This window comes from Lampetra planeri, chromosome 45, assembly GCF_965212315.1.
Source record: "Lampetra planeri chromosome 45, kcLamPlan1.2.h2, whole genome shotgun sequence".
Lineage (NCBI taxonomy): Eukaryota > Metazoa > Chordata > Hyperoartia > Petromyzontiformes > Petromyzontidae > Lampetra > Lampetra planeri.
Genome location: NC_136151.1, coordinates 3,933,462 through 4,058,965, shown reverse-complemented (window position 1 = coordinate 4,058,965; position 125,504 = coordinate 3,933,462). Strand labels below are relative to the sequence as shown.

At 46.7% G+C, this 125,504-nt stretch overlaps 3 protein-coding genes and 1 long non-coding RNA gene across 8 annotated transcripts; 3 read left to right on the top strand and 1 right to left on the bottom strand.

The window, feature by feature from the left end:
- The first annotated feature begins 17,961 nt into the window (after positions 1-17,961).
- LOC144733022 (uncharacterized) lies at positions 17,962-61,265 on the top strand. 4 transcript variants are annotated; one of them, XM_078614741.1, is made up of 13 exons: positions 17,963-18,232; positions 19,124-19,207; positions 33,507-33,603; positions 33,924-34,052; positions 36,734-36,847; positions 37,590-37,712; positions 38,450-38,538; positions 38,677-38,965; positions 39,916-40,191; positions 41,536-41,711; positions 51,023-53,184; positions 57,901-59,500; positions 59,604-61,265. In XM_078614741.1, the coding sequence occupies exons 2-11, from the start codon at positions 19,166-19,168 to the stop codon at positions 51,185-51,187; spliced, it is 1,500 nt and encodes a 499-aa protein (XP_078470867.1). In that variant the 5' UTR covers positions 17,963-18,232; positions 19,124-19,165; the 3' UTR covers positions 51,188-53,184; positions 57,901-59,500; positions 59,604-61,265. The 4 variants fall into 4 exon arrangements, with proteins under 4 accessions (XP_078470869.1, XP_078470867.1, XP_078470866.1 ...); XM_078614740.1 differs by having other exon boundaries at positions 57,901-61,265; XM_078614743.1 differs by lacking the exon at positions 19,124-19,207 and having other exon boundaries at positions 17,962-18,232; positions 57,901-61,265.
- Positions 61,266-65,623: 4,358 nt separating this feature from the next.
- LOC144733027 (uncharacterized) lies at positions 65,624-69,043 on the top strand. The gene is made up of 2 exons (XR_013588303.1): positions 65,624-67,018; positions 67,279-69,043. It is a non-coding gene; the product is annotated as an uncharacterized LOC144733027 (long non-coding RNA).
- LOC144733023 (uncharacterized) lies at positions 68,065-90,067 on the bottom strand. 2 transcript variants are annotated; one of them, XM_078614744.1, is made up of 10 exons: positions 89,142-90,067; positions 86,906-87,026; positions 84,450-84,578; positions 82,240-82,359; positions 80,298-80,399; positions 76,952-77,004; positions 75,980-76,271; positions 74,183-74,458; positions 71,831-72,009; positions 68,065-70,395 (listed from the first exon to the last, which is right to left on the bottom strand). In XM_078614744.1, exons 1-10 carry the CDS (start codon positions 89,187-89,189, stop codon positions 70,231-70,233), a joined length of 1,485 nt encoding a protein of 494 aa, XP_078470870.1. In that variant the 5' UTR covers positions 89,190-90,067; the 3' UTR covers positions 68,065-70,230. The 2 variants fall into 2 exon arrangements, with proteins under 2 accessions (XP_078470870.1, XP_078470871.1); XM_078614745.1 differs by having other exon boundaries at positions 75,980-76,268.
- Positions 89,063-125,131, top strand: LOC144733025 (uncharacterized). The gene is made up of 10 exons (XM_078614746.1): positions 89,063-89,145; positions 93,278-93,493; positions 101,275-101,353; positions 103,032-103,160; positions 106,813-106,926; positions 113,442-113,576; positions 121,539-121,591; positions 121,713-121,998; positions 123,363-123,638; positions 124,623-125,131. Exons 2-10 carry the CDS (start codon positions 93,353-93,355, stop codon positions 124,631-124,633), a joined length of 1,224 nt encoding a protein of 407 aa, XP_078470872.1. The 5' UTR covers positions 89,063-89,145; positions 93,278-93,352; the 3' UTR covers positions 124,634-125,131.
- The last annotated feature ends 373 nt before the right edge of the window (positions 125,132-125,504 follow it).

Here is a 125,504-nt window from a genome sequence, read left to right as displayed (position 1 = left end):
ACTGCAACCTCAGCAGCAGCAGCAGCCAGCACTGCACGAGTGCCAGCTGTTGCAGCAGCAGGACGCTGACTCGGCGGCCGGTCGCGCAAAGCCGCCCACCGACGACGAGGATGGCGAGGGCTTCACCCTCGTCACCTCCCGCAAGCGTAAGGGTAAGGCCCGGCCACGGCGGAGGAGGCCACGCGACCCCTAACCCGACGCGCAACGGCCACCGCCGATCACGAGCCCGATCCAAAAGTCGCAGAGCAGGACGCCCCGCGAGCGCCATCCCAGACGGCATTGCGGGGGGTCAATATGAAGACATGCTCGATGGCGACTCGCCTGAGGACAGCACGGTGGGACAAGTGCCGCCAACATCCTCGCTGACACTGCCACACGCTGCCTCAGCATCCTGAGGGCAAGAGGAACCACCAGCCGGTGCGGCGCTTGATTGGCGCCACTCTGCAGGAAGGCGACGACGGCCGGCTCACCTCACCCGAAGGGAGAGCAAAAGAACCTCCACTACCAGAGGGCAGCCACATTCTTCACGTTGGGGCCCTGCCATCACCAATGACAAATGAGGTTTCTGCCGAGTCACAGTTTGACGAGCTCGAGGACTCGGACGATGAGGTGTCGGAGACTGAAGGAGAAGACAACGTGAGTGAGCTCAGCTACTCACAAGTCAACAGCGAGTGCGATTACTCACCTGGGGACATCCACAGCTTCCTCGGGAAAACTTTCAGGAAGCGTCAAGATAGGGTTGGGGCCATTTTCCCTGACCTCACCACTTTCCTAAAAGCGTCCCAACAAATCTGCCGCAACAGTGACAGGTTTGTTTTCTCGACTCAAGAATACTACCTCCTAAAAGCGTTCATGCGCAAGGCGTAGAAGGAGCTTACTTAATTAACCCAGCCACCAGCAACTATCGTTAACACTGCCACCACCACACAACTACATGATGGCTTCAGCTATTAAGGTTGCTAGTCTGAACTGTAATAGCGCTCGCAGTGACAAGAGGTGGGACCAGATCTGCCGCTTTGTCAGGGAACACAAAGCAGATGTGACTCTCCTCCAGGAAACTCACCTCGACGCCACTCTGAAGGCCCAACGCCAGCCTTTTCTAGGCGGCCGGGCCTTCTTCAGCCATGCTGAGGACGACCTCGCCGGCGAGGCGATTGTGCTCAGTTCGCTGTTTGCACGAGAGAATGTCTCCTTAAAAGAAATCGTCAAAGGTTACTTGATTTTTGTTGAATTCGTCCTGAATAAATCCAGCCTCAGGTCTTTTAACGTTTATGCGCCGAGCAAGGCCCCCGAGAGGAAGCTCTTCTTCGGCGCGCTGCGGGACGCACTCGCGACAGACGACATGGACGACGTGCTCACCGTCGTGGGGGGAGACTTTAACTGCATCCTCGAGCCAGCTCTCAACCGTAACACTGCCGAACCTCACCCTGAATCCGCACGGCCGCTAGCCGACCTTGTGCGGAGACTGGATCTGCATGACGTGCGGTGACTATAGCATCCAGCCCAGTGGCAGTACTCTTGGTGCCGCTACGGCTCTCAAGGCAGGATAAGCCTTGCCAGGCTCGACCAAATGTATGTCAACACCAGCAGCGTTAACCTGCTCATGGACAGTAAAATCGTACCCTCCGGTTTTTCCGATCACCACCTGGTTTCTGTGCTGCTGCGAATTCCCAGAGCGGAGCAGCACAGCGCCTACGGAGACTCAACGTACAGCTGCTTGATGACACTGACTTCAGAAAAACCTTCAAAGCCTTTTGGGCTCAGTGGGCTGCCTGCCAAAGGAAGCTTCAGCTCCCACCAGATATGGTGGGACAACACAAAGGCGCAGGTCAGGGCTCTCTATCAGCAGTTCATGAGCCAGCATGCCGCCGCCAAGAACGAGGTGGTGTGCCAACTGCAGAATGAGCTGCGAGCACTAGAGGCAGAGCTGAGCTCATCCCATGGCACACAGCAGGGTGAGACGCTACTGGAGAAACAGTGGCTTTTCAGGTCCATCACGGACGAGCAGGCACAAAGTGCTTTTGTGTGCTAAAAGATGCAGCACCTGTCGCAGCTGCACTCTCCCTCTAAGTTTTTCTTTCGCTTAAGCAAAGCACCGGCCAACACCACAAACATTTCCAGTTTGCGAACCACAGATGGACAAACAGCAACATCTGAGAGCGAGACCGCCAAGCACGCCAGGGATTTCGACTCGCAACTTTACGCCGCCGAAACCATACACGACGAGGCTGTCCAGGAGCTACTGGACGGGGGCCCCACCTTCGAAGTCCCCAAGCGGGATCATCTGGACAGCCCCGTCAGCCTGCAGGAGCTCCACATCGCTGTGAAAGGGCTCGCAGCTGGTAAAGCCCCGGGGATTGACGGCCTGCCGATTGAGTTTAATGCGGCCTTCTGGGATGAGCTTGGCCCTTCACTACTACAATTGTTGACGGAGAGCCTGCAGAAGGGTGAACTCCCACGGAGCTGCAGGAGAGCGGTGGTCTCCCTGCTACCCAAGAAGGGGGACCTGCGCCTCGTCGAGAATTGGCGACCCGTGTCCCTCTTGTTGCGCTGACTACAAAATCGTCTCCAAGGTGCTGGTAAACCATATCAAGACAGTGCTGGGTCCGCTGATCCTGCCGGAACAATCGTTTTGCATCCCCGGACGGTGCATATACGACAACATCGATACAGTCAGAGACATAATCTCCCTTGCAGAAGCGCACAACATGGACTAAAGCCTCTTCTTCTTGGATCAGGAGAAGGCCTTTGACACGAGTACTTAGACAAACTCCTAACGTCGCTCAGCTTCGACCATGCCTTCATCTCGCACGTTAAGCTCCTGTACATGGACACATCCAGCCACTTAAAGATAAACCAGCGGCTCGGCGCCCCTTTCTCTGTGACGAGGGGGGTCAGACAGGGATGCCCCCTCTCGGGGCTGCTGTACAATTTGTCCATTGAGCCACTGCTACGCCACCTGAGACGAAATCTGTCTGGCCTCAAAGTCCCGGGACCTGAGAACGCGGTCGTCAAGCTCTCGGCTTACGTAGACGACATATGCGTCGTGCTCAATGACGCGCATGACGTCTCCGCGCTCTGCCAGGTGGTTGCAGTGTACGAGAGGGCCTCCTCCACCAGGGTCGACTGGGCCAAGTGCGAGGCCCTGTGTTTGGGGTCGCGAGGCGGCGTTCGCTCTGTGCTCCTCCTAGGACGAGTCCGTTGGGGGGACGACGGAGTCAAGTACCTGGGGGTTTACCTGGGAAAACCACACGTCGCTCTGAACAACTGGACCGAGCTGGCCGACACAATCGAGGCTAAATTACTGACATGGGCATGCCTCGTTCCGCAGGTGTCATTCAGGGGCCGAGTGCTCATCGCTAACACCCTGGCAGCCTCCGTGCTGTGGCACAAGACCAAGGCCCTCCAGCCTCCTGCTTGGCTACACACCAGAGTCAACTGCTCACTTGCGCACTTCGTCTGGCATGGGAAACAATGGCTCAGGCCGGTCATTCTCTGCCTGCCGGTGGGTGAGGGCGGCCAGGGTCTGGTGGACGTCGCCGCCAGGATCATGAGTTTCAGGCTCATGGCAGTCAGGCGGCTGCTGTACGACTGGGAGGAGCCTACCATGGAAGTCGCCAGCCCTCACCCTGCTGAGGAATGCAAGGGGGTGCCTGGGGTACGGAAAGGAGCTCTTCCTGATGGACCTGAGCCTGGTCGATGAGACGAGGCTGCCAGGTTATCACCAGAGCCTTTTGGACGCATGGCAAAGCTTCGAGTATAGCAGAACACGCGTGCCCTACGACCTCGCGCGGTTCCTGAATGAGCCCTTGTTCTTCAACGGCCTCTTCCAGGGGATCAGAGGAGAGAGGACCCTGACTCTACGCCTCACATCAGCAGGGCTGCGGACAGTCTTCCACCTCGTGCAGGCCCACCAGCCCAAGTGGAAGACCGCAGTTGAGATCGCAAGCACCGTGGGACTCCGCTCCATGCTCGCTTGGGAGAAGCTGCTGCGGAACGTGCTCAGCGCCATAAAGGATATGCGCCTGAAGCTGGAGGCGCCGGGGGATGGTGGCGGCCCACCCCCCCTTCCTTCTCCTTCCCGGAGGTGTGCTTCTCCTGCGCGCAGCCCCCTTGCCACAGCGACTCTCGCAAGCTACTGAAGCTCCTAGGCTGCAGGAACGTGCCCCTGAAGAGTGCCTTGAACACAGCGCTCTACACGTGCTGTGTCAAGGCGCTGCATTCCCGGGACCTGGCCGACCTACCGGACACAAAATGGAGAGACCATTTCTCTCCCCTCATTGCGGCAGCCCCTCAGTGAAAACAAATGTACAAGTCTCCTGTAGCCAAACGCTGCGGTGACCTCCAGTGGAGATTGGCACACTGCACGTTGCCATCGGCCGTGTGGCTCAGCCAAATCCCGCCAGTGGTAACAGACTTGTGCATTTCCTGCGGTGCCAGGGAGGATCTGCCCCACCAGTACTCACGCTGCCAGCGGCTGAAACCAATATTCCGCCTTTTGGGGGACATCTTCAGGAAACTGGGGGTGCCATTCTACAACAGCAGTTTCGTATATGGGGTGCCTTACCTGGCTAACAAGCGCCATGACCTCACCAACTTCACCTGTGCTCAGGCGACGATGGCGGTGTACAGAATGAGAAAAAAGATACTGAAAGGTGACACTGACGGCTGCTCTGTGCTTCCAGTGTTCAGGGGCCTGCTTAAGGCGCGGCTCAGTCTGGAGCACGCATACCACACACATGTTAGTGATGTGCACGTCTTCTTTGAACGCTGGGGAGCCGGAAAAGCCCTCTGTACCAGCGTGGACGGCACCCTCATGTTCAACTTTTGAAGCGCTCTCTCGTCACCATGGCGTGCGTAATGACCACCACCACCACCACGTGACTTTTCTTTCGTGTTGTGCGCGGTGCATTTAGCGCTACAGCGCGTGGATTTCATATGCTATTGCTGCTGGCGGCAATAAAGTTGTTTAAAAGTAAAAAGTCTCTCCTTCCAATATCTCCCTCTCACCATCCATTTCCCTCTACCTCTCTCTCACACACATGCGTGAAGGCTATGCGCAACACTTTGTAAGCAAGACCCCCCGCCCACATCGTATCCCAGGTGATGCGCATTGGAGAGACGTCGAATGGCATTCGACTTGAGAAATCAACGAAATTAATATAATCTAACTTGTACTACAGTACATCAGTGGTGCAGCAGAGGGCAGTCATCCTACGTCTACGCTCAAAGCCACCCCACAGCACCAACGCGCAGTGGGCCAGCGTGGTGAAGTATGGTCGAACGGAACGTGCGCCATATTAAGTAAATACAATTCAATTGTACGTGCTATAAAACTACGGTGATTATCTGGCGATGATGCTACTACATAGAGAATCATGTATGCATAGAGACCCATAGAGATGCATGTCGAATCATATATATATACATAGAGATGCATGGGGAATCAGAGACCCTTATAGATGCATGGAGAAAAACAGAGATAAATACAGACCCCCTATAGATGCATGGGGAATCACTGAACTAAACAATGTTTTATTGTAGATCTTTTACATTGAGCTATCGCAAATCATAGCAGCTAAACAAAATGGCTGATATCATCATCACATCGACATTTACAGCAGGAGCCAAATCAATCTAAACGCGTGATGTTGATGCTGAACGTGTAGGAGGAAAACCGGAGGACCCGGAGAAAAATTCACGCGACCACCACGGGGGAAGAGAGACGAAGGCTCCAAATAAAGAGCAGCAGGCATCGTCAGGCTCGGGATCGAACCACAAACTCCTGCATATCTGGAGAGGGAGATAACATCTCGCAGGGTCGGGATCGCACCCACGACCTCCTTCATACCTGGCGAGGTAGTTAACATCTCACAGGGTCGAGATCGAGCCCACGACCTCCTGCACACCAGGCGAGGTAGTTAACATCGCACAGCGTCGGGATCGAACCCACCACCTCATTCATACCAGGCGAGTTGCTTCTCCATCTCCTTGCCACCGTTGCGCCCAATTCAAATCACCGGATGGAGCGCGCGTGATTGCCTCCAGTCTCCCGCCAACATCTCCACGGTAACTGAACAGGATGCGCGATGACCTTCCCTCCCCCTCGCCTCTACCCTTCCATTCTAAGGGCGAACGCTCGTGTTGCGTTCGAAACGTGATTTATTTTATTTCTACCTACGTGAATTTACCAAAAGAACCAAAGAGTAAACATAGTTTATGTCAATGGATCACTATGCATCTATATCGGGCTCTATGGATATCTATGGTCTCTGTGTGTATCTATTGGTATCTGTGTCTCTTTGGGTCTCTAAGTGTATATATGGGTCTTTACGTGTATCTGTGGGTATCTGTATCTCTTTGGGTATATGTGTGTATCTTTGGGTCTCTGTGCATCTCTATGCATTTATAATATTTGGCTGCTATATATCTCGACGTGATGATAGACCACTTCATTGTACTTTTTTGTAACAGCCAGATCGCTTCTGTAAAAAAGCTATATAGCTCAACGGGCATTACCTGGTGAAAATTACAGTTGTTAAGTTTACAGTTGTTTAGTTTAGTGCAATAAACACTCATCAAGGAATTGTCTGAAAATATCTTAACATAAAATTTGAATGCAGAAGCCTCCTGAAAAGGAGTCGTACCACTCGGTGCGCCCTCTCCTGGATGAGTCGGTACGAGGTTATAATTTATTATAAGTGCCGAACACATTAATACTCTTGGGGCATATCACGGCCCCTCTGGAGGCTGCCTCTGTTCTAATTGCGCTAATTGTGCTCTGAAGATTTTTACTGGTTTTTCCTGGATGTTTCTGTTAGGAAACGTCACTTTAAGATGTTCTTTGTTATGAGTTGTTTGTTGCGGTTGCAGCCGAGTCAAGAGCCTCATGGCTCACAGGGCTATACCTAAAAAATGTAGCTGAAAAAAACTGAAATAAGCCGACAGAGCAGTCTCTCTGATCATCCTCGGGTGCCTTTATAACTCCCTCACCTGCCTCAGAAAGATTACGACAATTCGGATTCGGCATTTCAGTGTCCATTTTATTTAAACTAATGCGACGACGTTTCTGTTAGAAAAGGCTTTTAGAGATGGATTTCCATTTTATTCCTCCAGGATAATTCTCATTCTGATTCTAAACACGTTTCGATGCCCAGAGCCCTAACCCAGGATCTCGGTTGTTTCTCGTGTGATGCGTTGCTCCACTGTGTGTGTCTTTCTTCTGGCCGTGAACTTCACCGATATCACAGGGGTGGTTATCAATTAATCAAATTTACAGAGGTTTAAATTGCGCCAGTGCGTTTGTCTTCTTGCGTTTGCTTGCTTCACTTCTCTCTCTGTCACCCGAGGGGGACCCCAGCCGCTGCCCGCTTGTACTGCAGAGTTTGCGGTACATCTCACGGTTTGCTAATTGTTTGTTTACCCTTTTATCTGGCAACAAGACTGACACTTTTTTGTATACAAGGAGGCATGTTTGCATTGACCACAATACCTGCAGTCGGAAGGCGCACATCTGGGCGCGTCATCTGGTCCAACACTATGTGAGACTCGCCTCTAAAGAAAGCTGTCTCGGGTGTGGACCAATCCATTTCAAAGACAGTGTATACATTATTAGAGTTATGTTTTTTTGTTTGCATTCCGACTGTAGGTATTGTGGTCAATGCAAAAATGACTCCTTGTAAAAAAAAGGTGTCAGTTTTGTTGCCAGATCAAAGGGTAAAAACCCCATTATCATATTTTTCTATTGGCAAATGAGGTTCCAATGGTGTAAATATCTCACTGTTTATCACTCCCTCTTCAGCCACCAGGAGCTCAGGGAACATCTAGGCCAGTGGTTCTCATCCGGGGTTACCACGTAGCATTGTCCCGGGAGGGTATGTGAAGGTTACTTATATACGTGTCAAATTCTATCATATGTGAGAGTCATTGGTGAATAATCACGTATGTATCTGCCAATCTAAAATAACTACGCTAGCATTTAAATCGATATGGTAACCTAGAACGATTTAAAAATACCTTTCTAAACTCATCGATCATACACAATGCGGGTTTCCTCACAGTAATGGACCATTGGCTAAACTGGTGATGTTCATTCTTCGTAAAATGTATTTCTCAGAACCACGTTGGGTCAGGCAAGGGGGGTACAACTTTTCGGTTGAAACTAAGTTCAACAATTGGGGAAGGGTCACACAGTATTGTAGCAGCCAAATAAAAGGTTGAAAACCATTTACCTCTAGGCAACGTTGAAGAGTCACGACCAGTGCTCGCTTATTCATTCCCACTGACTCCCCAACACGATGGCACAATGAGTCCTAGATTACGACCCACTAACACTGCCGACCCCCCCCCCCCCCCGAGCTCCTCGTGTCTTAATGCACTGCCCCATCTGCCTTTGGCCCAATCACATACCTGTCAACCTCGTATCAGTACAGACCAATTCAGACGTTACAAAGTCCCATCACAAGACAGAAACACAAACAAATAGACAAAAATGCCAATATTGAAACGGCTGTATGCCATTTAGACCTGAAAACGCAATTTCCCTGTCCACGAATACATGGTAAACCGTATGCGTTGACAAGGTATGCAAAAGCATTAAAATAATGTATCATTTAAGTATGTCACAGATTCATTTTATCCTGTTACAGCACGTCTTTGTAGTTGCTGTTGCTGCCTCAAATTAATAAATAAAAATAAGAACATTCCTTTAATACCGTGCGAATATTTATCAAGCCGATGGGAGGATGGCGAGACAGTTGAATTTTCTGCCAAACGGCTAGAACGGTGGGCGGTAACTCCCGCATTGACCTCAATGTGGGGCACGAGATGGCCCCATTCAAACCTATGGGGAGCGCGAAACAGTCGGCTTTCCCGCGAAACGGCTTATAATGGTGGGCGCGCGCTCCCCATTTCAACCAATGGGGGCGCGAGACTCATCCTGGCCAACGGCTCTAACGGTCGGCGGCTACTGCTAGGGGCGCGAGACAGTTCCCTGAAGACAACGGATTTTACGATGAATGCTGCTCATGTCGCGCGTACATACGAGTTATGCAAGTTCAACGTAGCCGCGCCTGCAACCTAGAACAGTGTGGTTCTTAATCTTTACTGCAGCATTGCACTGCTTTGATTCTCAATCGTAAATAAAAATGTACAATATTAGTAAATACAGATGGGGTTGATAAAACAAATTAGATGTTGTACTTACGCGCCCATGCCTAATGTGTGTTTTCATGATTTACCTTCGAAAAAAATCTGTCCATGTCTCGCTACCCCCAGAAAGGGCATCTCGCACCCCAGCGAGTGCGTGCACCGCAGGTTAAGAACAACGGCCCTAGAGGGTCGCGATTCAGCCCCTGGCTGAATGACTTAGCAGATGGTCACCTTCGCACATTTTCCGTCTCTCCACGTAACAAAACTAAACGATTTCTTAAACAACCTTCTGGGAGCGCCTACAGTAGTTAAGTAATTTGGTCGTTAAGCAAGTATAGGAAATTCACGCTAAAGGCTTTATTGATTGCAATTTCGAAAATTATCCCTTTTCACCCCAAAAAACATACTTTATAATATTTAAACAATAAATATGAATACATAAAGATACTAACAACATTATTTACACGGAATATGAAAATAAACACGGTTATTTGATGCATTGATTAATATTTACTGTACCTACAACAGCCTGTTGTTAATAGGGGAACATGTTGGGATCTATGGGGGCACTGCACTATTATAGACTATACCACTATAGAATACTATGCACTACACTATACACTACACATTGGGCTTTATAGAGGCCCGTCGTTAAATGATTCGTCGTTAACTAGGGTGGCTGTTAAGAGGGGCTTCTGCTGTATTTTCCTACAGAACTGAAGAATATGCGAAAACATTTCTTTAACCGATTTATAAATTCTTTATTCGCATTTACTTTTTACAAACTTCTAAATTCAACGTCAACGCCAGCAATTGTCAACACACATTCCGTCATCTCCAAGGTACATTTTGGGCAGAATTTCTGAAGAAAAAAATTGTCCTAGACGTTATGTAGTAGCGCTTTAGAGATTTCAATCCTTGGTTTGCGGGACTTCTAGGAGGCTATTCTTTACATTGGCCATCTACGGCCTATCCACTGATCGGCGAAATCATCATTAAGCTTAGCGTATGAACAGATAATGAAAAATGTGGTGGAGCTCGAAAAAACAAATGGTCAGCTTAGAATTAATGGCAAGATGGTTACGATATCTACAACACTCTTGGAGTGATTGTACTTTCAAAATAGTGACTTTTCAGACATCCTAAATTATCTACAATATATTCCCTTGAAGACTACGGTGTTGAACAAACCTGTTGAATTGCTTTTTATCATGGGATACCTTTGTTTTACAGAAACAAAGTATAATAAATAGGAATTAGGATGTTTTACCCTTTCTGGCAATAAAACACAAGTTGTGTTAAGATGGTCAAACACCAAATAGATACCCTTTGCAAGGAATAAAGTACTGTATTGACCACACAGTAATTGTGGTGAACATGCAAACAAGCATGCTCTGCTAATAATATATGCATCGTCTTACTGCCATAAAAGTTATCCCAATGATATAGCTGCTTACCCCGAGCTATAAATGTTCTGATAAGTGTGCAAATAAGCTCCTTGGACACATTCATTTTTGTACAAGTAGAGATTTATTTCTAACAATGTACTTAATGTTCTATGTTACAAACCGCCACACTCCTAATTACTTTGGCTATCTTCAGAACCGCTGGATTGCACCAAGTGGGTTCTAAAACAGTCAGCCCCGCTGGTTTGCACCAAGTGGGTTCTCGAACAGTCAGACCCGGAGGGTTTCCACCTATTTGGTCACAGACATTTATCCCCGATGGTTTGCAACAAGTTGTTAACAAACAGGCAACCACGATGTTTCCTACTTAGTTGGTCACAAACAGTCAACCCCGATGGTTTCACCAAGTTGTTCACGAGCAGTCGGCCCCGATTGCGTCCACCTTGGTCGTCAATCAGTCCCCAAGAAAGTGCCCAGACTGCGCACCTCACTGCCCCTTATATACTCGCTCGGCCTCGCCCCTATCAGACAGTGTCCCTCCCCCACCACTCTACGGCAACAAGTTGTGTCCTTTATTTAATAATGATTGCAGTGCCTTCCGGCCACCTGTTAACAATGATCTCAATCTTGATTTGAAGCTTTCGTGACTGCAGGAATCCATACTCTTTCGTTCTTTCGGTAAAGTCAGGTAGGTATAAAATACAAAAAATCACGACGTTTCGGGTGCAAAAAACAAGCGCCCGTCATCAGGTGGGAAAGCATGGTCTGCTGCTGAGGCAGATTGTTTTAAAAAGTTTTAAATGGGTGTAAGCCAAGGGTCATAAAGAAGTGGCCAAGTCTAGTGATGTTAATGTGGGAAATTAGCATGTAACTGTAAGATAGGAGAGTTGCCTCCTCGATGAGGGCACGGAAGTGAGAGATTAGCATGTTAATGTAAGAACGAAGAATGGTGCAATCCAAAGGCATCAGAGTGCAATCCAAAGGATATGTGAGCATGAGAGTACAATCCTAAGGACATGTGAGCATGAGAGTGCAATCCAAAGGCATGAGAGTGCAATGCAAAGGACATGTGAGCATGAGAGATCTAAGAGAGATGCACCGAGAGAGAGAGAAAGACACACAGAGAGTCTGAAATAACAGCTGACATAGGCAGGTAGAATTGAAACATAACAGTCAGTTAAGACTTTACCTGGTTAATAACGTCCTTCCAATGATTTCTCAGTTTGTACCCATCTTCTCGGTTGAAGTTGTGTCTGTGTTTATATATATGGATGGCTTCATGAACAAATCTCTGAAGGTAGCCAGTAGGTTTGCAGAATTTCGTGTGAGCCCACAGCGTTAAAACAATGAGCAGCAACGGCAGAGGTATTGGTCCAACCGTGTTTCAGAACTGCCTTGTGTTCATGAACGCGGTCCGAGACATGTCATTTCGTTTCCCCAATGTAACTGCTGCCGCATCCACAACTCAGTTTGTAGACACCAGGATATTGCATTTCAGGAATCACATCCTTTACAGATGGGATTAAATCATGGATTTTGTGTTCTCTGTTGAAACGAACCTGGATCTTGTGTTTGTTTAAGATTTTGGAAATCTTTTTGGCAACCCCTATGTATGGTAAAGTGATGGTTTTGGTTGGATCCTCAGACGGTTGTCTCCGCATGATTGGGGAGACCGCTTTGCGGATTGGACGGTCCGAGTATCCGTTCATCCTGAGGGCTTGGTGTACGTGCTCCAACTCACTGGCTAGGTGGTGCTGGTTGGAGATGCAACGGGCCCTATGGTATAGTGTTTTGATGAGGGAATTCTTCTGGGCTGGATGGTGGTGGGAGTCAGGCTTTAGATCGGCATCCGTTTGGGTGGCTTTCCTTAGACCGAATGTCCTAATGAGCCATCAGGTCTCTTCTCGGTCAAACATCCAGGAATGGTAGCTTGCCATCCTTTTCCACTTACATGGTGAACTTTAACGAAATAACCAAAGAGTAATGCTCTCAACGCACGCCTTCCCGCACTGTCGCTGTACAGTCCCCTACACGTGCATTGTCTTTGTAGTGTTCGCCTTTTGGCGTTTTCTCTGGGCTGACACTGGTGGTGAGACTAGGCCATAAAGAAGGCTGCTGTCTCTGGCCAATCAGTTTCAAAGACAATGCCCACACAGTGAGGGAAAAAAGTATTTGATCCCCTGCTGATTTTGTACGTTTGCCCACTGACAAAGAATTGATCAGTCTATAATTTTAATGGTAGGTTTATTTGAACAGTGAGAGACAGAATAACAACAACAAAATCCAGAAAAATGCATATCAAAAATGTTATAAATTGATTTGCATTTTAATGAGGGAAATAAGTATTTGACCCCCTCTCAATCAGAAAAAATTCTGGCTCCTAGGTGTCTTTTATACAGGTAACGAGCTGAGATTAGGAGCACACTCTTAAAGTGAGTGCTCCTAATCTCAGCTTGTTACCTGTATCAAAGACACCTGTTCACATAAGCAATCAATCAATGAGATTCCAAACTCTCCACCATGGCCTTGACCAAAGAGCTATCCAAGCATGTCAGGGACAAGATTGTAGACCTACACTACAAGGCTGGAATGGACTACAAGACCATTGCCAAGCAGCTTGGTGAGAAGGTGACAACAGTTGGTGCGATTATTCGCAAATGGAAGAAACACAAAAGAACTGTCAATCTCCCTCGGCCTGGGGCTCCATGCAAGATCTCACCTCGTGGAGTTGCAATGATTATGAGCATGGTGAGGAATCAGCCCAGAACTACACGGGAGGATCTTGTCAATGATCTCAAGGTAGCTGGGACCATAGTCACCAAGAAAACAGTTGGTAACACACTACGCCGTGAAGGATTGAAATCCTGCAGCACCCGCAAGGTCCCTCTGCTCAAGAAAGCACATATACATGCCTGTCTGAAGTTTGCCAATGAACATCTGAATGATTCAGAGGACAACTGGGTGAAAGTGTTGTGGCCAGATGAGACCAAAATGGAGCTCTTTGGCATCAACTCAAATCGCCGTGTTTGGAGGAGGAGAAATGCTGCCTATGACCCCAACACCATCCCCACCGTCAAACATGGAGGTGGAAACATTATGCTTTGGGGGTGTTTTTCTGCTAAGGGGACAGGACAACTTCACCGCATCAAAGGGACGATGGACGGAGCCATGTACCGTCAAATCTTGGGTGAGAACCTCCTTCCCTCAGCCAGGGCATTGAAAATGGGTCGTGGATGGGTATTCCAGCATGACAATGACCCAAAACACACGGCCAAGGCAACAAAGGAGTGGCTCAAGAAGAAGCACATTAAGGTCCTGGAGTGGCCTAGCCAGTCTCCAGACCTTAATCCCATAGAAAATCTGTGGAGGGAGCTGAAGGTTCGAGTTGCCAAACGTCAGCCTCGAAACATTATTGACTTGGAGAAGATCTGCAAAGAGGAGTGGGACAAAATCCCTCCTGAGATGTGTGCAAACCTGGTGGCCAACTACAAGAAACGTCTGACCTCTGTGATTGCCAACAAGGGTTTTGCCACCAAGTACTAAGTCATGTTTTGCAGAGGGGTCAAATACTTATTTCCCTCATTAAAATGCAAATCAATTTATAAAATTTGTGACATGCGTTTTTCTGGATTTTGTTGTTGTTATTCTGTCTCTCACTGTTCAAATAAACCTACCATTAAAATGATAGACTGATTATTTCTTCGTCAATGGGCAAACGTTCAAAATCAGCAGGGGATCAAATACTTTTTTCCCTCACTGTATATAATAACCAGAGTGTTTGCATGTCCACCACAAGTACTGTGTGTGGTTAATGCAATGCTTGTTTCCTTGCAAAAGTATCTACTTCGTGTTTGAACATCTTTACACATCACATGTTGTTTTTCCACAAAGGGTAAAACAACCTATTTTTAATTGTCATACTTTTTTTTACTTTACCCAATCCTCAACGCTCATCTGAGAAGTAAATCACCTTCACCTCGACGTTGTAGACCAGCGGTTCTCACCCTCGTGTTGGTTGCTGTGTTAACCCCCTCCTTGTTGGATGTTGTCTCAACCGAGTCGTTAACTCCCCATTGCCTGGATACCGTCAAGCATGGTCCTGGGAAATAAATGTTACGAATATTGAACCTCGATATTTTAAACAAATTGTCCTTTTGGTATATGAGGTTGTAACCTAACTTGGCTAAGTAACTTCAAGCGAATACTCAAAACAGATTCCAATGGTGCCGCTGTGCGTGTGATGGAATTATTTGTCCGGCTCGCTGCTTTACTCTAGGAAGCCCGCAGCATTGTTTGACGATTGATGAGTTTAGAGAGGTATCGTTGATATATCGTTCTGGGTCAGCGTACGGATTTACATTTTGATCGTAGTTATTTTAGACTGGCAGATTTGTCTCGGCCTCGCTGTGCGCTGCATTGCACCACTATCCGAGTAGATAACCTCGCATTCACTAAACCTTCAGAGCCAGGGTGAACATCCGACTCCAAACGTATTTAATGAATTGAACGAGGTAAAACTGATGGAAAAACACAGCACAAATACAGCATCTGTTAATACTTGGAAATATCAATACAATTGTAACGGGTTCCGGAGACACTTATAGAGATAACTTCTTTATTACAATCCAACACTCCAACAGTCCTGATAATCTGTTACAGCCTAGGTACACAGCCTAGGTGCACAGCCTAGACACACTACTCTGGCTACGCTCTGGAACTCGCCCTCACAAGGACGTAGAGCCAGGAGTTCCAAAGTCTCACCACTGGCCCTCACAGCGTCCCAGGGTCTTCACATGGCTGGTCTTGGGTCTTGGGTCTTGAGCTACAACTGGCCCTGATCGTCCAGGGAGCTCCCCTTTTATGCCTAGTCCCCAACGAGGGGTGGGGCCGTGTGCACCCCCAGATATCCCACAGAGCACACACAGCCCCCCCCCCCCCCCCGTTGGTGGCGCCAAGGGGCTTAAGCACCTGGGCCGCCCGGGAACCCAGCGCCTGGCGCCAAGAGGATTAAGCGTCTGGGCCGCCTGGGAACCCAGCGCCCGGCACCAAGGGGCCCAAGCTCCTGGGCCGCCCAGGGTCCCAGAGCCCCCCAGCAGCCCCTCCCCTCCCATGTCACTACACAATGAATGAACACTACAGCATCATAACATTGTCTTAGATAGATAACATGAAACTCAACAATAGAATAAGCTACTGTGTTAAATAAGGGCACATCGTGTAATCACCATACTGCAGCCTAAATGTACAGCACTACACATAACACTGAACTGTGAATGAGATATTTCGTCAACCTTGCTCTCAAGATCGCAATAAGGTTACATTGGTACAAGCCTGACTCGACTTATTAAATTACAAGTAACATCCACAATAAGGTAAGTGGCAGGCTTCGTTGTTAACTAGGCCTCATATTTATCATAACAATTTAATAGCATTATAAAGAAATTTACAGCATTATAACGGCCATTCTAACATAACATCATTCCCAGTATTATAAGAACATAAACGAACTTACAGACAATGCTTCTTAAAGTCCCACAATGAACAGTTGCACTTGTCTTCACTGAGACGTAATATGTGCCACCATTTTGTACTCTGTGTAATGGCCGATACCCTGCCGCATGGCTTAGAGGATTTCAAATCATAACTTCCTGGTCACGTGACCAAACTCAACAGGAAATTCCTGTGTACACACACCTTCACACCTGCCGTGAGGCAGAACAAAATTCATCATACACACAACGGGATTATTCACCAATGACTCTCACGTTATGATATCAATTCACACGCTTTTATAAATCACCTCACGTACGTGCACTCCGTGGGACATTGCCACGTGTATCACCCAGGGGTCCGCGTACCACCGGTTGAGAACCACTGCTGTAGGGTAGTGTAGTGTACAGTGTAGTGTATAGTGCAGTGTACAATGTAGTGTATAGTGTAGTGTATAGTGCAGTGTATAGTCGTGTAGTGTATGGTAGAGTAGAGCATAGTGTATCGTGCAGTGTACAGTGTAGTGTATAGTGGTCTATTGTAGAGTGGAGCATAGTGTATAGTGCAGTGTACAGTGTAATGTATAGTGTAGTGTATAGTGGTGTATTGCAGAGTAGAGCATAGTGTATAGTGCAGTGTATAGTAGTGTAGAGTGTAGTGTGTCATGTATTGTATAGTATAGTGTATAGTCTATAGTAGTGTATAGCGTAGTGTATAGTGTAGTATACAATGACTTTCATGTATAGTATAATTTCACACATTTATAAATCACGTCATGTGTACTCCCCAGTGGTCCCGAGGTTGAGAACCACCACTGCTGTAGTCGATACGAAACACGCATGGAGCGTGTCTCTAGCGCTGCATCGGTCTTTTGGGTTCGCTCTTCCACCAAGCTGCTTATGGATGATACCCTGATGCACAAATGGAACATTAAAAACCTCTCGGGCTGTAGTGGTGCGACTGTTGTCATCCAGAACGAGAGATCGTAGTACGAGGTGTAGCGACACAATGCCCCGATCCACAAATACGAAGCAGGAGATATCACAGCGATGATGATTCACTACTCCGCTACTCCTGATCACGGTTGTCTACTGCCTCGACCACCTGAATGTGACATTATAATTGTTGTCTCTGCCATCTACATCAGCCATATGACAAGAAGAACAGACTCATAGAGACCCACAGAGACTCAGAGACCCATAGAGACTCATAGACCCATAGAGACTTAGAGACCCATAGAGCCTCACAGAGACTCAGCGACTCATAGAGACTCAAAGAGACTCAGAGCCACATAGAGACATACAGAGACTCAGAGACCCATAGCGACGGAGAGACTCAGATACCCATAGAGACTCACATAGACTCAGAGACCCATAGAGACTCAGATACCTATAGAGACTCACAGAGACTCAGAGATCCATAGAGACTCAGATACCTATAGAGACTCACATAGACTCAGAGACCCATAGAGACTCAGAGACCCATAGAGACTCAGATACCCATAGAGACTCACAGAGACTCAGAGACCATAGAAACTCACAGAGACTCAGAAACCCATAGAGACTCACAGAGACTCAGAGACCCATAGAGACTCACAGAGACTCAGAGACCCATAGCGACGGAGAGACTCAGATACCCATAAAGACTCATATAGACTCACAGACCCATAGAGACTCACAGAGACTCAAGACCCAGAGCCTCATGTAGACCCAGGTACAGAGAGACCCAAAGAGACCCATAGACACGCATAGACCCATAGACTAATAAAGACATCACAGCAATACACTCCCCTTGCTCCTGATGACGGTTATTTGCTGGCTTGACCACCTGAAAGCGAAATTGTCGTCGTAATCTCTGCCATAGACAACAGCAGCCGTCCGGTAGACGATATGTTGCCACCCTGTGGCAAATGTCGAGACCCACCCACTCACTCTACGGTCACGAAGTATCACAATGTACTGTATATTTCAGTGCTTCACCTGTGTTACCACTGTACGTAGTATGTCAACAGTGACACAAAACTACAACTCACCTGGCCGCATTCCACGGTGACCATTTCCGCCAAGTAACATCCGTATATCGGCAGGCCAACAACGTGAATCGTTTCTTGACGTGAAATTTGATTATAATAGGCGCTTTCTGAAGACCCACGCACGATCACCGCCTACGATGTTCGCCAACGAGTGGTGAGAGAGACAGACAGACTCAAACACTCGTTCATACTCACCGACATACAGTCCCCAGTCTAACACACAGACATCCATACTCAAAAACCACACTTCTTACACAGACGCTCTCAACCCCACACACACTCACCTACTCACTCACCCACTGTGAAATACACACACTCACCCACTCACTCGCCCACTCTCAAATACACACACTCCCCCACTCACTCAACCACTCTCAAATACACACACTCACCCACTCACTCACCCACCCCCAAATACACCCACTCACCCACTCACTCACCCACCCACAAATACTCACCCACTTTAAAATACAGACACACACTCACTCATATACCCCCAAATACACACACTCACCCACTCACTCACGCACCCCTAAATACACACACTCATCCACCCTCACATACACACACCCACCCCCAAATACACACAATCACCAACTTACTCACCCACTTTAAAATACAGACACCCACTCACTCAACTACCCCAAATACACACACTCACCCACTCACTCATCTACCCCACATACACACAAACACTCACTCACCCACCCCCAAATACACACACTCACCCACTCACTCACCCACCCTCACTTACACACACTCACCCACTCAATCTCTCACTCAAACAAACACGCACTGAATCCTACACACGCTCAAACACATACACACCGATCCACCCTCGTCCAGATCGAATCTCACGCACACACATTCATACTCACCCACACTCAATCACATCCGCACACACACAACACCCTCGCCCACCCAGTCTCACACAGACACTCAACATCTCACACACTCAAACACACCCCAGTCACGCAAATCCACACACACACACCGAACCGCTCTCTCATAATCCACACTGAACCTCTGTTACGTACTCGCACAGACGGTCAACACCGAGAGACGTGACGAGGAGCAGGAGAGCGTCATGACCCCGTGGACAGCGATGCCTCTTCTGCTTATACTTTTGGTGAGGGCCACCGCTCTTAACGGGCGCCACGGTGGCTAGGAGATGTTATCTACCTCGCCTCGTTTACAGGAGGTTTTGGGTTCGATCCCGACCTTGACAGTGCCTGCTGCTGTATATTTGTAGTTTGCGTGTCTCTCATCATCATCACCACGGTTGTTAGGAGATGTGAACTATCTCGCCTCGTATACAGGAGGTCGTGGTTTTGATCACGACCCTCACTACACCTTCTGTTGTATATTTGGAGTTTGTGTCTCTCTCTCTCCACCCGGGTGGTCGACTGGAATTTTCTCCAGGTTCTCTGTTTTTTCCTTTGCACATTTAGAATAAATAATCACACGTTTCGAGTATGTGGCTGCTGCTATACATTTGCACTCGATGATGATATCAGCCACTTAACCTAGCCACCGTAACTAAAGTATATGACGTGGCTTTGGAGACCGATGCGTGGCTGCCAATCTATCTGTCCCCCATTGGTTGCCCTTGCCGCTTGACTGTCTGAAGGCGTCTGCCTGTTTTAGACTTAAATTGTTTACAACGTTTACATAAACTGCGGTTAGATTGTTGTCCTTCCACCCAACCTCCGATTATTATGGTTTGCTACATACGATGCGAAAGACGTTCAATATGCATATATAGGTATAAAGCACGTATATAACAAACAAAACACTATGGTACCACAGTAACCCATGCCTTGTTATACACTCGACTAATTTGTTCGATAGATATATGCACCCACGACGGCAGCTTGGGGTGTCAAGATTGCTACGTGTTGCCTCCTAGCAGACCAGAGTGCCAAAGCAAACACACACACTGGCGCGTGTTACCTTGTGTAGACGAGTGGCAATGTTGGTTGGATATATAACACACTCTCGATTATCCGCTGTGCAGTTGATCTGATTTGCCGATTAACCACAAACCTGAGATTTTGCCGTGAATTAATAACTCATGGGGTTTTCCCTTAAGGCTTAATACAGGGTTAGATCGTGTAAATATATGTGTCGTTAAACCCACCACCACCCGACACAACCAACTTGTAAGGTTGGTCACGTAAATAGAACGGGCCAATTTGTTACTAGTGAAGTATTGGAAAATGACGGCAGGAAACTCCTTGACGGGAACACACTTCTTTTATTAAATCTTGACTTGTAACGATACAACGCGTGGCCTCTCTTCTTCACAATGCGGTCACCATACAACGGTACAACTCGTGACCTCTTCTCTCCGCCTTACGCTTCTCTTGACTCTCTTAGATTCTGTGCTGCTGGCTCTCTGTGCCTCGTGTAGACTCCGCGCCTCGGCTACACTCTTCTCTCGTCTCGTGTAGACTCCGCGCCTCGTGTAGACTTTGCATCTCTCTCTCTGGCTACACCGTATGTATACTCGGCTCGTGTAGACCTTTCTCTCTCTCTGGCTACACCGTATGCATACTCGGCTCGTGTAGACCTTTCTCTCTCTCTGGCTACACACTATACATCACTCAGCTCGCGTAGACCGTTCTCTCTCTCTGGCTACACACTATACATTACTCAGCTCGTGTAGACCGTTCTCTCTCTCTGGCTACACACTATACAGTACTCAGCTCGTGTAGACCGTTCTATCTCTCTGGCTACACACTTATACCTTACTCTCCTCTACTCTCCATTACTCTCCTCTCCGGGCTCTATCTCTGCACCTTCGTCTTCATTCTTAGATGGTTCCACTTCTGCCCCCTGCTCCTCTGTGCATCACCTTATATACCTCTTCTTCCCGGGAGACGGAGCGGATGCGGACCTCAACGTCGGCACCGCTCCTCAGTTACCCAATCCCCACGCGCTATCTCTACGATCCGGTTCCGCTCAGCGCGTGTTTCCACTCCCCGACCAATCACACCGCGCTGCTACCCGATCACTCCCTCTGGGCGCGTCACCGGCACACAGCCAATCAGCAGCACTACCCCCACCCGCGCACTGACGCCTGCTCCTCCCCGTCAGCGCGCGTCACCACACACACACCCGTACATACGCGCTGGCACACGACGTATACACCCAGCGCGTATCACCACTACATCACCCCCTCCCACATAGCTCGCAGCCGGCCCGGCTGCTAACAACAACCAACCGCGACGATAAAACGACAACCAACAAAAAAAAACCCGTAACCCCCCGAGTGTGCCCCGTAACATAACAACAACAACAACAAGAATAACTATGTACAGATTGACAATGAACACGAAAAGTCAACAATAACACGATACGAGCAAATTCCAAAAAACGAACGCGCCCCACGTCCCTGCGACTACACGCAGTGACGAGGCGCTCCAACTGCCCCGACTCCTCACGAGGCAGGTCATGCAAAGTAGCACGACCTGGCGCGAGTCCGTCTGGCTGGTCCGTCGTATGGGGTGGGACACTGACGACCGTCCGGCGGTTCCGGCTGCTCCAGACGGCGCGGAACGGGCCTGAAAGGGCCGGCCCCGCCGCGGAGATCCGGCCGCCGGTGATCGGCAGCTGTCAGTTCCGAGACACCTGGGAGCAGATCAGGCGAAAATACGTGTGGATCAGGCAGAGACATTTCCCCCTCTGGGTCGCCGGTCACGTCACACGCCCGGCCATCACGACACAAGGGGAGGCCATATGGAGGCGAGAACGGTTTCAGTCGGGAGGGGTGAACGTACCAACGGCGCTTTCCCCACTTTATCTGAACGCACTGGGGCCGTGCAACGCGCACGACCTCCACGGGTCCCCTCCACGGTCTCAACAATTTAGGCGACGTAGCCAAGGGTGCCTGAGGGCAATGCAGCCAGGCCCTGTCACCTGGTTTCCATTCGTGCATGGACACCTTCCGTGCCCGCAACCGTTCATTAGCAATTTGGCGAGCCCGCGAATTAAGCCGTGCGGCCTCCCTCGCCTCTGTCAGCTTGTGAATATTAAACTTAATATGTTCTGCCAAATTAGAATTAGTTCGTGGAGCGGACAGGCCAAGTTGCGTTTCCATTGGCAGGTCAGCTTCCCGACCGTACATCAAATAGAATGGGGAAAACCCCGTAGCTGCATGGGGGGCCATTCTATACGCGGCAAGGACTCCCGGGACCTGCAGGTCCCAATCTACATGTGCCTCGCACACCTGCTGGCACAGCATGGAAGTCAAAGTTTTGTGGAGTCTCTCCACCATCCCGTCTGTCTGCGGGTGGTACGGGGAGGTACGCACCTTCTTGGTACCCAACAGATCGCACACCTCTTGCAACAATTTACTCGAAAATTTTTTACCTTGGTCGGTCAGCAGGCGTTCGGGAGCCCCCTTGTCCAGGACATAGCCCTGGACGAAGGCATCCGTCACAGCCGCTGCCGACTGGTTAGCGAGAGGCCACGCCATAGGCCATCGGGTAAAGTATTCGACCCCCACTAACAAATATTTATTCCCTCTCGGCGTGACTGGGAAGGGCCCCAAAATATCGAGTGCAACGAGCTCGTTGGTACGCGAGACCTGAATAGATTGCAGCGGTGGATTGGCTGCCACGGGCGGTGGTTTACGCCTGGCGCACTCAACGCACCCCTTCAGAATATGTACCACATCACTTCCCATTCCCGGCCAGTAATAGTCACGCTGAAGCAGGGCAAGCGTCTTGTTAACTCCCAAGTGCAAGAGGCGTTCGTGTGCCGCCAAGACAACCCTCCCCCTCACAGCGGAAGGCACCACGAGTGCGTTCCGCCGGGACAAACTGTCCCATCTCAATAACACGCCCTGCTCAAGTACATAGGAGCCGGTACGCTCCTGGTCCCCCTCGGGACCCCCAACCTTGCGGCGCAATGCTAGCAGCGAGCTGTCCGCCATCTGGAGGCGGCCCCATTCGCTGAGCGACAGCGAGAGCAGCGAGTCCCGACCCTGAGAGGCAGTGGAATCATCCACGATCGGTGCGCCCGCTGTCGCAGCCAGTGCCCCCATCTCCCCCGCAAGCGTCGGTTTACAGCGCGCCGATCCCGACAAACACGCGCATTCATCACAAGGCAACAACCGCGACAAGCAATCGGCATTTGTGTGTCGCAACCCCTTACGGTACGTAGTCGTAAACTGATAGTCCTGGAGGACTTCCAACCAACGCGACAACTGGCCCGAGGGCTGGGCGACCCTCAATGAATACTGTAGCGCCGCGTGGTCCGTTCGGACTGTAAAGTGACGACCATAAAGATATGGCCTAAACTGCTGCACAAAAAAAACAATGGCAAGCAGCTCGCGACGGGTGACACAGTAGCGCTGCTCCGCCGGAGACAACACCCTACTACCGTAGGCGACAACTCTTTCGACACCCCCAACGACTTGGGATAGCACCCCCCCAATGCCCGTGTTGCTAGCATCCGTGTCCAGCAAAAAGGGACTGGCAAAATCGGGATAACACAAGGGTGGGGCACCCACCAAGGCGTCCCGGAGGGAGCGAAACGCGGCCTCCTCCTCCGGTCCCCATTTGAACTTCACTCCCTTCGCCGTTAGAGCGTGCAAGGGTTTTGCAATAGTGGCGAAGTGCTCAACGAACCGCCGATAATAAGAAGCAAACCCGATGAAACTACGCACGTCGGAAACGGACATAGGTGTCGGCCAGGAACCGACACAATCCGTCTTCGCGGGATCGGTGGAGATCCCCGAAGAATCGACAATGTGACCCAAGTATCTAACCGACCTACGAAGGAGGTGACATTTGGCCGGTTTAAATTTCAACTTAGCCGATCGCATTCGCAAGAACACCCCTCTCAATCGCCGGAGGTGTTCTTCAAACGTTTTACTGAAAACAATGACATCGTCCATATGAATCAACCATGTATCCCACTGCAAGCCCGACAAAACCAGCTCCATAAGTCGCTGAAACGTCGCTGGAGAGGAGTGAAGTCCCATGGGTAACCGGTTAAACTGGAACAGCCCCCCTGGAGTCCGAAATGCTGTCTTAGGTTTCGACTCTTCGTCGAGCGGCAACTGCCAAAACCCCGATAACAAATCAAGAGTCGAAAAATATCGCGCACCAGACAATGCATCGAGGGACTCATCCATCCTGGGGAGCGGATACGCGTCAGCCACAGAGATCTTATTCAGGCGACGGAAATCAACGCAGAATCGCAGGGACCCGTCCTGCTTCTTAACCAGCACAATAGGCGCTCCCCACGGGCTAGAGGAGGGCGAAATAATATCGGCTTCTAGCATATCGTTAACAGCCGACTGAACATGTTCCTTCTCCACGGGACTCAGTCGGAAGGGATTTAGCCTGACCGGCGCCGCATCGCCCGTTTCAATGTGATGGTGCAACAAATCCGTGCACCCAATGTCATACTTATGTTTACTGAATACATCAGAGAATTCAATGAGCAACTCGCGCAGCGCACCCAACTGCGCCGCCGACAAATCGTCCGAGGCGGCACATAGCGAATGGACCCACTCAAGGTCTTCCTTTGGCTCAACGTTCCGCGCGGGGCTCGAGCCCACCTGCGCAACCAACCCATCATCCACAGGGACCTGCGCCGCGTGAGCCAGCACGGTGCCCTGCGGAATGACAGCTGGTCGCGACCCCGCGTTCAAAACCATCACAAACGGATCCCTGTCAGCCCGCACCAAAGTGTGAGCCACCGATAAATCAAGACCCCCGACAGCCTTGTTAGAAGGACCCAAAAGCATACTTTGTCCCGAAGCCTCCCTCACCCATGGTTTCCGCAACCGGAGGGGAATCAACATCTGTGAACCCGGGGGCACTTGCACTGTCTGCGTCGCCACCGCTTGTATCGTAGCGCACGCCGTCCGAATGTCAGTAGGGCCCGTCAAAAATGAAATCCGGCGACCCGATGGCAGTTCAACGCATCGTTGATCGATAAGAATTTTAATAGGCATTTTAGCCAAAAAATCAGTGCCCAAAAGACACGGAACTGCCAAAGAAGACGAAACGAAAACGGGTCCCGACAATTTGATATCTCCAATGCAAATGGACGCCCTAACCTGACCGATAATGCCCAACGATCCCCCATTAGCGGCGTAAAATGGCACATCCACTGGAAGCAGCGGACGACATTGGACTGGAAGAATATTATAAATGAGGTCCGATATAATAGTTGCCGATGCCCCCGTGTCCACTAACACCCTAATCTAAACCCCATCAATAGATCCCGTAACAACGGACGAACCCGCCGAAGCAGCCACAATTCTATGCCCCAATTCCGCCCATTCAATGTCTCCCTGGTCCCGGCCGAACCCCCCTCGCCGAACCGAATCCCCGAACCTTAACCGGCCCTCCTCCGCCGCAACGCGGCGTCCCATGTGTGCCGAATAAACAGGCCGAGCGTGTGAGGTGCCGCGACTTGCCGGGGATTGTAGAGATGACTTGGGCTCTCGGTCGTCGTCCAGCCGAGCTCCCATGGCGCGCTGCCGCGGAGCGCGGCACCCGGACGCCACGTGGCCCCGGAGGCCGCAGTTATAGCACGTGACGAGGGTCGGAGTAGATCTTGGTTGCTCCGACTTTCGGCCCGATCGCAGAGGCGACTGGGCCCCCGGCCTCCAGTCCCCTGGTCATCCCGTGGCGAACGCCTCCTCTCGTGGGCTGACGACTTGGGGTTCGGCGACCACCAAACCCGGGGCTGCAACGACAGCAGCGTTGCAACCAACGCCTTGCTTCCGTTGTAGGGCCTCGTGCGCTTGAATACTCGTGGCGACTCTCAAAGAAGAAATATCAATCTCGTCAGCTGTGTTGATAGGGACCCCCAGGTCCTGCGCCAACTTGAGCAGCTGCTCCAAAACCATCGCATCTTGGCCCTCCTCGTCCATCCGAGGGAACGCAGCATCAGCAAGAGCCAGCAACGCCGTGCGATAGGCCAGCGCGGTCTTCGTGGCCGCTTTCCGTCTTGCGTAGAACTGATGGCGGCACGTAGAGAGAGGTCCGTAGACCCTGGCCAACAAACCCAGCGCATCCTTCAGCGTGGAGCGGTCCGACTTTCGTGCAGCCCTGAAGGCCGCGAGTGCATCGTCGTCCAGCATGGCGGGCAATGCCCGCAGCGCCGTAGCATCGGACCACGCTGACATCTCTTGATGCGCCAAAAACCTTAGCTGAAATTGGCCCCAGTCTCCGCCTTCCGCCTTGAAGGCTGACAACGTGGGCAGGCGCTGCTGAAAAATGAAGTCATCCGCCTCGTGGTTCCTCTCCGCCTCTCCGTCGGTGTGTAAGATGGCGGCTCCAGCAGCAGACGTAAAATGGCGGACCCCCTCGCGCGCTGATGACGTCGATGCGCGCGCTTGGGAACCCACCACCACGTGGCGCTCGCCGTTCCCGCCAAAAGTAGGCCCAGGCGCAATGGCGGGAATCCCCCATTCGTTTTGGCGGGAATCTGCGGGGCGACCTTGTAAAATGTCCCCCACCGTCCCCGCTCCTCCCGACGAGCTGATCTCCGCCAAGATGGACGCGGCGGCGAGCAGCAGCTCCGCCAGTCGGGAGTGCGCCTCACGAAGCCCGGCGTCGGTCCCCGGTCGCTCGGCCGGCGCCGTCGACGGATCCTGTAGCGTGGGCAAGTCCTCTTCCTCACCCCCCGCCACCAGCGGCCCCGAGTCGTCCAGGTTTTCCTCGCGGTCAATCCCGTGGGTCCTACGGGTCTTCCTTGTCTCCATGCTTGGAAGCCCGTTTCACTTCTGACGCCAGATGAAGTATTGGAAAATGACGGCAGGAAACTCCTTGACGGGAACACACTTCTTTTATTAAATCTTGACTTGTAACGATACAACGCGTGGCCTCTCTTCTTCACAATGCGGTCACCATACAACGGTACAACTCGTGACCTCTTCTCTCCGCCTTACGCTTCTCTTGACTCTCTTAGATTCTGTGCTGCTGGCTCTCTGTGCCTCGTGTAGACTCCGCGCCTCGGCTACACTCTTCTCTCGTCTCGTGTAGACTCCGCGCCTCGTGTAGACTTTGCATCTCTCTCTCTGGCTACACCGTATGCATACTCGGCTCGTGTAGACCTTTCTCTCTCTCTGGCTACACCATATGCATACTCGGCTCGTGTAGACCTTTCTCTCTCTCTGGCTACACACTATACATCACTCAGCTCGCGTAGACCGTTCTCTCTCTCTGGCTACACACTATACATTACTCAGCTCGTGTAGACCGTTCTCTCTCTCTGGCTACACACTATACAGTACTCAGCTCGTGTAGACCGTTCTCTCTCTCTGGCTACACACTTATACCTTACTCTCCTCTACTCTCCATTACTCTCCATTACTCTCCTCTCCGGGCTCTATCTCTGCACCTTCGTCTTCATTCTTAGATGGTTCCACTTCTGCCCCCTGCTCCTCTGTGCATCACCTTATATACCTCTTCTTCCCGGGAGACGGAGCGGATGCGGACCTCAACGTCGGCACCGCTCCTCAGTTACCCAATCCCCACGCGCTATCTCTACGATCCGGTTCCGCTCAGCGCGTGTTTCCACTCCCCGACCAATCACACCGCGCTGCTACCCGATCACTCCCTCTGGGCGCGTCACCGGCACACAGCCAATCAGCAGCACTACCCCCACCCGCGCACTGACGCCTGCTCCTCCCCGTCAGCGCGCGTCACCACACACACACCCGTACATACGCGCTGGCACACGACGTATACACCCAGCGCGTATCACCACTACACTAGTACGACACCACGGGTGTGTTGGAGAGCAAATCCAAAACATTTACAAACTCAGTACTAGTAATAGGTTTTTACCCTTTCAATTGGTACAAAAACTGACACCTTTATACAAGGCATCATGTTTGCAATAACCACAACACAAGCAGTCAAAATGCAAACAAAAAGAAACAACTCTGATGATGATAATATGCACTGTCCTTGAAGTTGATTGGTCCACACCCGAGACAGCTTTTCTTAGAGCCTAGTCTCCATTGGTGTTGGACCTGATGACGCCTTTTGGTGTTGGACCAGATGACGCCTTTTGGTTAGGAACCACTGGTGTAGTGTATAGTAGTGTGTGTGCTCCTAACCTGCCCTGATAATTATTTGGGCCACTGTGGGTCTTCATGGGTCTGGGTGTATGCGCGTCTGTCTGTATGTACGCACGTTTAACTTCTTTCACATAGTACGTAGCCAACCGTGCTAATGGGAGGTTCGTATATATTTTTTTAAAACAGTCGTAATCATCATCACAGAGGCTAACACAACAACATTGGTGTGGAAAACACGAGGTTATGAATGGCACGATACTCTGCCTCAAATTCTTAAGGAAACAGGCCTCATATCGCACATATCCATCTCACATCCGCCGTAACGCTCACTGGGTCGAAACCAGTCCAACCGACTTCTTTACACTTTACCACAAGCATGGGGTAAATGAGAATCTGGGTTTTCCCTAACCTTTATTTTTGTATCGCCGTCGACGGCGGTGTTATGTCCCTCCAGCGGTAAACGCATTCACCACCACGTTGCAGACGAACCGGGGTTCGATTTCCAGTGGCTGCCCCGATCGCGACTGCGTGTGTCACCAACCCTAATGTGTAATGGGCGTCCCGTGACGTCGTTCACAAGAGCAGGCCATTGTGTGCCAGCGTCACGGTCCGAATGTAGCCACAATTCGAAATTTACTTGCAAATGGAAGAAAAAAAAAAATTCTGGTGACACTGAGACACGAGGACCACGATGCAGTTCTTCGGAAACTGCTGATGGTATTTTATTTGCGTAATGTGCACAAGGCGGAGTGATTTTACACGCTTTCTTTTAACTCACTCTGTCTGTTGTTGTCGTTGTTGTATCCTCAAATCTTGCAACTCAATTTTAACCCACTTCCCAATGTGGTATCGACTGCAAACTTGGTATACTTTTGTCATTCTGATGACAATACTCTATTCTATCATAAAAATACGTATTTTTAAACATTATTTTGTATATGTTATGTTTCGGCTTGGGTCTAATTGTCCACGCTCAACTGACGTTGGCTGTAATTGGCCACGGTCCCTTACGTTATGGCAAGCTTCGGGGCCACTTCCTGGAGTCGTGGAGTTCTGCCAATACTAGTACATTTCATAAAAGCATGTTTTAAAATGTTTTTCAAAAATATTACTTATTTGTACACGTTTCTGTATTATTGTTTGAAAGCCCTGGGTAAGTGTTGGGTGAGATGTGTATGTATATGTGTATGCTGGTCTTTCGCACCACCGTACGTAGCCAACCATGCTAATATGTGGGTCTCTATAGGTCTCTATAGGTGTCCCTATGGGTTAGGGTGTCTGTAAGTCTGTGTATGTACGTATGTGGAGCTTCTTTTGTACCATACGTAGCCAACCGTCCTAGCCTGTGGTTATTTGTGGGCGATGGAGGGTGGGCAGTGGTGGTGATATTGATGGACTGACTGATGCTGTTCAATCAGTTGAGAGCCCAATTCTATTAATTCAAGCCTTCGATTAATTGACGTCGTCCTTGTGTTTAACTAAGCCAGAGGACGTGAGACGAGTCCCTTTTGCGAATTGTTAGACTCGGTAGGACGGATATAATGTTTGTTTTCTCTCTCAACCCTGTGTGAAACCAACCCTCGCACTTGGTGAATAGCCAGTACAGTATGGCTGCTGCCGCAATAACAACACAATATTGCACAATACCTCAACTTCCTTATTGGAGCCAGTTAAAGTGATCACAATGCTGTCGCAGAGGCAACATTGGGGTTAGTGTGGATAGGGGTTAGTGAGAGGGGGGTAGTTCTGAGTGGATATGTAAACATTTCCTTGATGTGGCACGAATTTTCCAGAAATATTTTCACCTCGTTTATGTGGTGGAACAGTCAATTCCACGCTCGCTCTATGCAACAATGCCTGGCCACGCTCATAGGCACACCAAAAAAACCTCTAAAAATGTTCCCCTTGTTATGAGCACTTTAACAATGCAGTCGATCATGAATTATTCGGTGCGCTATTATCCAACATTACCTGGCGAAACCGCTCCCAATGAAAGTAACGAGTCCGGCTATCGGCACCGCGGGTGTGACAAAAAAACGTAGCTATGCTTTATTTCCGTGTAAAATAGTATATACACTACATTATACACTACATACAACTTAAACAATGAAAATACTGCACGTATGAACATTACCACATGCACCAGCTCCCGTAGGCAGTCGCCAGGAGTCACCGCGTCCGCGGGCGTCGTTGCTGGAACCTGTGTGGAGATCACTCGCTCGCCATTATTTCCATTGTCGTCGATATGTGTCGGGACCGCGTCGATGCCCTCGACGGTCGCACACATAACACGTCCGGGGAGGAGTGGCGGCTCCGTAGTGGGCCCCCTGCCCACTCCCTCTCCCCCCATTACGCCGCTGTCCACCCTCTGCTTCTAGTCGGGCTACCCTTCCAGATAGCCCTCCTACCGTGGCGCGTAGGTCCCCCTTCTCGGACCGGATGGTCTCAACAGAGGATTGCAGCTTGGTCATATTTCTATTCGCTTCCTCGCGTATATCTCCTATGCCGGTCTGTATCCCGGCTACCCACCCTGGGGTTGTCTCGCGGGGCCTCGGGGTTTCCCTTGCTCGTCCCTTTGTTGGGATGGCGAGCTCCTCCTCCTCTTCCTCGTCTGAGAGTAGGCTCGCCACGGCGCACTCCCGTCCCCGCCCTCGAAGCTGCGTGCGCTCACCGGAGAGCTTCTCGCATTTACGCGCGCGCTCGACAAGGGTGTTGCAGGGGAGGCGTGCACTGTCTACATTTGGCCGCCACCACGGGATGCGTGCCAAATATCGCTGGCCCTTCCCGGCGGCGAGGCCCTTAATTAATTTTGCATCGTACTCCGGGTATGCGATCTGGGTCAGCGCGCGTAAGTCCTCGGTGTAATCTCGCAAATCCTCGCCGGGTTGGCGGCGGCGCACCTCTAAGGCCGCCTGCGCTTCCTCCTCATCATATGTGCCGAAGCGCAGTTTAAGCTGGCGCATTAATTCCCATCACTGAGTTTGTATGCTTGCGGGCAAAGCTTCCACAAAGTCGGCTGCCCGCCCATCCAAATGCATCTCCATCTGCTGCAACGCCTCCGCGTCTGTCCAGTCATTAACATTTTTAGCACCTCTGATGCTGCGGGCAAACGATTTCCATGACGGAATCCCCTTGCCCGTGAACGTGCATTTTATTTTAGCCTGGGTTGGGGCGCCTCTCTCCCTTGGAGGTGCGGGGGATCGTACCACCTCTGACAGCAAATTGTCGGGGTCGCTGGCCCCCGAGATCTCTCCCTGCTGTGTTCTGACTGCAGGGGTCCCACTGCTTCCCGACCCCTCGCTATTGTGCGGACCGCCGCTGCCGCCACTGGGCTCATCGCTCACGGGGCAGGTGCTGTCGCCTGACGGTTCCCCTCCCTGGGTCGCCCCACCTCGGGTCCGCGAGAGAGGCATGGCTCGTCGCCGGCTCCCGTACGTCTGTTAACACGGCGTTGCCTCTCCTTCCATCAAACGCGACACCTCCCATCCCCCAGCCCCGCGCAGCACTCACACACTGTGAGCATACGTGCACACAGCACCGCGCGCGTTCCCACTCTCGTCGAAACCACACGAGGCTACAATTAGTTATTAATGATTTATTATCGGCCGACTGCGATTCGCTTTTAAGTCAGTAAGGATCGACAAGGCAGGCCTACACTATCGCCCGAGGGTCTGTACCTGATTTATCTAGTTTGATGGACTCTAAGCGGTGTGGGTTTCCCTAGACTCAATCCCAACACTCTCTCTCCAGTTACTCACAGTTAGACGCTCCTGTCGGCTTGTCCTCGCAGCACGTCGACACGTCGCACGGACATTCGAGTGGCTGGACTCGGGAGTTGACGGCCCGGGAGCTGACTTGAGAAGAACCCCTCTATGCTTCCCTCACCCCTCTCTTTATCCTCCTCACCTCACAGGGGGTCCCGCTCCGCTGGCCAATTAAAGTGCTTCACCTGTCCCCTGGCTGGCTTCGGGCGGTTCGAATCTGGTTAGCGCGACGGATTACGTCGTCTCATCGATCAGTGGGCGCAGCCCCATTTTCCCGCTGTCCGTTTGTGGATTGCGGACCCCTGCCTGCCTTGTCGATACGTGTGTGTGGGGGTGCGTTTCAACCGTGGTGGCTGGACAGCCCTCGCCGTGACCATACAATCTCAACCCGGGGCACAGTGCCACGGTGCGAACCAGCATCGGGGGAGGTCGCCCAATTCCCTGGCCACAGGAAACCGTGAAGATTATCCCTATGAGGGCTTTCGGGTAAAAACCTGCCGGCCAGGAGACCTCCCCTCGGAGCTCTAGGTGGGAAAATGTGTGAGGGTGTGTTTATGTGGGGGGCGGTGAGGGGGAAGCGGGGTCGGCCCCTTCGCTTGGTGGTGGCGAGGTCGTAGATGGGGCGCCCGCTGAGCGGCTTCGCGGCGGCGGCATCACAAATACAGTAACGTTTTAAAGTAGGATGTTTATTTAATTAGCAGGTTTATATTAAGAGGTTAAATTTCCCACACTAACAGCCACCTCGCTCGCTGAGCTCGACGTTGCTGCTCTGCGATCTTCCATTAACATGCTAATCTCTCACAGCAACATAGCCACCTCCGTGCCCTGAGTCGTGGAAGTCGCTCTCCGATCTTACATTAACATGCTAATCTCTCACAGTAACATAGCCATCTCCGCGCCCTCGTGGAGGCCGCTCTCCGATCTTACATTAACATGCTAATTTCTCACATTGACATCACTAGCCCTGCCCACTTCGTTTATGACCCTTGGGCTACACCCAAACAACGATGTTTCGATCGCAACACATCGAAACGTCGTTGTTTCTGTTTTATTTATTTTTTTATTTTTTTATTTTATCTATCTACGTGACTTTACTGAAATAACCAAAGAATATAAATGTAAAGCACTATAAAAATAGGCGCAATACCTGAAAATATAGCATCATGAAGAATGTGCAAATAAAAAATTATTTGGTGATTATTTGGCGTTTTTGAAAATCTGGCACCCCCTTTCTCCCCGAAGCCCCTGGATAATCGAAGATTTACCGTAGCTATTATTTTAACCTCTCACAAAGTGCTGGGTTGGGTCAACCTCTGATTTGGAATTGAACTTGCAAATTGGAAAATTGGTCCATCTAATGCCATCAGAATGTGACATTTTCCAACATACAAGGTGTGTGTGTCTGAAGACAATTCTCTGACCATTTTACCCGTGTTATTGAACACCAGGTATGGATTCGGGACAAAATACCAATGCGAACAAACGCGTCACGAAAACAACAGCGGCACAGCCTTTTTGAAAGCACCGGGACTGTCGCAGATACCATAATCGCGACGTTTGGCGACGTCACCCTGAATCACTCCATTCTGTGTGAATTTTCTCTGCAGGTGTGTTGTGCACTGCAGGAGCAGTCTGCCGCCAAGGAGTGTGGAGATGGATTCTACAAAACACAAGAAGGAGTTTGCTGCCGGTTGTGCCCTGCAGGTAAAAGGAACACAAAGGCACGGAGACTCCCAACGACAAAGTGTAGTACCCGGGTGCTTCCTGTCCCCACCAAGTCACAGGCACTACTCCTGTAGAAAGGAACCCAACTGGGCCTTGCTTTTACTCCGTGACCTCATCATTTTCAGGCTACAAAAAGTGATTCGATACTGAAGAAATTAGTTTTTAGTCAAGCAACTGTACTCTGAACAGAACTTAACACTGGATGATTGTCAGTGCAGAGCGCGTCTCTCTGAACCAACGTGTGGTCGCTGTGTGTTTGTAACAACTCCATTGCTTGCTTGCACTTCGTTGTCCTTCAGGGACGTTCAAGGTGAAGGACTGCATGGCTGATGGCAGGAAGGCTTTGTGTGACCTGTGCCCTAAGGACACTTTTAATGACAGAGTCAACCAGGAGGAGGAGTGCTCGTGGTGCAGCAGCTGTGGTTCAGGTAAGTGGCAGCACAGCAAGTAGGTTGCTGTCATATCTGCAATGTGTGTGACACTCATCTTTTATATGCATGATGGGTGTTCCTCTGGATACTCCCATTTTAACTGGCATGGAGAAAAGACAAAACTTGACGAGCAACTGACCAAAAGGTTATAAAAGAGAGACAAACCCACCTTGAACTAAATATTCCAATTGCCCAAATCATGATCTTGTCAAGAGACAACGAATGCCTGGGAACTCTCACACGCCACTGAAGATGACATCACCGAACCACATCTTAACTCCCATTAGTAGACTCCTTTATTCATGCCAGGGTTAGGCAATTGTATCCTAACAGACAAGTGGAAATTAAACTTGAAATGTGTAATTCTCAGAGCTCGAACTTTCCCAAATTAATTGAAAAATCTATTATAACACGATAGTTTTTTGGTGCCACTACTTAACATCAACTCGGTATAATCACAGGCAGCTGAAATTCAGATTCAAATACAGGATATTACATGAATGTTGAAATTCGTTTGCACTATACATAGCCAACCATGCTCATCATAGATTGCACATTGTGTAGTGTATAATAATGTCTATGTTTGTTTAACGTTTTTTGCACCGATCGTAGCCAAACGTGCTATTCGGAGGTTGTGTATAGTGTAGTGTATAGTGTAGTGTATAGAGTAGTGTATAGTGTAGTATATAGTTGTGTGCATGTACGTATTCATAATATAGATTTTGGGGTTAGATCACGTGAATATAAACGTGTCGTTAAACCCGACCCCACCGAAACAGCCAATTCAAAAGGCTTGTCACGTAAACAAGACATACCAATTAGTTACGAGTTCAACACTGTGGTGTGTTGGAGAGTAATTCCACTACAACATTTTCAATTAGAGTAACGTGATGTTTCACCAGTAATTACAACCAGTATCATCAGGCAACAGTCAGAGTTGTGGAGAAATTCTCCTGTTTCGTTCTTAAATAGAGGGGAAAATGTGATGTCTTCACTTGTAAGCCAATCAGGTGTGAAGACCGGGGGAGGGGTTAATGTATGCATATCAACACATCAAATGCAATGGATAACCATTACCGGTTGGTTATTCATAGGGTAATCAACTTACATAGTGTACATGCACAATGCGCATGCGCAATGTATATAAATTATGCATGCACATTATGCATGTACACCATGCATGTGTAATGGGTTCTGGAGACACTTGTAGAGGCGACTCTTTATTATAACACACCACGCCAACAGTCCTGATACAGCCTAGGGACCCAGCCTACTTCTAGCGTGCCTGAACTGGCTACGCTCTCGGGTCCTCCGTCTATGATTTCCCTAGGGGAGGCTACCTGACCCGACCCAGCCAAGGTGCGGGTCCAGACCTCTGGCTTCCTCGGACCTCGCCCTTACAAGGGCGTTGGGCCGGGAGTCTCAGAGTCTCACCACTGGCCCGCACAGCATCCCGGCCCTTACAAGGACAGTGGGGCGAGTGGGTCCAGGGTCCTAAGCTGGCGGGTCTTGGTTCTTCGGTCGGCGACTGGCCCAGATCAGCTGGGGAGGTGCCCTTTTTTACCTCTTTGCCCATCGAGGGGTGGAGTTGCATGGAATCCTGAGCCCCGAGCATTCCCCCCCCCCCCCCCCCCCCCCGTTGGAGCGCCGAGGGGCCTAGCTGTCTGGGATCCTGAGCCCCCAGCAGCCCCTCCCCTCTTTGGCTGGTACTGCAGCCCCTCCCCTGGCGGTACGAGGTACCCTTGCAGATGGGCCCCGTCTACCACTGCCGGTAAGTGCGGCCCATCTACGGTACTACACATGCACATCCTGCCATTTTTGAGTGCAAGAAATCGCAATATCTGTTATTGCTGCTCCCAGTGAATTATTTGTCTTTTGTCAAAGTGACACTTTTTTGCTGATTGCCTGTGTCGGGTGGTGGAGGGTTACAACACATTTATAAATACCGCGATCTAACCCAAAAACGTTGATTATGAATAATATTGGTCGCGAAAGCCTGCTACGTGTTAAACTGATTAAAATTGTATTATATAATTACAATAAACCCACTCCTCCGCCTCTGATCTCTACACCTGATGAGTTCACTGTGATGGCGTCATCTTGATCTATTTAAGAGCAGAAACAGGTGGTTTGCTTCACTATTCTGGCAAATCGCCCGATGATGCTGGTTGATGTAATTACCAGCGCCACGGCACGGTACTCAATTTGTAAATGTTGTGGATTTATTTGCCAACACACCGGTGGGCTGAAGTAGTAAACTACACTATCCACTACACTACACACTACTATACTAGAAACTAATTGGCGCGTTGTTTACATGACAATCCTTACTGGCTGTGTCGGGCAGTGGAGGGCTAAGATACATTTATACTTGCGCGATCTAACCAGAAAACCTTTATTATTAATACATGTTTAACTTCGTTCTCACCATACAAAACCAACTGTGCTAATTTGTGTGTCTCTGTGAGTCTGTATATGTCTGGGTGTCTGTGGGTCTTTGTGCATGTATGTTTATTGAACTTTCGCACCATTTATAGCCAACCGTGCTAATCTGTGAGTCTCTGTGGGTCTGTATGGGTCTGGGTGTCTGTGGGTCTCTGTGTGTGTATGTTTGTTGAACTTTCGCACTGTACGTAGCCAACCATCTTCGTTGAGACTGATAAACTTTCTCATTGTAGGTGAGCAGGCAGTTGTTAACTGCTCCTTGGCACAGGACACGGTGTGTCGGTGCACGGAGGGGATGAAGAAGGACGGCGATTCGGGAATTTGCCTGCCTGAGGAGCCATGCCCATGTAAGCTGTTTTGTTTCTCCGCTGACAGAGACAGCCTGACAACTGAAACAGCTGAAGCTGTCTGCAGAAGAAGCACGAATTGAACATCAACCTTATGTCTATTGCAGGCTTCAGGGACTGCATGTATGGTCAAGCACAGCCACGTGTGATGTTATCATTTCACTACCCTGTGCAATACTGAACACCTAATATTTATTGTCCCTACACAGAAGTTTTAGGCAGGAGTCCCCTTGCATCCAAATCTGCACACTTGGTAGTAGTGCTTTTACTTCTCATTTCAGAGGTTTGTGGTTTCAGCCCAACGGATACCCTAGTTAATTTTACTGGTGCATTCAACAAAATTAAATGCGCCATCTGCTTCACGATGTATGATAGAGGTCTGGTAACCTTATTTTTAAATAGAAGGCCATGTGTTCTGGTATCACGGTTTAAATGTTAAAATTACCTGCAAAGTTCGTTCTTGGGGGAAGGCAAATAATCAAAAAAGATCGCCCCCAACTGTGAAACTGCTGCACATAATAATCTGTGAAAAAGCGCCTTCACGATATTGTTGTGCTAAACAAACTATAGAAATAATGCAAAGAGCAATGATTTTATGGTTTGATTTTGATTTGATAGAGGTTGTGTTAATGCAACTAACTGGATTCCCATGCATTGCAATACATCGAATAGACATGAAAAGTAGGCGTAGAGGGGACTGTTGTTGACAGCTTGTTGTTTTTTCTCCTTCATAAATTTTCAGACGCCACAAGATTCGTGTTGGCAACAGTCCTCAGCATCGTCCTGACTGCGCTCCTGTTGCTCATAGTTTACTTAAAAATGAAACTGAACTGGTCGTCTTTTGAAAATATGTTTATGCGATCCGGTAAGTGGCAATGTTCCGTGCTTAGTCCAAAGATATCATTTTGGTATTGGGGATGAAATGATACATCTACCAAAATGTATTTTTACTCCCATTATACGTGAATTAAAATGTGCGGAGAAATCACGTCTCGGCACGAGCCGCCTCTGAATGCTCTCTGCAGACACCACTGCACATAATGATACAAATGAGCCGCATTCCTTTATAGAGCTTGGCTTCAGTGTCATTTGAAATTGTCCCTTGGAGAGTGTTGCTGCTGGTGACAGTCACCTCTGCCTGCCTCAACTCATCCAAAAATATTTCACACTCGAGTAAAGTCGTGTTGGACAGGACGCTCAATTGAAGTGTCGTCGTTACTTCTTGGGTGCTTACCGCTCATGTGACAAAGAGAGGAATTGGACAATTATCGAGGTCCCGAGGGGCATCGAGATAGGATTTGGACTGATTCAAAAACGACCGCAAAACTGTCTGTTTATGGTCTTGAGCCGCAGGTGATGACATTTTCATCTTGACAATGCAATTATGCATTTTTTAATTCCAGTTAAGGTCTATCCAATCTTAAACAATTTTTATTTTATTTATGTAATGTAAATGCTCTCTTTCACTCTAATATCGCCATGTTTAGTATTCTGTGTCCAATTATAGAATAGTTTATCGTTTTGGACCTATAAGAAATTTATACAACCATATCAACTGTGCTATGAATTCATGATAAACTGATTCTATCGGATTTATTTCAGACACTACTCATACAAATAAGAAGCATGATGAAAATCTACCGCTTGTTTATAACGTGCAAAATGAACACAATGAGTCATATAGAGTTCAGGTAAACTCAACACACCATGGATGCATGATGACACTACTCTACATTGTTTCTGTGTGTAAGCGTGCATACCAGTACACTGAAAACTCCATCCCAGATCGACAGAAATAATTGTAACCGTGTCTTCTCCACACGCTACAGAGGACCAATGAGAGCAGCGAGACAATGCAACAGATACGAGAGAACAAAGATAAACTCAAGGCCTGGATCGGAGTGGATCCCTCGGCCTTCCTGGAGCATCTCAACGGCCTCAATTTGATTCCACGGCCTGTTCATCAAGCGGCCGTCGACAAGGGCGGAGAGGAGAGTGTGGAGCTCGTACTGGACCACTGCATCAGCCAGGGAGAGGCGGACTGTGATAAACTGTGGGACGCCCTCTACTCTGTGAGGAAGCAATACGTGCAGCTGTGGAAGTGGATTCAGAAACACGGTACGACCCACGTAAACGCACCACAAAAAAACAACTACGGCTAAACAATTTTTATATTACCAGGTGCAAGGGCCCCCACTGAGCTATGTGTCTCTTTATTTGATAGCAGCTCAACGAAGTAGCTGAGATCATCATCACGTGGAAATGTATAGCCGCAGCCAAATACTCTAAACATGTGATGCTGATTCTACAGACTCACTCATAGAGACCCATACTTAGAGGCCTACAGAGATCCAGAGGCTAAAATAGAACCATAGAGACCCACAGAGACCCATTCTCATCGAAACCCATTCTGAAACAAAACATTTTATTTTATTTTACCAGGTAAAGCCCAACTGAGCAATGTAGTAGCTCTCTTTCAGAATCGACCTGGCTATCACATGTGATAGATCAAGGAAGTGGCTTATCATCACGTGGAAGTGTATATAAGCAGTCAAATCCTCTTAATGTGGAGGGGGAAACCAGAGGATATGGAGAAAAATCCACACGACCACGGGGAGAGAGGCACCGCAAACTCCAAATATACAGCAGCAGGCATCAGGGTCGGGATCAAATCCACGACCTCCTGTATACAAGGCGAGGTAGTTAACATCTCGCCACTGCAGTTTCCCACCAGTATATTGATACTGAATGGATTTTATTAGAGTCAAGGAGGGAAAAAATATGGATATGCATTGCTTTTGTAATGCTTTCTAACTCGAGCTCGTCCACGGGGGAAGTAATTAGCGACAATAACGCTATGTTTAAAGCCGCACAAGAATGACGCCCGCTGCGTGACTGAACAACAACACGTTACGCTTGAGAATGTTTGAGTACTGATGTGAACTTAAATATGTTATATGTTGTGCCTTGATTCCAGAAGCACAATTGTAGCTGAATAAGATACAAAATCAATTAAATCTTTGTTGAACGATACGTTTGAAATTCATTTGCACCTCTGTTGACTGCAGGCGAGGCATTGAGGGCCATTCGAGATAAGGAGTCGGATCTGAAGCTGTGGATTGCCAGAGACCCCAAGCATATTCTGCTGCAGCTGATGAGCCGAGGACGAATCTCGAACGAGCTCTTCACTCAAGCCAAGGGCATCCGGGATGGCGCGGAGTGCGCAGAGCTGCTGCTCAAATACTTCATAGAGAGAGGGAACGACGACTGCCTCAAACTGCTGTTTGCTCTGCAAGCCGTGCAGGATCGTTATCCTGGAGTCAAGGAGTGGCTGGAAGGCCTTGGTAGCAAACAATCTTTGAGACACCTTCCACCTCTTTCATGTTAACCGGCCATCATCTCTTCCAGTGACATGTCTTGCCCAAGTGAAGCCGGTGTGAGCTCAGCTGTGATGAATCGCATGTAAACGTTGTGCACTCTGCTACTTGCTGTGGAATGCCAGGCGCATTTATTTAATTATTATAAGTGAAGGCAATGATGCACAGCAGCGTGTAGACTATTCAGGGTAGAGGGCACGCCTCCAATTCAGATTTGGGGTGGACTACGTGCTGCTGAGATTATACACTACATTTGCTCCATTGCAACATAAAAATGCAAAGTAAAATTAAAATTACATGAATGTAATATTAATGAATGTAATATTAATTAATCGACTGACTGGAGCTCGGTTAATGTTAATTGACTGTTATTTGAGTGTTTGGTGGTGGTGATGAAGATATTCACAATGAAGACTTTAATATTAAAGTTGATTTCAATATATAAAATACTTATCACAATTGGGCCTCGAGTATTAACACTGGTTCTCAATCCCATCAACAGAGGGACTGAGCTGAGGTGTTGTTGTTGTGACGTGGAGCGTGTTGAGGGATGGTGGTGCATTGGGTTACGATCGCAGGCAACGCAAATGCCCCTCGGAAGAGACACTTTGAAATGCCGTTTCATAAACCTCTGGTGCTCATCTATTGCGGAGTCGCCCTTACTTATCAGGAGGACAGAAACACAATGCGGAGTCACAACTCATCATCGTTTCCGAACTTTATTATTGTTAGTTTAACACATAGTAGTCGTATAGGGCATTCGCGACCAATATTTATCCACAATGGAGTTTTTTTTTGGGTGAGATTGCGTAAATATCAATGTGTCGTTAATCCCGTAGCTACAGGCTACGTGCTGCTTGGAGGTCTATTGTTAAGTGATACACGCCTATACAGATCACCATACCTGGATGGTGATTAGCTGTGAGCAGCCAATAACTGGTATTGCGATTTTTGCACCCAAAAACGTCAGGATGTACATACAATAATAGATATCCGTAGCCATTTATGTGACTACACGAACCCCCCCCCCCCCCCGGTTCTCGCACCTGATTAGCTCACAAGTGATGACATCACAGTTATCCCTCCTCGATTCAAGATACAAATATAATTTCTCCACAACTCTTACGAATTGGCTTTGTCGGGTGGTGGCGGGTTGAACAACACACATTCATTTTTACGCGATCTAACCCAAAAACTTCTTATGGATAAAATATTCTAGAAGGCTAACATTATGTTCAGCTGTCCAACCTGCTCTCGTCCACTCCTGAAGGCTTATTCAGTGTGAACGGTGTCCCTTTTGTGGTGCCGCAGACTTCCTCAGGAGACTCTCCAAGTGCCCCGTGGTTCTGAACCGCTACAGCGACGATTTCCTCCGGGACAAAATCCGCTTCCAGACGAGGGAGCTGCTAGCGGCACTGTGGGACGACCTGACGCCTCTGCTCTCCCAACTGCATATCAGGAACATACTCACCGACAACAGTGTGACGGTATGTCGGCAAAGATAATCGTATTCACATTCATAATCATCATTTATCATCTCATAAATGGGTTTTTGGTATTCGGAGACCGAGGTCTCGAACTGTTATAGCCTCGCGTCAGTCTCTCTGCTGTCACCCCCTCGGTGTGGAACTCTCTGTCCCGTTGCACATCCTCAACATCAAATGCACTCTGATTTTTAAGCAACATCTAAAGGGTCAGGCTTTAGAACAGCTGAGCTTGGCACCGTGCCTTTGAGATATTGACTTGTCTGCAAAATGTGGTGAGTTATAAATGCCATTGTTATTTGGCCAGTATATTGAATAATAATTTAATGTTAGAGTGCATTTTATTTTGCAGATGTAAAAAGGGATTAGAGTTCCACACCGAGGGGTGACAGCAGAGAACCAACGTGAGTCTGTTACAGTGTAGTGTATAGTGTAGTACATAGTAATGTAGTGTATAGTGGGGTGCATTGTATAGTAGTGCATAGTGTAGTGCTATAGTAGTGTATAGTAGTGTAGTGTATCGTGACGTCAGGCTGTAACAGTTCGAGACCTTTGGTGTCTGAAGAAGATTTGGAGCGACGATGCTGTGTAGAGTCCTACCATGAGCCTTCAGTGCAAGGCGAGAGTTGTGAGGCGAGGTGTGGTGGTGGGGAACCGGTGGTTAAGGGGTGATGACAAACGCAGGCCATTATTATAATTTGTCCTTGCTGGGGAAAGGGAGCCAATGAAGAGCACGGAGAGCAATGGCCGAGTCGAGTCGTGGGTTGGTGGACACCAAGGAAGACACGAGGAAGGTTGTTCTGGAACCGTTGTAATTTGAGGACGTTGCTCGATGATGATTTGGATGGAACGACATTGCAGTAGTCGAGGTGAGGGCCGACCTATAACTGCAGGCGACGGTGTTGGCAATATTTATGGTAATGACTGGACGTGGGTGACGAAGAGTAGTTGACATGAATGTCCAGAGAAAAGGTGGAAGAATCCAGTGTGACAACGGTGAATTTGATGCGGTCCATAAGGGGAATGCTGGTGCCGGTGATCGTGATGTTGAGCAGAAAAGAGGGTGACATGAGCCGCTGTCTGGTCCCAATGAGTGTGGCTTCAGATTTGGCTGCATTTAAAGAAAGATCATGCGACCAGAACCAGTGCTGCGAGGCTGTTGTGCACTCTGAGAGATTTTTAATTCATTGAGCATTAGTGGGATTCATTGGTGTATATAATACAATGTCATCAGCATAGGAGTGGTATTTATTTCCGAAACTATTAATAATTTGGCAGCATGGGGGGATGTGTAGACATCAAACAGTAGTGGCCCATGCACGGAGCCCTGGGGTCCCTGCACGAGTCCTTTGTGATAGTGGATGTGGATTCACCTTTTTGAAGAGGTGGTTCTCTCTCGGCCACATAGGATGAGATTAATTTTAAGACTATTTCTCCAATTCCAAAGTCGGACTCAAGAAGACTGGTAAGCTGGTAAAATTAACAAAATCGAAAGGTGATCGAATGCCCAGACCAATGAGAGCCGCGATTGCAGCAGAGTCGACGATTAAATTGCAGTCTCCATGGAGTAAGTCGGACGGTCGGCAGATTGACAGGGACAGGCGTTTGGCGACGAGGTAATCTGAGTCTTAATTTGAGCAAGAGTACGACTGTCACGAAAGCACTATGGATAGGCTTTCTAGGCTTTACAGAACATGTCCCATTTTGAGTCTACTGCAGAATTGGTTGACAGTGATAAATCAGAGTTATCAGCAATGAGTGCTATGTGTGTGTCTGATGTAATTCCTTTTAGTCCTGGTTTTGTTTCCAACTTTTTAGGGGAATCCTGTGATCAATGTGGCCAGTATTCTGCAGGGGTAAGTCCCGAATAGCAAAATCAAATTTATCCAGAAGTGTTTGTTCATATTGGATCATCTTTACTCGAGTTATTGTAGCCACAGGCATTACAGATTGACGGAGCCAATTTTAAACTTTTGGTTGGGAGGCGTGAACAACAAATATGGGACCTTATTGTACGTGTCTCACAATCACGCGCACCAAGTCAAACTTTTGTCATTAACGTTGCTTCACGGCTGAAACAACACAAACAGAGTGATTTCGATTTAAAGCTTTCGTGACTGCAGGGATTCATCTTCTTGGTTCTTTCGGTAAAGTCACGTAGAAGGGAAGTAATAAAATAATAAAAATAAAACATGATAAAACAATTCTCACGACGTTTCGACCACAACGCAAGCAGCCGTCCTCAGGCGAAGAATGAAGCACCTCCAAGCTTGGAGCGTATATTTAAGCTGGGTTAGAGGGGGGGAGGTGGGAAGAAGAGCGCCTCAACAAAATAATTTGCATATCAAGAGGAATTCAGCATATGGAAAATGCGTAGGAGGTGGGCGGTGTCATGTGAGCCCACTGAGTTGTAACAGTGATCTGCCACGGCTGAGGTGTTTGTCCTACCGTGTTTCAGGTCAGCTTTATGTTCACGGATGCGGTCTGAGACATGTCGTTTGGTTTCCCCAAAGTAACTGCTACCACAGAGGCAACTTAGTTTGTAGACACCAGGGTACTGTATGTCTGGAACCACATCTTTTACCGACGGTACCAGATCACTGATTTTATGTACTGTGTTGAATCGGACCTGGATCTTGTGTTTAATCAGGATTTTGGAGATCTTTTTTGTGACCCCAGCAATGTAGGGTAAGGTGATGGTCTTGAAAGGCTCCTCAACAGGATCATTCTTGATGGTTGGAGTGATGGCTTTGCGGATTGTGTAGTCGGAGTAACCATTAGCCTTAAGAGCTTGGCGTACGTGTTTGAGTTCACTGGAAATGTGTTCATGGTCGGAGATGCATTGGGCTCTATGATATAGAGTCTTGATGAGGGAATTCTTCTGGGATGGATGGTGGTGGGAATCCGGTTTTAGATAAGCATCCGTGTGGGTGGCTTTCCTGAAGACAGAGTGGCTCATTGAGCCATCAGGTCTCCTTTTGATTAGGACATCCAAAAAGGGTAGCTTGCCATCATTTTCGACTTCCATGGTGAATCTGATGGCTGGGTGTATGGAATTGATGTGGTCGAGAAATTGGTCTAGAGCAGGTCGGCCATGTGGCCAGATGACAAAAGTGTCGTCTACGTACCTCTTCCACAAGGTCGGGCGTAGAGTGGCAGTCTGGATGGCGTCCGTCTCAAATTTCTCCATGAAGATGTTGGCTACAACCGGAGATAGGGGGGAGCCCATTGGAGTGCCCTCAATTTGCTTGTAGAAGGTTCCATTCCAGGTGAAGTATGTATTGGTTAAGCAGTGTCTCACCAGGGGGGGTACCCCAGCATTCAGTCCTTGATGAACCAAGTCTTCAATGATTGCGATGGTGTCAGGCACAGGCACCTTGGTGAACAAGGAAACCACATCAAAACTGACAAGCAGGTCGTCTGGGGACAGGGCAATCCCCTTGATTGTCGATACCAGGTCAGTAGAGTTTAGTACTGCAGAGGTGGTTTTTCCAGTGAAAGGCCGTAGGATTTCGGACAAAAAACGAGCCAGTTTGTAAGTGGGGGAGTTGATAGTAGAGACAATGGGACGAAGAGGTGTATCTTCTTTATGTATCTTTGGCAAGCCGTACAATCTTGGTGGCCTGGCTGCAGAAGGTTTCAACGAGAACTGTTTGGTCTGATCAATTAATGCGGTTGAAGCAGAAATGATGTTGTTGGTTTTAGAGACGAGGCTGTTGGTGGGGTCTCTTTTTATTTTTGTATAGCTGCCATCGTTGAGTAGTTCTTGAATTTTGTTGTTGTATTCTATTTTGTCCATGATGACAGTGGCATTGCCTTTGTCGGCTGAGAGGATGACAATGTCATCCCTCTTTTTTAATTGAGCTAATTCAAAACGCTCATCTTTGCTGATGTTGCTCGCTGGCATCTTAGCGTTTTTTAGGGTTACAGAGATTTCAGATCTTGCTACGTCTGCAGCGATGTGACTCAAGCCCTTGAGAGCTACATCTACTCGAGCAATTATATCATTAACTGGTATGTGTCTAGGTGTGACTGCAAAGTTTAGTCCTTTAGCTAAAACGGATTTCAAACCTTCAGAAATAGGACTGTTACTGCGATTAATTACGACTTTGTTAACATCTAGCTTTTCAATGTGTGGGTCCGGTTTCTTGTTTGAGAGGCGGTTGAATTTGGAAATCAAGTTGTCCTTACATTTAGTCGACATAGCGGCAGCTGAAGAGGCAGTCATTTTTTCCACATGTTCCCAATCCGGTGTGGACATTGTTGCACTCAAAGATAAGTGTGATTTGTAGAGTGTCTTGTCTAACTGATTTAGTTCGGTGCGCGTAAGTCTGATTTTCTCTGAGATAAGAGTTAAGCTAGTTCTAGACAGAATTTGTTTCGCATTAGAAGAAGTTACAGCAGCAGATGTTAGTGTAAATGCGTTTGGTATTACCTTAGAGTCGCGGCATCTCTTCAGAAAGGTGAGAGACTCGATTAGCTGAGCCTTCTTATCCCGGAGCTTGTTGAAGGATCTCAAAGTTATGTGGAAACCCTCCCCGTAGAGGCGGTTAAATTTCGATTTAAAGCTTTCGTGACTGCAGGGATTCATCTTCTTGGTTCTTTCGGTAAAGTCACGTAGAAGGGAAGTAATAAAATAATAAAAATAAAACATAATAAAACAATTCTCACGACGTTTCGACCACAACGCAAGCAGCCGTCCTCAGGCGAAGAATGAAGCACCTCCAAGCTTGGAGCGTATATTTAAGCTGGGTTAGAGGGGGGGAGGTGGGAAGAAGAGCGCCTCAACAAAATAATTTGCATATCAAGAGGAATTCAGCATATGGAAAATGCGTAGGAGGTGGGCGGGGGGGGGGGTTCCAAATCAATACTATGCCCGTGCATTATGCAGGATTAGCAGCATCAAAGGGGGGGGGGGGAGGGGGGTAGCATTAACAAAGGAAAGGAATGTTAATAGTATGTAGCCGCAGTTACTAAACAACCACGTAAAAGACTAAAGTAAAAAACTGCATAACAAACTAAAGTATAAACTACATAGCATCATCCGTATACTTACTATACTGTACAATAAGCTGAGTTACTAACAGTAAGTAATACCCTGGTGTCTACAAACTAAGTTGCCTCTGTGGTAGCAGTTACATTGGGGAAACCAAACGACATGTCTCAGACCGCATCCGTGAACATAAAGCTGACCTGAAACACGGTAGGACAAACACCTGAGCCGTGGCAGATCACTGTTACAACTCAGTGGGCTCACATGACATTGACTTCTCCAAGACAGAGGTTCTCTGCAAGCCATCTGGCTATCATGAGAGATTCGTTCATGAGGCGATCCACATATACAAACACAGAGACAATTTTAACCGAGAAGATGGATTCTGGCTTAGCAATCACTGGAAGGACGTAATAAACCATTTCGATACACATTAGGGTGGGTAGAATAATACATAGTGTTATATTAAAATGTATAAGGTATAGGGTGGTTTATTGCAATACAGTATGTAATTTAATGTTGGGTGTGCCTATGGCAGTATATAGTACGTTATAGACACGTGTGATGAAAGAGAATAAAGTTTAGATGGAAGCATATTATATAATTTTTTACAACGTAGAATTTTTATGTATTACTTACTGTTAGTAACTCAGCTTATTGTACAGTATAGTAAGTATACGGATGATGCTATGTAGTTTATACTTTAGTTTGTTATGCAGTTTTTTACTTTAGTCTTTTACGTGGTTGTTTAGTAACTGCGGCTACATACTATTAACATTCCTTTCCTTTGTTAATGCTACCCCCCCTCCCCCCCCCCCCCTTTGATGCTGCTAATCCTGCATAATGCACGGGCATAGTATTGATTTGGAACCCCCCCCCCCCCCGCCCACCTCCTACGCATTTTCCATATGCTGAATTCCTCTTGATATGCAAATTATTTTGTTGAGGCGCTCTTCTTCCCACCTCCCCCCCTCTAACCCAGCTTAAATATACGCTCCAAGCTTGGAGGTGCTTCATTCTTCGCCTGAGGACGGCTGCTTGCGTTGTGGTCGAAACGTCGTGAGAATTGTTTTATTATGTTTTATTTTTATTATTTTATTACTTCCCTTCTACGTGACTTTACCGAAAGAACCAAGAAGATGAATCCCTGCAGTCACGAAAGCTTTAAATCGAAATTTAACCGCCTCTACGGGGAGGGTTTCCACATAACTTTGAGATCCTTCAACAAGCTCCGGGATAAGAAGGCTCAGCTAATCGAGTCTCTCACCTTTCTGAAGAGATGCCGCGACTCTAAGGTAATACCAAACGCATTTACACTAACATCTGCTGCTGTAACTTCTTCTAATGCGAAACAAATTCTGTCTAGAACTAGCTTAGCTCTTATCTCAGAGAAAATCAGACTTACGCGCACCGAACTAAATCAGTTAGACAAGACACTCTACAAATCACACTTATCTTTGAGTGCAACAATGTCCACACCGGATTGGGAACATGTGGAAAAAATGACTGCCTCTTCAGCTGCCGCTATGTCGACTAAATGTAAGGACAACTTGATTTCCAAATTCAACCGCCTCTCAAACAAGAAACCGGACCCACACATTGAAAAGCTAGATGTTAACAAAGTCGTAATTAATCGCAGTAACAGTCCTATTTCTGAAGGTTTGAAATCCGTTTTAGCTAAAGGACTAAACTTTGCAGTCACACCTAGACACATACCAGTTAATGATATAATTGCTCGAGTAGATGTAGCTCTCAAGGGCTTGAGTCACATCGCTGCAGACGTAGCAAGATCTGAAATCTCTGTAACCCTCAAAAACGCTAAGATGCCAGCGAGCAACATCAGCAAAGATGAGCGTTTTGAATTAGCTCAATTAAAAAAGAGGGATGACATTGTCATCCTCTCAGCCGACAAAGGCAATGCCACTGTCATCATGGACAAAATAGAATACAACAACAAAATTCAAGAACTACTCAACGATGGCAGCTATACAAAAATAAAAAGAGACCCCACCAACAGCCTCGTCTCTAAAACCAACAACATCATTTCTGCTTCAACCGCATTAATTGATCAGACCAAACAGTTCTCGTTGAAACCTTCTGCAGCCAGGCTACCAAGATTGTACGGCTTGCCAAAGATACATAAAGAAGATACACCTCTTCGTCCCATTGTCTCTACTATCAACTCCCCCACTTACAAACTGGCTCGTTTTTTGTCCGAAATCCTACGGCCTTTCACTGGAAAAACCACCTCTGCAGTACTAAACTCTACTGACCTGGTATCGACAATCAAGGGGATTGCCCTGTCCCCAGACGACCTGCTTGTCAGTTTTGATGTGGTTTCCTTGTTCACCAAGGTGCCTGTGCCTGACACCATCGCAATCATTGAAGACTTGGTTCATCAAGGACTGAATGCTGGGGTACCCCCCCTGGTGAGACACTGCTTAACCAATACATACTTCACCTGGAATGGAACCTTCTACAAGCAAATTGAGGGCACTCCAATGGGCTCCCCCCTATCTCCGGTTGTAGCCAACATCTTCATGGAGAAATTTGAGACGGACGCCATCCAGACTGCCACTCTACGCCCGACCTTGTGGAAGAGGTACGTAGACGACACTTTTGTCATCTGGCCACATGGCCGACCTGCTCTAGACCAATTTCTCGACCACATCAATTCCATACACCCAGCCATCAGATTCACCATGGAAGTCGAAAATGATGGCAAGCTACCCTTTTTGGATGTCCTAATCAAAAGGAGACCTGATGGCTCAATGAGCCACTCTGTCTACAGGAAAGCCACCCACACGGATGCTTATCTAAAACCGGATTCCCACCACCATCCATCCCCGAAGAATTCCCTCATCAAGACTCTATATCATAGAGCCCAATGCATCTCCGACCATGAACACATTTCCAGTGAACTCAAACACGTACGCCAAGCTCTTAAGGCTAATGGTTACTCCGACTACACTATCCGCAAAGCCATCACTCCAACCATCAAGAATGATCCTGTTGAGGAGCCTTTCAAGACCATCACCTTACCCTACATTGCTGGGGTCACAAAAAAGATCTCCAAAATCCTGATTAAACACAAGATCCAGGTCCGATTCAACACAGTACATAAAATCCGTGATCTGGTACCGTCGGTAAAAGATGTGGTTCCAGACATACAGTACCCTGGTGTCTACAAACTAAGTTGCCTCTGTGGTAGCAGTTACATTGGGGAAACCAAACGACATGTCTCAGACCGCATCCGTGAACATAAAGCTGACCTGAAACACGGTAGGACAAACACCTCAGCCGTGGCAGATCACTGTTACAACTCAGTGGGCTCACATGACATTGACTTCTCCAAGACAGAGGTTCTCTGCAAGCCATCTGGCTATCATGAGAGATTCGTTCATGAGGCGATCCACATATACAAACACAGAGACAATTTTAACCGAGAAGATGGATTCTGGCTTAGCAATCACTGGAAGGACGTAATAAACCATTTCGATACACATTAGGGTGGGTAGAATAATACATAGTGTTATATTAAAATGTATAAGGTATAGGGTGGTTTATTGCAATACAGTATGTAATTTAATGTTGGGTGTGCCTATGGCAGTATATAGTACGTTATAGACACGTGTGATGAAAGAGAATAAAGTTTAGATGGAAGCATATTATATAATTTTTTACAACGTAGAATTTTTATGTATTACTTACTGTTAGTAACTCAGCTTATTGTACAGTATAGTAAGTATACGGATGATGCTATGTAGTTTATACTTTAGTTTGTTATGCAGTTTTTTACTTTAGTCTTTTACGTGGTTGTTTAGTAACTGCGGCTACATACTATTAACATTCCTTTCCTTTGTTAATGCTACCCCCCTCCCCCCCCCCCCTTTGATGCTGCTAATCCTGCATAATGCACGGGCATAGTATTGATTTGGAACCCCCCCCCCCGCCCACCTCCTACGCATTTTCCATATGCTGAATTCCTCTTGATATGCAAATTATTTTGTTGAGGCGCTCTTCTTCCCACCTCCCCCCCTCTAACCCAGCTTAAATATACGCTCCAAGCTTGGAGGTGCTTCATTCTTCGCCTGAGGACGGCTGCTTGCGTTGTGGTCGAAACGTCGTGAGAATTGTTTTATTATGTTTTATTTTTATTATTTTATTACTTCCCTTCTACGTGACTTTACCGAAAGAACCAAGAAGACAAACAGAGTGGTTCTGGAGTATTGTAGGCAAGTGGCTCTGAAGAATCACCATCGCTATAGAAACGTCATTCCGTTATGAACGTCGCTTCTTGCGGTCATGTGTTCACCCGCAGGAAGTGAAAGAAATGCACGCTCGGCAAGGCAGCGAGATGGCGACGCAGCACATGGTGGAGTTGGTGATGGCGAGGGGGCGACGCAGGGTCAAGCAATTCTGGGAGGCGCTGTGGGACCTCAGGGAAAGTTACCCAGACCTGGAGGACATCTTTGAGAAATTCTAATGGATGGAACCAGAAAGAGAGGAAGACCTAACAGAGAATGGCTTGATGACGATATCATAACGAGATTGATGCCAGAAAGATGTGTCCACTCCTTGAGCAGATTGACACTACAAGACAGGGAGAGGAAAGTGGAAACAAATCTTGATTTAAAGTTTTCGTGACGGCAGAAATTCATACTCTCTGGGTCTTTCGGTAAAGTCACGTAGATAGAATAAGAATATTATTATTCTATTTACGTGACTTTACCGAAAGACCCAGAGAGTATGGAAACAACAAATCATGAAATGTGCAGTGGACCACCTCCTACGACGGGGCTATCTGTCCATGGATCATGATGATGATGTATGAGTTGTGGTGCAGTGGTTATCGCACTGCACTAACCATGGTGGCTACGAGATGTTAACTCTTCCGCCTAGTATGCAAGAGGATGATGGTTCCATCCGGACCTTGACGATGACTACTCTTCTATATTTGTAGTTTCCCGTGTTGGATTTTTGTCCCGGTTCACGTTTATAATCAACGTCACGCATTATTTGGCTCCTGCTATAAATTTCCACGTGATAATATTAGCCTCTTCGTTGAGCTAACATTTGTGGTAGCCAGATTGCTTCTGAAAAAGAGCTACACAGCTCAGTGGGGCCTTACCTGGTAAAGTAAAAATTAGTTAATGCGACAGGTTTGGTTTCTCGACTCAGGAATACTACCTCCTAAAAAGGTTCATGCGCAAGGCGTAGAAGGAGCTTACTTACGTAACCCAGCCACCGGCAACTACCGTTAACACTGCCACCACCACACATCTACATGATGGCCTCAGCTATTAAGGTTGCTAGTATGAACTGTAATAGCGCTCGCAGTGACAAGAGGTGGGACCAGATCTGCCGCTTTGTCAGGGAACACAAAACAGATGTGACTCTTCTCCAGGAAACTCACCTCGACGCCACCTGGAGGCCCAACGGCAACCTTTTCTAGGCGGCTGGGACTTCAGCCATGCCGAGGACAACCTCGCCGGCGAGGCAATTGTGCTCAGTTCGCGGTTTGCACCAGAGAATGTCTCCTTCAAAGAAATCGTCAAAGATTACTTGATTTCTGTTGAATTTGTCCTGAATAAATCCAGCTTCAGGTCTTGTAATGTTTACGAGCCGAGAATTGCACCTGAGAGGAAGCTCTTCTTTGGCGCGCTGCTGGACGCACTCACGATAGACGACATGGAAGACGTGCTCACCGTCGTGGGGGGAGACTTCAACTGCATCCTCGAGCCAGCTCTCAACCACAACACTGCCGAACCTCACCCTAAATCCGCACGGTCATTAGCCGACCTCGTGCGGAGACTGGATCTGCTTGACGTGTGATGACTACAGCATCCAGCCCAGCAGCAGTACTCTTGGTGCCGCTATGGCTCTCAAGGCAGGATAAGCCTTGCCAGGCTCGACAAAATGTACGTCAACATCAGCAGCGTTAACCTGCTCATGGACAGTAAAATCGTACTCTCCAGGTTTTTCCGATCAACACCTGGTCTCTGTGATGTTGTGAATTCCCAGAGAGGAGCAGAACAGCACCTACTGGAGACTCAACGTACAGATGCTTGATAACACCGACTTCAAAAAAACATTCAATGCATTTTGGGCTCAATGGCTGCCTGACAAAGGAAGCTTCAGCTCCCACCAGCTATATTGGGACAAGACAAAGGCGCAGGTCAGGGCTCTCTGTCAGCAGTTCATGAGCCATATTTGGAATCGCCTCCAGTGCTGTTGCTGCTGGCAGCAATAAAAGTTGCTTAAAAGTTAAGTATCTTGTTCCCCCCCCCCATCTCCCCCCCCCCCTTCCTCTCCCCATCTCTCTCTCTTTCCCTCTCGTTCCCTTCCCATCTCTGTCCCTCTACCCATCTCTCTCGCCTTCCAATATCTGACTATCCCCATCCCTCTCCCCCCCTCTCACACAGACGTGTAAGCTCTGCACAACACTTTGTAAGCAAGACCGCCACCCACATCGTATCCCAGGTGATGCACATTGGAGAGACGGCGAATGGTGTTCGACTCGAGAAATGAACTAAATTGATATAATCTAACTTGCACTGCAGTACATAAGTTATACTCTTTGGTTCTTTCGGAAAAGTCACGTAGGTAGAAAAATAAAATAAAACAAAAAACAATATATCACGACGTTTCAATCGCAACACAGGCGGTCGTCCTCAGGAGGAAAAAATAATCCAGCAGTTGCAACTGTTGAACCAGCGAGGGAGCTGTTACAACAAGAGGTTATATATGTGGCGATGGGCAAGCAAGCGGGGTCTGAGCTGGAAAGGAATTCCATCCCCGGACGCAAGCACGTCAGTTGTGTTAATGGGGGAGATTAGAGAAAGAGAGATTAGGGAGAGAGCTTAGCTTGAAATTAACTTCCGTCACCGCATAAGAGTATCGTCGCATATGCGCTCCACAGCAGTGTTAATGAGAGATTAGCACTATGTTCATGGGAGAGATTAGGCAGGGAGATTAGGGAGATTAGCAAGTTAATGTCATGTATATGTGTAACACAAGCTGCGGCGGTGCCAACTACGCTGTGAGGCAAGCGTGTCCACGCAAGTGAACCACCGTAACGGTGGTTGCGTCAGTGAGACACAAAGCCCATCACACAGCCAGAATCATCGATACATTGAGGCTAAGGGAGCAGAGGTGGCCATGCTAGTAAGACCCCAGCCCTTTAATGCAGAGGCACCCAACAGGGCAATGCAACTCAGTGTCGGAGATAACAGCCAAACGGCAGGGAAGAATGGAAGCACCACAGCAAGTTATGACTTTGCTTGGTTAATAACGTCCTTCCAATGATTGCTCAGCTTATACCCATCTTCTGGGTTGAAATTGTCTTTGTGTTTATGTATCTGGATGGCTTCATGGACAAATCTTTGAAGGTAGCCCGAAGGTTTGTAGGGTACCTTGGTCTCGGAAAAAACAATATCGTGCTAGCCCACTGCGCTATAACAATGATCAACCACTGCAGAGGTATTGGTTTTGCCGTGTTTCAAATCTGCCTTGTGTTCGCGAACATGGTCCGGGACATTTCGTTTAGTTTCCCCAATGTAACTGCTGCCGCAGACACAACTTCGTTTGTAGACACCAGGGTATTGCATGTCTGGAATGACATCCTTCACAGATGGGATCAAATCACGGATTTTGTGTACTGTATTAAATCGGACCTGGATCTTGTGTTTGTTTAAGATTTTGGAAATATTTTTGGTAACACCTGCTATGTATGGCAAGGTGATGGTTTTGATTGGGTCCTCAGATAGTTGTCTCCCCAAGGTTGGGGATACAGCTTTGCAGATTGTGCAGTCTGAGTATCCATTCATCAGGGCTTGGTGTACGTACTCCAGTTCACTGGCTAGGGAGTTCTTCTGGGCCGGATGGTGGTGGGAGTCAGGCTTTAGATAGGAATCCGTGTGGGTAGCTTCTCCGTAGACAGAATGTCCCCACGAGCCATCAGGCCTCTTCTCGATCAAAACATCCAGGAAGGGTAGCTTGCCATCATTTTCCACTTCCATCGTGAATTTGATGGATGGGTGTATTGAATGTATGTGGTTGAAAAACGGGTTCAGTGCTGGCTGGACATGTGGCCAGATGATGAAAGTGTCATCTACGTATAGAGTGGATGTCAGGATGGCATCTGTTTCAAATTTCTCCATGAAAACATTCGCTACCACTAGTGATAAGGGATAACCCATAGGGGTACTTTCATTTTGTTTGTAGAATGTACCATTCCAGATGACGTGAGCGTTGGTAAGGCAGTACCTCACCATAGTTGGTACATCAGGATTCAGTCCCTGTTAGACAAGACACTCTACAAATCACACTTATCTTTGAGTGCAACAATGTCCACACCGGATTGGGAACATGTGGAAAAAATGACTGCCTCTTCAGCTGCCGCTATGTCGACTAAATGTAAGGACAACTTGATTTCCAAATTCAACCGCCTCTCAAACAAGAAACCGGACCCACACATTGAAAAGCTAGATGTTAACAAAGTCGTAATTAATCGCAGTAACAGTCCTATTTCTGAAGGTTTGAAATCCGTTTTAGCTAAAGGACTAAACTTTGCAGTCACACCTAGACACATACCAGTTAATGATATAATTGCTCGAGTAAATGTAGCTCTCAAGGGCTTGAGTCACATCGCTGCAGACGTAGCAAGATCTGAAATCTCTGTAACCCTCAAAAACGCTAAGATGCCAGCGAGCAACATCAGCAAAGATGAGCGTTTTGAATTAGCTCAATTAAAAAAGAGGGATGACATTGTCATCCTCTCAGCCGACAAAGGCAATGCCACTGTCATCATGGACAAAATAGAATACAACAACAAAATTCAAGAACTACTCAACGATGGCAGCTATACAAAAATAAAAAGAGACCCCACCAACAGCCTCGTCTCTAAAACCAACAACATCATTTCTGCTTCAACCGCATTAATTGATCAGACCAAACAGTTCTCGTTGAAACCTTCTGCAGCCAGGCCACCAAGATTGTACGGCTTGCCAAAGATACATAAAGAAGATACACCTCTTCGTCCCATTGTCTCTACTATCAACTCCCCCACTTACAAACTGGCTCGTTTTTTGTCCGAAATCCTACGGCCTTTCACTGGAAAAACCACCTCTGCAGTACTAAACTCTACTGACCTGGTATCGACAATCAAGGGGATTGCCCTGTCCCCAGACGACCTGCTTGTCAGTTTTGATGTGGTTTCCTTGTTCACCAAGGTGCCTGTGCCTGACACCATCGCAATCATTGAAGACTTGGTTCATCAAGGACTGAATGCTGGGGTACCCCCCCTGGTGAGACACTGCTTAACCAATACATACTTCACCTGGAATGGAACCTTCTACAAGCAAATTGAGGGCACTCCAATGGGCTCCCCCCTATCTCCGGTTGTAGCCAACATCTTCATGGAGAAATTTGAGACGGACGCCATCCAGACTGCCACTCTACGCCCGACCTTGTGGAAGAGGTACGTAGACGACACTTTTGTCATCTGGCCACATGGCCGACCTGCTCTAGACCAATTTCTCGACCACATCAATTCCATACACCCAGCCATCAGATTCACCATGGAAGTCGAAAATGATGGCAAGCTACCCTTTTTGGATGTCCTAATCAAAAGGAGACCTGATGGCTCAATGAGCCACTCTGTCTACAGGAAAGCCACCCACACGGATGCTTATCTAAAACCGGATTCCCACCACCATCCATCCCAGAAGAATTCCCTCATCAAGACTCTATATCATAGAGCCCAATGCATCTCCGACCATGAACACATTTCCAGTGAACTCAAACACGTACGCCAAGCTCTTAAGGCTAATGGTTACTCCGACTACACAATCCGCAAAGCCATCACTCCAACCATCAAGAATGATCCTGTTGAGGAGCCTTTCAAGACCATCACCTTACCCTACATTGCTGGGGTCACAAAAAAGATCTCCAAAATCCTGATTAAACACAAGATCCAGGTCCGATTCAACACAGTACATAAAATCCGTGATCTGGTACCGTCAGTAAAAGATGTGGTTCCAGACATACAGTACCCTGGTGTCTACAAACTAAGTTGCCTCTGTGGTAGCAGTTACATTGGGGAAACCAAACGACATGTCTCAGACCGCATCCGTGAACATAAAGCTGACCTGAAACACGGTAGGACAAACACCTCAGCCGTGGCAGATCACTGTTACAACTCAGTGGGCTCACATGACATTGACTTCTCCAAGACAGAGGTTCTCTGCAAGCCATCTGGCTATCATGAGAGATTCGTTCATGAGGCGATCCACATATACAAACACAGAGACAATTTTAACCGAGAAGATGGATTCTGGCTTAGCAATCACTGGAAGGACGTAATAAACCATTTCGATACACATTAGGGTGGGTAGAATAATACATAGTGTTATATTAAAATGTATAAGGTATAGGGTGGTTTATTGCAATACAGTATGTAATTTAATGTTGGGTGTGCCTATGGCAGTATATAGTACGTTATAGACACGTGTGATGAAAGAGAATAAAGTTTAGATGGAAGCATATTATATAATTTTTTACAACGTAGAATTTTTATGTATTACTTACTGTTAGTAACTCAGCTTATTGTACAGTATAGTAAGTATACGGATGATGCTATGTAGTTTATACTTTAGTTTGTTATGCAGTTTTTTACTTTAGTCTTTTACGTGGTTGTTTAGTAACTGCGGCTACATACTATTAACATTCCTTTCCTTTGTTAATGCTACCCCCCTCCCCCCCCCCCCTTTGATGCTGCTAATCCTGCATAATGCACGGGCATAGTATTGATTTGGAACCCCCCCCCCGCCCACCTCCTACGCATTTTCCATATGCTGAATTCCTCTTGATATGCAAATTATTTTGTTGAGGCGCTCTTCTTCCCACCTCCCCCCCTCTAACCCAGCTTAAATATACGCTCCAAGCTTGGAGGTGCTTCATTCTTCGCCTGAGGACGGCTGCTTGCGTTGTGGTCGAAACGTCGTGAGAATTGTTTTATTATGTTTTATTTTTATTATTTTATTACTTCCCTTCTACGTGACTTTACCGAAAGAACCAAGAAGACAAACAGAGTGGTTCTGGAGTATTGTAGGCAAGTGGCTCTGAAGAATCACCATCGCTATAGAAACGTCATTCCGTTATGAACGTCGCTTCTTGCGGTCATGTGTTCACCCGCAGGAAGTGAAAGAAATGCACGCTCGGCAAGGCAGCGAGATGGCGACGCAGCACATGGTGGAGTTGGTGATGGCGAGGGGGCGACGCAGGGTCAAGCAATTCTGGGAGGCGCTGTGGGACCTCAGGGAAAGTTACCCAGACCTGGAGGACATCTTTGAGAAATTCTAATGGATGGAACCAGAAAGAGAGGAAGACCTAACAGAGAATGGCTTGATGACGATATCATAACGAGATTGATGCCAGAAAGATGTGTCCACTCCTTGAGCAGATTGACACTACAAGACAGGGAGAGGAAAGTGGAAACAAATCTTGATTTAAAGTTTTCGTGACGGCAGAAATTCATACTCTCTGGGTCTTTCGGTAAAGTCACGTAGATAGAATAAGAATATTATTATTCTATTTACGTGACTTTACCGAAAGACCCAGAGAGTATGGAAACAACAAATCATGAAATGTGCAGTGGACCACCTCCTACGACGGGGCTATCTGTCCATGGATCATGATGATGATGTATGAGTTGTGGTGCAGTGGTTATCGCACTGCACTAACCATGGTGGCTACGAGATGTTAACTCTTCCGCCTAGTATGCAAGAGGATGATGGTTCCATCCGGACCTTGACGATGACTACTCTTCTATATTTGTAGTTTCCCGTGTTGGATTTTTGTCCCGGTTCACGTTTATAATCAACGTCACGCATTATTTGGCTCCTGCTATAAATTTCCACGTGATAATATTAGCCTCTTCGTTGAGCTAACATTTGTGGTAGCCAGATTGCTTCTGAAAAAGAGCTACACAGCTCAGTGGGGCCTTACCTGGTAAAGTAAAAATTAGTTAATGCGACAGGTTTGGTTTCTCGACTCAGGAATACTACCTCCTAAAAAGGTTCATGCGCAAGGCGTAGAAGGAGCTTACTTACGTAACCCAGCCACCGGCAACTACCGTTAACACTGCCACCACCACACATCTACATGATGGCCTCAGCTATTAAGGTTGCTAGTATGAACTGTAATAGCGCTCGCAGTGACAAGAGGTGGGACCAGATCTGCCGCTTTGTCAGGGAACACAAAACAGATGTGACTCTCCTCCAGGAAACTCACCTCGACGCCACCTGGAGGCCCAACGGCAACCTTTTCTAGGCGGCTGGGACTTCAGCCATGCCGAGGACAACCTCGCCGGCGAGGCAATTGTGCTCAGTTCGCGGTTTGCACCAGAGAATGTCTCCTTCAAAGAAATCGTCAAAGATTACTTGATTTCTGTTGAATTTGTCCTGAATAAATCCAGCTTCAGGTCTTGTAATGTTTACGAGCCGAGAATTGCACCTGAGAGGAAGCTCTTCTTTGGCGCGCTGCTGGACGCACTCACGATAGACGACATGGAAGACGTGCTCACCGTCGTGGGGGGAGACTTCAACTGCATCCTCGAGCCAGCTCTCAACCACAACACTGCCGAACCTCACCCTAAATCCGCACGGTCATTAGCCGACCTCGTGCGGAGACTGGATCTGCTTGACGTGTGATGACTACAGCATCCAGCCCAGCAGCAGTACTCTTGGTGCCGCTATGGCTCTCAAGGCAGGATAAGCCTTGCCAGGCTCGACAAAATGTACGTCAACATCAGCAGCGTTAACCTGCTCATGGACAGTAAAATCGTACTCTCCAGGTTTTTCCGATCAACACCTGGTCTCTGTGATGTTGTGAATTCCCAGAGAGGAGCAGAACAGCACCTACTGGAGACTCAACGTACAGATGCTTGATAACACCGACTTCAAAAAAACATTCAATGCATTTTGGGCTCAATGGCTGCCTGACAAAGGAAGCTTCAGCTCCCACCAGCTATATTGGGACAAGACAAAGGCGCAGGTCAGGGCTCTCTGTCAGCAGTTCATGAGCCATATTTGGAATCGCCTCCAGTGCTGTTGCTGCTGGCAGCAATAAAAGTTGCTTAAAAGTTAAGTATCTTGTTCCCCCCCCCCATCTCCCCCCCCCCCTTCCTCTCCCCATCTCTCTCTCTTTCCCTCTCGTTCCCTTCCCATCTCTGTCCCTCTACCCATCTCTCTCGCCTTCCAATATCTGACTATCCCCATCCCTCTCCCCCCCTCTCACACAGACGTGTAAGCTCTGCACAACACTTTGTAAGCAAGACCGCCACCCACATCGTATCCCAGGTGATGCACATTGGAGAGACGGCGAATGGTGTTCGACTCGAGAAATGAACTAAATTGATATAATCTAACTTGCACTGCAGTACATAAGTTATACTCTTTGGTTCTTTCGGAAAAGTCACGTAGGTAGAAAAATAAAATAAAACAAAAAACAATATATCACAACGTTTCAATCGCAACACAGGCGGTCGTCCTCAGGAGGAAAAAATAATCCAGCAGTTGCAACTGTTGAACCAGCGAGGGAGCTGTTACAACAAGAGGTTATATATGTGGCGATGGGCAAGCAAGCGGGGTCTGAGCTGGAAAGGAATTCCATCCCCGGACGCAAGCACGTCAGTTGTGTTAATGGGGGAGATTAGAGAAAGAGAGATTAGGGAGAGAGCTTAGCTTGAAATTAACTTCCGTCACCGCATAAGAGTATCGTCGCATATGCGCTCCACAGCAGTGTTAATGAGAGATTAGCACTATGTTCATGGGAGAGATTAGGCAGGGAGATTAGGGAGATTAGCAAGTTAATGTCATGTATATGTGTAACACAAGCTGCGGCGGTGCCAACTACGCTGTGAGGCAAGCGTGTCCACGCAAGTGAACCACCGTAACGGTGGTTGCGTCAGTGAGACACAAAGCCCATCACACAGCCAGAATCATCGATACATTGAGGCTAAGGGAGCAGAGGTGGCCATGCTAGTAAGACCCCAGCCCTTTAATGCAGAGGCACCCAACAGGGCAATGCAACTCAGTGTCGGAGATAACAGCCAAACGGCAGGGAAGAATGGAAGCACCACAGCAAGTTATGACTTTGCTTGGTTAATAACGTCCTTCCAATGATTGCTCAGCTTATACCCATCTTCTGGGTTGAAATTGTCTTTGTGTTTATGTATCTGGATGGCTTCATGGACAAATCTTTGAAGGTAGCCCGAAGGTTTGTAGGGTACCTTGGTCTCGGAAAAAACAATATCGTGCTAGCCCACTGCGCTATAACAATGATCAACCACTGCAGAGGTATTGGTTTTGCCGTGTTTCAAATCTGCCTTGTGTTCGCGAACATGGTCCGGGACATTTCGTTTAGTTTCCCCAATGTAACTGCTGCCGCAGACACAACTTCGTTTGTAGACACCAGGGTATTGCATGTCTGGAATGACATCCTTCACAGATGGGATCAAATCACGGATTTTGTGTACTGTATTAAATCGGACCTGGATCTTGTGTTTGTTTAAGATTTTGGAAATATTTTTGGTAACACCTGCTATGTATGGCAAGGTGATGGTTTTGATTGGGTCCTCAGATAGTTGTCTCCCCAAGGTTGGGGATACAGCTTTGCAGATTGTGCAGTCTGAGTATCCATTCATCAGGGCTTGGTGTACGTACTCCAGTTCACTGGCTAGGGAGTTCTTCTGGGCCGGATGGTGGTGGGAGTCAGGCTTTAGATAGGAATCCGTGTGGGTAGCTTCTCCGTAGACAGAATGTCCCCACGAGCCATCAGGCCTCTTCTCGATCAAAACATCCAGGAAGGGTAGCTTGCCATCATTTTCCACTTCCATCGTGAATTTGATGGATGGGTGTATTGAATGTATGTGGTTGAAAAACGGGTTCAGTGCTGGCTGGACATGTGGCCAGATGATGAAAGTGTCATCTACGTATAGAGTGGATGTCAGGATGGCATCTGTTTCAAATTTCTCCATGAAAACATTCGCTACCACTAGTGATAAGGGATAACCCATAGGGGTACTTTCATTTTGTTTGTAGAATGTACCATTCCAGATGACGTGAGCGTTGGTAAGGCAGTACCTCACCATAGTTGGTACATCAGGATTCAGTCCCTGTTGGACCAATTCTTCAATGATTGCTATGGTGTCAGGTACAGGTACTGTAACTTGGTGAACAGGAAGACTACATCGAAGCTGACAAGCAAATTATCTGGAGACAGTGACATGTCCTTGATTATAGTTTTTCCTGTGAATGGAAGCAGGGTCTCAGACAGAAATCGGGATAGTTTGTAGGTAGATGAGTTGATGGTAGAAATGATCGGATGGAGTGGAGAAACTTCTTTATGGATTTTTGGAAGACCATAAAATCTCTGTGGTCTAGCAGCCGAATGTTTTAGAGAGAGCTGCTTGTTTGTTTCGATTCGAGAAGTCGAATTAGTGATGGTATTATTGTTTTTTGTAGCCAGACAGTTGGTAGGATCTTTGTTGATTTTAGTATAACTGCCATCATTAAGATGGTCCTGGATGTTGTTGTTGTATATGGGTTTATCCATGATAACCATGGCATTGCCCTTGTCGGCTGAAAAGATGACAATGTCACCTTTCTTTTTCAATTGAGCGAGTTCAGAGCGCTTGTCCCTGCTGATGTTACTAATGGGTTTTTTAGCGTTTTTGAGGATGGCGGCGATTTCAGATCTTGCCACGTCTGCTAGGATGTGACCTAAACCTTTGAGGGCTACGTCACCCTGGGCAATGATATCATCCACTGGGATGTGTTTGGGGGTCACTGCAAAGTTTAGACCTCTAGCTAGTATCGATTTTAGGCTATCGGAAATTGGCCTGTTACTCTGATTGACAATCTTGTTAACATATAACTTTTTAACCTGCGGATCTGGCTTCTTTTTTGACAGGATGTTGAATTTAGCAATCAAGTTAACGTTTGGTTGACATTGTCGCGGCAGAAAAAAGTCATGTTATCTACAAGGTCCCAATCAAATGTGGATATTTTAGCAGTTAATGCTAAGTGTGATTGTAAGAGACATTTGTCTAAATTATCAAGTTCAAAACGGAGCAGTTTTATCCTCTCTGAGATTAGCGATATACTAACTTTTAACAAGGTCCGTTTACCGTTAGAAGAAGTGACAGCATGAGATGTGAATGTAAATGCGATCGGTATTACCTTGTTATCGCGGCATCTCTTGAAAAAGGTTGGCGACTCGATCAGGTGAGCTTTCTTGTCTCGCAGTCTGTTTAAAGCTCTAACAGATGTGTGGAAACCCTCCCCATAAAGGCGGTTCAATATTCATTTGAATTTGAAGCTTTCGTGACTGCAGGAATCCTTACTGTTTGGTTATTTCGGTAAAGTCACGTAGGTAGAAAAATAAATAAAACCAAAAATAATATTTCACGACGTTTCGATCGCAACAAAAGCGGTTGTCCTCAAGCGGAAAAGATAGTACATAAGTTGTGCAGCAGAGGGCAGTCGTCTCATGTCTACGCTCAAAGCCACCACACATCACCAACGCGCAGTGGGCCAGCGTGAAGTATGGTCGAACGGAACATGCGCCATATTAAGTAAATACATTTAATTGTGTGCTATGAAACTACGGTGATTATCTGCCGATGATGCTGTTGCATAGAGACCCATAGAGATGCATGGAGAATCACATAGTTTCATAGAGACCCATAGAGATGAATGTAGAATCACAGAGATTTATAGCGACCCATAGAGATGCATGGAGAATCACAGATATTCATAGAGACCCATAGAGATGCATGGAGAATCATATATACATACATAGAGATGCATGGAGAATCATAGAGATAACTAGAGACCCATAGAGATGCATGGAGAATCACAGAGATTCATAGGGACCCATAGAGATGCATGGAGAATCACAGAGATTCATAGACCCATAGAGATGCATGTCGAATCATATATACATACATAGAGATGCATGGAGAATCATAGAGATAACTAGAGACCCAAAGGGATGCCTGGGGAATCATAAAGACCCGTAGAGATGCATGGAGAATAAAAGAGATACATAGAGACTGAACTAAACAATTTTTTATTGTAGCTCTTTTCCATTGAGATATCGCAAATTATAGCTGCTCTACGAAGTGGCTGATATCATCATCACATCGACATGTACAGCAGCAGACAAATCAATCTAAAAGCGTGATGTTGATGCAAAACATGTAGAAAAAAAAAACACGCGACCACTACGGGGAAAGAGACACAGACTCCAAATATACAGCAGCAGCCATCGTCAGGCTCGGGATCGAACCCCCGACCTCCTGCATACCAGGCGACGTAGTTAACATCTCACAGGGTCGGGATCAAGTCCGCGACCTCCTGCATACCAAGCGAGGTAGTTAACATCTCGCAGGGTCGGGATCAAGTCCACGACCTCCTGCATACCAGGCGAGGTAGTTAACATTTCACAGGGTCGGGATCAAGTCCACAACCTCCTGCATACCACGCGACGTAGTTAACATCTCACAGGGTCGGGATCAAGTCCACGACCTCCTGCATACCAGGCAAGGTGCTTTTTCATCTTCTTGCCATCGTTGAGCCCAATTCAAATCACCGGAGGGAGCGCGCGCAACCACATCCGGTCTCTCGCCAACGTCTCCAAGGAAACTCAACGGGAGCGTGAGACCCTTCCCCCTCCCCGCCTCCACTCTCCATTCTAACCAATGGGAGCGCGAGACCATTCCCCCTCCCCGCCTCCACTCTCCATTCTAACCAATGGGAGCGCGAGACCATTCCCCCTCCCCGCCTCCACTCTCCATTCTAACCAATGGGAGCGCGAGACCATTTCCCCCTCCCCGCCTCCACTCCATTCTAACCAATGGGAGCGTGAGACCATTCCCCCTCCCCGCCTCCACTCTCCATTCTAACCAATGGGAGCGCGAGACCATTCCCCCTCCCCGCCTCCACTCCATTCTAACCAATGGGAGCGTGTTGACCATTCCCCCTCCCCGCCTCCACTCTCCATTCTAACCAATGGGAGTGCGAGACCATTCCCCACACCTTGCCTCCAACATTCGATTCTAACCAATGGGAGCGCGAGACACTGTCCCGCCCTCTGCACTCTACCACCAATAAATTCCCAAAGACGCACGCGTTCCCGCCCCCGTTGAACCAATGGCAGCACGAGGACCCCCTCCTCTCTCCACCCTTGTTCCATTGTATCCATTGGGAGCACGATAAGCCACTTAGTTGAGCCGTTTTCATTAGTGATAGCTAGGTCGCTTCTGAATAAACAGCTACATAGCTCAGTGAGTCCTCCTGGTTAAATAAACATAGTTTATGTCGATGGATCTCTATACATCTCTAAAGGGCTCTATGCACCTTTATGGGTCTCTATGTGTATCTATTGGTATCTGTGTCTCTTTGGGTCTCTATGCTTATCTATGGGTCTCTGCGTGGATGTATGGGTATCTGTATCTCTTTGGGTCTATGTGTGTATCTTTGGGTCTCTATGTGCATCTCTGTGTGTATAGAATATTTGTCTGATATATATTTCGACGTGATGATAGGCCACTTAATTGGGCTATTTGTAACAGCCAGGTGCCTTCTGAAAAAAAAGCTATTTCGCTCAGCGGGCATTTCCTGGGTAAATACAATTACAGTTGCCTAATTTAGTGCAATAACACTCATCAAGGAATTATCTGAAAACATCTATATATATAAAAAAGGGAAATTTGTGAATGTGTGCCTGTTCGAAATGTTTAGCATACTTCCCAACATGCAACAAACTTGAAATTTGGCATGTGGGTGGCTTCCAGACTGTACACAATGCAAAAAGTATAAAAATAGACTTTTTTTTTTTGGGGGGGGGGGGGGGGGCAATAATGGATATATTTTGCACGGCAAGTGAGTGGTGACGTCACATGTGATGTCACCGGCATGCGGAAGCGTTACGCAATCTGCCTGTTGACGTCACGCATCCCCCCACCCTCCGTGTAGGCCGTATATTAATCCAAGACAAGAATCCAAGTCTCGGGCAAAGGCGGGTAGTAAAGCTAGTCTTAACATTAAATATCAATGCAGAAGCCTCCTGGAAAGGAGCGTACGACTCAGTGTGCCCTCTCCTGGATGAGTCGGTACAACATTATAATTTATAATTAGTGCCGAACACATTAATACTCTTGGGGCATATAACGGCCCTTCTGGAGGCTGCCTCTGTTCTAATTGCGCTCTGAAGCCGACAGAGCAGTCTCTCTGATCATCCCCAGGTGCCTTTAGAACTCCCTCACCTGCCGCAGAAAGATTACGACAATTCGGATTCAGCATTTCAATGTCCATTTTATTTAAACTCACGCAAAGACGTTTTCGTTAGAAAATGCTTTTAGAGATGGATTTCCATTGCATTCCTCCAGGATAAGTATTCTGATTCTGATTACAAACACGTTTCGATGCCCAGATCCCGCAACCAGGATCTCGGTTGTTTCTCGTGTGATGCGTTGCTCCACTGTGTGTGTTGTTCTTCTGGCCGTGAACTTCTCCGAGTTCACAGCGGTGGTTATCAATGAATCAAATTGACATAGGTTTCAATTGCGCCCGTGCGTTTGTCTTCTTGCTTTTGCTTGCTTCACTTCTCTCTCTGTCATCCGAGGGGGACCCCAGCCGCTCCCCGCTTGTACTGCAGAGTTTGCGGTACATCTCACTGTTTGCTAATTGTTTTTTTACCCTTTTATCTGGCAACAAAACTGACACCTTTTTTACGAGGAGTCATGTTTGCATTGACCACAATACCTGCAGTCATAATGCAAAAAAAAAAACATAACTCTGATAATGATATGCATTGTCCTTGAAATAGATTGGTCCACACCCGAGACAGCTTTCCTTAGAGCCTCGTCTCACATGGTGTTGGACCAGATTACGCCAAAAGGCGCACATTTGGGCGCGTCATCTGGTCCAACACCATGTGAGACTAGCCTCTAAGGAAAGCTGTCTCAGGTGTGGACCAATCAATTTCAAGGACAGTGCATACATTATCAAAGTTATGTTTTTTGTTTGCATTCCGACTGCAGGTATTGTGGTCAATGCAAACATGACTCCTTGTAAAAAAAAGTGTCAGTTTTGTTGCCAGATAAAAGGGTAAAAAACCAATTATCATATTTTGCTACTGGTGTAATTAACTCACTGTTTATCACTCCCTCTTCAGCCACCAGGAGCTCAGGGAACATCTAGGCCAGTGGTTCTCATCCGGGGTTACCACGTGGCAATGTCCCGGGATGGTATGTGAAGGTGATTTATATACGTGTGAAATTCTCTCATATGTGAGAGTCATTGGTGAATAATCACGTATGTATCTGCCAATGTAAAATAACTACGATAACATTAAAATCTATACGGTAACCTAGAATGATTTAAAAATACCTTTCTAAACTCATCGATCATAAACAATCAGGGTTTCCAAGTGTAACCAGCGAGCGCGAACAGATTACGTCACCCGTGCAGAGTGTCCGTTGACATTTTTGTTTGTATTTGCTTGCAGTTACTTCCAGGGGCGGTTTCTTCATTAGGGCGATTGGGCGACGCACCACCAATGTCATTCAACCACAGAGTCACGCTAGCCGTCACTGTGCCTCTGGATATAGTCCAATCAGCGTCATGCTACGTTCTGTGGAGTACCGCCTCTTTTTGGGCGATTTCCCTCCAGCTGAGAATCGCCCCGAGTGGTCCCATAGACTTACATTCAAAGATGTTTTTTTTCGAACGGGGGCGCTGCAATGCATTCTCTATGGCTTCCGGCAGGGCTCGCCCTAACGTGCTTACGTCATCATACGTGCTTACGTCATCATACGTAAGCACGTTTCATCCAACAATATAATTTGTCGCCACCTAGTGGAATCTTTAATAAAAGAAACTTGAGTGGTTTGTTTTAATAGTGAGTATAGAAACAAACAAGATGTATTGTAAGAGTCACTTTATTTTTCATTAATATTAAAAAAGTGAAGTTGCCTTTACATGCTTAAGCTGTTAATTTATCCATTGCATGGGTGGACCTTATCCTTATCAATCATCCAGACATTTGCCCCCCCTGAGAGATTTTGCAGGAGCCGCCACTGGTTACTTCGCTAAGTTTGGATGACCTCACAGATTGGACCATTGGCTAAAATAGTGATGTTCATTATTCGTTAAATGTATTTCTCAGAACCACTTTGGGTTATGCAAGGGGGGTACAACTATTCATTAGAAACTAAATTCAACAAGGGGGGCGGGGTGGGTCACAGATTAATGTAGTAACCAAACAAAAGGTGGACAACCATTGACCTCTAGGCGATGTTAAAGAGCCACGACCAGTGCCCGTTTATTCATTCCCACCGACTCACCAACACGATGGAACAATGAGCAGGGCTAAGTGTGCCCACGTGTTCAATCGCAATGTGATCGTCCTAGATCATGACTCACCAACACTGCTCCAGCCCCAGCTCCTCGTGTCTTAATGCACCGCCCCATCTGCCTTTGACCCAATTGCATACCTGTCAACCCCGTATCAGTGCTCTATCTTATTACAGATAAATTCAGACCTTATTGGTCACGCTGTGCCCTTATAAATCTCAATGTTCATCATTCAAAGTCCCATCACAAGGGAGAATCATAAAACATATGGATTGTTTTACTCAATTTCCCCTATACCAGTGTAATGCGAGCAAGGACAGGGTGGGTGCTGCCTCCGCGCCACTTACACGGGGCCGGGGTATTGGGGAGGCGGAGCCTGATAGACGGAGCGTGTGGGAGGAGCCACTGCTCACCTCGGCTCCAATGGGAGTCGGGATGAGTGGGGGTGAAGACAGGGGCAGTACGGGAAGGAGGAGTCAGGGTCATGTGAGAAGGAGAATATAGGATGAGAGCCGGAAGAGATCTGGGAGTTGAAAGAGAGTGGAAATAGGGGAGAGCCACGCTGGGTGGTGGCGGAGGAGTGGCGCCATTTGCCACGTGGTCGGAGTCACAGCACCGTCGGCCAGCGGTGTACGTGGGGTAGCAGTAGCTAGCGGAAGGTGAGGAGCTAGCGGGGTGTGAGGAGTTAGAGGAGTGCGTGGGGCACACAGAGCAGCGGTGTGGCTGCGGAGTTGCGGGGGCACACGGAGCAGCGGTGTGGCTGCAGAGTGTGCGGGGCACACGGAGCAGCGGTGTGGCTGCGGGGTGTGCGGGGCACATAACGCGTGCGCGGGGTGCACGGCAGAAGAGGCGCGGGTCCGACCGTGGACGCCGCGGGGTGCGAGACAAGAACCCAATAAAGGACAAACGGAGACCTACATCGCCTGCAGAGTCCTTTATTACACAAGGATATATAATTATATGCACCATGCCATTCCTAATGTGAGGGACAAAGCGAACCTCTGCACCCCCCCCCCACACACAATTATAAAGTCAAACGCCGCCTATGACCACGTGTATATCAATTGATGTATAAAATGTTCTCTTTCCGCCACTCCCTCTTCCCCCTGCCCCCCCCCCCATACAAATCTTCACTCTTTCAGTTAACACATAGTAGGATGCTTTCGCGATCAATATTATCAATAACAGTTTTTTTTGGGTTAGACCGCGTGAATATGAATGTGTCGTTAAACCCACCACCACCCGACACAGCAAACTAGTAAGGTTTGTCACGTTAATAGAACAAGCCAATTCGTTACTAGTACAGCACTAACCATTGTATTGGAGAGGAAAACTACGACATTTACAATTGGAGTACCGTGACGTTTTGCGGGTGATTAATGATGCTGAGAGAGAAAGAGCCACCTGAACCAAGAGCCGGAACCCAGATATCAGTGATGTTGACTCAAGTGCTGTTCGACGTGGCCATTATTGAACAAACACGGCCATTGTGAGCACATTGATGATACTTTGAGCCGGCTTGTGCCACTTTGGCCGTCAATCTCAAACCGCTCATCGCCAAGTAACACCACTGCCCCGCTTTGAGCATTCGCAGGCAGCATTTCAAACACTCACAAGGCAACTCCCGAAGCTGTCTTCTGCTACTAATTTCAATGTGAATGTCATAATAATAATGATGATTACAAAAGAATATCTCTATTCCTATATCTTGCGTGTGTTTCGCAAAAATGGATGCATTGTTCGATCATGAACTCAGAGGCGAGGAGCCGGAGTTTAAAGTCGCTCGTGTGCCAGACAGGGGTAAAACAGAAGCGTGAATCAACTAGCATTACTGATGAACTCCTTGCTATGCGGGAGGATGAATAGGGGTGTAGGAGGATTAGGCGAAATGGAGGGAGGAGTGGGGAGAGGAGGTAGTATGGAGGAGGGAGAAAGGAGGAGGGAGGAGGAATTGAATCCAATATCTCAGTGGTGCTAGTTTGATGAGTATTTTATGAATCCAAACATCCACTAGGAACTCTTAGTGACACAAGTGGATTTCAAAAGAGAAAAACAAATCACGAGGTAAAATGTCAGTTCAATAAATCAACTCGGCTACACAACATCACATTTCATCAAAGATGCTGGTAATCTTTGGGTATTGGGCTTGAAGTTGCCAAAGGATCTCCAAGAACTGCCTGGACTTTCCTCGGCCTTTTCCCAGAACGAGCTCTATCAGGTGCGTCACCGCCAATTCAAGTCCTTTTCTTTTCTCCATGTCTCTTATCTCCTGCAAAATATAACATGGGGCTCCATTAGTGCGACAATGAAGATCTATCGATGCTGCAACACCTACAAATTAACCCCTTTCTCCATTTCTCGAGACATTTGCAAGTTGCAAGGGTGGTGGGTGTGTCTTCGTTCACCGTTGAATCTCGGAATGTGCAAAGCGGGCTCAGGGTTAATTTTATTTAGAGAGTGGCGTAGTAGCACCTTTGTTTTTATAAAGACGTTGTTACTCATTCCAGACAATCATAGCGACACGACTGCTGCCACTCTCTTCGATGTCTGGTGCCAAAACTGTGTCACACCATACCCTTCCGCATGGCCTTGTGGGGAGCCTGGGTACCAATAGCATTATTTCAGCTTTTCTCTTCCAGTTCCGTTCCAACGACGTACACGTAGTACGTCATTGGAACAGAATTGGAAGAAAAAATGTGATGACGTTACACTACCTCATCGGTACAGAATCAGATAAAAAATGGATGACGTACACGGACGTCATCAGAACAGGAAAGGGTCCGTGTGAAAATAAATATCCATCAAACCCTGCAACACCTTCAAATTAACATGTTGCTTTCCATTCCATCAATAATCTCTCTTGCCACAACCTTTAGAACTGAACTCTATGAAATTGATAATCGGGTTTTGAGTTAGGCCACGTAATGATCTGACCGATTTTGTGTCGTATAGACCCCCCCACTCACCACCATCCGACACCATACCAAATTAATTGTCACGCGTACAAGCATTTAACTCGCCAAATTACACCATTTCAGCTCGCTGATGAGTTTAAAAACATTTCTCGTGAACCCATTTGATCATAAAACCGTGCTCGTATATCCTGTGTCTATTTGCTGCAGAGGAAATCATTCAATGGTCTGTTTTTCTCATCATTAAAGACTTGCCAGTGTGAACGAGTGTATTAATCCATGCAGACAGAATGATTCGTTTTATTTTATGAATTCATAATTTGTTACACATGGTGGTAACTGAACAATCTCAGGTGAGAACCATGGATTCTATCACGTTTTTGTTTTGTTTTTATTCTACCAGGTAAGGTCCTGCTGAGCTGCTATACAGCTCTTTTTTTCAGAAGCGACCTGACATCACAAATGATAGCTCAACGAAGTGGCTTATCATCACGTTGAAATTGATAGCAGCCAGCCAAATACTCTAAACGCGTGAATTTGATACTAAATGTGGAGGGGAAAACCGGAGAACCCGGATAAAAATCCACGTGACCACTACAGAGAGAAAGACACCACAAACTCCAAATATACAACAGCAGACGTCAGAGTCGGGATATAATCATCGATCTTCTTTCTACCAAGCGAGGGAGTTAACATCTCCTAGCCACCGTGGCGCCCCAGAGCAAGGATCTCAGCGGTGCTGCAGGTTAAGCCCGTCTTTGCCTCGTTCCACGGGAGCCATAAAACACGTACCGCTGTGACCGTCTTGCTGAAGTAATTTCTCTTTTCGAGGTAGCTGAGCAGCCGTTCCAGGTCATGCATTATAGCTTCACAGATCTTCGCCTTGTTGAAGCGGATTTGGTTGTGTAAGCCATTGTCCTTGGTCGTGGCCAAAAACCTCGGGAACTTGGTCAAGAGCCTCTTGAAGAATCCTGAAAGGCAGCGAGGTCGTCGGGTTTTTCCGATCTTCAATCACAATAGATATACTACAGAAATACAACAGTAATACAACAGAAAAACTACAAAAATACAGTGGTCCTTCGTTTTACGACACCATCGATTAACGATATCCTCCTCCCAATGGGGTCCACGATTGTTTCTCATTAACGATACATTTTCGATTAACGATGCGTGTGTGTGCGTGTTTTATGATACCACGCGGACCGCCAATTTCGGCCAATCGGAGCTGCTCCTAAGTGGACACGGCGGCAGACCTCAGCCAATCAGTGGCCACCCATTTTACGAGCTGTTTTGAGAGCAACTGGATGCTAAGTTTGTCAATGTTTTAATGTTGCGCTGCTTATGGAGACAGCTCTCTTCAACACTTAGTGGTTTTTTTCACTTAAATGTTAAATAAGAACAATGGCCCCCATACAATTAATGTGAAGAAAGACAAAAAGTGGGGAAAAACAATGAGTGTGCCTTTAACGTGCGTTTCCTAAATTCGATTAACAATAATTTAAATCCATCATATAGGTTTTTTGGGTTAGATCGCATAAATATAAATGTTGTGTCATTAAACCTGCCACCACTCGACACAGCCAATTAGTGAGGTTTAGTGTCATGTAAACAGAACATAGCAATTATTTACTAGTACAGCACACTGGTAGATTGGAGAGGAAATCCACAACATGTACAATCTGAGTACAATTGTAATTACAACTAGCTTCATCAGGCAACAGCCATATTTGTGGAGAAATCCTCCTGTTTCATTCCTTAGAGGGGTAGAAGTGATGACATCACTTGTGAGCCTTTGACGTGCAAAGAGGGTGGGGGGAGATTAATGAATGCAAATACATTACAATGGGTTTTCCATTTCCAGTTGCATTATTCATATGGTAATCAATGTACATTATGCATGCACATTGTTCTGGTAACTCCTGTCGCGATCTATTCCAAAAACATCTATATTATGAATGATATTGGTCGGGAAAGCCTACGTGATAATTTCAAAGGCCGATGGTATTCGTGGAAACGATTAATATCGTCAAACGAGGGAGCCACTGTAGTTGCTATCTAGAAAAACCACGAAACTGATATCAAACGAACTCACTCTCAATTCATTTGGACAACAGTCTTGAGTCTTAGTGTTTGACGTCGCTCGCTTTGGTGACCGTTCAGTTACACTGCGATGGCAAGGGCTGACCCTTTCCAATTCGACAAACCCGCTGTGTTGCACCGCACACAGCGAGTGGGAGCAACGTGGACTCTACGGAATAATAAAAACCTAATTTTCAGACCCCCCCCCCAACGCATTGCACCACCCTCCTGGCTTTAACATTCCTCCATTAACCTCCTCCTCATAGCCACTGGTGGCACCATAAACCGCGTCAGGACATCAAATGGCCGATGCTGCACCACATCACGTTCATGAATGTAAATATAATTACAACGGTAGTGCGATTGTGGCCATGAAACCCAAACTATGGCCCATAAAGCAAACCCCACAGAGACCCAGAGAAGAAAAGGTAACAAAAACGCAAATGTATGATGATGATAAGGATGTTTGTGGCAGAGGAGTTGCTTAAATGTTATTTAGCAGAGACAATGATTGTACATTATTCTATAGTTGCCGTTTCTGGTTTTAATTTTCAGAAATAATTGCTGTGAGTGCACGGGGTCCATTCCCATTTAATAAAAGTCTGCATTTCCCGACGAGGAGTGAGAAATTGACGATACTATGGCGAGGGGAAAAAATGCATTTATTTTTTTGCCCCCACAATCGCTTTTTGCATCACGCGAGCACAGACACTCATCGATGACGTCTTAATGAAGTCAGCTGGAAAGCAGTCAAACAGAAAATGCGTTTTTGTAATTATATTATTGCCGTTCATGGAATCTCGTATAATAAGTGAGCGCAGCTTCTGCCAATCCCCAGTTCGAATTTTCACCAAAAAATGGCTGTTGGTGAAAACTAAAAATTATCTTTCATGAGGTGAATTCCCAATTCGCCAGAGTCTGCAGGGGTGAGAATTACAAATCCCTATAGCAATGGGGACCATCTTGTTAATCGGCAAACGCTTCCACATCACACGTCATCGACGGCGTCTCATGGTCAGCTGGAACACAGTCACGGTGCACGCGATATTTCGAAAGTTCACTCACTCAGAGAGTTCAGCCACCGCTTGACCTCGGGGTACTCGTTCTTTACTGCATACAGCGCGAACAGCAGCTTCTCGCAGTCGTCGTTGCCTCGGCCAACGTAGAAGTCGAGCAGGATCTCAGCCACCTGCTCGTCACTCTGCGCCACCCTCACTTTGGCCGACGTGTCTCTTGTTATCAGCGACTGGTTGATGAGTTGCAGACGGAGGTGCCGCGGGTTCTTGCCGATCCAGGCGATCAGCTGTGGCCTGGATTTTGAAATGGCCTGCACCGCATCCCCTGCAGTGACAGAAACACGCTATGTAAAGGCAGGTCGCAGAATGTGACCGTGTGGTAGGTTTGGTGGTCATCGTGCTCGACACTTAGATCACGGCGCGCTGTGGATGGGTTCAAGTCCCACTATAGACGATCTGTAAGTTCCAACAGGAATCACCAAAATGCTGCAAAATTCAATATAAAATCAGGATATAGGACCATCAGAGGCTTCATTAAGATTCCAGCGATAGTGGACAGCCCTTCGAGCTGTAGTGGACAGCCCTTCCATCTGCTGCTGTCCATGGTTTGAGCAGCTTCGTGGAAGATCACGGTGGTTCGGCAGGTGGACTAATTGCCATCTATTTCCATCTGTGCAGCTCCAAACGTTGCACAACGCGATTGATGTCGTCACACAGATGCACTCGGTGACGACCACCACCGCGCACTTGCCCGCCCATCCACGTTCCATCCAGCAAGCCAGCCAGCCAGTAAAACTAGTTTTTTCTAATATACATAGTACGATTCTATTTTCTGTTTTATTTTTTTGCTGTGTATGGCACCCTGCAGCCTCTACGTGAGAGGCGCCTCGTCACCAGTGAAAAAGGCACTCCACTTCCAGTAGCGGCTCGTGACATTTCCAACAGGTTGGGGCTGTTGTGAGTGACCTCTGAAAAGATTGTGTTATAATTTAGAATAACCTCGTCATGTGATTGGCCTTCCCATGAAAGTCACACAACTGTCTTATCTCCCAACGGTAATTATTTATAAACAATACGACAACAAAACAACAAAGCACTCAAATGATGTCCCCATGACCCTCAAATACACACCACACACCCCCTTTGACGCTTTCAAAAGCCTTAAGAACAATTAAAGATCAGCTGACAAGACTCAACAAATTAGACAAGGCAAGGGAAACAAAAAAGTGCATTCTGCTTTGCACATCCCTATAACTACCAGCTCTGGCTAAATGTCCTTACGTATGCTTTTCCTCGGTCGCCTGAAGGCTGGTTTATATAGATGTTTGGTTGATCAGGACCCAGTTGCTTGACATTCTTCGTTTGCTGCACCTGCTGCCATCGCGATTGTTGTTTTCTTCTAAAGAGTGTAGGCCTTCACCTGCTAGATTTGCACAGTGCAGTCTAGCGTTGTGACATCGCCATTACAACCACGGGCTCCTTTTTCACTACCCTGAATGGGTCGCTAACGGCGTGGCTAAAATGCGAAGGTGATCACAATGACTGAAGGGAAATCTCTCACTCGGACGCCTTCACAGCCGCCCTGAAACCTCCCCGAGGCACAAACCAGACTGTGTTGTAGCGGTTTCTTAAAATGTTATCTTCATTAGGCAATTCATGTTGAAAGAATCATTTTTTTATACAACAAAACTATGTTTTTTTATTAGAAAAAATAGTATCCCATCTCCAGCTTCTTGGTTGGGCGACGCCCCAACGCCCCTAGTGGACGAACGCTGCCTATCCACTCCACAACCAGCAACTCCTCAGCGGACGCTTTAGTTACGCGCAGGGGCAATGGACAACGAACCGTTTTCCTGAAGCATCCTCCAGATCTGCAGGTAGTTTTTCCTGACAGCATAGAGAGCGTTCCACAATTTCAGGTGCTCTTCCTCTCGCTCGTTGATGAAGTGGTTGAGCAGGTACTCCACACACGCCTCTCCGCCCTTGTTTACGGCCACGCTGTGAACTCTGCGCGTGATCGTGTGGTTGTTGCTCAGGTAGTCCAGCAGAGGGGTGGGGTTCACACCCACCCACTCCTTCAGCTCATCCCAGTGGTTCTTCATCACCTGCAGTGGTGCAATGGCGTCGTCGCCCTCCTGCTTTCGATCGGGGGGGGGGAAACACAAGAGACTCTCAGTCGGTGCAAGCTGCTGGGGCCCACGGTACACAACTGGTTGAGGCTGCTATGCATTGGTTCAGAAGTCAGATCCCCGGAGCCAGCACCCTTCTGAGTCACTGCCGCCTCGCCACCGTTGGCGTTATGGTGGCTAGGAAGATGTTACCTATCTCGCCTGGTATGTAGGTCGTGGGTTTGATCCCGAACCCACACCTTGTTTAAGCATTTTAAATTGAGAATGCTTGCATTGATTGCCGTGCCTCCGATTGGCACAGTTGGCTACGTGCAGTGGAAAATACTACAACTAAACTATGTTTTACTTTACCAGGTAAGGCCTCACTGAGCTATGTAGCTCTTTTTTTAAAAGAGACCTGGGCATCACAAATTATTGCTCAACAAAGTGGCTTATCACGTGGAAATGTATAGCAGCCAAATACACTAAACGCATGACGTTGATTCTTAATGTGGAGGGGAAAAAACGGAAAACCCAGAGAAAAATCCACAGAACCATAGATTCACCCTCATAGGCTACATGTAAATTTGTGCGTGTGTGATTTCCGAGTGGTGTACAATTGTGCCATCGGTTTAAAAGATTGGTGGAGACACCACACATGGTGCTGGAGAGCTGAGCTGCTACTGGTGTCAATGTTGCCTCCACGTTACCTGAGTCCCAGAGATATTTACAATGAGTCGGGTCCCCTCTTCACGACCAGAGCCTGTGGACACATTGCAGAACAAAGAATTGAGGTTTGCGGTGCCTCGATTACATATTGGGCGCCACGGTGGCTAGAAAATGTTAACTACCTCGCCTGGTATATATGAGGTCATGGGTTCGATGCCAACCCTGACACCTGCTGTATATTTGGAGTCTGCATCTCTCTCTGTCCCCGTGGTCGCATGTAATTTTCTCTGGTCCTCAAGTTTTTCCCCTATAATTTTTAACAATCACGCGTTTAAAGTATTTGTCTGCTGATATACATTTCCACGTGATGATGATAAGCCACTTGATTGAGCTATCATTTGTGATAGCCAAGTTGCTTCTGAAGAAGAGCTATATCGGGCAGTGGGTCTTAAACCCAGTAAAAAAATTTACAATGAATCACATTATCACTTTATACTAATCTCTGAGAGCAGCCTGCTTTGGGACTTTTATGCTTACGATGTTTGTCACCTGATTCGTGATTAGCGTATTTATTATTATTATAAGTATCGTTCACGTGCAGGGAAAAAACGGGAGACATCCTGAGCAAAACCCACATGCCTTTGAGCCAACTAAACCAGGATTTGGCTAAACTTAGCCCTCTACTATTTACCAAGGCAACTGAACATAAATTCAGACCATGTGTTTCTAACCTAACATAAAACATTCACAAAAATACATTTAAGAATCACAGTTAAGAGAGACTTAACATTTTATACGTACTGTTAAACGAATACAAACATCTAATCAATGGTCCTCAAACTGACACACTCTAAGTGTGTCTGTTGCTGGAAGCCAGAAGTATATCAGGCGTAGAGGATGCCTAGCGAAAGGCTTCACAGCACAAACTGCTGCTGTACAACATACTGCTGCTCCTACATATTAGCTGCTTCTAGAGAAGGTTCCTATTCTACATCGAGTCCCACAGTGGCTAGAAAATGTTAACTACCTCACCTGTTTTACAGGCGGTAGTGGGTTCGATCCCCACCCTGACACCTGCATACAGTATTTGAAGTCTGTATGTCTCTCTCCCTGTGGTCGTGTGGATTTTTATCCGGGTCGTCCGGTTTTCCCCTCCACATTTAAAATTCCAGCATGACAATGACCCAAAACACACGGCCAAGGCAACAAAGGAGTGGCTCAAGAAGAAGCACATTAAGGTCCTGGAGTGGCCTAGCCAGTCTCCAGACCTTAATCCCATAGAAAATCTGTGGAGGGAGTTGAAGGTTCGAGTTGCCAAACGTCAGCCTCGAAACCTTAATGACTTGGAGAAGATCTGCAAAGAGGAGTGGGACAAAATCCCTCCTGATTTGTGTGCAAACCTGGTGGCCAACTACAAGAAACGTCTGACCTCTGTGATTGCCAACAAGGGTTTTTGCCACCAAGTACTAAGTCATGTTTTGCAAAGGGGTCAAATACTTATTTCCCTCATTAAAATGCAAATTAATTTATAACATTTTTGACATGTGTTTTTTCTGGATTTTGTTGTTATTCTGTCTCTCACTGTTCAAATAAATCTACCATTACAATAATAGACTGATCATTTCTTTGTCAGTGGGCAAACGTACAAAATCAGCAGGGGATCAAATACTTTTTTCCGTCACTGTATATGTACATTAAAATACACACATTTATTCATATGTAGTGTAATAGCGCCGGCTGGTGGACAGCGGCGGCAACTGTTGTGGATAAACAGTCCACACGCCGGTGAGGATGTGCACGGTGTGTGGGCAGAGCGGAGGAACTAGGGTAAGGGTCACAGAGGACCCCATCTGGAGGCCCCTGGAATCTGCTAGCGAGTTCAAGAAGGGAGGCGCGGTCAGGGCGGAGCCAGGCCGTGCTGGGAGCATAAAAGGAGCCGAGATTGAGGGCTCGAGGCTGCTGGTTCTGGGAATGGACTCGTCTTGTCATTGCTGTCGCCGTCGTCGCTAAACGTCTAAACGTATGTGGGCAGAGGGGAGGAACTTGTCCCCACCGGCAGCGCAGGGAGAACTCCTCCTCCCTCCGCGATGGACAGCCGATGGGCCGCGTGAGTGGATGAGTGAGTGAGTTGGCGGTTTCACGCGCCGTGGTGACCTGCGGCGAGGTGGGTTCGAACGTTGTGTGGATCACCACTGAGAAGTTTTAGGTGCTGCGGTGTTGTGACGCGGATGGGTGGTTTTTTTTGGTCTTGATCGCTGCTGCAGATGTAAGCAATTGCCCTTATGAAGATGACCTTTGAAATTTTGTTTCGGCGTTTCATAAACCGACCCCCCTACCCCCCTGGTGCTTAACTGTTGTGGAGTCGCCCCCCACTTTTCCGGAGGACAGAAACAACAACGCGGGGTATTACCGACTCATCAACATCATGCGTTTGGAGTGATTTTGCTGATTCTATGAATTTTCACGTGATGATGATATCAGAGATCATTTGATATAATTTGTGATGGCAGGGTTGCTTCTGATAAAGAGCTACATAGCTCAGTGGGACCTTACACCTGGTCAAATAAAAAATGGTTTCATCAATGGGAAATGTTTTATCAGTATCAACGTATGAAAAATAAGACCTTTAGGCGTTGTGCTCTGGTCAATTGACACTGGTGGTGAGACTCTGCCATGAAGATGGCTGCTATCTGAGCCGGAAAAGCCCTCTGTACCATCGTGGATGGCACCCTCGTGTTCACCTTCTGAAGCGCTCGCTCATCACCGTGCCGTACGTGATGAACACCACCACCACGTGCCTTTTCTTCCGTGTTGTGCGCGGTGCATTTAGCGCCACAACGTTTGTATTTATAGCGTTTGTTTTATTTGTTTGCTGGTGACTTTGTGTATTTCATATTGAAATCGCCTCCAGTGCTGTTGCTGCTGGTGGCAATAAAAGTTGTTTAAAAGTCAAAAAGTCTGGTGTAGTAGGCCAATCGATTTCAAAGACAATGCGTACATTATCATCAGAGCCATATTTGTTGGCATGTTCACCACAAGTACCGTGCATGGTTAATGCAGTACTTGATGATTCATTGCAAAAAAAAAACTGGTTTAATCTATTTGGTGTTTGAACATCTTAACACCACCTCCCATTTTATTGTCAGGCAAGGATAACACAAAGCACCTATTTTGATTATTCATCCACCACTCATCACGGTCTCGGGACCTTATACTTTTTTTTATTGTGGTTGTTGTTCCTGCAGTTGCTGTGGTTGTTGATGTCTATTTAGCCGACCTGTCTCACCACCACCAACCCCGCCCCAACCTCTCGCAAGGATTCACGATGGGAGGAGAGGGGACGGTGCAGTCGTCTGTAGGTGCAATGGAGGAGGTGCTCCCACTTACGAGAATTCATCAGCTTCCTCCAATGCCAGGCAAGGGCGGCGAGGGCGGCGATCACGACACCAAACGCAACGATGGTGCACACCAGTATGATGACTACGTTGTCTGTCAGGGCGTGTGTTGGGATGGCAGCAAAAAAAGAAAACAGAAAAAATACGAGGGCATTGGGATGCTGCTGGATGCTTCTGGCCGCTGCTACCCTGCGCAAGCCTTTGCTCGGCCTGCATTACGCATCATCTCCCAGTGTTATCGCGTGGACTGTGCTCTACCCTGTACAGTAGACTCGATTATCCGGCATGCGGTTTATCTGATTCGCCGGATTAACCGTGCACACTGAGATTTTCACGCGAATTTATGACTCGTGGATTTTCCCTTAAGCCCAAATTAATGATCTAAAAAAAAGTCATACAACATTGTTATTCTTGGAAATGTTTGTTACAAGTCACATTGTGCTTAAACCGTTGCTCCGGTTAATCCGAGATCAAACGTGATCGCCCCTACAGCACAGTAGTTGTAATAGCTTTACAAAAGAGTGGGTGGGCAGAATTTAACTGATGTTGATTGGCTGTGGTTCTGCTGCTGTCATCCACTCAGTGAGCCGAGTCTTCTGCTGGTTGGGAGCAGGAAAGTGTCGTCACTGAGCATGCACATAATCGATTGGCTCTATTCTCTACCACGATATTTTTTTTGTTCATTAACAAACTAATTTTGTTTTAAACTTAAACATAATTTATACGTATATTAGAGGGTTCTTGGCATAGAAATCAGGGGAAAAATGCTTGTACTTTTGGGATTATCCGCGATTTTGAATCATTTCCTGGCCACCCTTCCCATCATTAGCGCAGGTACCACAGTCAGACACACACACAGACAGATACACGCAGACACGCACACAGACACACGCACACAGACACACGCACATAGTCCTGCTGTAATTATTGTTGAGCCCAGCCCAATTTTTGCACATGATCACATTGATAACCCATAATAGAGGTTTGCTTGGGTTAGATCGCGTAAATATAAATGCGTCGTTAAATCCGCCATCACCCGAGATGGCCAATTAGTAAGGTTTGTCACGTAAACAGAACGTGCCAATTCCTTACTAGTGCAGCACACCGGTGTGTTAGATAGTAAACTCACAACATGCCCTCGAATTGTATATGTTGTGGGTTTACTCTCCAACACACTGGTTAGCGCTTTACTAGTAATGCATTGGCATATTTTGTTTACGTGACAAACTCCTTACTGTAGTAATAGGTTTTTACCCTTTCAACTGGTACAAAAACTGATACCTTTATACAAGGGATCATGTTTGCAATAACCAGTTGAAAGGGTAAAAACCTATTACTATATTTTGCCACTGGTAAAGGAGATGTCTCAGAGTGTAAATGCTTACCCCGAGCTCTCAATACTCTGATAGTGCACTGTTTTTGAGTTGTACGCCTTTTGGAGTCATCTGGTCCAACACCAATGGAGACTAGGCTCTAAGAAAAGCTGTCTCTGGTGTGGACCAATCAACTTCAAGGACAGTGCATATCATTATCATTATCAGAGTTGTTAATTTTTGTTTGCATTTTGACTGCTTGTGTTGTAGTTATTGCAAACATGATCCCTTGTATAAAGGTATCAGTTTTTATACCAGTTGAAAGAGTAAAAACCTATTACTATATTTTGCCACTGGTAAAGGAGATGTCTCATAGTGTAAACCCATTACTTATCGGCTGTGTCAGGTGTGGCGGGTTTGAACGACACATTTAAATTTACACGATCCAACCCAGACAAACCTCCATTATGGATGATATTGGTTGCGAAAGCCTACCTACTAAGTGTTACACTTTACACTGATAACTTCAACTTGCAACGATGCACAGCCACCGCACAGCACTGGTGTGTGTGTGTGTTTTTATTCCTGGCTGTGATACTCGAGGCACGGTGATGGTCTTGCCTGAGCTTGGATTGGGCCCTCCAGAAGTGCAGAGCCGCGAGTGGGGATCCCTCACGGACCCCTCCTTGCAACGACACACCGCGTCCTGCCCCACGGAGCAGTTCACGGCCACCTCCTCATCTGGAGAAAACGAGAAATGGTGGTGGAGGAGAGTCCGTCTTGGGGTTTGGTCACGATGATGAGCGTTGGTGTGGTCATGGTGGTGGTCGAGGTGATGGAGGTGGAGCTGGTGGCACCGGTGATGGTGGTGGTGCTGCTGCAGGTGGTGGTGATGGAGGTGGAGATGGTGGCAGTGGTGTTGGTGCTGGTGGTGCAAGCGGGGCATCGGGCGGCTAAAACACAGCAAGTTGGCACACTAGGAGGCACAGGTGGTGCATCGGCCACTCATCTCAGTCAATCCATGACACCTCCAGGGTGTGTCCCGTGACCTCCACCTCATGCACCTAGCCTGGCACAGCAGTACAACACATGGCACCTGCAGGGTCTGTCGCGTGACCTCCTGCCAGCGGGCGTTCGATACTTCACGTGGCCTTAAAGTGCACGTAGCCTGGTATAAGCGTCGTGAGATGTCACCGCCACTTAGTGGCGAATGGCGGTTGTTGTTGTTGGACCTGGTAGTGGGGGTGCTGCTCATGGTGGTGGTGCTGGTGGTGGTGGTGGCTACGCTTGCTGCACGTGACCGCCTGTGATCCCTCACACTGTGGATGGCAGCAGCTAGGGTTGGTGGATCACCGCACGAATGTTTTAAGGCAAACTGTGTGGACTAATTCCCATCTGTTCCATCTCACTCTCTTCAAAGTGTGTGGACTAATCCCCATCTGTTCCATCGCACTCCCTTCAAAGTGTGTGGACTAATCTCCATTTGTTCCATCTTACTCCCTTCTACCCGTGGGTAGGCGTCGATGAGGAGCTGTACCCCAGGCTATGCCAGGAGAAGGCTGTTTTGTCTGAAAATTGGATCGAGTGTTTCTCCCTCACATTTTCTCCGGGTGCTCTGGTTTCCTTCCACATGTATGGACACGTATTAACCCCTTTCCCATTCCGATGACGACCGCAAGTCGCAGGGTGCATGGGTGGTGAATGTCCCCATTCACCGCCATATCTCTGAACATGCAAAGCAGACTCGGCATTAATTTTATCTAGAGAGAGACGTAGCAGCAGCGCCGTTGTTGTTTTTATATCAAGACGTCGTCACTCACAGCAGAGAACCCTAGCTACACGACCGCCACAACCGCAGCTCTGTGATAGCCGGTGGCAAAAAACCGCGCCAGACCACGCGAGCCTCGGTGTACCGATAACGATATTTGATGACGTAGCCATAAGCAGCAGGTGCGTCATCGGAACGGCAAAAGGGTTGGCCGAGAACACCTTCATAAACAGAGGACCGCAGAGCTTGGATAATCGGCGCCAGCCCCTCGCGCGGCCGCCGTTGCCGTCCCGCTCATTTTACAACAAAAAAACAAATTTTTCGTTGTATTTTACCAGGTAAGGCCCCACTCAGCTGCTGTATAGATATTTTTCAGAAGCGACCTGGCCGTCACAAATTATAGCAGCTCAAGGAAGTGGCTGATATCATCATCATCGCCGTGTGGAAATTTATAACAGCAGCCAAGTACTCTTGAAACGTGTGACGTATGATTCTAAATGTGGAGGGTAAAAACCGGAGGACCCGTAAATGTGTCGTAACCCTCCACTACCCGACACGGCCAATCAGCAAAAAAGTGTCACGTTGACAAAAGACAAATAGTTCACTACTTTAGCCCATCGGTGTGTTGAAGAGTGAGAGAGACGCAAACTCCAAATATACAGCAGCAGCAAGCGTCAGGGTCGGGATCGAACACACATCCTCCTGTATACCAGGCGAGGGAGTTAACATCTCCTAGCGGCCGGTACCGTGGGTTCCTCCTCACGCGACCACGATGCTTGCTAGTGGTTTTGATGCTGGTGGTGACGATGACGAGGATGACGCTGCTGCTGGCGGCGTTGGTGGCGGCGGTGGTGGCGGCGGTGGTGACGGTGGCATTGGTGGTGGCAGTGGTGGCGGTGAGGGCAGTGGTGGTGGCAATGGTGGCGGTAACGGCGGCGTTGGTGGTGGCGGTGGTGGCGGTGGTGGCGGTGATGGCGGCGTTGGTGGTGGCGGTGGTGGCAGTGAGGGCAGTGGTGGTGGCGGTGGTGGTGGCGGTGATGGTGGTGGTGGCCCCAGCCATTACCTGGTCCGCATCGCCTGCACTCTGAGCATCGGGTCTCGTTGTGCGGGTGGTCCGTGAAAGTCCCTTGAGAGCAGATCTCGCACAGAGCCGGTCTCCCATCGCTCGCACAGTCGCTCGCTTTGTAAGTGCCTGTGGGGTGGGTGGGGTGGGTGGGGTCGGCGGGGGGGTGATCGTGTGATGGGAACACATTGCGGTAATTAATCAATAAACGACGAGGGATGGGGGTGGTGGAGAGAATGCAAGGGAAGGGCTGTGGGCTTGGAGACAGGCGGCACGGTGGCGAGATGTTAACTACCTTAACCTGGTATGCAAGAGGTCGTGGGTTCTATCCTGACCCGGCGAGATGTTAAATACCTCGCCTGGTATGGAGGAGGTCGTGGGTTCGATCCCGACCCTACGAGATGTTAACTACCTCGCCTATAGAGGCCGACCGAAACTTAATTTCTAGTTTCAGCCAAAAACGAAACCAGATCGAAAGTAAAAAATGTACTTTCGGCCGAAACCGGAAATAAACTGAAAGTTAAAAATGTACTTTCGGCCGAAACCGAAAGTAAACCGAAAGTTAAAAATTTACTTTCGGCCAAAATTGAAAGTAAACCAAAAGTAAACTTTTTGGCTTCGGCCAAAAGAAAAACTATACCGAAAGAGGCCATTTGCCAACTTTCGGCACTCTTAGGCTATTGGACAGTTCGAGGCAGTCGCCCTCCAGCAATAGCGGAGGAGCGATGCTCACAACAATGAGCAGAGTGCCGCGTGGATAAAACGCAGCTAGGTGGGAACTTGAGCGAGCACAATGTGTGCATCTGCCGGTCATCTCAGACAACCCATGTTACCTGGGGGTGTTCCGTAACCTCCTCCTGCACCTAGCCTGGCACAGCAGTATAACCCACGGCACCTGGGCCATGTCTCGTGACCTCCTCTTGCCAGCAGCAGCATCAGGGAGAGCCTTTCACACATTCCAACTGAGTGGGACGAACGGTGGCTGCTGCTGCTACTCTGATGCTGCTGCATCTTCTGGTGATACTGCTGCTGCTGCTGTTCTGATGCTGCTTCTGCTACGGCTGCTGCTGCTGTTGTAGGTCAGTGGTTCTTACCCTAAGGGTGCGAGATGCCCTTTCTGGGGGGGGGGGGGGGTGGTGCGAGACATGGCCAGAAGGATTTCTTTTGGAAGTTAAATCATCGACAACACGAATGAAGTACGAGACACGCGAGTTACAACTACGCTGAGTTACGTCAAACCCCTACGTGTTTAGGGGCCGTCCATAAATGACGTCACGCGATTTTGGGCGATTTTGGACGATTTTTGACCCCCCCCCCTTTGTCACACGGCGTCACAAAAAGTCAGACCCCCCCCCCCCTCAAATATGACGTCACAAAGCTCTGCCCCCAAATCGCTTTAAACTATTGTCACTGTAGTGCGTATTTAATGTGGCGCTGCACTCTGATCTTGTAGAAGAAAACCTTTGTTAAAAAGTCTATTTAATTTGTAATGAGAGCCTATGTCCGGCTCACGTGGTGATCGGCTCTGCCGGTCCTGCTCTACAGCCAATGGGGGGAGAGCCTGGAAGCATGGCCCTGGCGTGATCGAGGGATGTCAGCTAGGGTGATTGGTCTTGGCCTCAGCCAATGGGAAGACAAGTCAGGGGCGTGGTCCCGGGAGTTGATGGGGAATCTGGAACATTCAGCGCAGGCTATTAAGGATTGGCTGGAGCGTACCACGTGACCCAGGCATTAAATAAGGGAAGAGACGAGGGACACGTGATCAGACGATCAGAGAGGGGCCACGAGAGAGAGGGGCCACGCGCGAGCGGGGCTCCGGGTGCCACGTGGTGGTGCGTCTCTTGCGATCTGTCTGCCCACTTCCCGTTGCCTGCCAGCAACGGGGAGTGCTTGTGAACTGAAATAAGTAAATAAAAGGACCGATTCCACAAGCCGTCTCCAAGAGTATTATTAAAAAATTAAGTAGAACGTGTTGTCTATATTTATTTAAAGTTGTGCATTTTGATGTGACGTCACATTTCTCAACCCCCCCCCCCTCATCGTCACACATCGTCACAAATGTCTTACCCCCCCTAGGTGCGTGACGTCATTTATGGACGGCCCCTTATTGACATTATCCCTTAATTTTTGTTTCACAAATCGAGAACCCGAAGGGGGGGGGGGTTGCAAAGGCTGCAGAAAAAAAAAGTGGTGAAAGGAGAACCACCCGTGCGTCTGGCAGAGACACGTCCAGATTTGAAGCTTTCGTGACTGCAAGGATTCATACTCTTAGGTTTTTTCGGTAAAGTCACGTAGTAAAAAATAAATAATAAAAATATAAGTAATACAAATAATAGAGGAAATAATATAAATCAAATAATAAATCACGACGTTTCGGAGGCAACACAAGCTTCCGTCTTCAGGTGGAACCGTCACAGCACGCTTGCTATATCAAGTAAAGAGTCCGTTTCGCTCACCTGCGGGGCAGAGGGTGCAGCAGAGGCCGCTCCGTGTTGTGAAGAAGCCTCGGGCGCATCGTCCGTCGAGCGCAGCCGCGTGGGCGGAGGTGAGGATGAGTGGGGGGAGAAGGAGGAGGAACTGCGGGAGACAAACCGAGGCCCCCAGGGCCATTTAGGGTTGGGGGGATGGGGGGGGCAGATTGATTTATCACGCGATTATTTTCATTTAAGGAGCCTTCGTCGCAAAAATTCGTCGAGCGCAGCCGCGTGGGAGGAGGGGGAGGAGGAGCCGGAGATAAACCGAGGCCCCCAGCGTAATTTAGGGTTGGGGGGTTGGGGGGATAGGGGCGCAGATTTGTTTATCCAGCGATTATTTTCACTTAACGAGCCGCCGTGTCACCACCAGGGCCAGAGGTTCCACGCGGAACAAAGCTGCCCGCATTCCGCGGCGGTAGCCGTTGAGGCTTAATGGAGGATGGGGGTGATGGTGGATCTTTGTTTTTGTATGTAGATAGGGGGCCGTCCATAAAGGACGTCACGCATCTAGGGGGGGGGGTTGTCAGACATTTGTGACTATGTGTGATGATGGGGGGGGGGGGTTGAGAAATGTGACGTCACGTAAAAATGCGCAACTTTAAATAAATATAGACAATACTTAATTAAATATACTTTTTTATAAAATGTTCTCCAGCGCCACATTAAATACCCACTACAATGACAATAGTTTAAAGCGATTTGAATTTTTTTTATTTTGGGGGGGGGGGGGGGTGGGGGGGGCAGAGCTTTGAGTGGGGGTCTGACTTTTTGTGACGTCGTGTGACGAAGGGGGGGGGGATCAAAAATACGCCAAAATCGCGTGATGTCATTTATGGACGGCCCCTTACGCAAGAGGTACGTTGGGTTCGATCCCGACCCTGACCCCTGCTGCTGTATATTCGGAGTTTGCGGGCGTCTCTCTCCCCGTGGTCGCGTGGATTTGTCTCCGGATTCTCCGGGGTTTCCCCCCTCCACATTTGGAATCAACATCACCACGCATTCAGAGATATTTGTCTGCTGCAACACATTTCCACGCGATGATGATATCAGCCACTTCGCTGAGCTGCTATGAATGTGGCCGGGTCGCTTCTGAAAAAAACTACATAGCTGGGTGGGGCCTTACCTGGTCCAATACTAATAAAATATTTAAAAAATACTTTTTTTTAAACACGCTTTAATGAAATGTACCGTACTCGTAATGGCAGAACTCCACGACTCCAGGAAGTGGCCTCACAGCTTGCCATATGGTGGTGATTTACAAGCAACGTGAGTTGAGCGTGGACAATTAGACCCGTAAAAAATATTGTTTACAAATATTTGTATTTTATTTTTAATGATAGAATATAGTATTGTCATTAGTATATGACATACCTATACCAAGTTTGCAGTCGCTACGACATTGGGAAGACTGTTGAAGTTGAGTTACAATATTTGAGGATACGACAACACAGAGTGAGTTAAATAAAAGCGTGTAAAATGTTTAAAATTTTTATTTTTTTATTTTTTCATGATAGAATAAAGTCTTGTCATCAGTATGACATAAGTATACCAAGTTTGCAGTCGATAGCACATTGGGAAGTGGGTAAAAATTAAATTACAATAGTTTTAACGGATACGACAACAGACGGAGTGAGTTAATAAAAGCGTGTAAAATAATAAAATAGTTTAGTTTAGTCTATGGATCTCTATGGGTCTCCAGGCGTCTGTAATTTCCACGTGATGATAAGTCACTTCGTTGAGCTACTATCATTTTGTGATGGCCAGGTCGCTTCTGAGCTACGTAGCTTAGTGGCCTTAACTGGTAAAATAAAACATCGTTTAGATTTAGCATGGGTCTCGATGGGTGTCTGTGGGTCTCTGTTTGTTTCTGTGAGTATCCATCGGTATCTATGGTCATGTATAGGTCTCTGGCACTCTGTGGATTTAACCTGGTAAAGTAAACATTATTTTTCATCGTGGCTAAATCTCAGGTTCGGGTCGGGGGGTCAACAAGAAACCGGCCGCACAACAAAAAAACCCACGCACGGTCCAACAAGCACGCGGAATGATTCAAAGAGGCGCGTTCCGAGCTCCGGTGCCATCGTGTTGACCATTCCTGCAACCCCACTGTAAACCCCCCCCCCCCGTCTCTCTCTCTCAAAGGTGCGACAGCAACAGCCCTCGGGGTGACGCAGATGCGTTCCTTTGTCTCTGTGTCGCTACGTGCACGGGGACTCACCCGGGTAAGGATGAAAAGGCGGGAAACTCCACGGCTCTTCAAATCCATGGCGTCCTGCACTGCTCCCCTATCTCTAACACGCGCATGTGTCAGTGTGAGAGAGAGTCTGTGAATCACCTGTGTCTCTCTCACATCTCTTGCTCGCCTGGGTATCTCACTAGTGTATCTCTGTCGCCTGCCCCTCTCACCTGTGTATCTATCGCCTGTCTCTCTCGCTCACCTCTGTGCGTCTCGCTGACCTGTATTCCCAGCTGTCTCAACTGTCTCACCTCTCTCTCGTCCGCCTCTCACCTGTGCGTCTCTGTCGCTTCTCTCTGTCCCTCACATGCGTCTATCTCTCTCACCTGTCTGCTTCGTCTGCGTCTGTCTCTCACCTGTCTCTCTCACCTGTCTCTCTCACTTGTGTCTCTCATCTTTCTCTCTCACCTGTCTCTCTCTCTCTCTCGCTCACCTGCGTGTGTCTCGCTGACCTGTATTCCCAGCTGTCTAACCTCTCTCTCGTCTGCCTCTCACCTGTACGTCTCTGTCGTCTCTCTCCCTCACCTGCATCTATCTCTCTCTCACCTGTCTCCCTCGCCTCTGTCTATCTCTCACCTGTCTCTCTCACCTGTCTCTTTCACCTGTGTCTCTCACCTTTCTCTCTCACTTGTCTCTCGCACCTGCGTCTCTCTCTCGCCTGTCTCTCTCTCGTTTCTCTATCATTTGCATCTATCTCTCACCTTTTCCCCCATAACCCTCATCTGTCGCTATCTCTCTGTGCCTCTGCTGTATCGCAATCTCGCACCTCTTCCATGTGCACGCGGGGAGTTCTGCGCACCTCTTGAGCCACTTCCTCAACACTGCAAGGCGCGGCATGACAACGAAAACAACAACAAAATGTATTGGCTCAGGCCTGCAATCCCCCCCTGCTTCGTTCTCCTTCTATCCACCAACCCTATCTCTTGGTCTCGCTCGCCCTCTCTTTCTCTCTCCGCCTCTCGCTGTTGGCTCGTTTCTCTTTCACGTCTATTCCCTCCCTGAGAAAAAAAAATAAGAGTAGGCTTTAACCCATCTGGCAATAAAACAAGATGTGTTAAGATGTTTAAACACCAATTATATACTTCCCGAGGACACCATGGTGGCTAGGAGGAAATGTTAACCACCTCGCCTGGTATGCAGGAGGTCGTAGGTTCGATCCCGACTTACTCCTGCTGTATATTTGGAGTTTGCGTGTCTCTTTTTCTCCCTCTGGTGGCCGCTGCGTGAATTTTTATCCGGATCTTCCGGGTTTTCCTTCCATTTCGAATCAACGTTACGCGTATAGAACATTTGTCTGCTGCTATAAATGTTTACGTGATAATTCACTTCGTTGAGCTATCATTTGTTAGCCAGGTCACTTCTGAAAATAGCTAGACAGCTCAGTGGGGCCTTACCTGGTCAAATTAAAAGAAGAATTTAGTTTTATTATGGGTCTCGATGAGTATGGGTCTCTGGGTTTACGTCTTTGTGGGTCTCTATGGTTATTTATGGCTCTATTTTGATCTTTGGATCAACGTGGGTCTCGGAGTCTGTAGAAACGTGCGTTTAGAGTTACAGTAGAACCTCTGGTCACGACCATAATTCGCTCCATAACTTTGGTCGCAACCCGATTTGGTCGTGACTCGAACCTAATTTCCCCATTGGATTGTATGTAAATACGATTAATCCGTTCCAGACGCCTACAAACTGTATATAAATATTGTTTTTTAAAGATTATTAAGCACAAAAATTGTTAATTACGTCATAGAATTCAGTGTAATAGTAAACTAAATGTAAAAACATTGAATAACACTGAGAAAACCTTGAACAGAGAAAACTAACATTGCCGCATCAAGGTTTAGAATTGTTCAACAAGATGATTGTTTCGTTTGCTACATCAGTGGGTCGATTCTGAGAGAGAGAATATTCGTATGAGCAATTCATGTTCCTATTGAAAGTAAGTTAACAGTAATATTTGGGTACAGTATTGCTTTGGAAGCATTCACCATAATATCGTATGAACGTTTACTTCACCGCATAATCGTATGAATGATGCGATAAAAGATTAATGGGTCCTTATGTTAGCGATTTACGTATTCGGCGCTTTTGCTCTCTAAATTACGGCTTGAATGAGGGGGAGGGGTATGACTACACCCTCAAAATTAATATCTTACTAGGAATTTTATATAACAAAAGTTATATACATTACTGTTACGCTTTGTGTAATTCAACAAAACAAACAAAACTTAACTCCGAGTTCTCTCCGAATTTCACGAGTCCGTTCTAGACCCCACAGTCTTTTAAAGAGTTTTAAGCACAGAAGACATAATTCAAGTTTGAAAAATCATTAATTATACAAACTTTTCAATAATTTCCTTCTTCACTTCGATTTAAATTTTCTTTAAAACCTTCTTCTCACCAACATTACCACTCTTCACTTGATTAGAGGCCATGGCTAATTGCAAAATTAATGCAAAAATACACAACATACTGCACAGAGTTGACAGCGAATGAGCGCACGTCTGACCGAGACCGATTACTAAGCGAGACTGACTGAGCACGTGGCCACACGTGGCGCTTACAAACAAAAATGGCGCGGCCGTGTTTGATCGCCACCCGAGTTTGTGTTCGTGACCAGATTCAACATTTGTGTTAATTTTTTGGTCGGAACCCGATTTGGTCGTGGTCAGAAACGTTCGTGACCAGAGGTTCTACTGTTTTTGGCAGCTGCTAAACATTTCCACGTGATGATGATGATGACGTCAGCCACTTCGTTGAGCTATCATTTGTGATAGACAGGTCAGGGCTTCTGAAAAAGAGCTGCACAGCAGCTCAGTGGCGCCTTAAGGGGCCGTCCATAAATGACGTCACGCACCTGGGGGGGGGGGGGTCAGACATTTGTGACGAGGGGGGGGGGGTTTGAGAAATGTGACGTCACATCAAAATGCGCAAATTTAAGTAAACACAGACAAAGTTCAAAGTTCAAAGTTCATTTATTAGGTATAGCCCTGTGAGTCATTCGGCTCTTGAATCGGGTGCAACCGCAACAAACAAAAAACAAAAACATGAACAAGAAAACATTTTAAGGTGACTATGTGACTGAGTGCAAACAGAAAATCCAAGAAAAGACAGAAAAATATTGCAGAAAAATCACCGTACACCAACCCTGTGCAAATATCCCAGTGGGATGCAAGTCAAACAACAACAACAACCACAAGACAACTTAGATTAAGGCCATCAGTCTAACTCTGTACTACAACAAACAAACATGGCCAAACCAAAAAACTTTTCGAAAATCACCAAAATAAAGCCATAAAAGCAATGAAACAGTGGTCATAGGAAATGTGACCACATTTTTACAATAAACGACGTAAACAACATGTACTACCAAACTCTGCAGCCATAGCTGGCTGCATGAGTCACTCCACAACAGTAGGAGCATCAGTCGGTGGTATCAACATTTTTCAATGCACCTTTAAGATCAGCACACTAAATCAAAACACAGATCATACTTTGCATACTTTGCATACTTTGCAGTGATCATCCGGAGCGAAACATTGTATTTTAGGCCACTAAATTGCAGTGGCAGCTAGGGGTGTACAACTCCTCTAGAGCAGTTTTGAGTGAAGATCTCATAGGTAGTGATTCAAGTTGCATTTTATTGGCAATAGCATTCCAGACCCTGGGGGCATCAATAGCAAAGGCCCTTCCTCCAGACAACACGTTCTACTTTATTAAATAGACTTTTTAATAAATGTATTTTCCTACAACATCGGAGTACAGCGCCACATTAAATACGCACTACAATGACTATAGTTTAAAGCGTTTTGATGCATGTTAAACACAATTTGGGGGTGGGCAGACCTTTGTGACATCATATTTGAGGGGGGGGGGGGGTCTGACTTTTTGTGACGCCGAGTGACAAGGGGGGGGGGGGGGATTAAAAATCGTCCAAAATCTCGTGACGTCATTTATGGACGGCCCCTAACCTGGTAAAAGCTAGTGTTTTGCCCTCCACGCACTCTGACGCAAGAGACAAAGTGAAACTGAAACGCGATAGCGGTCACATCTCTCGCCTGTCTGAACCCGAAAACTTAACGTCGTTTTAAATCGTAAACCCCCCTCCCCACTTCCCGCAGACGAATTAGGAACATCGTTCTGAACGGCAACTTTTGAAAGGAGGACACGGCTAGGAGAGCGGAGCGCGTGGGTCCATGGACACGGGAGGAGCCGTGCAGCGCCTGCCGTGGAGACAGCGCGAGAAGGAGGAAGTGGCTATAACGCCACGGAGTGGAGGTCTCCAAGGGCGACTCAGTGGGCTGCTGCTGCCGCTGGCACTTCTCATCATGGTGGTGGTGAGGACGACCTCGCGCTGCACTTTGCGATCTTGAGATCGCCGTTCCAGCTTGGCAAGTGTCTTAAATAATCCCCGAATCCTACCCCGGATGCTCCACCGTGCTCTGTGTAAACTGCTATGGGATTCTTTTTTCCAGTATAAAAAAAAATTACGGAAAACAAATAAGAATAGGGTTTTTACCCTGTCTGGCAATACTAAAACAGGAGTTGTGTTAAGATGTTCAAACAACCAAACAGATATCGAGCATTGCAAGGCATCATCAAGTACTGCGTTAGCCCACAGATACCTGTAGCAAACACATGCAAACAAACACGCTCCAATAAATATCTGCGCATTGCCTTTGAAACGTGTTACCTTGCGACAGGTATTTGTTTGATATGTTTGATGTTTGAACATCTGGGCTACACCACAAAGCACATGGTAGGCAGGCAGGTCGTGCGCGTGCGGTGGGGGTAACGCTGTGGGCAACTGAGCACCTACTTCAAGACGGCGGGTGTGGTGAACGCAGAAGAATAAGCCAAATAACCACTCTGCCAGAGCTCGCGGAGTATTTTGCATTTCTCTGGGAAGGCTACGATCGAATCAGAACATGTATTCATACAGGAGTAATCCAATGAGATGTGAAGCTATATTTGCACAGATGAGGTGTATCTATTCAAGTGCGTGAATTGCGTGACCTCAGTAACAAAAATTGAAGCTTCATCCATGAGACATGGATGCGACGTTGACTATAAAGAAGGACCATTGCTCACAACGTCGTCTATTTCAGCGTGCTGTATATTACGCAACTAAAAACTACACTTCCTTACCATGTAAGGCACCAAGGAAGTGGGTGATATTGTTATTATCATCACATGGAAATGTGTAGCAGTTGCCAAACACTCTAAACGCACGTTTCTACAGACTCACAGAGACCCACAGAGACTCATATAGAACCACAAAGACCCACACAGACTCACAGAGACCCACAGAGATCTATAGAGACCCATACTCACAGAGACCCACAGAGATCCAGAGACCCATATAGGACCATAGAGACCCACACAGACTCACAGAGACCCACAGCGATACATATAAACCCATACTCACAGAGACCCATAGAGATCCAGAGACCCATAGAGACCGATAGAGACCCACACAGACCCACAGAAACCCACAGAAACCCATAGCGACCCATCGAGACCCATCCTCACAGAGACCGATAGAGATCCATACTCACAGAGACACACGGAGATCCAGAGACACATATAGAACCATAGAGACCCATAGACACCCATACTCATCGAGACCCACACTAAAACTAAACAATTTTTATTTTTCCAGGTAAAGCACCAACTGAGCCATGTAACTCTTTTGCAGAAGCGACCTCGCTATCACAAATCATAGCAGCTCAACGAAGTGCCTTACCATCACGAGGAAATATATAGCAGCAGCCAAACACTCTTAAACGCGTGATGTTCATTCTGAATGTGGAGGGGTGAACCGAAGGACCCAGAGAAACATCCACGTGACCACTAACGGGGAAAGCGAGAGGCAGATTCCAGGCGTCAGGGTCGGGATCAAACTCACGACCACTTGTGTACTAGGCGAGAGAGTTAACATTTTTTTGCCACCGCAGCGCCCCTATCGTTCCTTATTAAGGCCACGATGATGGTGACGAATGCGGTTTTTGTTCTTGAGATGGGGCAGTGGCACATGGACGGATATAGCGAAAGTGCTGACTTCCTTTGTTTTACCATTATTATCTTCACCAAGCTCCTCCGTGGGTCGTCCTTGTTAAACAGCTTGAGGCTGAATGTTTATTCCCCGCATCAAACAAATACAATCGGACAAAAGTCAAACAACGATAATGTTCTACTCGTCACCCCGAATGTTGACTGTGGATCAATCGATACTCACCAAATCATCATCATCATCATTCAATACCATCATTCGCGAGTAAGGGACGGTGACGTCCCCAAGGCGCCTGTGCTAGACCAGGTCCACTTTGAGGCCACGTGAAGTGTCGAAGGCTCACTGACAGGAGGTCACGGGACAGACTCAGGTGCCATGGGTTGGCTGACTGAGATGACTGGCAGATGCAAAAGCTTACCCGCTCCGGTGCAAACTGGCTACACTTCATCCGCCCAGCACTCCACTCATTATTGTGAGCGTCACTCCTCTGCCCTCCATTGTTACTGGAGGGCGACTGCCTCAAACTGCCCAGTAGCAGCATCCTTCACGAGCCTACTCCACAGAGGCTGTTTCTGATACCGCTGGTACCAGTCATCAGTAAGTCCACTCAGCTCCACGTGCTCCTGTACCACATCACTCTATCTCTTCTCTAGCCCGTGCCGCGCCCGTTTAGCCCCCTCGATCCGGCTGAACAAAAGCTGTTTAGGCATGCAGTGGCTGGGCATGTGGGCTACATGACCCAGCCAACGCAGCCTTGCCTGCCGGAGGAGCTCACCGATGGGACTTTGCCCAGATCTTTCAAGGATTTGTGAGCTCCTCACACAATCCAGCCTGGTTAAACCCAGGATGGATCGTAGGCAGGCCAGCCTAAATGTTTCCAACCGGCGAAGATGCTCCATTAGGGGGGTCCACGTTTCACATATACACATGCATATCTATGTCATCATCAACACCACCATCTTACAGGGTGATCGTCAGCATCGCCACCCTCCCTGTACGGGTTCCCAAAACGAGTAGCAGCACCGCTGTGGCAAGCCTACTACAAGTATGTCCCACTCTGGGTATACGAGTCCTCGCCATGGGAATGTGGAATCTTTGCCCGCGTATGTTTGGTCGATGCAAAGATGAGCACCGAGTACAGAGGGATTTGAGTGACGGCTCAGCGGCGCAAACTGCGCCATTCCCGCGGACATTGTCAGCCCCTTTGTGGACTGGGGGTTTCCAACGAAGAGCATTGATTGACATCAACTATATATTCTAAGGTTTTTTCGGTAAAGTCACGTAGGTAAAACATCAAAATTAATAAAAAAATAAAATAAAATAAAGATCACGACGTTTCGGAGGCAACACAAGTCTCCATCATCAGGTGGGACCGTCACAGCCAGATTAGCTGCATCAAGTGAGGCAATGATTCAAGATGTAATCCCTTACAAGCAAGTTGAGGGGGGAGGAGAGGGGGGGGGAGCTCATCAGAATGTGGTAGCCAATGAATGGAACGTATCGGGAGGGAGGGGGGCGGGGCTCAAAGACGGCACGGAGTGCCACGTACAACGCATCGGGAGGGGGAGGGGGGCGGGGCCAAAAGGATGGGCGACGGCGTGGACGCGGTTGAGCGCAAGCGACTACTGCTGCACACGCCAACGCATTGGACAGAGAGGAGGGAGGGGAGGCCTGATACACATGATAGAAAAAAACGAAAATGCCCATGTTTATACCAATGCTGGCTGAACAATGAAGAGAGTACTGTTAAACACTGGGGATGTTAACACTCGGTAAAGTAAAGTAAAATAGTGCCTGTCAGATAAGATGGTCCAAAAAAGTGTAATTAAGTTTTTTTTGCGTGGTTGATAACATCTTTCCAATGATTACTAAGTTTGTACCCAACATCACGGTTGAAATTATGTCTGTGTTTGTATATTTGTATGGCTTCGTGTACAAACCTTTGATGGTAGCCAGGAGGTTTGCAGAGAACCTTGGTCTCGGAAAAGACAATTTCATGAGAGCCCACCGAGTTAAATTTCGATTTAAAGCTTTCGTGACTGCAGGGATTCATCTTCATGGTTCTTTCGGTAAAGTCACGTAGAGGGGAAGTAATAAAATAATAAAAATAAAACATAATAAAATAAATAAAATATTTTATTTTATTATGTTTTATTTTTATTATTTTAAAACATAATAAAATAAATACAATATTTTATTTTATTATGTTTTATTTTTATTATTTTAAAACATAATAAAATAAATACAATATTTTATTTTATTATGTTTTATTTTTATTATTTTATTACTTCCCTTCTACGTGACTTTACCGAAAGAACCAAGAAGATGAAGCCCACCGAGTTGTAGCAATGATCGGCAACGGCCGAAGAATCAGTTCTGCCGTGTTTCAGATTTGACTTGTGCTCGCGGACACGATCAGAAACATGACGTTTCGTTTCTCCAATGTAGCAATCACCACAAATGCAACTCAATTTGTAGACTCCAGGATACTGTAAGTCAGGAACGACATCCTTCACAGATGGAATCAGATCACGGATTTTATGCACTGTACTGAATCGGACTTGGATCTTATGTTTGTTTAGAAGTTTGGAGATCTTTTTGGTCACGCCTGCTATGTATGGTAACGTGATAGTTTTGGTCGGAGTTTCATGTGGCTGTTTCTGTGTGGTGGGAGAGACAGCTTGGCGGATAGTACGGTCAGAGTATCCGTTCATCCTGAGGGCCCGATGTACATGTCTTAATTCACCGGTCAGATGGTGTTGGTCAGAAATGCCATGGGCTCTGTGGTATAGCGTTTTGATGAGAGATTTCTTTTGAGATGGGTGGTGGTGGGAATCCGGTTTCAAGTAGGAATCTGTGCGGGTGGCTTTCCTGTAGACAGAATGTCCCAAGGATCCGTCAGGCCTCCTCTCAAACAGAATATCCAAGAATGGTAGTTTACCGTCTTTCTCCACTTCCATGGTGAATCTGATGGATGGGTGTCTAGAATTGATGTGGTCCAAGAAGTGGTTCAATGCTGGGAGGCCATGTGGCCAGATGACGAAAGTGTCATCCACATACCTCTTCCACAAGGACCTATTTTACCTGGAATGGCACCTTCTACAAACAGAATGAGGGTACCCCTATGGGCTCCCCCTTGTCACCAGTTATAGCCAACATGTTCATGGAAAAGTTTGAATCAGACGCCATCCAGACATCCACTCTGCGTCCTTCCTTGTGGAAGAGGTATGTGGATAACACTTTTGTCATCTGGCCACATGGCCTCACATCATTGGGTCTTTCCCCCTTTTCAAAGAAGCTCTCCAGTGACGTTTGTTTTTTACTCATTTTGGCTAGGGGTTAGCAGCTTGTGGGCCTACCAAGACTGTGACTGAGACAAGTGCGCAGTGCTCGAAAGAGGCGCAGACAGAAGTGGTCAATAAAATGATGGGCGGGCCACGAGCAGACTAAAATAAGTGTCGGATTCTGACTTCTCATAAGGAGCGCGCAACCTAGATCCCTCGCATGTGCAGTTGACAGTAGGGTTTGCACACCTATGATAATCTGATGGTGCCGCTGATCTGACAGGAGGCGGAGCTTAGACGGCAATGCGAGCGATGGGAAGCGGCTGTCAATACAGATGATGAAGCTTCACTCGCTCGCCCACCGCTCACCTCCTGCTGTAGAGCCCGGTTCCTAATAGGCCACAGACCGGTACCGGTCCACGGTCCGGAGGTTGGGGACCCCTGCTATAGAGTATAGAACGTGGAACGTCGACGTGTAGTCTTCAGGATGACAACAGCAGCTGGTGCCGCTCAGCGCTCCGGCTTATAACCTCTGTGGCGGGGGTCGCTCCGCCCCTAGCCACGCCCACATTTTCCTGTAGGGGCTGGCACTGCACGCAGAGCGTGATAGCATCCCACACTGTCATACAGTGTTCCCCGAGCCCCGCCTAGGGCTGGTACTGTATCTCCAGCGATGTCAATCCATCGCATGCCGTGCCACTCCTGGCCCAGCTTCACACAGTGACATCCCGCAATGTCACTACACTTCTGTCTTTGTGTGACGTACAACTAGGCCTCGGTAAGGTAAGGTAAAAGTTAAAAGGTAAAAACAACGAGCCTACCTTTACCCTACCTTTTACCTTACCACAATACAATCACTCTACCCACCTTTTACCCTTCAGCAGGTAAGGTAAAAGGTAAAAAGCAACGAGCCTACCTTTTACCCTTACCCCATACAAATTATCCGATTACAGGGTAATTACTAGGGAACTACACATCAACAAGGTTTATCACGGTAAATGCTAGGTAGAGCGCTTTATTAATATAGAATACTCTCGATGATTCCAATTTTACACGCTTTCTTTTAACTCACTGTCTTTTGTTGTTGTCGTTGTTGTCGTTGTCGTCGTTGTATCCTCAAATCTTGCAACTAAATTTTTACCCACTTCCTAATGTGGTAATGACTGTAAACTTTGTTTACTTATATCATACTGATGACAATACTATATTCTATCATTAAACAAATATATATATATATTTCTTAACATTATTTTTGATATGTTATGTTTCGGCTTGGGTCTAATTGTCCACGGTCAACTGACGTTGGCTGTAATTGGCCAAGCTCCCTTACGTTATGGCAAGCTTCGGGGCCACTTCCTGGAGTCGTGGAGTTCTGACATTAATCGTACATTTAATAAAAAGCGTGTTTTAAATTTTTTTTTTATATTACTTATTAAATAGAGGCCACGGACTGCGCCACGGAGCTTTTAGCGGTAAACAAGGCTACCAGGTAGTTCTTCCAAGCTAGCTTTACCCTACCCTTTACCTTACCCCTTGGCATGTCGACACCTTTACCCTTTACCTTTACCCTTTTACCCCGTAAAAAGGGTAAATTACCTTACCTTGCCGAGGCCTACGTACAACACAATGAGACCGCCTCGTAACTTTACACACTTTAATTGGGTATCTCTCATTATACAGCTAAGCTGATAAACAAAAGCTGCTTTGCTGTGGTTATATCCTGTATATATTAAAATGCATGAACACGTCTCATAGATATGTACATTCTACTGCATCACATCTATGGATATACATGAGCAAGCTCCATGTCATCCTTATTTAACCAGACGTGAGCCCATTGAGATGAATGCAATTTCTCTACCGATTACCAAGGGAAGTCCACTCAATCTGAAGATGTATTTTGCCAGCAAAGACCTTCTCTATTGGAATATTTGGCCAATTCCTGTTCAAATATGAACCGTTTGGCTTCGTGTGGAAGGAATTCACACACCATCCTCATTCACAGCCCTCTTGTCAATCCACTGCTGCCTCCCCACGCCACGAAGGTGCTATTAAGGGTGAGTACAGGCAGGGGAGCATAAAAGTACAATGCATTGCCCTCTGCTGCTCGCCCCTTGGTAGCCTGGTATGCACATTGATCACCCATCCAAAAGCTAACCTGTTTAAATTCTTGCTTAGCTTCAGAAAATGTGAGATTGGGCGCATTCCAGGTGACATGATTTTAGCCTCATTGCCACGCCGTGTTCTGGCTGCCACTACCACACGCCGAGTTCCACAATCACAGAACAAATTCCCACAAACATATTCCCACTACCAGCCCATGCAGTGGAGTGGCCCTGAATATAAGTTGCTCTTCACCCAACCATGTGCACGAGAGGTTGACAGTTGCAGTGATGGCTTATGGGCAGCGTAAGTATAGACGAGTCATGTTGTTTAATGGCTCCCACTGATCTCGAATGTACAGCTCCAACATTCCTGGGGCTCAACCGGGACACTTGGTGAGTGGGCAGGGGTGGGCCGTCCATTTTCTGTCAGCCCAACCCACATTTTACATGAGCCACGCCCACTACATCACTATCCCTGTTCAAAAGTGAGTAACCTTGCCCACAGCTCATACCATCATACCATCAATCAGTTGAGCGTGGACCCAGAACATGTTTAACTGGGACAAAAATCCAGAATTTGACTAAAGCTTAATTGGGACACCGGTGCAGCCTTTTTGAAACCACTGGGTCTGTCCCAGCCATGCCTGGACATTTGGGGACTTTACTTTATTCACTCCATTTTGTGTGGATCTTTTCTTGCGATGCTATCACTGCAGGAGGTGTCCACCGCCAAGGAGTGTAGAGATGGATTCTATAAAACACCACGAGGAGTCTGCTGCGAGCTCTGCCCTGCAGGTAAAAGTAACACGCAGACTTGGAGACCCCAACACATGCACCACTGTGGACCGACAGTGTGGTCACCGGATGTTTCCTTTCCCCACCAAATCACAGGCTCTCGCTCCTGTGAAAAGAAACACAACTGGGCCTCGATGTACCCCGTGACCTCACCATGATTAGGGTACAAAAAGTGATTGGATACTGACGAAATTAGTTTTCAGTCGAGCCATTGTACTCCCTACACTTAATCAGAATCATAATCTTTGTTGAGACTGCAGGAGGAATCCTATGGGCTATGAAGCTAGTTTTCACAGATGTCCACTATGGGTGGGTCAGTAAGTTACAACAACAAACAATACACAACAACACGACAGCAGTGCAAAATATAGAACATGTTAAGCAAGTCACTACATGTAAATAAACAATAAATACATTAATTATTTAAGTCCAATTTATCAAGTTTCGGCAACGCAGGAAAAACTACGACAAAACAGTCCCAGACCACACCAAGATAACACCACAGCAGCAGTACCTCAATAAATTGGCACATTTACATTTAACTATCGATACTGCACAGGTAATTATCAAAGCTACCAATTATATTTTGCAAATGTGGCTATATAATTACCTACAAAATGAAGAGAAAACCCACCTCACTGCTCGGCAGCTATAACGGGCCACTGGCTGTGTTATCTTGCAAGCATTGCTTTGCCATGCCGTCCATCGTGAAGCTCTATTTTCTATTTCCTGTAAAAGACAGTCCTCGACTTACGAACACACACGAACACCAGCATTTACGAATGCCCACACTTACGAACGCCTGCACTTATGAACACGCGCACGGACAAACACATCTTATTCCTCCAATCCCTTTAAAAGTCTGCCTCCTGACAAATCACCGTGGAGGCCCTTTTCTACCAATCGGAAATCTTTCTTTATCTTTAAATATCCGTTAAGCTGCATATTGGTTTGGGGTAATTTTTCGATCAATACATTTGTGTGTGGGAATTTACCTTGAATTACATTATGTGGTTCACAGAGCGTGCAGTTTTCGACTTATTAACCATTCGACTTTGGGACTGGTCCCAGGAACGAACTGTGTTCAAGTTGAGGACACCTGTAAATAATTTCACCTAGCGACCTGCTAGCTGGGTGGCGGCGATGGCTACGCTGCTGCTGTACGTGTCTGCCTGTAATCCAGCAATGTGCGTGAAGGCAGCAGCGAGCATTGGTGGATCACCGCAAAGATGCTTTTCAAACTCCCTTCCCCATGATAGTTGTAGAGGTGCTTTTACCCCCCCGGCTCGCCAGGAGAACGTTTCTCAGCAAATGTGCGGACTCCATTCTGTTCCATCAGAATGGTGAAATACAATCCAAAATTCTCTTTTAACTGACATGGTGTGGTATAGGCCCTATGTCCAGCAGTGGAATGAGACCAGTGGCCGTGTTTCATCTCTGACACGGCAGCCATACAGCCCACAAAGAGTCCCCTTTCAGTGCCCCCATTGTTTTGCACGCTCTGTGAACCGCAGAATGTAATTCAAGGTAAAAACGGACATTTCCAAGATGGCCACCGGATCAACTTAAGGCTCGCTGACAATGCCTCTGCAGGCCATGTCGCACTGAACGAACTTATGATCGTGTGTGCGTGTTGTGAAAACTCCCATTGCTTGCTCGCACCTCTTTTTCCCTTCAGGAACGTACAAGGTGGTGGATTGCAGAGCCGATGGAAAGAGCGCGTTGTGTGAGCCCTGCCCTATGGGCAGATTCATGAACAGAGACAACCAGGAGGAGATGTGCACGTGGTGCAGCAACTGTGGACCAGGTGAGTGACCACACAGCAACGTAGGGTTGACTCTTATATATGCATTGTGCATTTCAGAATTGTGTCTCTTTATATTCTTAATTGATAACATTCTGTTTACTCAGATTCTAATCCAGTACAAAACAGTATGGAAAGTGCAGCAGAAGCCACCGCGTGTAGTGTGTTATGCTCCCACCTGTATGCTCTGCACCTTCACCAACTTGCTCTGACGAGCGTGGTATATGGCAACATAACGCCCAAAAAGGTAACAAAAGGGCTGTACATGCACAGGATGTTTCCCCAGACAAGATTATACTATGAGATCTCTTTTACCAGTGGCAAAATATGATAGTAGGTTTTTACCCTTTTAACTGGTAGAAAACTGACACCTTTATTCAAGGCATCATGTTTGCAATGACCACAACACAAGTAGTCAAAAAAGCAAACAAAAAGAAGCAACTCTGATAAGGATGATAATATGCACAATCAACTTCAAGGACAGTGCATATTATCATCCTTATCAGAGTTGCTTCTTTTTGTTTGCTTTTTTGACTACTTGTGTTGTGGTCATTGCAAACATGATGCCTTGAATAAAGGTGTCAGTTTTGTACCAGTTAAAAGGGTAAAAACCTACTATCAAGATTATACCAAACTATATCTGCCCTGTGTGTTTTTTAAAGAATGATGGAATTATATATTTGTATGCGTAGTGGATTTTCTCTGGATAACTCCCTCCCCCCAATTGTAATTCAGTGTAAAATATAAGCAAATGTAAGCTAAACTTAGCGAGGACCTGACCAAATATTCAAAGCAAAATAACCTCCCCCCCCCATCTTGAATTATATTCCAATTGTTAATTGGAAAGCGAATAAATAATATTTAGAACTCTCACGGTGAGCATTAAACCACCTTGTGCCAATGAAGGAGTCCCTGAAGATTAGTCCACACGACCACATCTAAAGGCCTTCCCGTGGCCTCTTTATTCAATCTAGGAGTTACTACTCATTGTGTGTCCTCCTAAGAGCGCTTGTCGCTTGGCAATTAAATGTATTATTCTCTCACTGAAATGTTTTTCAATTTGTGATAACCCAAATATGACATTATGGTTTTTAGTTCAGTCACATACATCGACTCAGTATAATCATAAGCAGCTATATTCAAACCCAGGATATCAGCAGTGCTGGTCCACTGATCTGAGCCACTTGTCCACCACCCACATCGCAAGCAATTAATTATTATCCCTTGGGTCTGCAAGGTGGGTTTTTTCCAGACACTTAACACTCGTCCCGCATTAAACATCTAACGCTCAGGATTGAACTAAACATTCTTAACCACAACCGTCTATAAAAATATGAGAATGAACACCGTGAATCCACCTCGTATGATCTCAGAAGCTAAGCAAGGTTGAGGCTGGTTCCTAATTTGATGGGGCATTGCCTTGAAATACCATTTGTTGTTGGCATGAGCGCTGATTATAATCAGGAGATGGCAGTCCAGCAATGGATTCCTGAATCCATATGTGTTGAGATTTTAGTCTTCTCCCTTAATATGCATTGGTGTCCTCTGCATGGTTGGTCACTAATGTGAATCATAACAAGGGGGACAGGTCGGCTAAATAGACGACAAAAAATAATAAAGTTCGGAAACGATGATGAGTTGTGACTTCGCGTTGTGTTTATTTCCTCCTGAGAAGTGAGGACGACTCCACAACAGATGAGCACCAGAGGTTTGTGTAACGGCATTTTTAAGTGTTTCTTCCGAGGGGCATTTATGTTGCCAGCGATCATGACCCAACGCAGCACCACACCTCATCATGCTCCACGTCACAACAACACCTCAGTTCAGTCATTCAGTTGATGGGATTGAGCACCAGTGTTAATACTCTAAAGCCAATTGTGATAAGCATACTCTTTTATAAGCGCACAACTTTATCTATCTGTAGTGAACGCTGCACTTTCTGCCGTTTTCTTGCAGGGGGCGCTGCAAACCTATGCACCCCTTGCATGAATGACAGAGGCGCAGGGACAGACGTTTGATTACGTTGGAATCAATCTGCAGACGGAGGTCTTCTCGCACGGCCGTAAATGGTTGTGAGGGAGCACCGCAGGTGCCCAAGAACAACCCCTAGTGGTATATATTAAAATCAACATTAATATCAACGCCCCTCACATTTACGGCCTTCCGCTAGGAAAGTCACAAAAGAAATTGCACACAAACTATGCATTCACGCAAGCACCGGTGCTCCGTTTTTAAGTTTTAAAATTAAACGTCTTTGAATTGTATTATGTTTTTAATTCGATAATTCGATTTCTTCATTAAAAGCTTATATTATTTTGAAAATGGAAGACTTAATTGAAAAGGACATATCGTGTGAATTTTCTCTCGTCGTTAAGTAGATGGTCATGCTGGGGGTTCGGTTCGATGCAGACTTTCACCTGTTTGGGATTGCGGGATCGAGATAAGGCGACATAGAGCTGGCTGTGCGAGAAGACCGCCGTCTGCAGATCGATTCCAACGTAATCGAACGTCTGTCCCTGCGCCTCCGTCGTTCAAGCAGGGGGCGCGTAGGTTTGCAGCGTCCCCTGCATGAAAACGACAGAAAGTGCAGCGTCCATCACAAATAGATAAAGTTGTGCGCTTATAAATATTTAATATTGTATTGGAGATAATGTATTGTGGAATCTCACCAGCATGGGGTCCACCCCAATTCTGAATTGGAGGTGTGCCCTGTACACTGAATAGTCTGCTGGGCGTGGCCTGGTATACACATAAGGCTTGGAGGGGGATCCAATCTCTGATTATAATTGCCTTTACTTTTAATTAAATTAACGCACATGGATCTCCGCAGCAATTACAGCAACACCAGCAACAGAGTGCGCGATTCATCACAGATACGCTCACAAGTGGCTACACCCACATGAAGCCAAACTTTCTTGACGAATAAAATTGTCCAAACATCTCAATGTAGCAGAACCCTCGTGACAAAGGGGGTGGTGAAATCCAATGAGGAGATCCTGACTAATGGAATTGTTGTAACGATTCAGTCACGCTTTCTTGGCTATGACAATCCCTTCAGAATGTGCTCAATCTATTCATATTTCAGAAGTTCAACAGGGTTGAGCCTGGACAGCAATTGGGTACATTTGCACACGTGATTGCTCGATTCGATTGGCTTTTAATCAGCTGGTGTGGGGGATGGGTATAGGAAGAACATTTTTACATTAAAGCTCCACGATCTGACCCAAACAAAAAACTGATTATTAATCAGAATATTGGTCGTTATAGCCTACGTAAAAAGAAAAGTGTTACCGGCAGCAAAAAGAGAAAAAACTACCTATTGTTCTGTACTTATTGTCCTATTGTTCTGTACGATCCACCCACAACTATGCTCCCTCGCCTTCACCACCCTGCTCGGACCAGCACGGCGAAGTATGAGCAAATAACAAAAATAAAATGGGACAAAAAAGGGTTACATAGTAGTTGATGTAAAGTCACTTCGTTGAGCTGCTATCATTTGGGATGGCCAGGTATTTTCTGATAGAAGATCTGCATTGCTCAAGTCGGGCCCTTACCTGATAAGATAAAAAAAAAAGTGTTTTGTTTTATCTCCCAGATTGGTCAAATTGCTGTCTTCTGCGTTGAGATTGATACGTTTTCTACGTTCTCATTGCAGGCGAGGAGGTGGCTCACGCCTGCTCCATGGACCAGGACACGGTGTGTCGGTGCACGGAGGGCCTCAGCAGAGACGGCGACTCGGGCGTTTGTCTGCCTGAAGAGCCCCACCCAGGTAGCAGTCTTACACACGAAACTAAACTATATATATTTTTACCATGTTAAGGTCTCCCCTCCGCTGAGCTGGGTAGCTTCTTTTTGGAGGCAAACCTGGCTATCACAAATGATAGCAGCTCGACGAAGTGGTGGCTGCTTATCGTCATCGTCATGTGGAAATTTACAGCAGCAGCCAAATACTCTGATGTCGATTGTAAATGTGGAGGGGAAAATTATTATTTGGTTCTTTCGGTTAAGTCACGTCTAAAGATAAAATAATAAATTAAATTAAATAATAGAATACGACGTTTCGATTGCAACACAAGCAATCATCATCAGGTATAATGAAATAGCGACATAATATCTAACCAGAAAACTATAGACAGACATATTAGCAGACAGATATCACAAGATACATACATAGCGAGAGCAACACAGGTGACAGAGAGGGGTGATCGTCTCTGTGGGGTGGCCTTAAATAGACAGAGGGGGGGCGGAGGCAGAGAGAGGGAGGGGGGTTAGAAAAAATTAGCATATCAATGAGTGGTCCAAAAGAAAACGTGGTGCTGCGAGTACGATGGCACAGCAAGCAAGCCTGAAAATCAGGAGAAAGACACACTAAAATTAAATAACCTAGTAAAATATCGAAGTGTAATGTAATACAACACAGAGGGTCGGTCAACACACAATTAACGCATAGCCTGGTTGATTACGTATTTCAAAGATTGCTAAGTTAGAATTTAAGTGTGAACATTCTAAAGAGGACACAGGCAGAGAAAACAAGTCGCCAGAGAGAGAGAAAAAAGATAAGCTTAAAACTTCCCCGTAGAAGTGGTTCAATCTTAATTTTAGAACTTTCGTGACTGCAGGAATTATTATTTGGTTCTTTCGGTTAAGTCACGTCTAAAGATAAAATAATAAATTAAATTAAATAATAGAATACGACGTTTCGATTGCAACACAAGCAATCATCATCAGGTATAATGAAATAGCGACATAATATCTAACCAGAAAACTATAGACAGATATATTAGCAGACAGATATCACAAGATACATACATAGCGAGAGCAACACAGGTGACAGAGAGGGGTGATCGTCTCTGTGGGGTGGCCTTAAATAGACAGAGGGGGGGCGGAGGCAGAGAGAGGGAGGGGGGTTAGAAAAAATTAGCATATCAATGAGTGGTCCAAAAGAAAACGTGGTGCTGCGAGTACGATGGCACAGCAAGCAAGCCTGAAAATCAGGAGAAAGACACACTAAAATTAAATAACCTAGTAAAATATCGAAATGTAATGTAATACAACACAGAGGGTCGGTCAACACACAATTAACGCATAGCCTGGTTGATTACGTATTTCTAAGATTGCTAAGTTAGAATTTAAGTGTGAACATTCTAAAGAGGACACAGGCAGAGAAAACAAGTCGCCAGAGAGAGAGAAAAAAGATAAGCTTAAAACTTCCCCGTAGAAGTGGTTCAATCTTAATTTTAGAACTTTCGTGACTGCAGGAATTATTATTTGGTTCTTTCGGTTAAGTCACGTCTAAAGATAAAATAATAAATTAAATTAAATAATAGAATACGACGTTTCGATTGCAACACAAGCAATCATCATCAGGTATAATGAAATAGCGACATAATATCTAACCAGAAAACTATAGACAGACATATTAGCAGACAGATATCACAAGATACATACATAGCGAGAGCAACACAGGTGACAGAGAGGGGTGATCGTCTCTGTGGGGTGGCCTTAAATAGACAGAGGGGGGGCGGAGGCAGAGAGAGGGAGGGGGGTTAGAAAAAATTAGCATATCAATGAGTGGTCCAAAAGAAAACGTGGTGCTGCGAGTACGATGGCACAGCAAGCAAGCCTGAAAATCAGGAGAAAGACACACTAAAATTAAATAACCTAGTAAAATATCGAAATGTAATGTAATACAACACAGAGGGTCGGTCAACACACAATTAACGCATAGCCTGGTTGATTACGTATTTCAAAGATTGCTAAGTTAGAATTTAAGTGTGAACATTCTAAAGAGGACACAGGCAGAGAAAACAAGTCGCCAGAGAGAGAGAAAAAAGATAAGCTTAAAACTTCCCCGTAGAAGTGGTTCAATCTTAATTTTAGAACTTTCGTGACTGCAGGAATTATTATTTGGTTCTTTCGGTTAAGTCACGTCTAAAGATAAAATAATAAATTAAATTAAATAATAGAATACGACGTTTCGATTGCAACACAAGCAATCATCATCAGTCTATAGTTTTCTGGTTAGATATTATGTCGCTATTTCATTATACCTGATGATGATTGCTTGTGTTGCAATCGAAACGTCGTATTCTATTATTTAATTTAATTTATTATTTTATCTTTAGACGTGACTTAACCGAAAGAACCAAATAATAATTCCTGCAGTCACGAAAGTTCTAAAATTAAGATTGAACCACTTCTACGGGGAAGTTTTAAGCTTATCTTTTTTCTCTCTCTCTGGCGACTTGTTTTCTCTGCCTGTGTCCTCTTTAGAATGTTCACACTTAAATTCTAACTTAGCAATCTTTGAAATACGTAATCAACCAGGCTATGCGTTAATTGTGTGTTGACCGACCCTCTGTGTTGTATTACATTACATTTCGATATTTTACTAGGTTATTTAATTTTAGTGTGTCTTTCTCCTGATTTTCAGGCTTGCTTGCTGTGCCATCGTACTCGCAGCACCACGTTTTCTTTTGGACCACTCATTGATATGCTAATTTTTTCTAACCCCCCTCCCTCTCTCTGCCTCCGCCCCCCCTCTGTCTATTTAAGGCCACCCCACAGAGACGATCACCCCTCTCTGTCACCTGTGTTGCTCTCGCTATGTATGTATCTTGTGATATCTGTCTGCTAATATGTCTGTCTATAGTTTTCTGGTTAGATATTATGTCGCTATTTCATTATACCTGATGATGATTGCTTGTGTTGCAATCGAAACGTCGTATTCTATTATTTAATTTAATTTATTATTTTATCTTTAGACGTGACTTAACCGAAAGAACCAAATAATAATTCCTGCAGTCACGAAAGTTCTAAAATTAAGATTGAACCACTTCAACTGGGAAGTTTTAAGCTTATCTTTTTTCTCTCTCTCTGGCGACTTGTTTTCTCTGCCTGTGTCCTCTTTAGAATGTTCACACTTAAATTCTAACTTAGCAATCTTTGAAATACGTAATCAACCAGGCTATGCGTTAATTGTGTGTTGACCGACCCTCTGTGTTGTATTACATTACATTTCGATATTTTACTAGGTTATTTAATTTTAGTGTGTCTTTCTCCTGATTTTCAGGCTTGCTTGCTGTGCCATCGTACTCGCAGCACCACGTTTTCTTTTGGACCACTCATTGATATGCTAATTTTTTCTAACCCCCCTCGCTCTCTCTGCCTCCGCCCCCCCTCTGTCTATTTAAGGCCACCCCACAGAGACGATCACCCCTCTCTGTCACCTGTGTTGCTCTCGCTATGTATGTATCTTGTGATATCTGTCTGCTAATATGTCTGTCTATAGTTTTCTGGTTAGATATTATGTCGCTATTTCATTATACCTGATGATGATTGCTTGTGTTGCAATCGAAACGTCGTATTCTATTATTTCATTTAATTTATTATTTTATCTTTAGACGTGACTTAACCGAAAGAACCAAATAATAATTCCTGCAGTCACGAAAGTTCTAAAATTAAGATGGAGGGGAAAACCCCGGATGATCCGGAGAAAAATCCACGCGACCACGGGGAGAGAGAGAGAGAGAGAATATGCAAACTCCTGATATACAGAAAGCGTCAGGATCAGGCTCGAACCTAAGACCTCCTGTATATCATGCGAAGGAGTCAACATCTTGCCACCGGGGCGCCCCTTACCAGCTGCTCATGGCAGTGCAATAAGGTGTTCCGTTGCTCAGCTCACAGTGAAAGCAACAGCAGCCTGGTAACCGAAACGGCAAAAATTCACTGTGGTAGGAACATCAACATTAAACTCTACATCTGTTACAGGTGTCAGACACTGCATGGTATAAAAACAGTGTGTGATGCCACAAATTCTTAAAGGAGGCAGCACTCGAGAGATGCGTGTTCAGGCCACTTTATTACAGGCGTAATGACGACTTGACACACTTGTCTTGAGATGGTTTCTTTATTGTAGAGACACGTTCACTCGAACAGGCGGAGACCCCACTGCAAAAGCACCGAGTCTCCCACTCATCTCCCTTATATACGGTCCGAGGCCACGCCCCCATTCCCGAACCTTCTCGCTGGCTCTAGACGCTCGCTCCACCAGCGAGCGTCTAGAGCCAGCGAGACTCCACTGTCCTCTTCCGTCACTTGGCCACTCTCCTATTCTCGATCATTCCCATAGCCACCAGTCCCTTCATACTGCAAGCTGACACCCCTGTCATTGCCTCCCGTGGCCACTAGCCAATTAGGATATGACCTCACAAATCGGATAATTGGTTAACATTATTGATGTTCATTATTGAGAGATTTATTTCTCAGAACCACGTTGGGTCAGACAAGGGGGCGGGGGTAGGGGTATGCGACTCAGTTGAAAAAGAAATCAGCAAGGGGGGTAGAGCGGTCGCCTACCACTGCTGTATAGGATGGTCCAGATGTCTTGTCACCCCCAATTATTTGACCCCTGTTGCCTGATGATGCTGGTTGTAGTTACTGGCAAAATGTCGTACTCAGATTGTAAAGAGTGTGGCTTTGCTCTCCAACACATCAGTGTGTTGTATTTGTGACAAATTGGCATGTTCTGTTTACGTGACAAACCTTACTAATTAGCTGTATCGGGTGGCGGCAGGTTTAACTACACATTTGTATATTTACGCGATCTAACCCAAAAAACCTCATTATGGACAATCCCATCTGCTTCACAGTGAAAATTACGGGATCCTGTGATATTATTTGAACGAATTTTTGAAACGTGCTTGAAATTCCATAATTTAGTAAAGTAAAGCCATCATCAGTTTGAACACTGGAAAAAATTGTATCCCATAGATATACACCTGCTCAACCCGAACTATTCATACTTTGATGCATATGTAGTGACTAACTAGGAGATGATACGATTTGTAGGCACTTCTTTATTAACGCGCACCATCAGGATTAACACACTTAACGTTTATATTTAGTCCATCTATTATTGGTGACGCTACTCAGCCAGGACAGTTGGTAGGCCGTCTGACTAGCAGCGCCCCGAGATGGTAGAGATGGAGACGGCGACGAGAAGAATGGTGAAGACAACGAGAAGAATGGCTACGATGGACTTCAGCAGCACGACGGGGATCCCACTCCAACAACAGCCCCGAGGTCCCCCACAGGGTCCCCTCTTATACTGTCAGCGTGGCCTCGTTACCACCCCCACCACGCCCCCTTTCTGTAACTTGCCAGCGGGTTCCTGGTTGGCCCCTTCTGTGACCTTTCCCCCAGATCCCCTTCTCGTGTATATCCTGGCCTGCTGGCGTCAGGACTCCGTACGCCGCAGATCTCTTTTTCTGCCAGCAGCCAGTGCTATGCCACTACACATGCATTGTCTTTGTGTTGTTCACCTTTTGGCGTTGCTTTCTGGTCTAACACCGTTGGTGCAACAAGGCCATGAAAAAGGCTGCTGTGTCTTGTGTAGGACAATTAGTTTAGAAGACAATGCGTACATTAGCAGAGCCATGTTTATTTGCATATTTTGCCATAATTACCCTGTGCGGTGAATGCCATATTTGATGTTGCATTGCAATAATGGGTGTTTCGCGACCAATCCCTTACTAATTGACATAGCCAATTAGTAATGGATTGTTCACGTAAGCAAACACCAATTAGTTACTACTTCAGCCCACCGGTGTGTTGGAGAGTAAATACACAATGTTTACAATGTGAGTACGACGTTTGACTGGTAATTACACGATTCGCCCAATGATGCTGGATGAATAGTGGGAGTGTCTATTTGGTGTTTGAAAATCTTAACACACCTGTTTTATTGCCATAAAGGGTACAGAACCTATTCTTGTTGTGTTTTCATCACAGTCCTTGTACTATTCCTCTTTTGGTGTTCTCTGGTCTACGAACACTGCTGCAGAGGCAAGGCCATAAAGAAGCCTGCCTCTGGTGTAGTAGGACAGTCAGTTTCAAGGACAATGCATACATTATTATCAGAGCATGTTTGTTTACAACTTTTGCCACAAATACATGTAGTTAATGCAGACTTGATGATGCCTTGAAAAAGCTATAATCTCTTTGGTGTTTGAACATCTGAAAACAACTGTTTTTTTGCCAGAAAGGGTACAACTGACTATTATTTTCCATCATTAGTAAAGGCAAATAGCAACGTAGGCACCTCCGACTGTGAAACTGCTGCAGAACGCAATGGTCCATGCAACATGCCACCTACGTGATTGCCCTGTGATAAGAGCGATGAGAATTTCGTGACCACCGGAGATTATTGCGTCTAAGAGGAGACTGCAATGGTTCTGGTTTCATACCGTTGTTTGTTGTTTTCTTTTTTCTCTCCTGCAGCCAGAACAATCGTTTTGCCATTTGTCATCACAATCGTACTGATTGCAGCTGGGATCCTATTGCTTCGCTGCAGGCGAAAACGGATCTGCTCGACGTTGAAAAGCATGCCAAGGAAAAGCACGCTGAAGCGATCTCGTAAGTGTGATGTGCCACGTTTGAATTCCAAAGGAGCCTTTTTTCCTGTCAACACGCTTCCCGCGCTTTGTGCGGTGGTGCTTAGACGCATTCATGAAATAAAAGGGTGCACGAAAGCGAAATCGCGTAGCACGGAGCGCACAGCCATACGACCCACAATACATTGCGCAAGACAGCTGCCTGCCAAGTATGGCACACAGTACAGGCAATGTTGTATCCCACGTCGCATAGCTGCATCTACGGTGGCTTGGAGATGTTATATCCCTCGCCTGGTACACTGGAGGTTGTGGGTTTGATCGCAAGCCTGATGCGTGCTGCTGTTATTTTGAGTTTGTCTGTGTGTGTTTCTCTCTCCCCGTGGTAGTGTGGATTTTACCCCGGGTCCTCCGGTTTTGCCTTAACATTTAAAATAAACATTACGCGTTTAGAGTATTTGGCTGCGATACATTTCTACAAAATGGTGAGCGACTTCGTTGAGCTATGATTTGTGGCCAGGTCGCTTCTGAAAAATAGCTATATAGCCTTACCTGGTAAAATAACAAGTTGAGTTGAGTTGCAACTAGTTGAATTCAAATCGCATCGGGCTTATTTTGGGTAGAAATATGTTAGCTGCACAAACCGAACCCGTATAAAACGAGGAAAACCTTTATTAGGAATGCAACGATACATCTCTTAAAGCATTTTTTTAACCACGCGTACAAAACGTGCTTGGAGAAATAATGCCAGCACTCTCGTTGCCTCGGAACTCTTGTCACATTCACTGAAGATACCACTGCACGCGATGCTTAAATTGAGCCGCCACATCTCTCCGAGCCCCACGGCTCTCTGTTTGCCTTTAGAGGCTGACTCCTTTGCTTGATGACGACCGCTTGTGTTGCGATCGATACGTCGTGATTTGTTTTATTTTATTTCTAACTACATGACTTTACCGAAAGAACCAAAGAATATGGATTCCTGCAGTCACGAAAGCTTCAAATCAAGATTGAAGTTTTATCTTTTGGAAAGTGGCCGTACTAGTGCCCCATCACCTTTTCCAGGCATGCGGGGGAGCTGCAGACCTCGTGCTGTTCTCCAAAAGGAGGGGGGTGGGGGGGAATATTCCGAGACTTGCGTCGAGTCACATCGGACAGGATGCTCAACAAAAGCTACATCACCCTTCCCCCCTCTGTGTCACAATTCCCTATGCCGACAGTGATGAGATGCAACTTAAGACGGATGATCTTTAATTGTTCTGGTTTTTTGAGAGACGGATTTATTTCTTCCTGTTCATGCTACATAGTCGACGTTAGTGAGTGATGACATCATTACGTCTAAAAATGAACAATGAGATGGTGTCACACGGGGTGTGACTGAACTAGCGAAATGTTACTTGGTTAATATTTGGGTTTAAGCCACACGATGATTTTCTCAAAGTTGTGTTGTTAAGACACAGCAGCATGCGACGTAACCAAATGAAGCAATCATCACGCGTGCACACATTTAAACTGCCTAATACTATAGTTTCATTCATAATATAGGTTTTTGGGTCAAATCGCGTTATTTATAAATGTGTCGTAACCCTTTACCACCCGACACGGCCAAACAGTAAAAAATGTGTCACGTTTTTTCAAAAGACAAAATAATTCACTTATTTAGCCCACTGGTGTGTTGAAGAGAGAATCAACAGCATTTTAAAATTGTAGTACGACGTTTCGCTCGTAATTACAATCAGCTTCATCGGGAAGAATGGTGAAGCTCTCCTGTTGCTCCCGGTCTTAAATAGAGCAGCAGCAGGGTGACGTCATCATTTAATTCAATCTGGTGCAGTGATTCGAGGCAAAGAGGGGGATGGTATTGTAATGATATAGATTGGTAATCATTCAATTGTTATTCATTGGTATTTGTTTGCCTTATAATGAATTTTAATTGTATTTATTTAATAATACGCTTCCAGGCCGCACTAAGCCTGTAGCTGTCAGAGCGATTTAAGCTATTTCTGTTTCTCTCAATTTCAATGGATTCTCTAATTAGTCTTGACCAGTAATAATTAGTTTTACACAACACTTCAACGTTATCAAAATCAATTGTTCCAACTTACCGCTAAGTCTCAGGGTCATCTGACACTCGGAGAGCGATCCTGCACCAATCGTCAATGAAGTGTTAGTACGGCATTTGTTACAAGCTGTGTATGAGTGCTTTGTCGCTGCTGTGAACAGGTGAATGGTATCCACGCCACAGCCCGTGCCCACCTAAGGTGGGCGCAACCCATGGATTCAGAACCATTGCTCTGCAAATTCAATTTGTACGTATATTGAACTTCTTTTGCGCCGTACGTAGTCCACCATGCTAATCAGAAGTGGGGTGAAAGGGCAACAAACTAAACAAAAAAATACAAGTTGGTGAGTGCATGGGTGATTGAGTGGATGGGTGAGTCTATAAGTGTGTGGATGAGTGAGTTCGTGGATGGGTGAGTAGGCAAGTGCTCGGGTGGGCGAGTGGATGAGTGAGTAGGTACGGGTGTGGATGAGTGAGCTATGATGTGTATATGTTGAACTTCTTTTCCACCGTGCATATCCATCCGTACTTATTGAAGGTGTGGGGGAAGTACAACAAACTAAACACAACAACCAGAAGCAGTTCTAATGAAATCAGTTTTCAATCTAGTTGATTTTTTTCAAACTGCGTAGCCCCAGTGGCTTCCTGATATTGGAAGGAAGAGTGTTCCAGACGGCCGCAAAAGTGCATCTGAAAGCGTGTAATACAGTGAACATCTTTGTTCGATGTTTATCCAAAAGTCGCTGCTGATGTGAAGATGACCAGAGTTTGCGTGATGATTCATGCTCCTTTGATGAGATCAGTGGGGTATTGTGGTTTATTTGTGGCAACCACTTTGTGTGTAATGAGAGTAACCTTACAAGGTAATTGTTCAGCAACCAGAAGCCTGAAAAATAATACTTAATTCTGTCAAACATACGAGAATGTCTCCTTTAATATAATTACCACCATGTCTTTATCTTAATTCAACAAGTGTTTGCCAATGATAAGCATGTCTTGGATTTTAAGATGAATACAATGTTGCTTTTGGAGAAGGCAAATCATCGTATTTCCCGCAATTTCTTGTGAGAGGTGCTGTGGGAGTATAATGCACTTGTACCACTTTTTGTGTGCTCACTGGTACCTCTATTCCCAGAGTGAGAGCTGTATCCGTATTCTTGGTGTTAAATCAAAGTCGTTCACTTTGGGTGTTGGACTCCGCCAAGGGTGTGTCTTGTCTCCACTCCTGTTTGTGATTTTCATGGACAAGATATCAAGGCAGAGCCGAGCTATGGAGAGTATTCGGTACAGGGGCATGGAGGTGGTGTCGCTGCTTTTTTCAGATGACGTTGTCCTCTTTGCCTCCTAAGTCTGTCATCTCCAGCGTGCACTTGAACGGTTTGATGCCGAATGTGAAGTGGCTGGGATGAGGATCAGCACCTCCAAATATGAGGTCATGGGAGATGGTGGAATTTGCTCTTCAGGTTAGGGGAACAGCTGCCCTTAGTGGAGGAGTTTAAGTACCTGGGAGCAGGGGCGGTTTCTTCATTAGGGCGATTGGGCGACGCACCACCAATGTCATTCAACCACAGAGTTTCGCGAGCCGTTACTGTGCCTCTGGATATAGTCCAATCAGCGTCATGCTACGTTCTGTGGAGTACGCCTCTTTTTTGGCGATTTCACTCCGGCTGAGATTCGCCACGAGTGTTCCCATAGACTTACATTCAAAGATGTTTTTTTTCGAACGGCGGGCGCTGCAATGCATTCTCTATGGCTTCCGAGAGGGCTCGCACTGACGTGCTTACGTCATCATACGTAAGCACGTTTCAGTCAACAATATTATTTGTCGCCACCTAGTGGAATCTTTAATAAAAGAAACTGAGTGGATTGTAATAATAGTGAGTATAGAAACAAACAAGATGTATTGTAAGAGTCACTTTATTTTTCATTAATATTAAAGAAGTGAAGTTGCCTTTACATGCTTAAGCTGTTAATTTATCCATTGCATGGGTGGACCTTATCCTTATCAATCATCCAGACATTTGCCCCCCCTGAGAGATTTTCCAGGAGCCGCCACTGCCTGGGAGTTTCTTTGGGAGCGGAAGATCAGCCGGTGGATTGATGCGGCGTCCACAATGTTGCGGGTGCTGTACCATTCCATGGTAGTGAAGCAGGAGCTGAGTTCTCGAACAAAGCTCTCGGTTTAGAAGTCGAACTACATTCCCTCACCTATGGTCATGAGCTTTGGGTCATGACCGTAAGGATGAAATTGCGGGTACAAGGGGCCGAAATGAGTTTTTTCCGCAGGGTTGATGGGCTCACTCTCCGTAAATAAGAACATTTGATATTGTGCACTCTTCGGATTCCAGTACATCACGAATGCGCATTCATTACACTTTGAAGTGGGCTCGCTGAAACAACACCACCATCTTGAGTCTGTTGTGGAACTGGCTCAGACACAGGAATGGGTTCCGAACATGAGCTGGTCGCGTATTCCAGGTGCTTGAGCCTTAGACGCTGAAATTGTGCTGGCCATATCGCATGCGAGGTTTACACGCGGGTACAGCATCAGGTCGCTACAAGCCGCAGATTGTAGTCGAATTCGATGTAGGTCTGTTGAAGCCGGTATGCACTGATCGGCGAGATAGGACGGAGCAGATTGATGGAGACTCTTAAAGACGAGTAGGCATCATTTATACGCAATCCTGTATTTAATAGGTAGCCAGTGCAGCTCATCACGTATCAAACTCGTGATCGGATCATATTTATGTTTCCTAAATATCAGACGAGCTCCAGCATTTAACACTGGACTAGAGTTGCCGCAGGTGAAAAGAGCTAGCACAGCTGACGATACTGTTGCAGTAGTCCCTGCAGATGATGATGAATGCGTGAACGTACATCCTCGCAGTCTCCACAGTTAGAGCACGGCAGACTTTGCGGAGTTGTCGAAGCTGGTAGAAGCATCGTCCGCTCAGGTGCCTGATGTGAGTGGCAAATGTAAGTTCTTATTATCATGTGGAAATGTGGTTGCGTTATCTGACACTGGGATGTCGCAGCCGTCTATGTGGACAAGCTCACGTTTGACTCTAGAAATCTGATGGTGGGTCCCAAGCACGATGATTTTATTTTTAATCCAGTTAAGCTTCAGACGGTGTGATGTCATCCAGTTTTTTTTTATATCATTGATACACAATATGAGGCGTGGAACGTGTGAGACGCACGAGTCAGATTTTGTATGGAAGTAAAGTTGTGTGTTGTCGGCATATGAATGCATGCCAATACTATGACAGCGGGCGATGCCAATGGCATCAGCAGGATAAAGTAGGAAGAGTCACCTGTGTGACAGGTTACTGGCAGAGCTGACACTTTGTGTCCGACCTGTGATGCAGGACTCAATTTATCAAAGCACAGTACCTTGTATACCATAAACAATTCGAATGTGGCTGACTAAAATGTTATGATCAAACATGTTAAAAGTAGCAGACAGGTCTAGTAAGCAGAGTAGCGTGACTTCACCATGGTCAGCTGCCAGGAGGGCGTCATAGATGACCTTCAGCATTGCCGTCTCTGTTGAGTGACCACGCCGGTATTCTGATTGAATGCTTGGAATGAGGCTCTTTTGCACTATATAGGCCACGAGCGGGAAGCACCCGGCGTTGCCCGGGTCCAAAAAATATTTCAAACCTACTCTTAAAAATGTAACAGTAGAGCGTACTGACTGTGGTGGTACCTACCATGATTACAGCAGTGCATACCGACTCTGGTGGTACCTGCTATCAGAACAATAGTACATGCTGACTCTATAGCAGTATTTATGGACTCCATAGCACAAAGTACTCACCTGAAAGAGTGGCGTGGTGAGGCCTAGTCCCGCGCAGAGCCTCCGGCCTCGCCTAGATTGTCCAGCCGGCCGAGGTGGCACCTTGGCAGGCTGGGGCTGGGCTGCTACCCCTGACCTCCCCTCCCCCGTCCGCAGCCACGATCTCCCCGGCCGCTTTGTAGTAATATCTACAGCCGATAGTGGTAGCATCTACTGACTGTATATAGTAGTAACTGCAGTCATTGTTGTGGGGGGGACATCACACAGTGAAGAATTTACCTGAGCGTTTAGTGTATTTTTATAGCATTTTGAACACGAAAGAAAATGTCCTCCCCATCAAAGGCGCGTGAGTTGGTATGGTCGTGCACGCATCATGAATAAATAAATAAAAAGAAAGCGCGCAGAAATCGCACTGCATCGCTAATTAAACCAATTTAATGTTGACAGATGTGAAAAAGGAATAGCGCTTGCTCACGGCGGGGCTTTCGGCGTGGTATCTGGCTATATTTATTTTACATAAACCCCACCGTTGGAGAGCCAAATCCTTCACAAGCGCATGAACACACACAAACCCACACACAAACCCACAGACAAACCCACACACAAACCCACACACAAACCCACAGACAAACCCACACACAAACCCACAGACAAACCCACACACAAACCCACACACAAACCCACACACAAACCCACAGACAAACCCACACACAAACCCACACACAAACCCACAGACAAACCCACAGACAAACCCACACACAAACCCACACACAAACCCACACACAAACCCACAGACAAATTTTGACTTTTATATATATAAAAGAGAAGAAGATAAGCTGGCGACATACCCAATCTCTCGACTATTTTCGACATGAATGGAAATTGGCCTGTGGTTATTCTTGTCAGAGGGGTCTGCTCCAGTCGTGTTCAACCGTAGCGTGACTATAGCATGGCGCTGGCTATTTTGTAGACAACCCTGCATGAGTGAATCATTCCACGTGCTCTTGATGAATTGCAGAAGCTCTGGAAGAAACTCCTTTAAAATTTGTGTCTACATTGGGTCCAGTGCACAGGACTTTGATGGAGCAGCTATGATGATCCTCCAGATTTCTTCAGCTGTAAATGGCACGAACATATACAATGACTCAGGAGTATTGCTTTCCATTTCTTAATGAATGGCAACAACCTTCTGAGTTGAATAATTCATGACGTCCTGCGCTGATGGGCAATTTGCTCCTGGTTTATTTGCCATGTCCCTCCGCAGAAGAGTCGCCATGCAGACCCACCGCTTGCACGGTTGAGCAGACCGCTGAGTGAATTTTAGGCTCCAGTATGATGACTACTTCATGGGACCTCCTTTGCCAGTACCAAAATATGAAAATAGGTTTTCCCATTTTTTTATGGCAACAAAACAGGTGTTAAGATGTTTAACCACCAAACTGAAACCTTTTACAAGGAATCATGTCTGCATTAACCACAATACTTGTGGTCAGAATGCAAACAAAAAAAACATACCATGGTAATATATGCAGTCTTTGTAACTGATTGGTCCTCACCAGAGACAGCTAGTCTCAAAACGGTGTTCGCCAAAAGGCGTCCTCTGGTCTAACAAGCCTCTGCTCCTCTGGATTGAAAGGAGCAAATTGAGGTGGTTCGAACATCTAGTAAGGATGCCCCTCAGTAAACTCCCCCTGGAACTCTACCGGGCACCTCCCACTGCACGAAGACCCCTGGGCCGGCCCAGGTGGACGCTGGTGGGAATTTTGTTGTTCAGCTGGCCTGGAAACGCCTGGGAATTCCCCAGGAAGAGCTATAGTCTGTGTATAGTAGTGTATAATGTAGTGTATAGTGTAGTGTATAGTAGTGTCGTGTACAGTGTATAGTAGTGTATTGTATAGTAGTGTAGTGAATGGTATTATCGTGTTAGAGTCTGTCGCCAGCGAAAGGGAGGTCTGGACCACCTGACCCAACACGCTGCCACCGCGACCCTCACCAGGGCAAGCGGATTGACAAATGAACGATCGAACAATGTTGCTTTGTAACTCATACCAGTAAAGAAATGCATTTATACTTGTATAAAACTGTCATTGCAGTCTGTGGTAATCTCATTTCATGTGTTCACCCTACAGGCACCCTCACGACAGCGAAAAATGATGAAACCATGATGTCAACACGAAAAATGGTAAACACATTGAAGCCCACGCTAGCCCGAATATGCACTATGTAGGCTTGACGATGGGTACACTGTGGGCTACATAGCACGCGAATGCGAGGCACCTGAACCCACGCTATCTCCCCTGCAGGTGGACCATGAGCATGAGGCAGTGACGCTCATCCGTGGGAACAGAGATAATCTCGTGGACTGGATTGGGGTGGATCCCTCGCCCCTCCTGAATCATCTCAAGGACTCTCGCATGATTCCTCACGACGTCCACCGAGCAGCCAAAGCGACGCTTGGAGACGAGTGTGCCGAGCTCATACTCAACCACTTCATGAACCAAGGAGAAATGGGCTGCATACAATTATGGGATGCCCTCTGCTCCGTGAGGTTGCAGTACGAGCAACTGCAGCAGTGGATCCTAGAAAATGGTATGAGATTCATTATATCTATGGGACCTTTTTGCAGCTATCAAAAATGATGAAAAAACACAAGAATACGTTTCTACCCTTTCTGACAATAAAACAGGAGCTGTGCTAAGATGTTCTTATTTCTTTAATAATTTTCGAGATTGTTATTCCTTGGACGTTAGGGTGTGGCTGGCGTTACTATTATGTTGCACGGTCTGCCAGGTCACTTGTGCACTTCTGATGGTTGGAGCTCCATGGGTTTGAGACTGATTCTGAGACGCATGTGACGCCTTTATTTGTAGATAGGCCGCCATTAGGGTTTCTGCTGGGTACTTTCAGTCTGGCATGATGAGTGATTTCCCCCTCCACCAATCAAGAGTCAGGTCATTTATGCCGCTCTTCAAGTGATAATGCACACACCAACATGTGCAGATTAACCATGCACCTCGGATTTTGACATAAATTAATGACTTTTGGATTTCCCTTAAGCCCAAATTAATAATCTAAAAACAGTTATACATTGTTAATCTTGGAAATGTGTATTACAAGTCACGTACATAAACCGAACAAATATGTGTTCCCGTTAGTCCGAAATCAACATGATCGCCTCTATAGTACAGTAGTTGCAATATCTTCACAACAGTGGGCGTAGTTTGATTGTTATTGATTAGCGTGGCTCTGCTGTCCATTTATTGTGCGAAGTCTTCTACTGGGCAGGAGCAGGAAAGTGTTATCACACGTGCACACGCATCATCGATCGGTCGATTGTTAGTATCCATTCTTAAATTACACCTATATTAGTGGCTTTTGGCATAGAGATCCGCGCAAAATAGTTATAGTGTTGAATTATCTGCGATTTTGCATTATGTGCGGCCATCCCCCCTGTCATTAGCGCGGATAATCGAGAGTCTACTGTCATTTATTCAAGATATAAGAGATGGGCGAGGTTTAATGTGGACGAGGCCAAGTGTGATGTTAAAGATGGCGAGGGTGCAGCAAATCTGGCTGTGACGGTCCCACCTGATGACGGAGACTTGTTTTGCCTCCGAAACGTCGTGATTTTTATTGTTTTATTTTTATTAATTTTTATTTCATTTTTTACCTATGTGACTTTACCGAAAGAACTAAGAGTATGGCGAGGGTGGTCTTGTAGTTGGACCTGGGATTGCAATAGGAGCCCATGGAGAGATTTGTGGATTAGTGTGATGTCCTCCTATGGTGTTTCTTATGGCCATTTCTTCACGCAATGTTCTGCTGTCCAATGAGTTCCACTCTAATCTGTAAAATGATGTTGACAGCACAGGCTAATAACGGGCGACAACAACAAAAATACCCATGTAAAAGTTGCATGCACAACGTAACATGAAGCTTTTAATTGGGTACAGGAGAAGCGGTGTCATCAGTTCGAAAAATGAAGAATTATCTGACGTCGTGGATCGGCGAGAACCCGCTGCCTCTTCTAAAACATCTGAAAAGGAAAGGACTGATTTCGAGTTTCATCTTGACGAACGCTACAGTCATCACCAATGGAGCAGAGCATACAGAGCTGCTGCTCAACAACTTCATAGAAAGAGGCGATGATGACTGCCTCAAGCTGCTGCTTGCTCTAAAAGCTGAGCAGGACCAGTATCCTACATTGAAGAAATGGCTGGATTCTCTTGGTAAGACCGGTTGAATATTGAAACTCCTTCCCTATAATTATCGCATGTAATTAGCTCACGTGGGCTGTCAGGCCATCAGTGTTACAAAAACAAGTCAATCTTGGATTTGGTCACAACAATGCAATTGTTGAGGTGTAAATGATGACTCGGAGGCAGATCTTCATGCAAGGGCTTGCACTGGTTATTTATTAGGGGTTTTAGACAACTTCCCCAGGGGTAGGGCTCCTTCACTAGGTCCTTCACCCGGACCTTCACTCTGTCTGTTCTTAGCTCGGCTAGCTCCGGTCTCTCTCCCTCGTGTCGGATTCGGGGGATCAGCCAACACCGACCGACCGGGGAGAGCAGCACCTCCTGTGACTACCACCAGCTTCTCTCTTCAACCTCCTTCAGCCTACCCCTGGCTGGCTCTTCAACCGTTCACCTTCTCGGACTCCCACAGTGACTCTACTTTCGTCACGGGGTCCCCCTTAAGTACCTAGAGGAGACATGACGTCATTGCCCCGCCCAGCGCGCATGACGTCACTTCTCATGACGTCATCGCACCGGACGGTGCGCATGACGTCACGTCCCCATATTATTCCTCTACACAATTACGGAGCGAGGTGGTGAGGGAATGGTTATAGCCCTTCCAATGACTGTACAGAAATGTTGGTTTTCATGTAAAAATACTGCTCCCAGGGTACTGAACATTCTTAGTTTGACTAACATACGGAACACACTCTTGTCAAGGCATCTAAAATGGTGTGCCACATTGGGATTTGAGAAGCAGTTCTGTGATTTACTTCCAAATGATATAAATAACAAGGGGTGATGATCTCACAATATGGCACTGCATACTCAATTAAAATATAATTGGTAAGAACGTTAAAATATTATCTAGATCATGGTGTAAATATTATTTGGCCAGGATACGAAATACCGGTGTCAACAATTGGCATGTTATTTTGAAAGCTGAAGTCTGAATCCTAGCTCTTTGCATTTCAGAATTCCTCTAAATCCAACACGGAGAAGCTGATGAAGGCAATGAAGAAAGACTTGACACTTCTACATTCCAGCAGACGAGAGACACTGACCAGTAGTGAGGGCATGGGTACATGATTTCACAACATGCTATAGGTACATTAGAACCCCTCTTAACGACCACATGTTGACGACTGAGAACCCAATGTGTTGTGCATAGTAGTATTTAGTAGTGTAGTGTATGGTAGTGTATAGTAGTGTAGTGTATAGTAGTGTAGAGTATAGTAATGTAGAGTATAGTAATGTAGTGTACCGTAGTGTAGTGTATAGTAGTGTAGTTTTAAGTAGTGTAGTGTATAGTAATCACTCTTTACTTTGTTATCCAATTGCACTACCTGTGCCAAGCATAGAACATATATCTCCACTCATGTCAATATTGATATTATGATGGTGTTTGCTTTATGGAGGCTACACCAGGACATTAGCGGAGTTGTTGCAATAAAGTTTGACTGCGTATGTTTCTGACCGACAAACTGCATCCGTGTGAATGCATTTACAATGTAGCTGATCTCTTCTGAATAAACAGCAAACAAACTGTGCAGAACACCCCACACAGCCAACTCAAACTGACTGATCTTAGATGGTCTTTTTAGCCTGTTAATCAAGTTACATGCGTGCAAATTTTGTCCATTCTGGTGGTTACATTTTTTAAAATAGCCACAATCGGCAGATCATTGAATCGCAAATAAAAATGCAAATTGAAAATGTGGTATGATTCCCGATTCGTAATACGACACCCCCTTATGATATTTTATGTTACCCTACATTCACTAAAATATTAAAACAGTAAGCATTTTTCACGTAAAATCATTCATATTTTCAATCGCGTTAAATATAACTTGCAGA

Excerpts from the sequence above, each read along its gene's own strand:
- LOC144733022 (XM_078614741.1), top strand. The coding sequence starts at position 19,166 with ATGACCCCGTGGACAGCGATGCCTCTTCTGCTTATACTTTTG. Across the intron at positions 33,604-33,923 it reads CTGCCGGTTGTGCCCTGCAG|GGACGTTCAAGGTGAAGGAC; the intron begins GTAAAAGGAACA and ends GTTGTCCTTCAG. Across the intron at positions 41,712-51,022 it reads TCACCGACAACAGTGTGACG|GAAGTGAAAGAAATGCACGC; the intron begins GTATGTCGGCAA and ends GTTCACCCGCAG.
- LOC144733025 (XM_078614746.1), top strand. The coding sequence starts at position 93,353 with ATGGACACGGGAGGAGCCGTGCAGCGCCTGCCGTGGAGACAGCGCGAG. Across the intron at positions 101,354-103,031 it reads CTGCGAGCTCTGCCCTGCAG|GAACGTACAAGGTGGTGGAT; the intron begins GTAAAAGTAACA and ends TTTTCCCTTCAG. Across the intron at positions 113,577-121,538 it reads AAGCACGCTGAAGCGATCTC|GCACCCTCACGACAGCGAAA; the intron begins GTAAGTGTGATG and ends TTCACCCTACAG.
- LOC144733023 (XM_078614744.1), bottom strand. The coding sequence starts at position 89,189 with ATGGATTTGAAGAGCCGTGGAGTTTCCCGCCTTTTCATCCTTACCCGG. Across the intron at positions 72,010-74,182 it reads GCGGTGGCTGAACTCTCTGA|GATTCTTCAAGAGGCTCTTG; the intron begins GTGAGTGAACTT and ends GCTGCCTTTCAG. Across the intron at positions 70,396-71,830 it reads TCAGCAAGACGGTCACAGCG|GAGATAAGAGACATGGAGAA; the intron begins GTACGTGTTTTA and ends TATATTTTGCAG.